The sequence below is a fragment of the Hibiscus syriacus genome, unplaced genomic scaffold (genome assembly GCF_006381635.1).
Source record: "Hibiscus syriacus cultivar Baekdansim isolate YM2019G1 unplaced genomic scaffold, ASM638163v2 tig00112285_pilon, whole genome shotgun sequence".
Lineage (NCBI taxonomy): Eukaryota > Viridiplantae > Streptophyta > Magnoliopsida > Malvales > Malvaceae > Hibiscus > Hibiscus syriacus.
This window is the reverse complement of record NW_024063293.1, coordinates 4,500,972-4,645,150: the sequence shown is the minus strand read 5'-3', so window position 1 is coordinate 4,645,150 and position 144,179 is coordinate 4,500,972. Positions and strand designations below refer to the sequence as shown.

The window sequence follows — 144,179 nt, the reverse complement described above, 5'->3', positions numbered from 1 at the left end:
GTTGGGTGTTATTTTTTTTATTTTTATTTTCCCTGTTTTTGAGTCAAAGGTTTGTTTGTTTCTCCTCACACATCACTTTCATTAGCATAACATGAGCTCTAGACATGAGTTTCGATCCAAATTAGTTAGGGTGATTGCTTTACTCTCGTAAGAATTTATTCTTCGTATGAGTTTTAGCAAATAACCCATGGGATACATACCTTATACCTTCGTAGGAATTTATTCCTCGTATGGGTATAAGGCAGTGAATCCCCTCGAATTGAACTCGGTCCGTTTGAAACCTGTAATGGGTGAGGATTGAGGGTTTGGTAGCCCAAGGGGGCACTGACATCAAGGACAGTTCGAGTTCCTTTTTTCCTGTTAGAGCTGAAACCATGCATATAGTGAACCATAGAACGATCACACTAGGTAGAGTCATACTGAACCTCTGTCCGTCAATAGGTACCCAAAATAGGCGTACACAATGGAGAAACCCTCTAACCTTTTATTTTATTTTATTTATTTATTTTTGAGTGTGTAGAATAGATTTATTCTGTTAAAGCATGTGAAATAGAATTTAGCTGCAGTTAGAATTTAATTAATTTAGGAGGGTAGAGAGCATGTTCGGGTAGGACCCTTTTTGAGGAATATTATTCGGGTAGATAATACATAAATAGAATAGATTTATTTCCCGTTTTACTTATCTTTTTATGTTAAATTTATGCAATTGTTTGACTAACTGTTTTGTTTGTTTTGTTTATTTATTTATTTTTTTTTCATACTGCATAGACATATCATTAGAAAAGGCGATTGATCTGTGAGTATCGATAAAGTGGAAAGACTTTCACGATGGAAAGGAGTTTCCTAAACAAAGAAGTGAATCCAGCAGATGTAAGGAACTGGTCCGAAGCCAAGCAGAAAGAGCAGGGAGATAGTCTATCAGAGAACTACGTGTCGGATCTGTCTGATTATACACCAGCTTCTTTAAAACAGAATGAGCTTCAGGGATTGAAAACCATTTGGGAAAGTTGGAATCTTATTGAGAGGCAAGCTTTTCAGCAGACTTATGGGGATATATTTCATCTGATATATGTGAAGGTAGACCCGGTTCTCATACGAAGCATAATACAGTTTTGGAATCCGGCCTATAGTTGTTTCACATTCAACCGAGAGGACATGACTCCAACCCTCGAGGAATACCAATTTCTGTTGAATTTGCCAAGCGTTAAAGTAGATAAAGTTTACTCCCGATCGATAAAAGGGCCTTCTTTTAAGTCAAAGCTTGCAAAGATCTCGGGCACAAGCGACAAATGGGTAAATGATCGCTTGCAACGCAAGGAGAAAGTGAGGGAGTGCCGTGGTCTCACTTACAAAAGATAGCTGAAGCACACGTAGATGAAAACGTGCGTAGAGATGTATTTGCTTTGGGTATATATGGTTTGGTAATCTTTCCAAAATGTTTGGGGTTGATCGAGCTAGCAGTAGTCGATTTGGTTGAGAAGTTAGGAAGAGAGGTGAATCCAGTCCATGCGATTCTTGCTGAAACTTTCCAATCTTTGAATATATGTAGAAGGTTGGGGGGAGGTCGTTTTATGGGTTGTGCTCAATTGCTTACTGTGTGGATCAGAAGCCATTTCTGGAAGGAAGAAAAAGTCAACTATAATCGTTTTTTGAAAGATTATTCTCCTATTGCTGAGTACCTTACGAAGGAGTGGCCTGAAGTATCTCAGAAAGATCAATGGATTGATTTCTTCCGGAATCTACAAAATCAAAACATAGCATGGCGAACACCATGGCTGATGCATACACAAATCTTGTTCAAGTGTGGAGATTTGGATTGGATCATATTACTGGGACTGTGGGGAGGAGTGGGATACGCTCCTTTGTTGATATTGAGACAGTACGGTGCCCGACAGTTTGTTCCCGTGACTCATGGGTTGACTGGTGCTGAATTTGATTATAAAGAAGGCAATTATAGAAAGAAAATCAAAGATGTGCTGATTCCTGGAGGATGACTTTTAGGACTAAAGTAATTGGAGCGGATGTTATCTTGACGCCTGATTATGAAGCCTGGAGAATCAGGAGGGTAAATGATAAGATACCTTTAACATCTGGAGAGGGATCAAGGTCGATAGAAGAACAATCAGAAATATCCCTTCGAATTTGGAAATCCAAAGAATTGAGTTTGAAATGGAAAAGGCTAAAGATTCCAAGAAAATAGAAGAGATGAAGAGGGAAAACTTCATGTTGACTATCGAGGCTAAATTTCATGCCAGACAGTTTATAATGATGAGAGAACGGAAAGAGGAGGTGGAAGCTGATTTAGAAGACTTAAAAAAAGATTATCAAAGGGTGCAGCAAGCGAGAAAGAGACTTGGATCCAGAGAATTAGCGGCTGCAAGACGGCGAATCAAAAGTTTGGAAATTAAGAACAAGTGTCAGATCAAGAAGATAGAAGCTGGAAAAGTAAAAGTATGCGAGCTAGAGGCTGATAAAAAGGAATTGATCAAGCAGTATAAAGCTGAGGCTCGTAGAGCTCAAAAACTCCATGAAGGAAAAGAAGTCAGCCTGAAAGAATTAGAAGAACAAAAGAATCAAGTCCAGGGGTTAAAAACTGAGATGAACAGTATAGTTGAGGACTTTGAGGACAAAGATCGAAGAATTTTAGAGCTCGAAGAAGAAAGAAAGCGAAAGAAAGAAGAGATGTGGTCTGAGAGACAGGATGGAATCGATTCCTCGATAGAAAGCAGCAGAGATTGGATCGTGGATGCAGAGATTCTCGACAAAAAGTCAGCAAGTAGATGAGCTCACGGGAGAAATGGGAGAATTACAGATGAGATTCGAACATAAGATGAACCAATCTCGAGCTATGAATGATGAGCTCAAAAGTCATGTATTGAACCTTGAGCAATCCCTTCTGCAAGTGCAAGTTCCTCCCGCTTCAGTGGACCTAAGAGCTGCTCTCGAAGAAAACAAATCCTTCCAGAAGGAAATCAGAGAATTGAAAGGTGAACTCCAGAAATGTCGAATTCATATTACCAGTCTAGAAAAAGAAATCAAGCGCATCAATAAGGATGGGAAAATACATATGAGCATTATCGATCCTTGGTAGAAGAACGCGAGCGCATGATGGGGGAAGCTATTGCTCAAATGGGTGAAGTGGCTCGGTACATGAACGAATTAGCCAATAGAGCGGAGATCATCCAACTGCGCACAAATCCGGTTTCTGAATATACAAGGAGATCATCGCCATTATGAATGAAATTGTAGAGCTGAGTCTGAGGGCTAGGCCTTATATGTAATAGAACTCCTTTGTAATGAGTGAAACTTTTATCCAATGAAAGTATTTCCGAATGGTTACTGCTTGGGTCAACGCCTTTTATTTGCATTTCATACTTGCATCATTCATTATGCATAAGTAAATTCATCATTTATAATGCATCACCAATAAAATGTATCATTTATAGCACATTACCAATAATATGCATTCGAATTTAAAAGAACAATAAAATTAATTTACGAAGGGTTATGTGACAGACGATTCTGGCAAGTAAGAACTCCAATCCTTATCACACGCGAAGTAGAGCCATGGAGGCCAAGCTTGATCAATTAAAGAAAGAAATGCAAGAAGATTTACTAAGAATACAACAAGAATGGCAGGCAAAGATGGATCAGTCACAAAAGTCAATTATAGATCAAATCCTGCAAAGCCAGGCTAATATGATGAATGAGATGATAACCAAGATGTCTGGGATACGTACTGAAACAGTTAAAGAACCAAGCACGGCCCCTGTTGAAGTTTCTAGGCAGGAGTCTACCCCGAGACTAGTTATCTCACCTGAAAAGCTAGTTGAACATCCTGCAGGGTCTTCAGCTGTAAAGGTTCAAATGGCCACGACTAACCCTCAAAACAGTCCTTATGAGTATATTGATGTAGATCCTGAGGAAATGGAGAAACCTAAAATGGAAGTACCAGAGCATTTAAAGGACTGGTGCAAAGGGTTTTTTAAAGAAATGGGAAAGCAGGGTTCTCAAGACGGAATGAATGCAGAGGAATTGAGCCTTGTGCCAGACCTAGTATTACCACCAAAGTTCAAAATGCCGGAATTTGAAAAGTATGATGGAAAAACTTGTCCTGTTGCTCACTTGACCATGTTTTGTCGAAGAATGACAGGATTTGTGAAGGATGATGGGCTATTAATTCACTGTTTCCAGGCCAGCTTGACGGGGTCAGCTGTCAGATGTATAACCAATTAACCCGAGCTAAAATAAGGTCTTGGAAGGATTTGGCCAATGCGTTTAAAGAACAATATCAACACGTTACCGATATGATGCCTGATCGTGTTACTCTCCAAAATATGGAGATGAAGCATAATGAGACCTTCCGACATACGCTCAGCGCTGGAGGGATATTGCTGCTCAAGTGCACCCACCACTTATTGAGAGGGAGTTTATAACCATGTTTATAGATACGTTAAAATCTCCTTATATTGATCATATGTTAGGAGTGGCAACTAAGAGCTTCTCTGATATCGTGATGTGTGGAGAGATGATCGAGAGAGCATTAAAGAAGGGGCAGATTGTCGGTAGCCAAACTCCTGCAAAGAAACCTTATGTGAAAAGGAAAGAAGGAGAGGTGAATAATGTAAATTTCTCTGTGAGTAAGCCGAAAATGGGAAATTCTTCTTCATCCCAAGGAGAGACTAAGCGCGAGCATAACAATGAAAGGATGACGTTCACTCCCATACCAATGACTTACAGTGAGCTCTTCCATGGATTAGTCCAAGCTCACGTAGTGTCACCAAAATTCATTGATCCAATTAAACCACCTTATCCAAAATGGTTCAACGAAAATGAGACATGCGAATATCATGCAAATCTCAGAGGGCATAACATTGAAAAGTGTCTCGCTTTCAAAAGAGTGGTTGAAGATCTGATCAAGAGAAAGGTGGTGTCCTTTAATGATTCTGAAGCACCCTGTGTTGCTGCAAACCCGCTTCCAAATCATCAGAATCCGGGAGTGAACGCTATTGAGAAAAATCAGAGAATTAAGAGGAGAATTGAAGAAATAAGAACACCACTGAAATATGTATATGCTCAAATAAAGGAGAGAGGGTTGTTGAGCCCTAGAAATGAATGCTCAACGGAAAAGACAGAAAACTTTTGTGAATACCATGGTGAAAATGGTCATCAAATTCAGGACTGTCAAGAATTCAGGCAAATAGTCCAAGAATTAATGAACAAGCATGAGTTGCAGTTCTATGAAGAAAGAATGAGTGAGAATGAAAGATATATCTGCGCTTCTGAAGAAAATTCAAGGGAAGCAGAAAAGAATTTAAAAAAGCCTGTCCTGGTCATATCGAAACCAAATTACGAGGCCAGCAGTGGAAGTATAACATCTAGGGTGGTGATCAAAACCCCTGCGCCTTTTGCCTACAAGAGTAACAAGAGTGTTCCCTGGGACTACACATGCCAAATTAATACTCCTGAGAGTAAGGAGGAAGAGGTTGCTGAAGTTGGATTTTTCACCAGGAGTGGAAGATGCTATGCTCCTGGAAAGGCTGATAAAGCAAGAGATGTGGTTATTAAAGATCCTGATGATAAATTGAATGAGCCTGTTAAGATTGAGGAGGCTCAGGAATTTTTAAAGTTTCTGAAACACAGCGAGTATAATATTGTGGAACAGCTTCATAAGACCCCAGCGCGGATTTCAATGTTATCTCTACTGTTGTATTCGGAAGTACATCGAAATACTCTGATCAAAGTGCTGAATGAAACTTTTGTAGGGAAGGATATACCAGTGGAACGTGTGGACAGGATGGTAAATCATATTAATGCAGATAATTTTATTTATTTTTATGATGACGAAATACCTGAAGAAGGAAAAGGCAGGGGCAAGGCTTTACACATTACGGCTCATTGCAAAGGAGTCATCGTCTCAGGGGTGTTAATTGACAACGGATCGGCCTTGAATGTTATACCATTCGCCACTCTAAATAGACTTCCTGTGGATGTATCACAAATGAGGGTTTGTGGCAATGCTGTAAGGGCATTCGATGGGACAGAACGCAAGATAATGGGGAAGATGATTATCCCTCTCAGAATTGGCCCTACAACATTTGAAGTAGATTTTGTTGTCATGGATATTCATCCGACTTATAGTTGCTTGCTAGGGAGACCCTGGATTCACATGGCTGGGGCAGTTCCTTCCTCCCTTCACCAAAAGCTCCGATTCATTGTTGATGGGACTCTGGTGACCATCAAAGCGGAAGAAGACATCATTGCCTCTATCACTACAGATGCACCATATGTAGGGGTAGATGAAAATGCACTAGAGTCCTCCTTCCAGTCCTTGGAATTTGTCAATGCTACTTTTATCTCTGAAGGCAAAAGAATTCCCATTCCTCATCTTTCAAAAAATACAAAGATGCAATTAAAAGAGACATTAGCTAGAGGAGCAAAGGTAGGGAAAGGCTTGGGAAAGAAACTGCAAGGCATCACTGAAGGGCCGGCTGCAGTTCCTAAAAGAAATTATTTTTGGTCTCGGATACAAACCAACGTACCATGATAAAGTCAAGGATGCACAAAAGCTTAAGGAAAAGAGGAAGGCAAGAGTAAAGGGAGATGATCTTGTTTGGGGACCCATGGTCATTCCGCCTCTCTCCAAATCTTTTGTGTCTGGAGGATTAGTGATTGACACGCTGAAACAGTCATGGGATATTGAAAGATACAAGATTTGTTGAAGATTTATTGGGAAGCCTGAGCATCAACGTTATCACAGATGATTCTACTGGAGAGTGCTCATTAGCATCAATCCGTCCGTGTCCTCCTGGCTATGTTTTGAACAATTACACTGTTGAAGAACTCCCTGTGTTCTATAAGCACTTTTCAAAGTAATGCATAATAACAAATCTGTCTCCTTTTGACCCAAATATAATATGGCTTTTGTAAAAGGACAAATTGTTATTTGCCATTGCTTTAATGAAACAGTGTTCTTCTTTCATTCTAATCTTAGCAAGTATTTTATTCATCTCTTGAGTATTCTTTATTCTTTATTGATAATTATTCTCTTGGTAAATATTAGATAAAATTCTTGTCCGCAGCCAAATATACTCCTTTTTGATTCGCAGGTCTTCAGATATCAATTGTTCGAGTAACGGTACTTTTGAACCACAAATTGATTTTGAAAATGACATGTGTCTCGAAGAATCTGAGGGTTATGAAGATGAAGAGGAATGTGAGTTAAACTCTGAGCTTGTTAGAATGATGGAGCAAGAAGATAGACAAATATTGCCCCACAAAGAGACAACTGAAACAATAAATTTGGGAACAGAAGAGGATATAAAGGAAGTTAAAATTGGCACTTCACTCTCACCAAAAATAAGAGATGGTCTTATAAGCCTTCTTCGGGAATATAGGGATGTGTTTGCTTGGTCTTATCAAGATATGTCGGGGTTGGAGACTGACATCGTGATGCACAAGCTACCAATAAAGCCGGAATGCAAGCCTGTTCAGCAAAAACTTCGAAGAATGAGACCAGATATGCTATTAAAAATCAAGGAAGAAGTGAAGAAACAATTCGATGCTGGATTTTTACAAGTGGCCAAGTACCCTGAATGGGTAGCAAACATAGTGTCAGTTCCAAAGAAAGATGGCAAAGTTCGGATGTGTGTTGACTACCGGGATCTCAATCGAGCGAGCCCCAAAGATAATTTTCCACTCCCACATATCGATACTTTGGTTGACAATACGGCTGGTCATGCTCTTTTCTCTTTCATGGATGGTTTCTCAGGTTACAATCAAATTAAGATGGACCCAGAAGACATGGAAAAGACAACTTTTGTGACAATGTGGGGTACATTTGTTACAAGGTGATGCCCTTCGGACTTAAGAACGCCGGGGCAACATATCAAAGAGCAATGGTTACGTTGTTCCACGATATGATGCACAAGGAGATAGAAGTGTACGTGGATGATATGATTGCTAAATCACAAACCGAAGAAGAACATGTAAAAGTCTTAAGGAAGCTGTTTTTGAGACTAAGAAGATACCAGCTCAAGCTTAACCCAACCAAGTGCACATTTGGAGCTACTTCAGGGAAGTTATTGGGATTTGTAGTCAGTGAGAATGGGATAGAAATAGATCCTGATAAAGTCAAAGCAATTTTGGAATTACCTCCCCCTAGAACGCAAAAAGAAGTACGAGGTTTTCTGGGGAGGTTAAATTATATTGCCAGATTCATCTCTTAGTTGACCGAGAAATGTGATCCAATATTCCGATTACTGAGAAAGCGAAACCCAGGAGAATGGGATGATAGTTGCCAAGAATGCTTCGATAGAATTAAGGGTTACTTAATTAATGCTCCTGTCTTGATGCCACCAATCCCAAACAAACCATTGATTTTATATTTGACTGTCTTTGAGAAGTCAATGGGATGTGTGTTGGCCCAACATGACGAAACTGGAAGAAGAGAACGAGCTATTTACTATCTCAGTAAGAAATTCACTGACTGTGAGACTCGATACTCCTCTATCGAAAAGCTGTGTTGTGCTTTAGTATGGACTACTAAGAGGCTGAGACAGTATTTGTTGTATCATACTACCTGGTTGATATCAAGACTGGATCCGTTAAAGTACCTGATGGAATCAACGGCTCTAACTGGAAGGATGGCGAGATGGCAAATGTTGTTGTCCGAATTCGATATAGTCTACATGAACCAGAAATCAGTTAAAGGGAGTGCTATTGCAGATTTCCTGGCAAGCAGAGCATTAGAAGACTATGAGCCAGTAAAATTTGATTTTCCGAATGAGGACTTAATGAGTATATTTGTTACTGAAGAAGATACTCCGAAAAATGAAGCATGAAAAATGAACTTCGATGGCGCTTCTAATACTGTGGGACATGGAATTGGGGCAATACTAGTTTCACCTGAGGGAGATCATTATCCTTTTACTAGTAGGCTCGCCTTTGAATGCACTAACAATATGGCAGAGTATGAAGCATGTATCTTGGGTATTCAAGCTGCAATTGAGCGCAAAGTTAAAAGCCTAGAAGTATTCGGCGATTCTGCTCTGGTTATTTATCAGCTTCGCGGGGAATGGATGACTCGAGACTCCAAGTTGATAGAATACAAGAACTTAGTGATGGAGTTGATCAAAGAGTTTGAAGAAATTTCTTTTGCTTATCTTCCTCGTGAAGAAAATCAAATGGCAGATGCCTTGGCTACGTTGGCAGCTATGTTTAAGGCCGATGATCAATCTCGAATGATGCCTATTCGGATGAGTATAAGAGAAATGCCAGCTCATTGTTGCAACATAGAGGAAGAAGAGGATGATAGTCTCCCATGGTATTATGATATTCTACAATATGTGAAGTATCGGGCTTACCCGGCGGAGGCCGCTGAGAATGATAAAAGGACCTTAAGAAGATTAGCAATGGGGTATGTCCTTGATGGAGATATATTGTATAAAAGGGCAAGGATCAGGTGCTTTTGAGATGTGTGGATAGAATCGAGGCCAAGAAAATACTTGAGGAAGTCCATGAAGGAGTTTGTGGAACACATGCTAATGGATTCACAATGGTTATAAAAATCATGAGGTTTGGGTACTATTGGTCCACTATGGAAGGAGATTGTGTCAGATTTGCTCGAAGATGTCATAAATGCCAGATTCATGATAACCAAATACATGTTCCTCCTTCACCACTCCATGTAATGAACGCACCTTGGCCATTTTCATGTGGGGCATCGATGTCATTGGGGCAATTTCACCGAAGGCCTCAAATGGACATCGTTTTATCTTAGTGGCTATAGACTACTTCACCAAATGGGTTGAAGCTGCCTCTTATGCTAATGTCACAAAAGGAGCAGTGTGCAATTTCTAAAAGAGAAATCATTTGTAGATATGGAACACCTGAAAGGATCATCACAGATAATGCATTGAATTTGAACAACGATTTAATGAAGGAAGTTTGCACAAAGTTAAAGATCAAACATCACAATTCGGCTCCTTATCGCCCAAAAATGAATGGGGCAGTAGAGGCAGCGAATAAAAACATCAAGAAGATCATCACAAAAGCAACTGAAACATATAGGGACTGGCATGAAAAATTACCTTTTGCATTGCTTGCTTATCGCACGTCCGTTCGTACATCTACTGGGCAACACCATTCTCTTTGGTATATGGGATGGAAGCAGTTTTACCTGTTGAGGTGGAAATACCTTCTTTGAGAGTATTGATGGAGTTGAAGCTGGACGAGGCTGATTGGGTACAAAGTAGGTTTGATCAATTAAATTTGATTGAGGAGAAAAGGCTGAGAGCTATCTGCCATGGCCAAATGTACCAGAAAAGGATGATACGAGCATATGACAAGAAAGTCAGACTTCGAGAATTTCGTGAAGGCGATTTGGTACTAAAAAAGATCTTACCTATGCAAAAAGACTTTCGAGGGAAGTGGATGCCGAACTGGGAAGGTCCCTATGTTGTAAAAAAGGCATTCTCAGGAGAGCTTTGGTGTTAACAGAAATGGATGGGGAAGATTTGCCTAATCCCGTGAATTCAGATTCGGTCAAACGATATTACACTTAAAAAAAAAAAGAAGAAAAATGAAAAAGAAGAAAATAAATAAAGGAGGGTTCAAGATGAAAACTCAAAATGGGCATCTTGAAACCAAAGGAGGATTCGAGTTGAAAATCCGTAATGGACGGCTCGAATAATCAGAAATTGAAATGGTGGATTCCCTCGGAAGCCTAACAGTTTAGGGAAAGACTCTCATGCTCACACATCTTTGTACGATCTGAATCTTCGAAACACATGTCAACTTTCGAGAAAGATTTGGGGTGAAGAAATAGAAGGACTCAGCATTTGATATTCACTATATTTGTCCATTGTTTTTCCTTTGTATATACTTGTTTTCTTGTCCCAAAAGATTGTACTTTCTCATTACCTATCTTCAGTGAAATTTTTGAATTTGATTCAATATCCTCACATATATTCACCAAATTACTAATCAATAACATCGGTTATTATGCCTTACTCGGAAAAGTGTCGGAGTATGGGGAGTTTGAAACAGGTGTTCGCCAGAGAACACATACAAAGGCACACTCCCATCAATCATTAAACAAATCATTGAGAAAAAGAGGGTTTAAATTAAAGAAATCAGTTTCAACATAATCATACTTTTCCCAAGCAAAGAAGTCCCAATTTAAAGGCATGCAACAAGGAAAGGCCATTCTGAATGAATTTTCTCTGAAAATGACCAAAGAATCAAAAAGGCAAGATAAACTCTCTCGGGGTAGATCAGAAGGACCAAGTCAAAGAATATTTAATGAGAGGTCAAGGAAGTAACCAGGCATGGACAACGCATAAATATCGCATATTCCGGTCAAAGAGTATGAGAGATTCCAATGCCAGGATCGAACTGAGCATAACCTTTAAACATGCATTTAGATCATCCTTAGGGCATATTGCTAACATGAAATCATGGCATATGACCATTTTTACAGGATCTTCAAGACTTATTTCATTATTGAAGCAATGAATCAGTCAACATCAACTGACCAGATCTCCTCATCACGTAGGAGAGTGTCAACATTAGGATAACCAGCCGTCCTCATCACGTAGGAACCGAGCTATCACCCTTCCTAAAGATGGCCAGAGTTCTTCATCATGTATGAACCATGTCATCTACCCTTAGACGACCAGACTTCCTCATCACGTAGGAGCCGTGTCAACCTTAGATAACCAGCCGTCCTCATCACGTAGGAACCGAGTTATCACCCTTCCTAAAGATGGCCAGAGTTCTTCATCATGTATGAACCATGTCATCTACCCTTAGACGACCAGACTTCCTCATCACGTAGGAGCCGTGTCAACCTTAGATAATCAGCCGTCCTCATCACGTAGGAACCGAGTTATCACCCTTCTTAAAGATGACCAGAACTCTTCATCGCGTATGAGCCGTGTCATCCCTTGACCAGATTTCTTCATCACGTATGAGCAGTGTCGTCCCCAACAACCAACATTATTCAATTTCTAAGTTTGAAAGGGAGAGAACCAGATAAAAACTTGATGTCTTTTCATCTTTGCCCTATTCTTGTTAACACAAGAATGTGCAAAGAGGGGCAGCTGTAGACACCCGTTTTTGTCCGGGTTTTTTTTTTTTTATTATTTATTTTTATTATTAATTAATTACATATATTTTTGCAGGCCAAATTAAGGCCTGATTACAAAGTGACCCAGCTGACCTATTACAACAACCTGAAGCCCAATTGGCCCAGAGACCAGAAGCCCACTGCTAACCCAGACCCAACCTAGCAGATTAGGGTTTCAAACCCTAAAACATATTAGGGTTTCAAACCCTAATCCCCTACTCAGCCGCCGCTTCTGTTTGGACTTCCAGCCGCCGTGTGACTTCTCAGCTTCCCAGACGCCGCCACCATCACTGTTCCGGTCTGACCCCAACTGTTTCACTATTGTCATCTACAGCAAAACCAATCAAGAAAATATATCATATACAGTTCGAATCTCACAAAATCTAAACTCCAAATTAAAATACCAATAAATCCCTAAATATTCGGGATTTCTATCCCACCAAATCAGAAAAAGCCAGGCTCTACCTAGATATCATCATCATCTCACCAAAAATCCACATGCAAGCAAATATAAAAGACCAACAAAAGAGAAAATGGAGGACGGTGGGTGAAAAAAAAAACAGAGAATAAAAAAAAGAGAGATACGAAACAGAAAAAAGAGAGAGAAGAAAAGTTTTACCTTCTCGAGCCACCACCGTGAATCTCGTTGTGACCTTCTCCGATCCCAGCTAGCCCCATATCTGAAGGTAAAGCCTTTTCCTCTTCTAGGTTAGTTAGGATTGGAGTGCAGTGGGTTTTAGGTTTTTTTTAGGTGAGAGAGAGATGAGGTTACTCCCCATGGCCGCCGATCTACGGTGGCCGGGGAGTTTAGGGTTTAAATCCTCGGTTGAGGATGAGAGAAGGAAGGCGAAGAGGAGGGTCGATAACCATTTTTTGCTCTCTGTCTCTGGAAGGAGAAGGAAGACTGAAGGGTTTAGGGTTCTCTAGGGTTTTCACCGCCGATTTACGGCGTTTGTGACCTCTGTTTTTTCTCCACGGCGGAGGATAAAGGAGAAAGGTTGAGAGCCTTTTCGGCTCTCTGTTTTGAGTGAGGAGAAAGGGAGATCGGCTGAGGGTTGAAATGGGTTAGGGTTTTCAAATAACCCTTTAAGTGGGTTATGATACAAACGCCGAGCGACGTCGTTCTGAACAGGGTTGGGACTGCGTGTTTTGAGAAAAAAGGGATATTGTTGGTTTCAGTCCCTTATCTTCTGATAGTTCTCCCCCGTGTTTTTAAATTTTAGGGTCTAATGTCACTTTTGGTCCTTGATGCTTTGTAACCATATTATTTAGTCATTAAATGAAGTTTCATTTTATTTGAGTTTGAGCTTTTATCTTTTCACTGTTATATATTGGTCACTATTCATGTTTTATATCATTTTCGTCTATATTTGATTCCGGCTTCAATATTTTCAGATATTTCAATTTGATCATTGTTTCCATGTATATTATGATCTTTGCGATATTCGAATTGGGTCATCATATTTGTAATACTTTTATTTTAGTCACTTATCTTATATTTCGGTGATTACTTGAATATGGTAATGATATTTTAGTTATTCCATTTTAGTCACTATTTTAGTGTATTGTTCATTTTCATTGATATCCTGATTTGGCCATGACATTTGTAATTCCTTTATTTTAGTCACTGCTGGATATTTGGTTTAGTTATTGTTTAGTCTTCTGTGTATATGGTTATTTTATTTTAGTCCTTAATGGTAGTTATAGTTTTATTTTATTTCCAATGCCTATATTATTAAACATTTGTGATATGGGTTCTATTTTATTTGTAACTATTATTTAGACTCATAAGTTTCTATTTTTACTATTTTAATCCCTTTAGTTTTTATTTCATCCATTTTGATCCCTTTAATTTCTATTTTTATTATTTTAATCCTTTATGTTTAAATTTGTGCTATTTTTTGTCCTTCAAATTTATGTTATTTTATTCTTGTAAATATTTGCATTTTAATGATTTCATTTAGGTTTGTAATGTTTACTTATTATGCTAGTTATTTATGTATGAAAGTATTTTATTTATTACATGGTTATTTGTATTATGTAAATAATGTTTTAGTTTCATTTAATGTAAAGATTTTATTTTATATTTACAATTACATTTATTTTCATTATATTTTTATGTATGAAATATTTGATTATATTTTCAAGAACAAGTATGCGTAGAATGGGCGTGGAAAGTACCACTTGATCGAAGTGATACAATCCGATACGACATTCGAACAAACGTGAACTCGAAATAAAATTGATTTGTTTTTTTTGCTAATTAATTCCTTTTATTTTAAGTTGAACAATGCAATGTGTGTTACTAAATAGCGACGTACTTTACGCGAAGATCGATTTTCATTTTATGTTCGATTCACGTTTTAAATATTATTGAGGAGGGAATGTTCTTTAAAAGATAAGAAATAGACGAGTTAACTTTCCCGACGGAGGATTGTTAATTTCGAGATTTCTTTTCAAATTAAAGAATTTTCTCTGATAAAATAATTCGAAGTAAATTAATTAAATCTCAATAATCGAATCATATTTTAGTTTTATATTCAAATTGTAATTTCCACCATTTACGACGATGTGTAAGCTACACAGTACCAATTTTGGGCGTTGTGGGGGTGTTTACCCTTCCCCACACGTAACCGACTCCCGAACCTGTTTTAAATGAATCTTTGGTAACGTAGACCAAATTTTTGTCTTATAAAATTATTTTTCTTAAAATTGTTTTTAAAAGACGTTTTTAGGTATTTGACCTACCTAATCCAAAGGTCGATGGCGACTCTTTTCAATTTTATTCAAATCCGTTCAAAATCACCAAATTTTCCAAATTAAAGTCATAATTGTTTTTAAAAATAATATTTAATTGTTTTACAAAAAATGGTTATGACATATATATTTTACAGATTTATTGAAATATGACAGCACAAAATTATTTGTTAAGACTAAATAATCACATATTTCTACTTATTTGGGAACACTAATATTATTATTTAATAATATATTTTATTTGAGAACGAATTGTTAAATGTTATAAGTTTTTTTTATGATTAATTCCATGAATTAACTAATTCTATGATGACAAGCATCAAGTCCTCTTTCATTGAGCCAATAGTAATGATAAGCCACACTATTATATTGCTCTCTATGTACAAACGATGATAGTTTGATAAATGTATTAATTGAATGGTAGAGATAAAAACACATAAATTTCATCTTTCGTATGGAAAATGGACGATCATTTTCACAACTTGAGGTCTAAAAAAATGAGATGACAGTGGTGAAACATAATGATTATGAAGTGATTAAAATTTACGAGGATTACCTTAGAAAAAGACCATCAAAATCATATTTAAAAAGGTTGCATTTGAGGATATCATAGCGGGAGAAAAAATTTAACCTCAATCATTATAGTACCCCAAGAGAAAATTTTATGTGCAACTCGAGCATATATATACTATAATTGATTGGGGGGATTTTGATGCTGGATATATCTGGTAACCTAGTTCACACGCAATATCTCTCGTTTATGGATTTATTTTGAAAAAACCGTCAATATAGTTAGAGATCGATGATATCGGTGTTCTTGTATCGCGAGATGTATAAAGCATCATTACTTGTAAAATAATACAAATACAATGAAAATTTGTGAATGTCTGATGTTACTACAGTCGTGGGCTTGACACAAACTTCTATTTTTAACATCGATTAGTCAAACTGCGATTGATTTTCCTTTTATTTGAATGTAATATTTTGATTTAAAATTTTAATTAGAATTTATTTATTTCCTTGATTTGGAACAAGAAAATATATTTTTATCACAAAATAATTAACAAATATTATTTTGACTGGTATAAAAATAGAGGTATAAAATAGAAGAAATGAAGTCGATGCATAATAATGTAAAAGAATTTATATTGAAGGCCGACATTAAATGCAAAAATAATATATCATTGATGAAATGTTAGCTTTTTATATTATTTATTTAGTTAAATTTTATATCTATTTATAATTATATAATTTTGTTTTAAAGTTTATTTGGAGGCCATACAACAATGAAGAAATAATATCATGTATGTCGCAAAATATTTGAGAAGGTTGTGAATATTGGTGTTTTATTACACCATTGATTCATTTTGTTTTTATTGAGTTTCAGTGGTCCGATAGAATGTTGAGGCAGTTCGACTTCTATCAACTGTTCCGTAGATTTCAGACAATCATGACACTATTTATAGATTAGATGAGTGAGGGTAGACACGAGGAGGATTATGTTAAGAACATGTCAACTACATCATTCTTTGGGACAATATGACTTCATTTTAACGTCTCGAATTTCAAAAATTTGAATTTAACGTATCAATATGATTTCTTAAAATAATTATTATTTTAAACGATATTAAATTATTTCTAACGTATTAAATGCTCGAATGATTTTTCGTGAAATTCGACTTTTTAAGCATGCCATCGATTATTTTTGCGAATTCATTTTTATATTAAATATATTGAATGATTTTGGATATTGAGTGATTTTTTCCAAAAATGATTTCGAATACCAAGTCAAGTTTTAAAGTAAATTTACATAAAATTATAATAATAAATAAATAAAATAAAATACAAAGCTAAGAGAATAAATTGTAAAAAATAGTAAATATATTTTTCAAAACAAGATCAGATGATTATGTGATTTAAATTTGATAAAAAAATAAATTTAAAATATGAAAAATTAAAAGAAAAAGAATTGGAGATCAACATTCAATTTAATCAAGTTGATTAATTATATTTTATCAATTAAAATTTATTTAATTTTTTAAAATGAGTTTAATATATGAAATTTAATTAAATGGAGTTGTCGAATTAAATGAAATTTTAATATCATCTAAATTATTATCGACAAGAAAATGTTGCGCCTAAAATGGTAAAATACACCTCAACACACTAAATCAAATCCTAAAACCCTACAACCTGCCTTTGTTTACCATCGTTCTCCTTCTTAAACCCAAAACCAAACTCCTTTCTTAATCAACCATGGCAATGCTCGCACTAGCAATCAGAGCTCGAGCTAAACCCAAACCTCTCCTAAAATGGAGAGCCTTACATTTCCGCAACTTCTGCAGCGGCCCTCTAGGCCTATCGATGTCGGATTCCGACCTGCCTGACCCACCTGTGGCAGGGACCAAGTTTCTTGAGTCGTTTAAGGAAGAGTTTGAGATTGGGTCTCGGGTAATTTCGCTTGAAACGGGTGAAATGGCTCGTTTTGCTAATGGTGCTGTTGTTTTGGGTGTGGAAGGGACCCAAGTTTTGTCCACGGTTTCTGCCGGCAAAGGCGATGCCGTTCGAGACTTTTTACCACTCACTGTACGTAATATGCTCAATTTTATATTCTTATTCTTTCCTCCAGTGTGGTTAATTTCAATATTAATGTTCGAGTTTTCATTTTGGTTGAAAAGTAATCTTGACGCATTGTCATTTAAACATATTCAGTTCCATATCAATGTTCTAACCTCGCTTAGCTAGTTAAGTTCTGTTTGGATTGTCAGTTTACTTTTTTGAAGAGTATCAACCTTAGTACTCTTTTGAAGAGTATATCTATCTAGGTGAGAAAAAGCAAGTTATTGCATTTTAAAGGGTGATGAAATAAAATTGCGTTTGGTTTTTATTTTTAATCTTAAGTTTTATCTAAAGCTGTTATAGAAAGTAAACAGTAGAAAGGAAATTTATAATTTTTTTTTTAGAAAATTCATTTCTTAATTCTTAAAACATTTTGTTTTCTAATTTTGCATCTCAGTCATGTTTTTGCTTTTTTGACATTGGAAGCAAGAACACAACAAAAGTAATGAAAAACGGAGTATTAACTATCGAATTATGATTCACAATTTGATTTTCATCTTGTGTGTATGTCAAGGTTGGCCACTTTGTGGTCTCATTGGATTTCTTTTCCTTGTAAGGTTGATTATCAAGAGAAGCAATTTGCTCAGGGTGTGATCCCAAATACATTCATGCGGAGGGAAGGTGCTCCAAAAGAACGTGAACTTCTGTGTGGTCGTCTAATTGATAGGCCCATACGACCTCTTTTTCCAGCTGGCTTTTACCATGAGATCCAGGTTTTGTTTCTTTTCAGGTTCAACCATGTGCACATATATATGTATCTATTTCAAATTTTCAATTGATTGACATTGTCGGATTCCATAGGTAATGGCAAGCGTTCTTTGTTCTGATGGGAAACAAGATCCAGATGTGTTGGCAGCTAATGCGACATCTGCTGCTCTTATGTTATCAGATATTCCATGGGGTGGACCCATTGGAGTGGTACGGCTAGGGAGAATTTGTGGGCAGTTTGTTGTTAATCCAACTACGGATGAGGTATAAACATAAGATTTTGTTTATTATGAATGCTGATTTCGAACTCTGTTGTGATTATCACAGGTAGAGTTTGATTTTATTTGTAATTGCCAACTTACCTTACATTTTTTAATACATGACGATGAGTTAGCCATTAGATGCTAATCGTAAAGGTATACCCCTTGCAAAGTTATTGTTTATGTATGACTTATTTAGTTGTCTAACTGTTTATCCATTATGTTTACCATCCTTTTACTCCGTTCAAGATAAATCATCAGGTTGGAAACTAGATAATAGCTAAGAGACGGATTGAATGCTGGCTAGTTAGAAAGGGTATTGTTGGGAAAAATAAAAGTAGGCTAATCTCAATGGGATGTGGTATAGATTGTTTATTCATTCAGGTTTACTCATACTGCTACTTTTATTAGCTTCTGGAGGATTGTCTGACACACTATTATTATAGTTGGTGTATGGTGGGATGGTGGTTTCAATGTAGCTCTTATGGGAATTAAGAATATGTGGAATGGCTCAAGATTACTTTGAATACTTATATTGTTATTTTGCTTATATTTTAATTGATATATCCAGTTTGTTATCATTTCTTGGGTTATGCTCTGGTCTCACCTTGATGGGCCTTTGCTACCATGTTAATGTGTTGTGTGCATTGCATACACTGTTAATTATTATTATTTTGAGAGAAAATCTCCTATCAGCTTGTCTAATCCATATATTGAAGTTGCTTTTAAGCTTTGTAAACCTCTAAAAATCTGCAGACTGTGATGCTTGATCTGTCAGTTTTCCGTATTCTTTCATCTATGCTTATTTGATTTGTTTCAGCTTAGTTTAAGTGATCTCAACTTGGTATATTCATGTACGAGGGACAAAACCTTAATGATAGATGTGCAATCTCGTGAAATTTCCGAGAAGGATTTAGAAGCTGGGTTAAGACTGGCTCATCCAGAGGTGAGTTGCAGGATTGTCATAAACTTTTCTTGTGCCTATCAATTAATGGAAAATCCCATTAATATGGTTTGTCGATTCAGGCGGTTAAATATCTTGAGCCTCAAATCAGACTGGCTGCAAGAGCTGGCAAACAAAAGAAGGAATACAAACTATCCATGGTCTCAGAACAAATCTTTGAAAAAGTCAGAAACCTTGCAGAAGCACCCATCGATGCCATTTTTACCGATCCTTCCTATGGCAAGGTGAATACATATTTCCTTTATTTATTTCTTTTGCTCTTAGAGTTACTTTTTTTATTCTTGGTTTCATGCTGTGGTAATTTTTAATAATCTAGTTTGAACGTGGAGAGGCTTTAGAGAAAATAACACAAGATGTCAAAAGTGCACTTAAAGAAGAATGTGATGAGCAAAGCTTAAGAGCTTTGCCAAAGGTTGTGGACACTGTCAGAAAAAAGGTGAGCTCTGAATAAGAATAAAGCTGTAAAATTATTTTCTTTTTTCACTTAACAAAAGATTTGATTGCACAAGTAATATAACTATATATTTTCAGTGATCATGAGAAATGTATGAGTTTCTGACAAGAAATAGATGGTAAATTACTGTTTCTACCTCAAAACTGAAATCAGGGATTAAAAATTGGATAATTTTGTTACATAACCCTTATATTTTGGCCTACCCTTGTTCTTTAACATCTTGAAGTTGACATATTTCATGTTAAATGAATATATTAGGTTGTTCGCAAAAGAATTATTTCTGAAGGACAGAGAATTGATGGGAGACATCTTGATGAAGTCAGGCCAATATACTGTAAGGCTAGCCGTTTGCCTCTATTGCATGGATCTTCTCTTTTAACCGTGGAGATACTCAGGTTAAAACACAGTTTTTCTTGTTTCTACTTGTAGATTCTAGATACATTTATGTTTGACCTTTCTTTGGAGTGGGGCTTATATTTGATGTTTTGTTTCAGGTTCTCTGTACTGTGACACTTGGATCACCTCAGGATGCCCAACGCTTGGATTCTTTAGTTGGTCCCCCAACAAAGCGCTTCATGCTTCACTATAGTTTTCCTCCATTTTGTATCGATGAAGTTGGTAAACGAACTGGCCTGAACAGACGTGAAGTTGGGCATGGTAAATCAATTTCCTTAATCATCACAAAATATGTGTGTATATACAAATTTCTTATATGAGGTTTGTGCTATTTTTTTGTTACGCTTAGGAACTCTTGCGGAGAAAGCTCTTGTTGCTGTATTACCTCCTGAAGATGATTTTCCATACACAGTTCGTATTAATTCTGAAGTTATGGCTTCAGATGGCTCAACATCTATGGCCTCTGTCTGTGCAGGTATCTGTTTCACTCTGTAATAAGACAATCTTAGAATATGCACGGTTGGCAATTCTGTACGTGGATGGATCAATAATATTTACTCTCTGTCCACTAAAATTGTCACTTATTTATTTTGTGGTAAAAAATTTTCAACTTTGACTTATTATTTAAAATTTTCCTATTAATAAAAATTTGAGGAAATATATTTTAGAATCTTTCAATGAAGTAGTTTTTAAATATATATTTTATAAATTTTAATTATTTAAAATATTTAAAATAATTATAGTCAAAGTTAAAAAAAAATTGACCACTAAAAGTCAAGAACTGAAAACTTTAGTGGGACGGGTATATCCTCTAAAATATAAACTAGTCATGTTTTAGACTGATGGTATTTTTTAATACAGGCAGTATGGCTTTGATGGATGCTGGGATTCCATTACGAGAACATGTTGCAGGCGTTTCAGTGGGCCTTGTTACCGATGTGGACCCAGAAACTGGTGAAATTACAGACTATCGTATATTGACGGATATTTTGGTGAGAGATGTTCTACTTGAATTATTTAACATATTGCTTAGCTATAAAACTTTTGGTTGCTATTATTTTATTTAATAATATATCTTTAAAAGATGTTAGAAACCAACCCTCACCGTTATTCTACCTTTAATTGTGTATCTGGTACATGTTACTGCTTTTAAGCATGGATGAAAACGTTAGATATGTTGTTCCAAGGTCTTGTTTTCTAAGTTTTGAACTCAGTAATGTTAAGTTGGTTGGTATAGTTTATTAAAACAGTGATCTCTCTAGGGTCTTGAAGATCATCTGGGAGACATAGACTTCAAGATTGCCGGGACAAGGAACGGAGTTACTGCAATTCAATTGGACATAAAGCCTGCTGGGATTCCTTTAGATATAATATGTGAGTGTTTGGAGCCTGCACATAAAGGGCGCCTTCAAATCCTTGATCACATGGAGAAGAGATTAGTGTGCCGCGAAATCAAGATGATAGGAATTCTCCTCGACTAGGTTCAAATCCTGATTTATTTGTTAGCTTTTGGTTTTGTACTTAATTGGCTGAGATTCTAAGCAACAATTGATTTTATACTTCAACTCAAAATATATGCTTTGTGATGCAGTTACATTGAAGTTTAGCAATGATGCTATTCGACGGTTTATTGGGCCTCTTGGTGCTCTGAAAAGAAAATCGAAGAGAAACAGGTGGGTGTTTAATTTCAAAAACATTTTACATTTGAGTTTGGATATAATTTGATGAGTTATTATTTACACTATGATGTTACTGGAATAATGGTATGAACAATTTTCTTAAATCTACTATGCTTTTCTTTAAGACAGCGAGGATATAAGTTTTAACCCTTCATATTGGACATGGAAGATGATTGATGTCATTAGACTCCAGCATCAGTATGGCAGCCACGGAAACTATATCTGTGCTACAGATTAAATAGTTCTTTTCGATCATAGATGATTAACAAACATGTGTCTTGTGCATATTTTGCCTATTAACGTTCTATTGCTGCAAATTATAGTTGGATTCCATTCGTTCAATAATCATATTGTTGCTTTTCAAAATTCAGGTGCTCGGATCTCCGTAGGTGATGGAACAATTACTATAGCTGCTAAGAATCAGGCTGTAATGGAGAAAGTACTAGATAAGGTATTCAAATTAATTAACATCTGTTATTCCTCTAGTTTATCATACTATATTACCTGTAATCACTTTGGCTAGCTGAAAAGTACACTAATTTCTCGGGAATGGGGGTTGTTTTCAATTTTAAATGCTTTTGAATCCTTTGCTATGCAGCTTGAATAATTCCTGTCTCTATGTTACCACTAAAACAAACATCACGTATAGAATTGAAATTCAATTCTATGCAGATTTTATCATATTTGAGTGCCTTGAATAATCCTTTGTGCCCTACAGGTTGATTTTATAGTTGGCCGTGAAATTGAAGTTGGAGGAATCTATAAAGGCATTGTGACATCAATCAAAGAATACGGTGCCTTCGTAGAGTTTAATGGTGGACAGCAAGGTCTGCTACACATTTCTGAGTTGTCACATGAACCGGTAAGTAACATAAGATCAGTGGTAGCTTGTAGTTAGTGTAGTCCTGTAGACTTCGTCTGATTCCTATGTCCTAGCTGCGTTGTTGTGTCATGTACATTGTTTACAAAGTTTGGAAGAATCTGCTAAGGCGCTAACTAGAGTATATCACGTTTAGGGTTTAGGTGTATCTTTTACGAACTATTTAGTTTACAAAGGTTTTACTTAAGGCCGTGCAGAACTCATAATTTATATTTATCTTTCATCAGGTGTCTCGGGTTTCAGATGTGGTGTCTGTTGGCCAGCAAATTTCTTTGATGTGCATAGGGCAGGATGTTCGTGGTAATATAAAATTATCTCGTAAAGCAACTTTGCCTCAGCCTGAATCTGAGGAAAAAGGTGTAACTGAAGGATCTGCTCCTGTTACTAAAGAAAAACCTAATATTTGGGCATCACTTGAGAACGTGTCAAAAGGAGAACACCTGAAGTCTACTCTTGAGGAGTTGCCCTCGAGCAAAATGGATAAAACTGAAACAAACCGGTCTGCCTCTTTACAACCAGCAGTAGTGATTCGAAGTGCTGTGGATTGTGACGAGGAAGAGAAATCTGCTGGTTTGAGTAAGACTTCCAAAAGTGCTCCTAAACCAAAGGGCACCTTGAAAAGGGGTAGTAAACTGAAAACAGTCCAGCCTTCCAAAAACAAGTCTGGTTCTTCGACCCTCAGCAGTTTGCTATCGGAATCCTTATCTCGAATGGAAGCGAAGAAAGAAATTGATTCTGAAGATGATGGTGAGGCTAATTTAAATGATCAGAATGAGGAAAGTGATGTTAAGACTCCAGTGACACCTCAAAAGCTGAAGTTAGGAACTAAAGTTACTGCCAAGATTTATCAAATTCGTGCACGTGGTTTAGTTCTCGATTTGGGTGGTGGAATTCGTGGCATGTATAGGTTTGAGGTATGTATCCGTCTTCTTTTTCCTTTTCTTGTTGAACATTGATTGCTGCTGTGAGGATCTTCGCTTCAGCCTTTGAAGTAATTTTTATTTCCTCGCAGCCCAATGGTGAAAGGGAGTTTACCATAGGTGATGAATTACAAGTCCAATGTTCAAGTTTTACGAGTAAAGGTATCCCAGTCATGACTTTGTTGGATGAAGAATGATAGCACAATTGTCCTTCCTCGGAATATAATACTCTTGTATATGGAGAAACGTGATCGATGGATATTCTTGTTTCGGAGACTGAACGGTATTGAATTTTTGACACTGTTCTGGTGAACAAGTATGTGCGGAGAAGATGCATCCATGAATCTGATTTGAGGAAGCTTTCTCGGTAGGGAACCAGCAGCAAGGTAGCAATTATCACTGAGATTTAAACTCGTCGAATTCTGTCATCCTTTTGCATGGGCCATGCATGATACATATCTAGCACTCTTTAATCGGGGGGATTTTGATAATTTGAATAATAGTATCTGATAATTTGAATATACAGGGAAGAATATGTAAGCTCCTAACCAGATTAAGTTCATTAATTAAGAGATCGAATCCTTCATCGTTGAATCGAACAACGATTGTAACATAGCAAGAATCAAATCCGTCATTGATTAGTAAAAGGTATTGGCATTGTGTTGTTTTGATTTTTGTTCTGATCCATGGTTGTGTATCTATTTGTATTGTTTCAATTCTGATTCTGTAACTATATCCAAATACCCCATGTATTTTTAATTGTTAAGTAGGAATATAGTTTCGGATATAATTCATTTATACCGTGTAAAATTTGTTAGTTTTACAAGAAAATATACCCTTTGAATAAATCTAAATTGATGATTAAGCATGAACCAATTTACCTCAGTGATTAAAGGAATTGTTGTTGTTCTTAAATGTTACGGGTTTGAGCACTAGCGACTGTAAGGCTGACTGTATTGTCTCATGGTTAAAAATATTTAAAACATATACTATTTTATAATAACTTTTAGCTTAATAAAAAAAATGATGATTAAGATTAAAATTGTGAAGTAATTAGTTTTTTCTTTTTTAATTTTCACATAAAAAATAGATCTTCTTTATCATAGGTTAGTTTTTTTTAGATTCATTCAAAGGTTATATTATTGTATAAAAATAATGAATTTTACAGTGGATTCTATCTGGTTTTATTGATTTGAAAAGAGGAAAGAAAACCAAAAATATAGATAAGTGTAGAATTTGAAATATTTTAGTTCAACTTTAATTAATTTATACATATGAAATTACTTATTTTTTTTCTATTTTAATAAAAAATTCAGAGTGTCGAAATCATTTAAAAATTTGGGATGACGGCACCATCCTGCCATGTTCTTTGTCCTGTGGATGTGATGTTTATATCTTGGGTAAATTATACAAATGTTTATTAATGTTTTAGTATTTTTTTTCATTAAAGATTCAAAAGTAATATATTGATCGTTAGGAGTACTTAATGAGTTGAGCAACTTGTGAGTTATTTGAACTTGATTGGTTAAAATTTGGCCAGTACTCGACTTTGGTTGATTTGATTCGAATTCAAACTCGACTTGAAACCGTAACAAATTGAGTTGAGCAAGTTCCAACTCGACTTGATAAGTTCATGAGTAGTTCATTAATTCTTTAGAAGTTACCTTAAAAATTATTACACTAAATAATTACTAATTTACTAATAGATAGTAAAAAAAAGGGTTAAATACATAATTGATCATTTATGTTTGTATTTTGTCCATTTTCCTCACAGTTTTCAAAAAACCTAATATATAGTCATTTTCGTTTTTATTTAATTAAGATGTGGTCACTACGAGTTAATTGTCGTTAATAGTTGATAGATTAGGTGACGTGCAATTAAATAATTTGGTATAATCACACATTTGGTCTTTATTATTTACATATTCTCTCAATTTAGTCATACTTTTAATAAATTAAAATAATTTGCTTGATTACACAAAGGTAGAAAAGATCTAAGCTAGTTTACTATGTTTCCTCTTCGATCGTTCATCCATAGGTTTCCTATCTCCGCTGAAGGATCTTCAAAGTTGTGGAGTCCAAATGGGAGGTTCCATGCCATTTTTGTCAATTCGTCAGCAACTCCTTTTCATTCTCTCAGAATATGTTCAAAATTTAATCTTCAATCGAATTATGCCACATGACATAATAATAAAATATATTTTTAAAATTTTAGATAATAATAAAATATAATTTTTAATTTAAAATTAAAATAAAATTAAATATTTTTAAATTATATTAATAATAAATTATAATTTTAAGTATTTATATAAAAAATATTTTTAAAGTTATATATATATATATATATATATATATATATATATATATATATATATATATATATATATATATATATATATATATATATATATATATTATGCCATGTGAAATAATTTGATTGGATGATTAAATTTATTTTAATTTATTAAAAGTATGGTTAAATTTATTTTAATTTACTAAATGTGTGATTATACCAAAATATCATGTTACCTAATTTCTTAACTGTTAACGGCAGTTAACCCGTGGTTACTATATCTTAATTAAATAAAAACAAAAGTGATCATATCTTAATTAAATAAAACCGAAAGTGATCATATATTATGTTTTTTTTAAATCAGTGAGAAAAAGTGGACAAAATACAAATATAATTGATCAACCATGTAGTTAACCCATAAAAAATGTTAAATTAATAATTAATAATTACTACTAGTTTACTGATATATTAATTTTCTAATAAACAATACGAAAAATATTAAATTATTAATTATTAATTTACTACACCTAAAAATCAAACTCTCATTACCATACCCAAAAATTCTAGTGGGAAAGGCGGGGATTTGGGAGTGAATGAGGTGGGAGAAGCGGGGAGGAAAACGGTGCTTTATGTGAGGAATATAGTTTAAACACCTATTTGATGTTTTAATAATAATTTATGAGCAAAATTAAATTTAACCTTGTTATTAATGATGCCACATCATCAATTTAACTAGAGATAACAGTGAAGTGACTATTTTATTATAAATCGATACCTTTAGTGATCAATATGTTATTTTTGAAATTTCAATGGAAAAAACGAAAACTTAAACATTTGTGACCATTTGTGTAGTTCACCCTTATATCTTTTAAAAAGTTTATTGTCCTCCTAAACTTTGTTTCCATCACACGATACGCGAATCATTTCTATACTATTCGTCTTGTCTCTCTACCGCTATTCATGCAGGCAGGTAGATTATAGATCCAAAAATATTCTATTTTCTGTAGTCATTGTCGCCACATATGTCACCCACAGTCGTCGTACATAAACCCTTAATAACTCAAGGGGTATGACCACCATTGATTTTTGCCTCTTTTGTCGCAACTCCTTGGAACCTCTTGGTGGCTTGAGCTACCCTTGTCTAGTCCTCATCATCTCCGCCTGCATGGTGATTGGCTTGGCTTAATAACAATTTAAAACGTAAGCATACGAATGACACCATCTTGAATCGAGCTTTGGCAAAGGCTGCTGTGGATTCCCTGAACAAGGCCTGTCAGTTCCTTTTACTCCATAGGAAGATTGGTTGAAGCTTAATTCCGACGGCTCCTCATTTGGCAATCTGGAGGGGGCAGTTGTAGGAGTTGTCATCTCTAAGAGATGATCATTTCTGATCTCAAGAGCTCCAAGATATCATTAATCTCTGCCGATTTCAAGTGTGTTCCGTCTCCCGAATAAAAACAATGTACATGGCTTCTAATCTCAACCCAACTGTACCCAACACTCTTTTTCAATCCCTTCTGCCTCATTAGTTTCCTAATGTTCGAAACATCATTCCATCTCTCAGTTGAGGCATAAATGTTGGACAACAATACAAATCCGGCGGAGTTTTTCTCCACTACTTCAACGAGTTTTCTTTCTGTTCTCTCTGCTATCTCCTCGTTTTTGTATGTCTTACAACCACTTAATAATGCCGCCAATGCATTAGCTTCGGGTTGAAAAGGCATGGAGTTAATCAACTCTTCAGCTTCATACAGGCGTCCAGACCGGGCCAACATGTCCACTACACACGTGTAATGTCTTCTCTTCGGCCTTATACCATATACCGATTCCATTGCACCAAAGTACTTGAGTCCTTTATTGACTAACCCGCAATGAGAACATGCAAATAGAACTGATAAAAACATGAGTTCGTAAGGAGCAACAGAGGAATTTCTTTTCATTTCTTCGAACAAGGAGAGAGATTCTTTCGCAAAACCACTTTCTGCTAGACCTTGAATCATAACTGTCCATGAGAACTCGTTTCTCTCCGACATTCTATTGAAGACCTGCTTAGAGCTTTCAATATCTCCACATTTTGCGTACATATCAGTTAAGGCAGTGCCGAAGTAAACATCATATTGGAACCCGGATTTTAAGATCTTTCCATGGATATCCTTTCCTTTCTCCAATGAGGCCACACTTGCACAAGTACAAAGAACACTTGAAAATGTCAGCTTCGTTGGAGTTTCCCCCGACAAAATCATCTCGTTGAAAACTTCAAACACCATATCGAATTGCTTAAATTCTACATAGCCACCAATCAAAGCGCCCCAAGAGATGTTATTTCGATTAGGCATGTTATCGAATAAATACTTTGCTTCATCCATTTGACCATTCATACTATAGCCAACAATCATCGAATTCCACAAAACAACATTTTTTTTTTGATCGAATCATAAATGAACCGTGCGGCTTTAGTTTCTCCGCACTTACAGTACAAATCAACAAGAGTGCAACTAATAAAAATATCTTCTTCAATCCCAATTTTCAAAACATGCGCGTGAATGCTCTTCCCTGCTTGTAAACTCTCAAGACTAGCCAAAGCACAAAGAACGCTAGATAAACACGAGATAGTCGGCTTAATCCCTTCTCGAACCATTTGTCGGAAGAGTTTCAATGCCTCTATATTATCACCATACTGATTACACCTAGCAATGATTGCACTCCAAGAAACTTCATTTCTTTTTGGCATCTCATCAAAGATTCTCCTTGCCTCTCCCAAGTTTCCCATCTCGAAATACACATCGAGTATCGCGGTCCAAGAAACGACATCTCTTGTTTCCATCTGATCAAACACCTTCCTAGCCAGATCAAATTCATTCATTCTCAAACACAATGTTATCAAAGAGTTGCTAACATATACATTATTCTCAAATCCGGTTTTAATTATCAACCCCAAAACACTCATTCCCAAGTCAAAATCACCCATTTCTATACACGCGCTAATTATAGAACTAAAAGTAACTTGATTTGGCTTAATCTCATAATCAAGCAACTTTACAAAAAAGCTTCAAACCATGAAAACTTGATCCGTTCTTCACCAACCCAGTAATCCCAGCTGTCCACGAAACCACACTTTTAAATGGGTTCCTTTCAAAATACAACATTGATTCTTTCACTTTTCCACATTTCATTAATCCCGAAATCAACAATGTCCATGTAATCTCGTTTCTTTCAGGCATTTCGTCGAACAGTTTCCGTGCTTCACTTAAATCTCCCCACTGAATTGCAGAATTAATCAAACAGTTTTGAACAACTAAATCAAACCCATTGAACTCATTCACAATCTGATTAGCTTCAGAAGATTTCCTAGATTCAAGGTACAATATTAATAGCTTGATAGCTATAAATCTATCTAAAAAAACACCAATCTTGAGTAAATGGCAATGCAGAACTGTTCCTGCCGTAACCATGCCTTTGCCTGAGAAATTCTTTAATAAAGAAACACATTTTTTAACGTAAGAGGTGAAGTTTTTGCTTGGATTGGTTAATAGTAGGGTTTTCAATGCAGTTTTCATACCACGAAAATCGAATGGGAAAGATATCGAAAGAGCTAAATTCGGATTTTATTTACTGGGAGAACTCCACGTTTTTTTTCTCCATCTTTTATAGATTTTTATTAGTATTTGGGTTAATTTCTTTTTGGTGGTTTAAAGGTTTAATTTTTTTTAAAATGATTAATTTTTTATATTTAATTAAATTTTTATATTGAAAAGTTAAATCAGTTAATTTTTTAACTAAAAATGTATTAATTAAATGATTTATCTAATTTCAATCATTAAGATTAATGTTTTAGGGTTGTCAGTGTTACATGAGTTTTTAAAATTTGGGTAAACTACTTGAATGACAATCTAACTATGGAGTTGGTGTCAAAATGACCACTATTTTTAAAATAGAGTCAATATGACCACTTAACTAATTAAATGGGTACAATATAGTCATTTGCCTTTAATGTTTAACAGAAGTGTTTACGTGATGTTAACAAAATTGGTATAACTACATATTAGATCCTCAATTCTTGTAAATTCTATTAATTTGATCATAATTTTAATTTAATTCAATAAATTTAATCTTCTAATTCGAACTCAGGACCTAGGAAACACAAGCATGCACACATAACCATATGATTAGATGATTAAATTTATTGAATAAAATTAAAATTATGATCAATTTGATAGAATTTATAAGTATTGAAGACCAAATACGTAATTATATTAATTTTTTTAATTGTCACATAAGCACTTCCGTTAATGTTAACAAAAGGTGGCTATATTGAACCCAATGAATTAGCTAAGTGGTCATATTGACTCAATTTTAGAAATAGTATTCATTTCGACACCCACCCCATAGTTAGGTGATCAGTCGAGTAATTTACCCTTAAAATAAATAAAAATAATATTCAAAGATATTAATATATAAAAATCATGCAAATACTGAAATAAATTCAATAATCAAAATATAATGTTCATACAATAGACGTAGTGTAATATTGCCAAAAAAGTCATTTAAAGAAACATAAAGTGTTATAGAGACCTTGTGATTCATGTATTAATGTGAAAGCAAACATATGAGGACTCACTTGTACGAGTATGATATTTTGTAAAATAAAATAAATATAAAAGAAAAATCAATATATAATTACATACCATATTTTGAATGAACTAAAAAAAATTAATAATATGCAGCATGTCAGTTGGCAAAATAGATGTGGTCAACAACATTTCTTTCTATTCCTACATGAAGACGAGTAAGGAACACATAAGGAAATTGGTGGTGCAAAAAATCAATATATAATTACATACCACGTTTTCAATGAACCACAAAAGTAATAATATGCGACTACGTTGATAGTTAGTTTATTTAGTTATTATTTTACCTTTAAATTCTTTCTCAGTTGTTAATTTTCGTGATTGATTTGTTTGTTTTAATTCATTTTCTATGTATGACATTAGATTTTAAAAATTACATTTAAAGGATAAAATTCTGCAACTTTTTTTTATTTTCGAAATCAAAACTGAATCAATGGGCAAGACTCAGAGCATGACACACCTGACGAGACGTTGAGTCATCACCTTCCAGAAGATCCAGTCAGTGCTTATAAAAGAACAAATGGATTTTCTACGTTTTTGAAATTCGAATTCAAGTTAATCTCATGTTTTTAAGATTTTAGTTTAAATATTTAAAAATTATCTTTAGGATTATCTTTTGTTTTTAAGGAATTATGTTTTCCTTGTTTTTAAAATTTTTGAAGGTTATAAATACTCTCTCAGGGTAAGCCTAAAAATACATTCAGAATTCATTATTCTTCTTTGTTTTGGATTTTATGAAAGTTTTTTTTTCTTTTTCAAAATTTTTTTATTTTTATTTTTAAAATGCTAAGTATGATTGTTATACTTAGCTAATTTCTCCATAAACTAAGGGCAAAAGCGATGACTCAATTCCTATTGTAAAGATTGAAAATTAGTTAAAATACCTTCGGGTTATTTTCTCAATTTTCTGAAGAAATATGATAGGTAATCGACCTATCCTTTAAAACTAAAAGGCTTTTAAATCAAAAAAGCTCGTTGGTTTGGATTTTGTTCTGGTTTAAAGTTGGGAGGAAAAATCGGCTGGTAGCAAGTTCGACTTTCTGTGAACACACTTAGCAGTGGTCTGATAAGGAAAATTGAGATCGAACTCGATTCTCATTGAGACAACATAATCCTAGTTGGGTTTCTCCAAAGCTTTTAAAACTGAGTTAGTGCTAACGATGATTGTAACATCCCAAATCAGGGTCAGTGACTAAATTGCAAATTTTAAAAACTATGTGCTCAATTTCTAAATAAGTTAAAAGTTCATGGATTTAATTGAAGAAAGTTGATGTTGGATTTAATGGTAAAGTTTGGAAATAACAAGGGTATTATGGTCTTTTCTAAGAGAAGATTTTTATTCTCTTTTAAGGGAATATAAAAACGCGGGAAAAGAGATAATTTCTTCAGTCTTCTTCTTCCTCCTCTCCACCGTGAAGCCTTGTATAAGGTAAGTGGGTCTTCAATTGGTTAATTCTTTCGTTTTAAAGCTTGTTTTGATTCTTGGGATGTTAAGAAAGATTAAGGAAAGCTTTAGGTGGCTTAAAACTCAAAGATTAGCAAGTTATGAGAAATTAAGAAAAATGAGTTTTTAAGTGAATTTTTGAAATATGAGTTAATAGATTTTGAGTTTAAAGAAGTGATTATGGAGTAGAAATGAGTTTAAGTATGTGTATGAAAGTTAGGAATATTAAAGGGAGTGAAGTATGAAGTGTTGAGCTGAAAATGAAGGGATTTTCGAGTTAAAAATATGATTTTTGGGCAAGGGGAATCGGTACCCATTCAAGGGGAACCGATACCCCTTCAAACGAACAAAAATTTCTAGAATGTCATGAGGGAATCGATACCCCCATAGTAGGGAACCGATTCCCCCTAAAGGAAAAATGTGAATATTGGTTTAATAAGTTCGTTTAAGTTGCTAGTATCCAATTACAAGGTGTAGGTATCTGATGATTGCCTCAAAATGTACATTTATGTAGATTCTGCGCGTAAAGCAGTTCCAGAACATTTGACAAGTAAGATCGATCAAGGGAAAGATAAGAGATTGGAATTTACTAGTGAGGCCAAGGTGAGTGCATACTAGTGATATGTAGTGTTTAATGGAAATAAGACTTGCGATGAGTCTATTTCCTAGAGTAATATGCATGAAGTCATGGACATGATTATGTGTTGTTATAATTATATGTGATTATCTGTATTACATTGATTGTATGTATGCATGACTAAAGATAATGATATGCTTTGTATATGTTATGTGATTATGAATAGGTAGAAAGGAAACAAATAATGATATAAGAATCTATTATAAGATATATGATATGAAAATATGATAGTGAGCTATGTGAAAGAACTATGAGATATATGAGTTATATAGAAAATATATACGAACAAGATATGACATCTATGTTTATATGAAACAATGCAAGGTGATATGAGGTATGTGAGATATGAATATAAAATCATTTGAGAAGTGAAAAGAATTACATGAAAATAGACTAAGTGATTACATGTATATGTGAAAGAAGCTATGAGCTTATATGAACATGTGATATGATATGGAATACATGGTTACACATACATATGGTATGTGACAGAAGAGAAATGACAAGTAATGTGAACTGTTAAATGACAATGCCCATGTTATGTGTCATGAGAGCTAGGGGTATAGTTGGCATGCCAAGAGTCGAGGGTCTATGTGGTCCTTCGGGACATATATGTATTCTTTGGAACATGTGTGAAGTCTGGTGAGACACATACCTGATCCCTAGTATATGTATATGATTCTTAAGGAATGATATGTGGTCCTTATGGACATTATTATATGGCACTACGGTGCAATTCTACGCGGCACTACGGTGCAATTCTATGTGGCACTTCGGTGCATTTATATGAGTTGTGGTGACAGCATTAGTGCACAACCTCCATAAACTCACATATCTATAGTTCTCACATATGTACATGGGCTAATCAAGAGATATAAACAAATATATGTTAGTGATATGATAAATGTTATAGAAATGATATGATGGTGTGTGTGTATAGTGTTTGATTGAAAAGGCTAAGCATAAAAGTATGTGAGTACATGATGAACTGTTAATGATGAGTTATGTGTATGTATGTATTTACTGTAATTAATCTGATATGACTTTATATGATACGAGGAAATCATGTAATTTGGTATAACATGATAGAACATAACATGCATGTATTGATATATGTTATAGAGTGCATTATAAGTTTTTATGCCTCACTAAGTCTTCGACTTAGCGTGTGATTGTTTCACACGTAGGGTACAGAAGCAAGAAGAGAAGAGAAGAAGAGTAATACATGTCAGCATCTCCCTTACAAGATTTCAGATCAGAAAATAGATGAGTTAAATGATTTTTGTTATTTTGAATATAGTTGGCATGTACTAATTGATTGAGTTAAATATGCTCTGATCGATTTTGGTTATTGTGGTCAAATTACGTAACTAAACTGCTTTTACTCTAAGGAAAGTTTTAAATTTTCTTTGAATTTTGTCAAGAGTCAAAGTTTGAAAAGTCAATGTGACACATCGGACTCGTATCCGGGTCGGGTATCGGTTGGGGGTGTTACAATGATAGTCGTGGTTAGTCCACATAAAGACTGAAATTCAAAGATAGCTTTTAGATTTTCGGTTTACAAGAGAGAAAAACAAGTTACAGGGGTTAGGCCCTGTAGACTATAACCGATAGATATCCGAAGTGAAAATCTATTCTAATGATCAATTTGAATTGAGGCAAAAATTGAAGTTTGAGGCTGTTTTTCACTATAAGTTTTCTTCATCTCAATTTATTTTTTTAATTAATTAATTTATTTATCTTATCTTTATCTCGAATTATTATTATTTTTTAAACAATTTAAAACCTCTTTTATTCTCTTATCCCTATCTTTTTCTCACTTTTATTCAAATCCCTATGTGAAGATCAGATAAAAAAGAAAACAAAAGGAAATAGGTGGTTGTAAGAGAGCATGGAGAAGAGCAAAATTATGATATTTGGTGGCAGTGGGTACCTTGGCAAATACATGGTGAAGGCAAGCGTTTCCTTGGGTCATCCCACCTTCGTTTACACACGCCCTCTCAACTCTTCTACTTCCAAGTCTCTTCTCCTCAAGGAATTTCAATCCATGGGAGTCACCATCTTCTATGTATCATTTTCTCCCTAATTTGAATTTATCATCACAACTTGGCATAAATTTACATATTTATTGATTTGGTTTATGCTGTAACCACACAGGGGGAGCTTGATGAGCATGAAAAGCTTGTTTCAGTGCTTAAACAGGTTGAGGTTGTCATTTCCACTCTACCAGTGCCACAACATCTCAACCAACTCAAAATAATAACTGCCATCAAAGACGCTGGTACAATCAAGGTCACCGCTCAATCAAACCCAAGTGCTGAAGCTGTTTATGTTTTGGATATAACTGATCATTTTAAAGTGTGTTGAATTGCAGAGGTTCGTGCCATCAGAATATGGAAATGAAGTATATAGATCAATAAATGCACTTCCGCCATTTGAAGCTATACTTGGGAACAAAAGGAAGATCAGAAGGGCAGCCGAAGAAGCTGGTCTCTCATTCACTTTCGTTGCTGGAAATTCGTTTGCAGCCTATTTTGTTGACTACATTCTCCATCCTCATCAGAATCCTTCTAAAGTTGTGGTTTATGGAACTGGTGAAGCCAAGGGTAGACTAGCAATAATTCATGTCATGTTCGTTAGTTTCTACTGCTTAATTCATTACAACATTTAATTAACTTGAACATGCATGCATTCAGTTGTATTCAACTACGAGGAAGATGTTGCAGCCTATACCGTAAAAGCAGCGACAGATCCGAGGGCCGCCAATCGCGTAATCATCTATAGACCGCCGGGGAATATTGCTTCCCAGTTGGAACTGATATCGGAATGGGAGAAAAAGACTGGTCGGACCTTGAAAAGAGCACATGTTCCTGAGGAGGAACTTGTAGAGTTGTCTGAGAGTAAGCCAGCCGTTTCATTTCGTTTCATCTCATATATGTAAAATGTAAATAATGAATTAATTTTATGTTTGTAGCCTTACCTTTCCCGGACAACATTCCGGTGTCGGTTTTACACAGCATATTCGCAAAAGGAGATCAAATGAGGTATGAGTTGACGGAAGAAGATCTAGAGGCATCCAAGCTCTATCCTGACTATAATTATACTTCCATTGATAAGTATCTTGATAAGTGCCTGGTTGATCCTCCTAAACCTAAATTAGCTGCTTTCGCCTGATATATCTTAGCTTCTGAAACATAATTAATTTCATGTAATAATACTTTATTTTTTTTTCTGTATTAATCAGTGTATCTCATTCCCCACTTGGCTAAAGCATTGTAATAAAGTCTTCCATAACTTGGGTTGCCAAGTTTCTAAGTATGGTCAATTTACATTTTATAGCTTTACAACCACTTTATAGCTCTTGGGCTCACCATCATTCACAAAAAGTAGACTCTCTTCGATTTAAATCATTTTAGATTTGGATATCATTCCAGTTCATCAAGGCAGCCATTTCATCATCTTGCAAGGCAAGCTTAATTGGGAACTCGTCGGCTTCTTGCAACAATATATATATATATTTATATATTTGCAACCTTTTGAAATGACCATCCAACTCAGTTGGTAAAGCACAAGGTTTTAACCTTGAGGTCATAGAATCCGAGTCCCATGGAGGGCATTTTATAATTCGGAGGTCTCTTACGGAAGCTACTCTCAACCTGGTGTTGGGGGCAGCCTACTATCTTACCTCCCCTTACCCCATACATATGGGAAAAAGGGACATCCATTTATATATTTGCAACCTTTGACACAAATTCCTGAGTTTGTCTGTGTCTCCTAGTGTTCCTAGTGTATATATGTTTAAAGGAACTTGTAATCTTCTTCCAAGATCCTTGATTTTTGTCAAGTTTATTCATTTTAAATAAGTAGTAGCACTAGTGGATATATATCCATAAAGGTGGTAACAAGATCCAGTTTTACATTAGTTGATCCATGATCGACTTGTCTTCAGACATGCCATTCATTGATAACATACTCCTTTATGCCTGCATCCTCGGCTCTGTATCTCTTCTCCGGCGTGTCCATATGCATTTTGCACTTTTCTCATTGAGAAACATGTCAAACAGCTTATTGACACGTGACTCAAGAGATAGCCTCAAACCGTCTTGTTATCCTTCTTGAACTTCTCGAAGGATGCTTTAGCAGAGGAGGCATCTTAAATAGCTACAAGCGCATCAACAACGTTTTGAGGATGGAAGAACAAGCTGTAGCTGCAGCTTCAACAAGATATAGTCAATATCGTAATTCCTCGAAGACGACAAGGATACGTTAGGACCACCTCTGGGCAGCTTCAACAAGATATAGTCAAGATCGTAATTCCTCGAAGAAGACGAGGATACGTTAGGACCACCTCTGGTAGTTGGACCATCGAATGCATCGAGCTTTGATAGATTCAAGACAAACTTGGTCACTAGATTTGATATTTTGTAGCATATATATCAATTCGTGACCCAATGAACGAATGATTTAGATATCAATACGTGTCATTCGGCTTGCTTTAAAAGTGTTAGGTAATGATTGTGCATGTTTCAAACGTGTTATAATGATATTATAATCGTGCCATTGAAGTCGTGTTTATTAATCATCTTCAAGCTTGAAGATTCATATTCATACGAAAAAGGATGCAATTTTATTCCACAGATAGAAATTCAATGATACAACATGCCAATTACAGGACATAAATTAGATAAACGGGAAACTAACTAGCAAACACCAGAGACCCTCCCCTTCACAACCCTTCAACTAACTAGACCGATGCAGATGATACAAACCACATATCGTGTTTATCCGTATTGAACAGTCCCTACATTCCGGTGAGCCGCTACGGCAACAGCTGCACCAAACTGGGTTTGTGCCTGCAAGAGCTTTGCATCAATGGGTAGTCTTTGCTCTGTCTTCTCTTGAGTTCGGTGATAGGGGTTGCTGTTCTTATCGAAAGCTGTTCCCGGGGCAGGTTTTCCCACCGTGCTAAACTGTGGTTGCGATTTGGCTTGTGGATTCTTGTCTGTCTGTATTCCTGATTTCTCTTGATTTATGAGGAAACAATGTGGGGAGAAATTCTGTGGAGTAAGGACTGCGTTTCTGTAGAAGTTCTTAGCTTCGTTACCGTCTTTAAAGTTTTTCCCATCACCGTACGGCACGACCGATCCAACAACTCTCCCAGGCTTCGCTGTACAAAAAGGAGAATGAACTCCTTGATTAAATGGTGAAACAACAAAAGGAAACCGAGTAATAGCATACAAAAATCACTCATTAATACCTGATGGCACCCTGGGAGGAGGGCGTGTTGGCCTTGGACCGGTAATCATATTTGTTACTTTTTTGAAATCAGCTTCTGTATCTTTTCGGTTCTCACACGAAACCGAAGTTGACTGTGTATTTGGAGGGACAGAATCCGAGTGAACAGTAGACCTACAATAAACAGGATAAAAGTTGTAAAATTGCATCACCCAGAGGGGCAGAAAGGGTGCTATTTTCTTTCCGGTCCATGTCATTCAACCGGAGAAACTGAGTAGTCGGGAACATGTAATACCTTGGGAGGGACACATGCTTCCTCTCTGGTGGGAAAATTGGCGCACTTTTACCACCGTTTTCCTCAAGATACGCGAACTGCTTTTTGAATTGACAGACAGGGCTGTAAATAAAAAGTTTATGTTATAATCGAGTGGATTAAGATAAAAAAAAGAAATACAAGATACAAAGATTAATATTTATGGTTAATGTATTGCAAAATTAGACAGTATTCAAACCTAGGATAAAGAAAATTGGCTCCTTCATGTCCATTTAGATAGTCTTTGAGCAGTTGAGGATGATATTCTAGTGCCTCCCTGTAAATTAATTCCCTAATGTCCTCCTTTGTCACCCGTCGCCTCTCAAACTCGAACTCTATTTTTGAGATTGGTTGACAAGAAGGTTCCCTCTCGATTTTAGCCAAGCCTTTGAAGTAAGGATCGGCTAAAGCCTATAAAATTAATACAGAAAGTTTCAGTGTGATGAAATGAAATGAAATGAAAAGGAAGTTCTGTTTACTATTGACCGGGAAAAAGATAAGATAAACCCACCTCCTCAGCAGTTGGTCTGTCCTTGGGATCAAATGCTAACAGCTTCTGCAATAACCGTACAGCTAATGGATCTGCATTTGGAAATTTTTGTGAAAACAGCACAGGACGTTTTTTCCGCATTTCAGACAAGTATTTTCTCGCTTTGTCATTTCGAACCTGCACTTATGTGAACCGAAATCACCAATTTGCACTAAAACAAGCACACATGAACACAACAAAAAGGAGAAAAAGCAGGATGTCGTACCCCGGAAATTGTTTCTGGTGAAGGTGTCCCTACAAGATCAGTTATCAATTCCAACTGATGAACGACACTTTTTCCAGGAAATAGGGGCTTCCCGATCAATACCTCGGCAAAGATACAGCCAATGCCCCAAATATCAATAGCTGGTGTGTACTGCAAAGAGTCGCCGACAAAAAAATTAACTTAAATAATTAAAATTTAAAATCCGCATACACATAAAGGCAATGCAGAGAAACAGACATAACAAGACACAATTACCTGAACGACATATATTACAATTTCCAGGAGAGTTCATATAACCCTCCCTGAACAACAATTATTTTAATCCAGGCATTACTGCTTACTAAAATGCACTCAAGTATTCTTTATAGATATAAGAAAACAACCTGATTTCTAAGTGAGTCATGAGTCATAACCTAAAAGAGATATGGTATCTCGATGATTGAACTTGTAAGTGAACTAGAAGATGCTAATATTAAACTAACAGCCACACCAGATGGAAAAGCCCTACCTTGGAAAAGAAAGATCCACAAAGCTCCGGAGCCCTATACCATCGTGTAGCAACATAATCCTGCAAGGGGAATCAGAATATAATATATACGCATAAATACATATGAATATGCACATCCGCTCTTCTTTAAGAAGAAGAAAAAATGATGGCATGAAAAAAAGAAAAGAACTGCATACCGTCCAGAAGACTGCCGTTGGGGTGTCACTAAAAGCAACTCTTGCTAGCCCAAAGTCACAAACTTTAAGCTTGCAATTTGCATTAGCCAGAATATTCTTTGGTTTAAGGTCACGATGGTACACATTGGCTGAAACCAATAACTTAGATATCAGTATAAATTTGAATTTACTTCAAGCACTCTACCACAATCAATATAAAATCTAGTGATTATCAAGCCAAAAGCAATTTACCCGTATGCATATATTTCATTGCACGGAGCATTTGGTAAAGGAAAAACTGGTGATGTTCTCGCGTTAAGTCATCATTTGCTTTGATGACTTGGTGAAGATCTGACTCCATGAGCTCAAAAACTACAAATAAGTCTTTGAACTCCCTCTTCGATGGTGGCAACATTATATGCTTAATTTCAACTATGTCCGGATGTCTAAGAAGTCTAAGCAGCTTTACTTCACGCAAAATCCTAATTGCATCGGACATGTGCTCGAATACATCCTTTATTTTCTTTATGGCCACTTTCTCCCCGGTATGTGTGTCGAGCGCTGCGCAAACTACTCCATAGCTTCCCTTACCAATGACTTCAAGAATTTTATACCTGTTAGCATCCCCGTATTCAGTAAAAAAGTCCATCTCTTTTAGCTCCTGAAAAAACAAACGAGAAACTAGATCAGAACCAGGCATGATTTGATCATAAGTCAATTGATTATCCATAGATTTGAGAAACAAAAATGTAGCAGATTGAAAACAATCCAACCATATCGGTATCCAATCTCTATCATACTATAAAAGAAGCAACAAGGTGCTTATAGGAAGCTGAAACAGTGGAAACAGAATAATATTCAATGATCACTTCCAACATTAAGCACTCCATGTAATGCAATGAAATCCAACATTCTGATAACCATGGTCATCCATATAAAACACCATTAAAGCTACAAATGCATAACCAAATTTTAACATCTTAGAAACTTTTAAGTTGGTTGAATAACCTGAAATTTAAGTACAAATCAAGGGTCCTTGTTCCCTTCTTTTTACTACCGGGTTCTTCATTACAGAGAAAATGTGAACTCAAATCTGAGCTTCTCTAAGCTCCCTTCAGTTCCAAACCTATGTCTGTTCAATCTCAGAGAATATTAAAGCCCAAAACCTAATATTTAAAAAAGGAAATTCTCAATTTATTTCTTTTCACAACACATTCTCACCAACAAAACAAGCAAAAAAAAAAAAACTCAACCAGACCTTACTTTCTGCAAAATAAATTATAAAACTTTGTTAATTTAACTTTCAATAGAACACCAAATGGTTAGCTTAAAATCGATAAAACCTAAGCAGAATCCCTTCCAACAAGATATCAAGAAATGCAGAACAACCATAAAATTTTCATGTCGATGAAACCTAGATCTTAAAATTCCTAAAATTCTGAAGCTTTAGTTTTTTTTTTCTTTTTTTCTAAATAAAAAATTATACACCCCAAAAGGAAAAAGAAAAAGGAAACAAACCTTCTTCAACTGATTTTGTTGCATCTTTCCTTCAACCCAATTTAAGAAAACGCCCAAAAAGATCTTTTCTTCCTTCCCTCTAGCTCTCCTTTCACTAAAAAAGCCAAAAGACCCAGAAACAGGAACAAATTTTTTTCTCGGTAACGAAAAAAAAAGCAGACTAGGAAGAGAAATTCAACCGCATTCAACCCTACACCTAGACCTACTTTTAATCATCAAAACCACGCAAAACAAGTTGGTTCCTTTCTTCCCCTTCGTTTAGATCAAAAAGTTTGAGAAATTCCTGAATTCTGGGTCTAATGAGAATCTGTAAGATTTGGAGGAGATGGAAGCAAAGCAAAAGGAGAGAGCTCAAATGGGTTTCTTTTGGATCTCAAGAAAAGAGAGAAATAATAGAGGAAGAGAGGCAATGAAAAGATCGGTGGTGAATGAAAATATAAAATACATTTTTTGAAGTATTGAAATCAATTTTGATCCACTGATTTTAATATTATTATTTTTTGTGCCGTTTGGTTCGGTTCTTCGTTACGCATGGTATAATGTATATACAGTGTGGCAGTATTGTAATTTTATAAGCTATTTTCGTATTCCGGAATTCCTATTAATTTTAACAATGTTGAAATGGGCCCCTCCTAATAAATCTTTAAAAAAATCCACAAAATATTTAATTTGTTTATGTAAAAAAAATTGTTACGCTTTTTCATTATTTATCTCTTATGATTTGGATAAAAATCAAAATCAATAATACAATAAAAGAGGTAGAGAATAAATGAACTCGAGAAAGACGGATAATTTTAGGGATCGAGAAAATTTCATTTTTTCAGTATGATTGTTGTTTGTAAATTAAGTAAATAAGGATAATTGTTATATAATAAATTTAGTCATGATAAATTATGTGGGTTTATCAGTGATCATGTCAAGAGATTATAACTGATTTGAGCAATGGCGGTCTAGCGGATTCCACTCTTGTATTAAGGTGGGCACATGCTCATCCGAAAATCAGAATTTTTTTATTAGTTGTCTATTTTATTGATTGTGTCTACCTTAAAATTTTATTTGTACTCACTACATATAAAAATTTTATATTATTAATGTATATGTGTCAACCTTTAAAAATATTTTTGAATTCACTGTTAGATTTGAGAATATAAAATTTTAAAGGATTATAAAATTTTCAAAGGATCTAATAGATAGAAATGCAGAATTTTTTTTGTAATTTACAAAAGAGATAAAAAAAAGAAATAAAACAAAATTTATTTTTAAATATCAAAATTTAATTTAAATTATATAGATTATGAGAAGTAAATAACCATGAATATTGATGGGATGTCATGATCGTTGGTGGTAGGGTAGTATATTTCAATGTGAGTATCAGTTAATTTATTCCACGTAAATTGACAATAATCTAAGGAAACTCCGTGAAGGTTCAACTAAACTCTTCAATATTTTTTAGATTATAAATAATATAATACACGTGTAAATATTTTAATTTAATCATTAATATTGATTTTCCTCTAGAGTTTTTTTTTTCTTTTGTGTAGAATTTTTTCCCGATAAAGTTAAATGAGATCATTGCTTAGATTCAAACTCTTTTTTATTAAAATATATTAATAAATATTTAATTATTTAAAAATAATCCATAAAGGATACTATAAAGATTGAAGAAGAGAATAACTCTTTTAATTAAATTTGTTTTATTTATAAGGGTAAAATATAGTAATGGTCACTGAACTTTTCTAAAGCTTTCATTTAGGTCCCTCAACTTTTAAAACTTGCAATATAGTCTCCCAATACTTAGTCCGTTTGTAATATGGTCCCCCAACAGTTACTTCAGGGACCATATTGCAAACGGACTAAATGTTGAGGGACCATATTGCAAACGGACTAAATGGTGGGGGATTATATTGTAAGTTTTAAAAGTTGGGGGACCTAAATGAAAGCTTTAGAAAAGTTCAGTGACAATTCCTATACTTTACCCTATAATAAATTATATATTGATTATCTTTAAGTTATTTATAAATTTTTGTTTAGGTAATTTATGAACCAGTTCTCTCATATACCTTAATGTATTTGGGTTTAAAATAACATAAGAGTGAAATCATAATTCATAAAACTGAAGCACTAGCAGTATGTATGCTGACTTGGTTAACAAATAGTTGTTTGAAAGTATTTTATTATTTAAAATTTTCAAACATTACCATACAAGAAAAAGTAGACCAGACTTGTTCTCGTTTTGGTAAGCCATTAGTGGAATAAAAATTATTTGCAAACATTCAACTAATTAAAGATATATTTTAGCAATAATTGTATTATGATGCTCAATTGCTTATCCTTTTGTTTGGCAAATAGGAGAGGGCCAAGGCTACTGATGTGTAGTGACAAGTAGATAGTTTGTTAAACTGAATTAATCCGTAAAATCATGGCATAATTGAAACTCTGCCTGCAATGGTACAGGCAATCCACGACCATCTCAAACACTAAGCTTTGGGTGGAAATCAGAGCTTACAAATGGTACTGTAAATTCATCTAGGCACGCCATTCTGATTCATTCTGGTGTTGCGGGATTATCTAGTGGAAACCACCCGGCATGACCCGATTCTGCTCTGGCGACTAAAATGGCGTCTTTGATGGCAAAGAAAACAGATAAAGCCATAAAAAACTGAGGCTCGCCAACAGCTTTTGATGAATGAATGGCTTTTACATTTGGATTACCCTGCCCACCAGCACGCAAGCATATAAACAAAGACTTCAAATTATCTAGAACCAAAAGAACTACTTTCAAAATCAACTAATAGGTGGCAAAACACAGTTTCAGGTGTAACTGGAATAAGAAATGACCATGCAACTACTGATATGAGGTTTGGAGAGAGAAAAGAAGATGATGCATCTTCAACGGAATATCGTTTAGAGAAACATTACCTTCAATAGAGAAACATTAAACTTTAAAGGAATATCGTTTAGAATTAGAGACAGAATTTTGTAACTTCCAGGCCCATATGTGTACAAGCAGCCAGATGGAATCCATTTATGAGATGAGTCGCCCCACTTGAGTTCTTCCAAGGTAACCCAACCAAGACCTTGGATAAATGCGCCTTCGACCTGCATTAAAAGACCGAATTACATATAGAAACATTAGCTTTTCGATAAGATAAAAAGTTAAGAATGAAGATTAATGGCATGTAACTAAACAAAAACAGGGGGAAACAGCAGGTATGACTTATTTAGTAGACCTATCCTTTTTTTTAACTCTGTTTTGAATCTTGTTTTAGAGATTATTACCCGAGATCACCACGTTTTTGTTAACCTTCTTTGGGAGAAACAACATTATGGATTTTCTAATAAAGGGAAGCACATAGAACACTATTCTCATTGCTTCCAAGTTCCATCCTTTCTGAACCATTAGTTCCTCTTGAAAACAATATTTGTAATATAACATTAACATTTTGAAACCCGGAACAATTACATATCTAAGCTGAAGTGATGTGCATATTATGGCTCGTTTCTTGCATATATCATCAAGGTGAACAGACATTTCAACTTAATAAATAAATTTAAGTTCGAATGATCAGCCTAATTAGAAAGAAGCAAGGGAATGAACCTGGCCAACATCTATTGCAGGGTTCAGAGAATATCCTAGATCCATGAAAACATTTGCTGTTCTTGTGTGGAAATCTCCGGTCAATGTATCGATTTCAACCTCAGCGAATGCAGCCCCATAGGTGTAATAACTGAATGGCTTTCCTTAACTGGTGCTCCAATCAAAGCCAATATCAGGTGTGATATAAAATCCATGGGCAGAAAGGTTTATTCGCTCCAAGTAACATGCAGTGACCAGCTAGGTAAAAATAAAAGAAATGGGTAAAGTATAGTAATGGTCACTGAACTTTTTTAAAGCTTTCATTTAGGTCCCCAACTTTAAAACTTGCAATATAATCCCCCAATATTTAGTCCATTTTCAATATGGTCCCTCAACATTTAGTCCGTTTGTAATATGGTCCTTGACGTAACTGTTGGGGACCATATTACAAACGTACTAAATGTTGGGGGATTGTATTGCAAGTTTTAAAAGTTGGGGGACCTAAATGAAAGCTTTAGAAAAGTTCAATGACCATTACTATGCTTTACCCATTTCTTTTATTAAGATTTAAATATATGACCTTACTTAATGGAATTAGTGTTACATTCTACTAATTATTATTATTATTATTATTTTAGACTTAATAATTATAAGATAGTATATATTCGAAAATTTCTTAATTATTTAATAATAAATGCTCAAATATTCATACAAATATCTTATTTAAACTTCTAAGAATAACAATTACTTTTTTAACTATTAAACTCACTTAATTCATACATAAATTTAAAAATATAATATAAATATAAATATTCGCTATAATATTTTATAGAAAAAATGTAAGGTCACCTGTCCTTGGCATTGTCCCAATCTCTAAATTATACCGACAAATTGAAAAGTCGTATGCCTCAGAATAAAACAAACAAACAAATGATGTTTTTATTTGATTTTCTCTTGTTTTTTTAATTTTTCTTTAATAATTTGTATATTTTATTTAGTGATAGATTGATTTAGATCAACTATTACAAATAAAAGTTTCTTACAAAAATAATTCTATTAATTTAATTTTTTATTCCTACCATTAATATTTAATTTTTTTACTTTTTTAAAAAAATTAACAACATATCTCATCAAATTTAATATTTTCCAAGGAAAACTTAAAATAAAGGGTAATATTTGAATATAAAGTATTTATATTTTTTTTATCAACGGTCGACAAAGCTTTACATAAATAAAGGTTTATAATGGGTTGAGCTGTCCATGTCATGGACCAACTTTTAAGGCAAGCATGGTTCTTCTATTATGAACTGGCAGAGAAAGATACGAGGATGCACCTTTCTTCCCAGATCATTGTTTGGTAATAATACTACACATGATAAAAATGACTAAAAATTAATGTTGAATTAGGAAATATCAATTGACTAACTATTAATGTGTATTGTTATTGTGATAAATTTTATACGTTTAAAGTGATGAAACGATTAGAGATGGACGTAAGATATTATGTTAAGAAATGAACTTTTAAAATTTTAGAGAATAAAAACATATTATCAATTGAAAATATAAAGAAAATATTTAAAATATATATATTAATTTAAAATTTTCAATGAGCGCAACTGTCTCTATCCGCCCCTTTGTTTCATTCCAGGATGCGACATACATCACATGTTTGAAGTGATTATTTAACACATTTTGTGTGGCTAAAGTGATGATGTGACATATATTACGTGTCCAAAATGATGTTATCATATATGTCGCGTGTACAAAAGTGATGACGAGATACATATCAAGCGTCTAAAGTGATAATGATGCATATATCACATGCATAGAGTGAAGACATGATATATGTCATACATCTAAAATTACCAACTAAATCGTAATGCGATCGATAATTCGCAACGCGATCTCCGGTATCGCAAATCAGTTTCCAGATTCGCAAATGCGATTCTGACTATCGGATTGCGATTTCCCAAATTCGCGTTGCGATTTTCCTAAATCGCAACGCGATTACGTAAATCGCAATGCGAATCTGACTATCGCAATGCGATTTACATAGCGCCATTCGTATTAACGCGTATTTTTTTCAAATTCTAAACACAAATATATTAATATATCGGAAACTGAACCGTCCACAGTATATCCCGTAATCGCAACTCATAACCTAAAACCTAAAATCACAACTCAGTCCCATCTCCATCTCTCACTCTCTACGGCGAAATCCGTCCCCATCTCCGGCGAAATCCCTCACAACCATTCACGGTCAGAAATCCCTCACAATCATTCAGAAATGGAAAATCAACCTCCGAGGGTTAGTTTTTTTAATTATTTTTATTTTGAAATTTTTGCATTATTTTAGGTTTTTCATATTGAAATTGATGATAAGTTTACTGGTAATTTCAATAATAGATTAACCATTTCACTTAGATTTCTTATTAAATTCATTCGATTGCTGCCAATACTGCTAAACTGTTTAGTCTTTAACCCTGTGAAGTTAGTATTTGTCTTTGTTTTGTCTTTTGGTTGAAGTAATGCAGAAGAAGAATAGTTTCTAAACTTAAAATCGCAACATGAAAATGAAAATCGCAACACGAAAATGACTATCGCAACGAGAGAAATGAAAATAGCAACGAGATAATCGCAACGTCGCGTTGCGATTTTCATTTCGCGTTGCGATTCTCTCGTTGCGATAGTCATTTCCGCGTTGCGATTTTCATTCTCTCGTTGCGATTTTCATTTCAACCAAAAGACAAAACAGTGTTGCAAATTTTAGTTTCAAGAATAAACTACTACTCTTTATGTTTATTGTTTTTGGTATATCTTCACAGTGTAGTTTTTGGTATATCTAACTTGGTATGTTTATTGTTTTTGTAGAATTTTTTTTCGGCTTCATTGACATTAAGGAATAAAGTTAGCCTAGCCACTACAATTGCTTCGAAGCTTTCACCTGCACAAAGAAAATTGTTTGAGGAAACCTGCTTCGGGCCATGGTTGAGAGTACAGCATCCGGGTGGAGATGCTAATTTGACCCATTTGTGGCTTCAGACCATGACTAGCGATCTACCCGACAGTATACAATGTGGTGAGGAAGAGATATGGTTTCATTTTCCACCGGCGTATACTTGTTTTGGGTGGAAGGAGTTCTACTTAATCACTGGTCTAAGATTCAGACACGATGATGTAGGCTGGTACACTCATCATATCACCCGCCCATCATGGTTATCCCGAGTTTTTCCTGATGAGTCAATAGAGAAGCCGAACTTACACGTCGACGACTTGAAGAAATTGTTTAATAAGAAAGATGGTTTTACTCGGATGAATGACGTCGATGTTGTCCGAGTATGCCTTATAGGACTTTTGTATGCCGACTTTTTAGGTAGAGAGGCCAGACAACCTATTCCTCAGGAGCTAATATTATTGGTAGAGGACCTAAATGCATGGAATCTGTTTCTGTGGGGTTCGTATATATGGAAAGCTACCTGGACTAAGTTGTCGTCTGCCTTTGATGACCGTAAAAGTTTGCGTGGCGATGGGTCGAAATACACTTTGTCAGGCTTTGTTTGGGCCTTTAAGGTAAGATTTTCTATATAATGTTTTCAAAATTATAATTAATTATTTAACAATTACTAATGTTTGTTATTATATTGTTTGTAGATTTGGATATTCGAGGCTTTCCCCAGCATGCGGACATATGCATTAAAAACTTCAAATGATATTCCTAGGGCTATTTCCTGGAAGAGGAAACGTCTGTTGGATTGAGAAGACTTAATACCATATGCGACAATAAATAATGTAAGTTAACACAAATACTATCATATATAAACAAGTTATTAATAGTAGACGTTTAACTTTGTTTGAGTTTTTATATTTTTAGGAGGCCAACACTCCATTACAGAGACTGACACCCACAGAGGCTGAGCTTGCCACTGATTGGTGGCAAGCTAGTCAGCGTTTTTTTGATGGCACGAATGATGAGCAGCCTCCACTTCCTCCACTTCGAGAGCCATCACCTCACCCAGAGCCATCACCTGATCGACCTGACTATACACCTCTACAACGAGAGCCATCACCTATCCCGTCACATCATCGAGCCTCTTCTCCACCATCACCTCATGATAGGCGACCGGCAAAGATGCCACGACTTCTATCTCCCTGTTCTCCACCTCCACGGGATGAGTCAAGGGAGTTACGTGATGAGGTCGATGCCTTGCGTGAAGAGATCGGTACTCTACGCGATAACGATGGTGCATGGCGTGTGGAGGTGTCTACTTTACGTGGTGAGGTTGCCGCTCTACGTGAGATGGTAGTATCGTTGCAGAATGAGGTTCATACTCTACGCAATGAGGTAAGTTTAAGATTTTCCATATTTAACTTGATGATAAATTTACACGTAATTTCACTTAGATTAACCATTTCACTTAGATTGCTTAGTAAATTTATTCGGTTGCTGCAATACTACTAAACTGTTTATTCTTTAACACTGTGAAGTTAGTATTTGTATTTTGTTTTGTCTTTTGGTTGAAGTAAATTTATTCGGTTGCTGCCAATTCTGCTAAACTGTGTATTCTTTAACACTGTGAAGTTAGTATTTGTCTTTGTTTTTTCTTTTGGTTGAAAGTAAATTTGTTCGGTTGCTGCCAATTCTGCTAAACTGTGTATTCTTTAACACTGTGAAGTTAGCATTTGTCTTTGTTTTGTGTTTTGGTTGAAAGTAAATTTGTTCGGTTGCTGCCAATTCTGCTAAACTGTGTATTCTTTAATACTCTGAAGTTAGTATTTGCCTTTGTTTTATCTTTTGGTTGAAGTAATGTAATCCATTCAAGTTTCAATTTGCAGAAAAAGAAGAAATAGTTTACTTTCGCAACACGAAACTTAAAATCGCAACGTGAAAAATGACTATCGCAACGCGAAATGAAAGTCGCAACGCGAAATAAAAATCGCAACGACAAAATCGCAACGCGAAACAAAAAATCGCAACGCGAAACTATAATCGCGTTGCAATTTTCATTTCGCATTGCGATTCTCTCGTTGCAATTCTCTCGTTGCGATTTTCATTTCGCGTTGCGATTCATTTCGCGTTGCGATAGTCATTTTTCACGTTGCGATTTTAAGTTCCAGAAACTATTCTTCTTCTGCAAATTGAAACTTGAATGAATTGCATTACTTCAACCAATAGACAAAGACAAATACTAAGTTGACAGTGTTGCAAGTTTGAAACATATTTGTCTTTGTTATCTGATGCATTTTGTGAACTATGATAGAATAATGACTTGGGTGAATTCAATGCAAGTTTGAAACATATTTGTCTTTGTTTTCACTGTTTAAATATCATGTTTGTTTATTTACTGATTTTTGTATTTAATTATTTAGCGGCCCGATAAGGTGGATGCTTTACGTCGGGTTTTTCTTGCACGACAGAGTTCACGCATCAGACGGCGTGCACGTGCTATTAAGTCTTCGTACACCCCAATAGTGCGAAGACACCGCAAGAAGAAGCCCGACTCGCCTTTCATCCCTCAAGAGTCCACTCCTATCGTTGAAGAGGCCCCTATCATTCCTCGAGAGTCCCCTCCCACCGTTCAAGAGGCCACTGTCATCGTTGAAGAGTCCCTCCCACCATTCAAGAGCTCGATTCACATGGCGTCATATGTAAGATTCTTGAGAAACCCTCTGACGTGCCGGACATGATGGATGAGAGTTGGCTCTCGTATGAGTTACCGGCCAGTACCATTCCGGTATCTGAAGTGGAGAGGAGACAACTACCGGACACAATTCTGGATAACACCCTTTGGTCTAAGACCGCAGTTGATTTTTATCTACATGAGCGGAGCCAGGGGTGTTTCACTGACATATACAAGCTCAACGATGATATCTATTTGTTGCTTGATCGGTCTTGGTGGGGCGTATTATTAGGGGTCGAAGACAATGGCTATTTCGATGGAGGGGTAAATCTTATATTTTTCTTATATTTTAATTTGATTATTTTTTTAAAATTTATGTAAGCCACTAATATATGTCTTTTTTTGTAAAACAACATATCGATGCGTGGGTGTCACGTCTTCTAATAATTAGGAAACTTAAGGAAAATAAAAGAAATACATGATATACAATTATGCCGACGTCTTTTAACGCCGTTCACTTGAAGAATCAACGAGATGAATCATTTGCGTTGGGCAATGGACAAGCTAAACTTTATCCTGCATGGTGGGAGGTCGATAAGGTTAGTATTTATTTTAGATTGAGTTTAAAGGTATTCATAAATAAGTGCGCAAATGAATAAATTATTACTTATGATTGCATGTATTTATCCCTATTTTGGAACATAAACATTGGCTTCTCCTAGAGCTTCAGCTCCCATCCCTTAAGGCAATAGTATATGATAGCATGATAAATTACATATCATTGGCTGATTTAAGAGATATTATTAAGGGATGGAGCTCTCATTTGGCTAAATTCTTGGATGCGATAAATTATTGGACTCGTTCTGGAAACAAGAAGCCAAAGAAGCTCAATATTACAATTAGCAGATACGAGACCGCACCACAATAAACGAAAGGACCCAGAGGGGATTGTGGTCCTCTCGTATGCTTGGCGTTGGAGCGTTTGATCACAAGAAGTATAAAGTATTTACCTCCCACCGATAGAGATAGAGCTACAGTAGGCTTGTGGTTTCGGCATTATATGGCTAGATCGATATATACGAGACGCTGCCTACCTGCATCTGCGTTATAAAAATGTCCATAAACAATTGGTAAGTTTATAGGCTTTTGGTTTGAAAATGTTTGGTTAAGTACCTAGAATTTAATAATTTGTTGTTTGTAGGTTTTAGATGTGTAGAAAGTGTTGTTTGAGCAAATGTTTGGTTTCTGCAGGTTAATCTCAGAAGTGAGCTGCGTGAAAATGATGTATGGCTGCAAAAGTTAATTCAATAGTAGATGAGGAAATAAGAATTATTGCTTATTTTTTTATTGTTTAATTGATTTGTAAAAGATGATTTGTAAAAGTTGATTTGTTTAATTGTTGTGAACATAATTCTTATTTGTGCTTGTTTAATTGATTGAAATGTAATGGTTGATTTTGTTGATTTCAATCTGCATTATGTTGAAGGAAAAAATGACTATCGCAATGCGAAATGAAAATCGCAACGAGAGAATCGCAACACGAAATGAAAATCACAACGACAAAATCGCAACGCGAAACTAAATTCGCGTTGCGATTTTCATTTCGCTTTGCGATTCCCTCGTTGTGATTTTCATTTCGCATTGCGATTCTCTTGTTGTGATTTTCATTTCGCATTGCGATTCTCTCGTTGCGATTTTCATTTCGCATTGCGATAGTTATTTCCGCGTTGTGATAGACATTAAGATGATTGCGAACGTCATTTCCGTGTTGCGATAGTCAAATGAATGCCTAATAAGTGATAACAACTGAACAGATCATAGCAATTTTCAAACTCAAGTTACTAATACATGCCTAACTGAAAATGTTAAAAGTTCACACATAAAATCCACATAATACAACGTTTGCATTTAAAAATCACCTAAGTTAACAGTCCCAAAAGGTGAAGCCGGTTGTGATTGGGATTTTAAAGATGATTGTGATTTTGATTGCCTTTTGCTTGACACCATATGAGCTTTGGATTTTGATGAGGATCCATATTTTGGTAGAGGAAAAGATGATTGTGATGGCACTGGTGATCCACATGTCAACCTTGTATGACCACTTTCCTTGCACCGACTACATGTCGATCTCTTCTTCTCTTCACCCTTAGACGGTATACGATCGTGACTTTTTGGTCGGACAGGTAGCCTTCTGTCCATGGCTGGTGGCAAAACTGTTTGTAAGTCATCTGGTATATCCCACTTAGAAGGATGTGGAATAGGGTAGACAATCTCGCCATAAGTCTGTCGATATACTTCTGTAGTGTAGCAATCCATAGCGTATGCGCTTGAATCATCTTGGTTTAGATGAAGAGAAACTTTTATAACATGGCCACATGGATAACCAGATGTTTGTCATTTCATACAACTACACGTCTTTGCATTTAGATCGACAAGCCCATTTAAGTTATTATCCAGTACTTCAAACAAAGTGTTTGAACATGGTTCAACTCTCCATGACGTTGACTTCAAAACACGTTTCGTTATCTTTTTTTCAGTCCATGGTGTAACACGATGTTCCAATGTTCCTGTAAATTTAAATAAATAATACTTAGTAAAATATATGATAAGTTACAAATTTAAAGAAATAATACATGCATGGTTTCTTTTCTTGTAGTACCACTGTTGAATAGAGGCTCGAAAAAACTCCATTAACATAGTAATGGGTAATTTCCGGGAATGACGACTTAGAGCGTTGATTGATTCTGCACTATTAGACGTCATGAAACTATATCTTGCTCCAAGTTGATGTACTCTTGACCATCTTTCAAACCTGACATCTTCTAGTATTTGAGCACACTGAGGCAAAACACGTCTTAAACAGTTTATATGCTTATTAAAATCCACTTCCCGATAAGCTTTTACAGCCTTCCAGTATGTCCATTTGTGATTTTTTATACCAGCAGACCTTGATTTTGGATTTCTATACAAATGAACACCACAAAGTCCATGAAAAGCATCTGGGAAACACCTTCTAACAGCGTTGTCAATTGAGTTTGCCCTATTGGATATGATTGTCAGATTGCTAATAGGACCTATGCAATCCCTAAGATGCCCCATAAACCATATCCATGAATCAGAGGTTTCAGATTTGCCAACCCCGTAAGCTATTGACAGTATCCTATTGTTAGCATCCATGGCTACTGCTAATAAGTTTACTCCAAGGTATCGACCTTTTAAATGTGCTCCGTCAACTATAATAACTGGGCGCATGCAATTAATAAACGAACGAATCTACAAAATCATATACACAAGAAATATAATCATTTAAATGTGAAATGCATGTAACTAACAAAAATGAGTCAACAAAATTATATTGATTTACTAACCGCAGCACCAATGGCGATAAACAGCAACTCAAAGCGTCTATCTCTATCTGTTTTGATATAAGTTACCGACCCAGGATTTTTCAGCTTTAAATTGTGACAATAAGCCGACAATTGGGCAAACGATGCTTCTGGCGACCCCCTCAACAATTCCAAGGCATAACATTTGGCTCTCCAAGCTTGAGAATATGAGATACTAATCTTGAACCGAGCATTCATGTCAGTCATAATTTCATGTCCCCGATATACCCTACCATTCAAAAACATTAACTCAGCCAGAAAACCACCCAACACCTTTTTGTTTGCCTGTCTATGGTGAGGAAAAACTTGGGTTCTTGAACATGTATGTTTATCAATAAAAGTCCTAACTTGAAACATTTCGCAATCTTTTATCCTCTTTGCAATCATACGCCACATACAGTTTTTGTCAATCATACACCTTGTTTCGAAACGATCTTTGCTTGATTTGTTAACTTTTAGTTGATAGCCATCTTCCACACATTTCGTATACAAAGCTATCTTCAAGTCTTCCTTTGTATCAAAACAATCATCTTTCTTGATACGAATAATTTTTGTGTGACAATCAACTGCTATCTTTACCAACTCTTCTTCCGGTATCTGAAGTAATTCTGGCATATTCCAGTTATACTCCCGTGGTATTTTCTTCGGGGACTTTTCTTTGGGATTTCTTCTTCTTCTCTTTTTCTTCTTCAGTGTTATATGAATTACAGAATGGATGTTCAACATGTTCATTTACAGTCGTAACTTCCTCCTCATTATCATCAACAACATCTTCCTCGGCAACGGCTGTTTCATCATCAAAATTCGGGTATTGACCAATATCAAAATCATTACACGCAGGGTCTGTTTCTTCTTCTGAAAAATCATCAAAATCCGAGTATTGACCAAGATCAAAGTCCGGGTATTGACCAAGATCAAATTTCGAATACTGACTAGTACTCACAATTTTTTTTGTTGGCTCATCATCGTCTAACTGGTCAATACGAAAACCGGAATTTGGTGCTGAAAGTTGATTGGGATTTGGATTAGGGAAAGATTGTGGGTTTTGAGATTCTGTTTGGTATTGGAAATGTGGTGAAACAATATTTGCTTGGTGATGAAATTGTGGTGGAACCATTAAATTTTGAGCACGATAAACTGGGGTTGAAAAACTTAGTTGATTACTACCCGCTACTGACCCAACTTCACTACTTCTAGGTTCAACAACATACAATGTAACATCATCACTTGAAACACTAATGTAAGCAATGAATCGTTCAACATCTTCATTGTCGGTTAACAAATAAACTTTACCATTTCTCTGATAAGATAACCTAAATCCACTTAGGGGCTCTAAATTCAATTTATTTGCAACACGTAACATTAGAGTTTCATAAGTTAACTTTTTTAATGACAGTTTTAGTTGAAGATTCATGGGTAAATGCATATATTGTAAAACACCATGAACATTCTCCCATGACCCTCCAAAAAACACAAATCTATCCAAACATGATCAACATTAGATGATTTCATTATTGTAAATTAATTTACTAAACAAACGAGCTACGAAACTAAAACATGTTGCCGGATGGGGAAGGATGTCGTTGGATATAGGAACGGATGTCGCCGGAGAGAGTGATAGATGGAGATGGAATGAGTTGCGATTTAGGGATTTAGGTTATGAGTTGTTGCTGCTGCGTAGTTATATACCCAAAACATTTGTGTTGTGAAATTAAAACCTGTTGCGAATTTAGAAATCGAGTTGCGAATTTGAAATTCAGTATTGCGATAGTCAGAATCTCGTTGCGATTTACGTAATCGCGTTGCGATTTAGGAAAATCGCAACGCGAATTTGGGAAATCGCAATGCGATAGTCAGAATCGCGTTGCGAATCTGGAAACTGATTTGCGATACCGGAGATCGCGTTGCGAATTATCGATCGCATTGCGATTTAGTTGGTCATTTTGGCAAATCCAAAAAAAATTAGTTAAAATCGTATATTATAAGCCATTTTTGGTCACTGAGATTATTTTCTCTAAAAATAATAATGTAGCATGAAACAAGTCGACTAATGTTATCTCATTCAAATTCAAAACTAAGAGATAATTTTTTTAATATAATAATGTATCTCCTCACCTAAAACATGAAGATCCATTGTCCTCCCATATTTTTATTATGTGCATAAAAAGGTTTACTCGAACTTTAGTGTAAGAAGTGTAATTGGGTAATTGGAAACCTTTTATGGTTTAATAAAATAGATGCCAAGTATATCACATTTATTCTTTGCAGATGATCTAATTTTCTTTAATTGAGACTTAAGTTTATCATGTTTCACTTACTGAATGAGTGTTAATTACTTTCTATCATCATTCAAGACATCAGATTAATTTAAAAAAAAAAAACTATGTTTTCTCCTCTCATAATGTGCCACGGGACTTAAAGGAGAAGCTTAGTGATGAGTTGGGTAACTCACCCATGAAGAATCTTGGGAGGTACCTTGGTGTACTGTTATTGCACAAGAGGGTGACGAAAGAAACCTTGAATACTTGATTAATAACACAAGAGCAGGAGCTATTTGGATGGAAGGTTGACTCGAGGTAGAGTTACGCTTGCTAATGCAGTGCTAGTTGCTATTTCAACGTATGCAATGAAAACTATATTTATATTATACGTTAGTTGTGTGCTTAGCCTAACTTGCTGTCAAGTGATTTCCTTCCGATTTCGAATGATCAAGGCGAATGGAACTGGCGTAGGATTAATTTTGCAGGCTGTGGAGAGGATGGTAACCGAAGTGTCGGTGCGTTCCTTAGACAAGGGCTCAATGCTTATTGGGATTATATGGTAAACGGTGCAGGAATTGCTTGAAGAATCCATTTTCGCCATGCATGAAAACACCCAGAGGACTAATTCTTCAGCTGGTGATCTATTCAATCTAGATTTTGAAGCAGGAATGGAGTACCACATGTTCCCTGCTGAAGAAATCACCATTTCTAAAGGCTACTTTAGCGTATAATTGAACACCTTGCATCTGTTCTTCCTCCTGGTGTTATCCAATTAGGCCGTAAAGTCATAAGAATTGAGTTGCAGCCCGAGAGTAAAAAATCTATAAAAGTTCTAAATGGCTACGATTTAAGGCACGAAAAGATCCCATGGTGGACGAGGAGGACAGCTTATCTGTCTCCTATTTACAACAATTCTAACGTCCTCCTAACTTGTTTTGTAGGGAAAGAAGCTCTTGAGCTCGAAACTTTTCGTGAAAAAGAGATTATAAACGGAGTTTCAACAACAGTTGCAGGTTTATTACCAGTACCGAAACCCCACAAGTGAAACATCCCCTGAATTATGCAATGGGAGCGTTAGTGAAGATGGTGAAGTAAGATTTGTCAAGGTTTTGAAGAGCAAATGGGGAGGTGATCCATTATCAAAGATTGAGAGCTCCGAGTTACACTGAGGTGTGCATTATCCACTTCAAAATTTGTTTGATAGAGAAACTCTACACATAATTTATTATTAAATTTTATTTACCGTCATCTGTCAAATACAGATAAAAAGTTAAAGAAGAGTCAAACAATCGATCAACGTGACTATCTTATATGGTCAAACAATATCGGGATAGCTGGTTTAACAGATCACATCAACATTCATTATCCTCAATAACAATTGTTAATAACAAGCTATGAATTTATTATAAATCAATTATATTAATGACTAAATCGTTACTTTTAAATTGTTATGTCGAATAGAAGAGCTTACTCAAATGTTAGAGACCATGTAATGTATTTTACCCATAACAATCTCATATCGTTACCAATAAAAATCCATCACGTCCTCGGTTGACTACCAGTTTCAACTAAGTTTAACCTCAAGTCATTGTCTTTTAAACGGACCGAAATTTTTTTCTGGGTTTTATGGTTTTGTTCTTCTGTTGTTGAAGCAAGAAGGGGTAGGGGAAGTCATGGCTGAGAATAATCCGATAATGGGAGAAAAAGATTACATTTTGTTGAAGGATTTCAAAGTTGAAACTGAAGTTGATGAAGAAAATGGTTTTATTTTATGTTTCTGGGTTTACATTTTCGACTACAAAGCATTCCCTTCCACCATTATTAAACAGGTTTAGCAACTGCTGCTCCCTTTTTTGATTTGGGTTTCTCTTTCTTACTCAAATTTTGATCTTTTTGGGTTAGGGAAATTACTCTTTTTTCTTTCTTGGTTTAGTTTCTTTGCTGTTTGGTTGTTAGGAAAAATACCCATTTCTTAACTTTCTGTTCCTTTTGATGATTTTATGAGTGTTTTGTGTTTTTAGAAGTTTTAGAAGCTGCCATCAGAAAACTTTTCATCCATATGTGATTTTTAATTTCTAATGTTGCTTCAGCTTTCCCGTTATAATCTTCTAGATCAACAATCTTCATTATTTTTTATGATATTTTTCTTAAATCTGTATTAGTAATTTACCTTTACAAGAATTTTCGATTTTCCATTCTTCTGATGAGTTGAGTTGTTTTTCTGTTTATAGGTATTTGCAGAGACTAACAGCAGCTCTCCTTTACTTGTTCTCAATGAAAAGACATTGATGCTTTTACCTTTGACTTGCCTGCACAATGACGCTCCTGGTCCTGGAAACACCGATTTACCTTCAGAAGTTCCGAAAGTGACCGCAGAGATTCAACACCCTCAACATAAATGGATACATGTTGGATACGAGGTATGCCTTTAACATCTGGTATAACTACAAACATAAAGGCATTATTGGTTTTGAGATCTGCACCTTTACATGTAGTTTCATATGTTTATTTAATATCTTTCCATGATGTTTGAATTGCTTGAGATAATTTTGGGAATGAATGAACTGGATGAGCTGGTTTTAATTTGGTCTATTTAGTTGCCTTCAATTCTAAATATTGGTCACATGGATAGTAGGTTCCTACACTTGCATCTAAATGGGTCATCTATTTTGTGTGAAACTTGAAACAGTTTTTAGGACTGACACCGAATAAGAATGAATTGGTCTAGAATTTTTTTTGGGGTAAGTGGTTGGTTGTTTGGAATATTTGAGAATGAGGAACACCGGAGAGAAGGAAAAAGAAAAGAAAAAGAGCAAAGATGAATTGGGAAAGTGTGTAGCTGAAAACTTGAGGTTATTTAGCCTAGACTAATGGCCAATCTCTCAAGGGATAAGAGAAAATGGGAGAGGTTTAAAAAGGAAAAATAAATCTAACATCAGAAAGGAGTAAGATAAAAATGTTTTTCGAGGCAACAGTCCTCAATTTGGATACGCCCCTGTTTGTTTTCCTCCTTTTTCACTTCGTGATGGAGTTATTACTCAGCTTTTTGCCTAAGGTTTTGCTGAAGTATACTTTGTAGATGAATACTATTTTTGTTCTCCTGGCTATTACCACGTATGTGAATTTTTCTGTTTTTCCTTTTCTTAGGTCACTTCTGATTTTGTGCGGCTTTACGTTAATGGGGAGCTTGCAGGAGAGCTACTTCTCTCTTCCTTGTTAAACCAAGATTTCATACCCAATGGTTCGAGGAGAACATTAATTGGTGTTAGTGGTGACAGTAACTTGCGGGGTTTTATCCATGATGCAAATGTCTTTCCTTCAACGTTGGCCATAAAGGACCAATACGTTAAGGTGGCTTACACAGTGTCCTCAATGTTTTTCCATAGCATGTAAGTTTACCTTAAGGTTTAGAAAATTGATGCAAAAATATGATGACAGGATCCACCTCTAAGATTGTCAATCGACGAGTCTTCTATCTCTGATATTGAAGAAGACAATGGTTTTTGGAATATTGTTGGTGGGAAGGTACATACCAAAGAGTTCCAAACATTTTTTGGCTGATATTCTCATCTTAAATATTGCCTGATATTTTAGCTTTTATCCTCGGTCTTAAGCATTTGATGTGGTAGTATAGCCTATGTTACTCGGAACTTGTTTTAAATTCAGTTTTTCTTTTTCAAGATTTATGTGCACAAGTCCGAGTATGTGTTGAACACTGGTACTTTGGTAAAAATGAAGAGTCAAAGTAGCATAGAATATAGCCGCTCATTTCACAAAATATGAGACAGATTTTCAACCATATTGATTCCTTGATATGGTGTTACTGCTCCTTGTATTTCCTCTAGATTTACCCTTTCACAGGCATCTTGTCGCAGGATCTTTTCCTTGGATGTTGCTCTATTAAATGCCTTTGGCCAGCCAGTTAACAACGAACTAGAGGTAATTTAGTCTTTATCTTTAATTTTGCAGTGCTCTTTTTACCTTCAGCACCTAATTTTTCACATTTTTGTTGGAAAGGTCGTCGCATCACTCTTGTATGCTCATAATCGGTTACCTGTTGAGAAGACGAATGATGAAGAGCCTCCTCTTCTAGTTAGCTGTGATGGAATTGAATTTGCCTCTTCTGATCGACCTAGTAAACTATCAAAGGGGCGGGCATCCTTTAAGCTGAAGATCTCCAAGGTGGTAATGTTAGATTCAGTTTCTACAATCTTTTGTTCAATATGCATGCTTCTAGTTATTTATAGAATTTTCTAGCGGATCTTGTTCTGTGAGAAACATTTTTGCAAGAATTTGGCTTTCTGTAACATATTTGTTTATTTCTTTTATTGATTCATCTTGAATTCACTAATGGTCTGGTTCTGATATTATCCCAGCTCTCGTCCAAGTGTGATAATAGGCAGTTCTGCATCAAGTTCGGGATATCAAAGCTTGAGGGCTATCGTTTCCTTGAGGACTTCTCCCCTTCAATTCGTTGCATCTCTCGGAATCGTACCCCAAGGACATCAACTATTATTTGGAAAAAAATCTCTGCAGTCCATCCGGTTAATGGATCTCAAACCGTAGGCCTAGATTATATTTCTTGTGAACCTAAGCACAATACTGTTCATGAAGCAAAACTCAGTCCAACATCGAAGAGGGTTAGATTGGGAGAGGCAAAAATTTCTAAAATAGACCAACACAGAGAAGAATACAACTCTATTGCTTCAAAGCACAATCGGGTATAGTTTGAGACTTTTTTCCTTTTCCTTTTCCATAACATCATCATTATCATGGTATGTCTTTATGCACTGTTAATAGAAGAAGAGCATACATCACTGTTGAACTATAAACAATTGCATTGCTATTTACAATCAGGTCGAGAATGGTTTTGGGTCAAGATTGGAGGCAAGGCCTGAGAATTTTGAAGAAGTGAACACTTCCCAATCTGATTCAGAGAGCACCGGGGTCCAGGATCCAGCTTTAAATAGTGTGTCAAGTAGGGGGCATTCAATATCGGATGTAACAACTTTTAGGTACTGCCTGGGGGGCTTGACGGATAGGTCCATTTTACTCAAGGAAATTGCCACAACCATTTCAGATGACGAAATTTCGGGCTTTGCAGACCAGGTTTCCGTCTACTCTGGATGTTCTCATCATAGGTAATTTACAATGCTTTGCTTCTTTCAGACATTATTGTTTGTAATCATTAAGGCTTTGCTTAGTAGAGTGGAAAGGAAGTTGGAAGGATGGAAAACTAAAGGGGTAGAAAAGTGGAAAGATGGAAAAAAAAAAAATTTCCTTCCCATTGATGTGCTTGGTAGAAAGGATGGAAAACTTGATAGAAAATGCAATTTTCTTTTCATTCATCGCTTGGTAGAGTTGAAAAATGAGGAAAGAAAATTAAGCTTTGAAAGTTGAACTAACTCACATCTTTCTCTCATCTTTTGCTTACAAATTTGAATGATATGTTTTTACGCATGATGAAAAATGATAATCCCTCTCATTTTCTTTCCTACCAAACACACTCAAAACTTATCTTATTTCCACTCCCTCCTTCCATTTTTCCGCTCAACCTAGCAACCTATGTTCTTGTTGGGAAAATATACATCAGTGTCAATTTTTCTTGGGATCTACATTGAATATTGTTGAATTTTTGTATTCCTGTTGGTAATTGAAATAAGTTGTTGCCTGCACTTAGGCATCAAATAAAAATGGCAAAGAGATTGATAGATGAGGGGACAATAGCCTGGAATTCGATATCACAAAGCAACCTTCAAGTTCAATGGGAGAGTGCAGTTTTCGAGATTGAAGAGCAATTCATGAAGATTGCTTGCTGCACGACTAGATCACTTTCCCAACAGGTATATATATATATATCCATTCATCTCTATTAGTGGTTGCATTTTTTGGAGGGAAATAACAGGAATGAGGCTGTGTACATGGTCCATTGGTTCATGTTGTACCCATCAGAATCAGATTTCAAGGCTTGGTTTCTTACCACAAGGTTTCTTCATAAAAGCATGTTTCCTCACAAATCCAGAAAACAATTTCAAAGATCAAGTATACAAGATTAAACTTCGGCTCATCACCTGCACCCACATAAGACATCCTTCAAAGACGACAATTTTTCATATTGATAGTTAGATGATGACTGGCAGAAGATTGTGTGTGTATTCATATACATACGGGTACTTGTTTACCATAATTTCTAGATGCCGTATTTGTGGTATGAATAAGTAGTAGTATTTTCTTTTATTGAGAAAATCTGCGTGAAAATTCGGTAGTCGGATGAAAATTCATTGAATTAACAATTGTTTCAGGACTTTGAGCTTCTACGGAAAATTGCCGGATGCCAAGATTACATGGCCCAAGAAAACTTTGAGAAGATGTGGTGCTGGTTATACCCTGTAGCTTTAACATTATCGAGTGACTGGATAAAGGCAATGTGGAATTCTACATCGCCAAAGTGGATAGAAGGATTTATAACGAAGGAAGAAGCTGAACTCTCACTTCAAGGTCCGAGAGGCCTGCAAGAGCCTGGGACATTTATACTTAGGTTTCCTACTTCAAGGAGTTGGCCCCACCCAGATGCCGGCAGCTTAGTTGTGACATATGTCGGCAGTGATTACGCTCTTCACCACCGGCTGCTTTCCCTCGATAATGTATATAGGTGAGCATTTCTTGCTTTATCAAATTTCATCGTGGTCTTAATTTGAACTGTTACCAAGGATAACTCTTCTCAGGTGATTTCTTTATTATTTATATTGGGGTACCCTTAATAATTTCTTTGCAACATCGTACATGATGGAGTTCTTCCGAGTATAGACAAAAAAGAACAGCATAATTAGGAATGTGTATGTTCAACTTTTGGATTTAGAGGGCTTTCGGTGGGTTCTTTGGTTTTAAACATTAGTGGATACTTTAGGTACCGTTGGTTTAGTTTACACCATTTAGAAACATTTATCATTACCGTCATCAAACACCGAGTTTATAGATAATTTGTCTCGTACCCTTTCTATACGACTATACCATGGATTGAAAGATTTGTTGTTTATTTTTTGAGTATAGCTCCGGAATACGGGAAATGAATGTCAAAGTAAAACCGTTGCAAGATATGCTATTTGAAGAACCCGAGCTCACTCGACTAGGAAGGTAGAAGCTCCTCCACTTCAATTTCCTTGTGTAATTTGGACATGCCATGTTAATTTTTTTTAACATGTGAAAATGCAGTATAATGAGACGCCATTGACCTTTGTTCGGGTGTAGTATTGCATTACATGTTTGGTTTGTGGTGACCGACCATTCATATTTTTCGCTGTGGTTACCATGTTGCTGGTTTAGGTTTGATCGAGTCTCTCCTTTCCTTTTATCGTATACTTAATGTAAAAATATATGTAATATTAGAATCCAATGCATGATCATATCGGCATTGTTCTGATGATTGACATTCATTTCCCATACATGTAGACGAGAAAACGATTTTGAAAAGCTTTTTTCCTTGTAAACTTGATCACTTTGTTGTTGATGGCATCTGTGATATTTATTTACCAAGATGCATTAAATAAAATCGCTTCAAATTTATTTGTATCCTACACTCATTTGTGTTCGAGTAACATAAGCTGAAACCGCAAGCTAACGGACGGAACATCGTGTTGCTGCTAGCTATTGATGATTTCACCAAGCAAACTGCAGTCGCAAGTGTTCTTCCCTGCAAAAACACAGTCAACAATCCGAGTCCACATCCCCATCTTGGGAACAAAACCAAGGCGCACCATTTGTTTCAAAGCCCAATCAACTTCCTTCATCTTCACCTTACAAAAGCCATGAATCAACTTCTTGAATGAATCGAAACTCGGATTAACCCTCTCGAAAACCATCCTTCCTATCACCTCTTTTGCTTCGATAAGCCTCTCAGCATATAGCAAACCATGCAACACCTCCTGATAAGACCCTGCATTGGGATAGCACCCTCTCATTTTCATCGTTTCCAAGAGCTTCACACCTTCCTCAAGCCTGCCTTGCTTTCTAAGGCCCGAAATCAAAATGTTAAAGCTAACAGCATCGGTCTCGATCCTTCCATTTCCATCCTCCCCATCAACTCGAAAGCTTCATCGACCTTCCCCTTCTCACACAGCCCATGCATTAACGTCGAATAAGTATTAAAATTAGGCTTACACCTTTGTTTAGAAAACTCATCGAGCAGTTGGAATGCAAACTCCAATTTCTCATTTTCGCACAACCCTTTAATGAGAATATTCAAAGTACAAGTTTCGATTTCAATACCTAAATCGGGAGCTTTCATATAAACCTCGTGAACAACATCAAAGAGTTTATTATTCACGAGTAAGCTCAATACATATTGAAGGTCTTTACACTAGGCCAAGTCTCGTATTCCGGTATACTAAAAAGGGTCTCGATCGCTCTGATTCGACCTCCGACGTGCCCATATTTTTTAATCACATTCTGGAAGAAATCATCGGTAAAACGTCAAGCTTTTTCGCGATTGAGCTTTTCCATGATGTTTTCGATGGAAACAAAATCCTGGGCATATGCGAGATTGTTGATGACCAGAGTCAAGAGCGGTTCGGCCGGTTTATAATCTTTTCGAGCTGAGTACTGGTTTAGGACCGAATTGATAGAGTTTGGATCTTTGAGATTAGCAAAGATTTTGAGGATTTCGGTCGGGGAGAGCCAGTCTTTGTGGGTTAGTTTGAAAAGTGGAGCGGAAATGGTGGGGATTGGTAGATGGTCAGTGGAAAATGGGGAGGAAAATAAATGGGGTTTAAAGGATGGGATTTTGGTGGTGTTTGGATGGTGGGAAACTGAGGAAAAATTTTGGAGGTGGGAGTTTTTAATGGAAGAAAGGGAACGTGAAATCATGATTTTGACCATTACAGAAAGAAGATCCGGGAAGAGCTTAAAGGTCTCTGCTGTTAAAACTTTACGAATAAATGGTTTATTTATGATTTAGCCCTTCAGATTTACTCATTTTCTCACCTTAATACAAACTTCTTTTGCCCACTTTTTTATACTTAAAACTATTATTTCTAGAAGAGAATGTTATTTATAGATAATTTAAGTTTGAACAGTTTCGTTTGTACGATATATATGCGTATTTTTCTTTTCATTTTTCATTTTGTTATTTTGATGATGTGAAATTCTAATGTTATGTTATCCAACACGTTTCAAGAGTGTCAAGTCATCCAAATAATTAAAAATTTAAATTCGATAATTTATATGAATAAAATAAAAGTTGAAAATTGTTAACAGGAAAGGAAGAAGAGATTGTATGATGCAAAAGTTCAAACAATTATATACTGAAACTGTGAGGTATATATTTTAAAGCGATGAATCATAGTAATTTACAACTATATATCTCTACATTTGAAATGTACAAATAAATTTGGCAGAATGTTTATTAAGTGTCAAAATTTTATCTCTGCTTCTTGGCTGCAAGAATTGGTTGGATTTGCAGATGCCTGTTGAAAGCTTGGTTGAAAAGGAATCGAGTTTGGAATGCCTAAATGATCGGAAGCCAAGCCAAGACGGCGATCGGCGAGAAAAGGATCGTTCCCATTCTGTAATCGTATGCCTGAGCAAGTACCTCGGTGAAGTGCCAGAATCCGGTGTTTTCAATAACAGGCCTCAAAGCTTGAGCAACCTGAAGATAAGATTCAGACATGAAAACGAAATATGAAACTAGGAAAATACGAACAAAATTCGAACGAACGTAAGTATCCATATCCGACACTCATCATCCTCGAGTCCATGAAACATAAGAGTAAACAAGCTCAACTAAACATACCAGTATCAAACCCCATCCGGTCGGCAGAAATGCGAGACAGCAGACGAGTATATCCTTCGACGATAGTTCGCAGATGACGGAGAGAGTGATAACAATGGAGAAAACACTTAGGAAGAGGAATGCCTTAAAGAACCTAAAAATCAGATGGTAATTAGCACTGAAGAGTTGCCTTCCAATGTTCACTGCCTGTATGTCAATGTGGATATCGGGTTATCGATGCCAGAAATTCTAGGCTAATTCGGATTTCGTGAAATAAAGCTCGATATCAAGAGAGAAAACATAAGTTAAAACTGAAAATTACGATACTCGAATGAATTTTACCTTGACTGTCATGAAAACTGCAAGAATAACAACCCAGGAAAGCACATAAAGCAGGAAATTTTTGCTCTGTTGGGAGATGTCAAGATGATAGACCAAGCCATATTGATACAAGAAAAACCGAATCGAGAGCAGAAGTTCGAACAATCTAGCACAGTAACCAGAACGGCGAAGGTGAGCTTGTTCATCGTTCCACCAAGATTGCCAACTCTTATCTTGCCGAATCCCGATACCACCTTGCTCCTTGATCCACTTATTCCAGCCTTTCCAGTCATCAACTATCTTGTCCCAATCGAATCCGAAAGGATTAAACAGAAAGGGTGCAAACAACCAAGTTATGGTCATGAACCAAACCGAATAAGTGATTAATACATACGCCATGCTACTCTGGTAGGACCTCCGGAACAAATCGTAAACGACTAACAGGAGTACCAGTTCAAATCCTTTAACGAAGTGGCTTCGTGAATACAATCTATAGTTCTCAGTGAAGCTGGCATGAAACACGACGACCTTACGGCCAATAGGTATATACTGAGCTCCTCCATACATAAGTGTTCGACCAAAATGATGAGTTTTTGTTCCAAGGGAGAAAGTGAAGAAAACGACAGCAAGCTGCAGTTGCATCAGAACAAAATCTTTACAGCCCGTTTGGATTAAGGATTTTAGCATTCCCAGCAGGCATATTTTTTTCCTGACGGAGGATACCCATGTTTTGTTGGTAAGATTCCTAAGTGAGGGTAATATTTTAATACCAACAGTAAATTTTGGTGTTTTATTTCTGAGAATGTTATTACCACATGTGTGTTAGGTATTTTTCCTTTTCCGTGCTAAGGGCTAAAATACCCTTCTTTTCCCCGTGAGCTTGCCTCTGACTGGTAATCTTCTTCTCCCCTGTGCTGCGAAAAATTCATTGTTTCCCAGTGAGATTCTCCTAGTAAGATTTCTTCTCCACTCCCTTTCTTTTATTTTACCTTGCTAAACTGCGATATCTTCTTCTCCCCGCTAGCATATGTTTCTCTGTCCGAGTCACTTAAAGTTTCAAATCTGCAGTCTTGCTAAACTTTTAATTTCAATGGATGAAACTCTGGGCCAAATTCCTACCAGGAACAGTGGTTCGGTTATGCCTAATCTGACATTTTCAATTTTAATAATGTGCTTGTTTCTTTATGCTTCCTATGTTAAGTTTTGGTTGTTGTATTGGATTGTTTGGCTGCTTCAATGGTTCTACTGATTGCTTCTTAACCTTGATTATTCCAAAAATATTATAATTTCAGTACTTCACTCTCCTTGTGAACGTTTCTAAGTTCGCCAATATTTCTTTACTATCGTCCCAGTTCCGTTGTAAGATGTTCTCAAAGTCAAGATGATCAAGCCATACTGCTAGAAATCTAAATTGTTCTTTCCTCGGCTTCGATACTTGTTATCCAATTACAAAATAATGGGGTTGTGGTATGACTTGATGCGGTCTAGATGAATTACTCTTGAGCTGGGGAAAACAATATTCCAATTTATATTCATGAGACAATAGTCTAGTCTTTGTCATAAATTACCACGGCACCATGTGAATTTTTCGCCCTGGAAATTTACTTTTATTAGAGCATTGTCGAAAACAAAATTATTAAAACTCTTGCTGCAACCCCTATTATTTGCGATGCCTCCATATATTTCAGTCTGAGTATACAGTAGAAATATCCTCCTAGGATCCATGGCTCATTATTTGGTGGGTAGAGATTGGACATAGTTTCCCATAGGTGTTTATGGATGCTTACATTGGGACTAGCATAAACGGCTGTGAAGTAAAGCCGTTGGTCTGATCTGTTCGTTCTGAATTTAACGTGAATAAATTGATTGACAATCTGTAGGATTTCTACGTTGAAGGGTGTTTTATATAGTAGCCATATCCCTCCATTATGTCTCTGAGCTTCGACTCTAAATGATTTATCAAACTCAAAGATTCTAATTATTTTATCTGCTCTACATCCACTAACGTGTGTCTCCATTAAAGCTACAAGGCTAGGTTCTTGTTCTTTAATAATCTCTTGAAATGTCTGCGAATAAGGGTGACCTACCCTTGAGTATTCCAAAACATTAGCTTACCCATATTTGATTAATTGCTGGGTGTTTTATGAATCTCACCCTCTACTGCCACCTTCAGCGAATTATCTATGTTTTCATTTTTTGCAATATTCGAGTATGATGTTTCCACATTCATAGTTTGGGAGGGATTTGCCTTTGTAGTTGTAGCAAGGATCAATCCGAAAGAAGGGCACACTTGGAGCCTTAAATTCACATGGTTTTCTGATTTTAGACTCTGGTTTGTCCCTTGTTGTAATAGTTTTGTCTTGCGCCACATTTGGGAGTAAGACTTGTCGTAAACCGGTCGTCCGGGCACAAATTTTTTACTTGGCGGGAAAAGTGATGTTTAATAAATGGTTTTTTTAATATTTGGGAGTCGCCATCGGCCTTTTGGATCAGGTAGGTCGAATACCTAAATATTATCTTTTAAAAGAGTTTTAAGAAACATCAGTTAAAGATGAACTGATCTGCGTTTATAACCAAAAATTCGTTCTTTTTAATAATAAAAAGGGATTCGTGGTCGGTTACGTTTAGGAAGGATTAGCACCCTACAACGCCCAAATTGGTACTTTTTAATTATATTGTCTCTATTATTAAAATTCAAATATATTTAATTTATAATCCTATTTAATTCAATATTTTAAGAAAATATATTAAACATAAATAAGATATTTACTTATTTAGAAATATCAGAAAAGGACTTCTAGGTGCCTTAAGACAGCTCTTTTCTTCGATATTAATAAATATTATAATAATTTAAATAAAATTAAATTATAATTTTTTTATAATATTTAATTTTAAAATACCAGAATAGGACATCCAGTTGTATTAAAATGCCCTTTCTTTGATATTGAAAAATAAATAAATATTAAAATATGATAAAAAAAATAATTATGTAAAATCAAATTAAGATTTAATATAATTATCATTATTATATATTTATATGACTATATAATAATAATAAAATAATATTTAAATATAAACAAGTAAAATTAAAACATAAATAAACAATAATAAAAATAAATTAGAACTATATATTTAAAAGCAGTAAAACTTTATAATAAATGAAAATATTTAAAATTAGTGACTAAATTATAATCTAATAAAATTAAATACCTAATTCATAATTAATTATTTAAAATTACAGGGATTAAACATATTCTCCTTATTTATTAATTTGGTGACTAAAATAAATTATATAAAATTCATATATCAAATTAAAATAAATTGAAATATGCTGTTCAGGGTTTAAAATATCAATTATTAAAATTAAAGGACTAAATATGATATTTATCCTAAATATATTTTAATATAAAGGACTAAAATAAATAAAATTAAAATTAAAGAACCGAATTAAAAGGATTATAAATGATTTAGTGACTAAAATGTAAGGATTACAAATTAGGATGGTTGCGGACAGGGACTTTTAGTTAATTACAGACAACCCCTCCCCAAAACGACGTCGTTTGGCGATGGCTATTTAAGCCCCTAACCGGCTGGCCCGAAGGGCCAGCTCTCATTTCTCTCATTTTCTTCCTCTCTCTAAATCGAGAGAGTTTAAACTCTCTCGCTTCTCTCTCGCTTCCCTCATCGGAGGGAAGCCGGCTACCGGGCGGCAGCCATCTGCCGCCGTAATCCCCACCGCCAACCACCGTTTTCGGTGGTCGGAAAACGCCAAAATTTCCCAAACCCTAGATCCAAGTACCCTAAACCCGATTTCACCCTTCTTTTATCCTAAAAAGTTATGGATTTTCCTAGATCTAAGAAAATACCTTCGGTATTTTTGGTTCTCAGGTGCCGTTTGGGGTTCTCGATAAGGTAAACTTCCTTCTCTCTTCTCGGTTTGATTGCTGGTTGTTGTGAGTTGGTCTCTATTTTTTTTTTTGTATCTTTGCTCTCTGTTTGGTTGCTCTGTGGCTGTTGGTTGCCTCTGTTTTTCTTTACAGGTTCGATGGTGGCTTTATAGCCATCACCGGCGCTTGTCTCGGACCGGGTAAAAGAGTAGAGTTCGGTGAGTCACCGAACTTCCAGTGGTGACTCACCGTTGAGGGCAACGTGTGCGGCTATGGCTTGGCCTTCTGGATCCTTCGGTTGGCGTCGTGGCAGCGTGGTAGCAGAGGTTGGCGAACGGCGGCCGCGTGGTCCCTAGGGTATCATTACCCTAGGGTTTGTTCTGGATGAGTGTGGGCCGTTGGATCTCTCAGATCCAACGGCTGTGATGCTGAGGCGGCTAGGGTTAGATGATATAAACCCTAAATTGGGTTTAGGGTTTCCTAATGGGTTTGGGCCAGTTTGGGTCAGGACTTTGTAATTAGGCCCCGGCTTATGTAATTTGGGCCTGTAATATAATAAAATAATAATAATAATAATAATAATAATAATAATAATAATAAATAATAATAAAAAACAAATGTAAAAAAAAAACTAGTGTCTTCAGCTGCCCCTCTTTGCTCATTCTTGTGTTAACAAGAATACAACAAATACGAAAAGACAATAAGTTTTTTAATTTGACTTTATTTGGAAATGTTGAACAAGTTTTTCTTTGGGATTAGTTCTTCTTATTATGAACTTTCCACTGGGGATGACAATTTATCTCCTTCTGTGATGTACTAGCAAAAGTTGAACAAATTATGAACTTCTTCTTCTTCTTCAGATAAGTTCTTCTTATTATGAACTTCTTCTTCTTCTTCAGATAAGTTCTTCTTATTATGAACTTTCTCTGGAAAAGTTGATGATGATATATCTCCTGCTGTGATAAAGTTATGCAAAAGGTTGAACAAACTCTTCTCATTATGAACTTCTTCTTCTTCTTCTTCAGATAAGTTCTTCTTATTATGAACTTTCTCTGGAAAAGTTGATGATCCATCGAATGATGAATTCAAACAAAAATTTGAACAAATTCTTCTCATTATGAATTTCTTCTTCTTCAGATGACGAATTCTTCTCATTATGAACTCTACCTGGCAATGTTGATCCATCAAATGATGAATTTAAAAAAAAGGTTGAACAAGCTCTTCTCATTATGAACTTCTTCTTCCTTCTTTAGATAAGTTCTTCTCATTATGAACTTTCTCTTGAAATGATGATCCATCGAATGATGAATTCAAAAAGTTGAACAAGTTCTTCTCATTATGAACTCTAACTGGCACTGTTGATCCACCGAGTGATGAATTTAAGCAAAAAGTTGAACAAGTTCTTCTCATTATGAACTTTTTCTTCTTCTTCAGATGAGTTCTTCTCATTATGAACTCTTCTGGAAATGTTGCTCCATTGAATGATGGATTTAAATCTTTGCTAAAATCTTTGAAATTCCTGTCAAAATTCAACATGGATAAAATGAATGAAAATGCACCTATTTTTGCAAATGCCTAAATATGATGCATGAATGTTAAGTTTATTTTTATTTGATTTCAAATTGGTGAACTTAGTATTTCTTCAGTTGTGTAGAAATCCAATAAATCTTTCTTCTTCAAATCGGAGAATCTATCATCTTTGAAAAATGTAGATGTAGATATAATGTCACAAAACCCCTTGAGAACAAAACTCAATGGCACAGGCTTGAAAAGTTTGCACTCATGTAACATGTGATTCTGATAACTACTCATCTAATTATGAAGTGATCTCTCAATATGATTTCACAGATATGATAGTTCTTTTGATACCAAGAAAATCCTGAATTCTGATTCTGATGAGGAGAGTAAACTGTTATACTTGACGAAAATGGGATACTCAAATGCTATGTCTTCAATAGCCATGGAGAGATGTGGTCCGGATTCATCAATTGTAGAATTGACAGATTTTATATGTGCTGCTCAAATGGCTAAGGCTACTGACACACTTTTTCCGGTAAAAGATAGGAAGCCATTATACAATGATCCAAATTACAAGAAAAGGTGAAACTTGGGCTATGATTTTCTTAAAAAAGAAGAAGCAGAGGAAGCTTGAAAAGAAGCTTCTTAATGAAGACATCATGCAGTTCATCTTTCAATTCTAATGTTGGTTCTGTGGTTCCTACAGAACCAGATCAGATAACTCAAAGAACACTTCCAGAAGATGCTATTGGGTCTCCTTATTTCTACTATGAGCAAATTCATCTTTCAAATCTAATAATTGGTTTTGGGGTTTATACCAAACCGATCAGATAACTCAAAGACACTTCCAGAAGATGCTATTGGGTCTCCTTATTTCTACTATGAGCAAATTCATCTTTAAATCTAATAATTGGTTTTGGGGTTTGTACCAAACCAGATCAGATAACTCAAAGAACACTTCCAGAAGATGCTATTGGGCCTCCTTATTTTTACCATGATAACGTGGCACTTGCTCCAGTTAAAGTTTGGACTGGAATATCACAGTACTTATTCGATGTAGAGCCATAATTTGTAGATTCGAAGCATTTTCATGCTGCTACACTGAAAAGGGGCTATATTCATAATCTGCCAATTGAGAACAGATTTCTTCTTGTTCCGCTTCCAAATAACTCTATGATGGTGATAATTTGCTTACTTTGTATTCCATGCCTTTAAAAGTATTAACATAAAGTGATATCAGAATCTTTAACTTATTTCAAAATTATTTAATCCATTTACAAAATAATAGAATAAGTTGAATTTTCGAAAATAAATTGAATCTCAAATAAATTGAATTTAGAGAAAATAAACTTAGAATTTATTAATAAATAGTTAGAATTGTATTCAAAGTTATGACAAGCATAGGAATGATAAAAATTCAAATGACTCAACAAATTATTAGCATAAGAATTTCTAAATTAATCAAATTGATATAATTTAGAGTACTGATGTAAGCTTTTGTCTGAAAGATCTCAAACGTTGTCAGAATGCTTGTAGATGTGAAGTTCCTCCCAAACTATCAAAATCTTAAGAGGATTCAATTGCCAGATGCCTAATATCAACATGCATTTGAGCCGCCCATTCAGGTTTTCAACTCAAATCCTTCCTTTGGTTACAAGATGCCCTTTGCGGGTTTTCATCTTGACCCCCTTTTTTCTCTTTTTTTTTTCTTTTCTTTCTTTCTTTCTTTCTTTTCTTTTTTCTTTTCTCTTTCTTTTTCTTTTCTTTTTTCATTTTTTCTTCAAGCATAATATTTCTTGACAGAATCCGAGTTTATTGGATTTCTCAGAATTTTTCCATCCATTTCTGCCAAGATCAACGCTCTTCCGGAAAAGGCCTTTTTTACAACTTATGGCCCTTCCCAATTAGGCATCCATTTCCCACGGAAATATTTATGTATAGGCAAGATCTTTTTTAGTACTAGATCACCCTCTTGGAATTCTCTTGATGTACTTTCTTGTCATGAGACTTCATCATCCGTTTCTGATACATCTGTCCATGACAAATAGCTTTCAATCTTTTCTCCTCAATAAGGTTCAACTGATCAAATATAGCTTGGATCCATTCAGATTCATCCAATTTTGTTTCTCTCAAAATTCGAAGTGATGGAATCTCAACTTCAATTGGTAAGACTGCTTCCATCCCATAGACTAAAGAAAAAGGCGTTGCCCCAGTAGATGTTCGAACAGTAGTTCGGTATGCATATAAAGCAAAAGGTAACTTCTTATGCCAATCTTTGTAAGTTTCAGTGGTCTTTGTAATGATTCTCTTGATGTTCTTATTTGCTGCTTCAACTGCCCCATTCATCTTTGGACGATATGCCACTGAGTTTGCATGTTTGATCTTAAACTGTGCACAAAGTTCGATCATCATTTTGTTGTTCAGGTTCAGAGCATTATCTGTAATGATCCTTTCTGGTAGGCCATACCGACAAATTATCTCTTTCTTTATGAATTTGCAGACTGTGGACCTCTTAATATTGGCATATGAAGCAGCTTCAACCCATTTGGTAAAATAATCAATTGCCACAAGGATGAAGCAATGTCCATTCGATTCTTTTGGTGTGATTGCCCCAATGACATCTATTCCCCACATAGAAAATGGCCAGGGTGTTGTCATTACATGTAAAGAAGATGGAGGTACATGAATCTTGTCTGCATATATCTGGCATTTATGACATTTCCTTGCATAATCAATGCAATCTGTGTGCATGGTAGCCCAATAGTATCCATATCTCATTATTTTTCTAGCCATGGAAAGACCATTTGCATGTGTTCCACATTTCCACTGTGTACTTCTCAATGATGCTTCTGGCTTCGCTGGTATTTAAACATCTCAATAGCATTTGATCATTGCTTCTTCTATACATAGTCTCGCCATCAAGAAAATATCCAGCAGCCATTCTTCTCAAGGTTCTTTATCAATTTCAGATTTGTGGATAACTTGATTTTTGATATATTGCAGGATATCATGATACCATGGTTTACCATCTACCTCTTCTTCCACACTATAACAATGTGCAGGAATTTCATATACTTGCATTTTGATTGGCATCATATCAACTTTCTTAGTTGCCTGAAACATAACAGCTAATGTAGCCAAAGCATCTGCCATTTGATTTTCTTCTCGAGTGAGATAATTGAAGGTGACTCTCTTAAATTCTTTCACTAATTCGAGGGTAAAATTTCGGTATTCCAACAATTTGGGATCTTTTGTTTCCCATTCACCTCGCAATTGATACACCACTAACGATGAATCTCCATATATCTTGAGACATTTGATTTTTCTTTCTATAGCTGCTTTCAATCCCATGACACAAGCTTCATATTCCTCCATGTTATTAGTGTAAAATAACTCCAGTCTACTTGTAAAGGGATAATAATTTTTCTGGAGAATTAATACTGCCCCGATTCCTCGTCCCAAGGCGTGGATGCTCCGTCAAAGTAAAGCTTCCAAGATGCATTATTTGTTCCGACTTCTTCATTCATGGATATGCACAACAAATCTTCATCTGGAAAATTAAAACTCAAAGGCTGATAATCATTCGATACATGACTGGCCAGAAAATCAGCTATGATACTTCCTTTTATTGCTTTTTGGTTGACATATACAATATCAAACTCGGATAATAACATCTGCCATCTAGCCATTCTGCCTGTCAAAGCTGGTGATTCCATTAAATTTCAAAGGATCAAGTTTGGATATCAACCAAGTAGTATGATATAACATATATTGTCTGAGTCTTCGAGTAGCCCACACCAAGACACAACATAATTTTTGTATTGGTGGATATCGAATTTCACAATCAGTAAATTTCTTGCTCAGATAGTAAATGGCTTTTTCTTTTCTTCCAGATTCATCATGTTGTCCTAGTACACATCCCATCGAATTTTCAAAGACTGACAAGTAGAGAATTAACGGTCTATCAGGCATTGGTGATACTAAAATGGGGGCATTGGATAAATATTTATTAATAATATCCAAAGTTTCTTGACATTCATCATTCCAGACTTCAGGATTGTTCTTTTGAAGTAATTTGAACATTGGATCACATTTGTCAGTTAATTGAGAAATGAACCGAGATATATAATTTAATCTTCCCAAAAAGCCTCGAACTTCTTTTTTTGTATTGGGTGGTGGAAGATCTTGAATTGCTTTTACTTTATCTGGATCAATCTCGATTCTTTTTTTGCTGACCACAAATCCTAAAAGCTTCCCGGAAGTTACCCCAAAAGTGCATTTAGCGGGGTTGTGCTTTAATTGATACTTCCTTAATCTCTGGAAAAGCTTTCTCAAATTTTGAATATGTTCTTCGTCGGTTCGGGATTTGGCAATCATGTCATCTACATATACTTCAATCTCTTTGTGCATCATGTCATGGAACAAAGTTACCATGGCTCTTTGATACGTTTCCCCTACATTTTTCAATCCAAATGGCATTACTTTATAGCAGAATGTGCCCCACATGGTTACAAATGTTGTTTTTTCCATGTCTTCAGGATTCATTTTTATCTGATTATCCTGAAAAGCCATCCATGAATGAAAACCATGCGTGTCCTGTATTGTCCACCAAGGTGTCTATGTGGGGTAATGGAAAGCTATCTTTCGGACTAGCTTTGTTGAGATCTATGTAATCCACACACATTCAAACTTTTCCATTTTTCTTTGGTACTGAAACAATGTTGGCTACCCATTCTGGGTATTTGGCTGCCTGTAGGAAACCTGCATTAATATGTTTCAACACTTCCTCTTTGATCTGTAACAATATTTCTGGCCTCATTCGCCTGAGCTTTTGTTAGACCGGTTTATATTCTGGATTGATTGGAAGATTGTGCATCACTATATCTGTACTCAAACCAGGCATATCTTGATAAGACCAGGCGAAGATATCTTTGAACTCTTGAAGGAGATTTATCAATTTTTGTTTTATCTGGATTGTCAGAGTAGTACCAATTTTCACCTCTTTCATTTCTTCGTATGTGCCCAGATTCACAGTCTCAATCTCTTCTTTGTGAGGTAAAATTTGTTTATCTTCTTTTTCTACCAGTCTTAACAATTCAGTGGGAACATCACATTCCAGTTCATCCTCACATTCATTGATTTCCTCCAGACATATGGGCTACTCTAAATTTATCTCTCGATTAAATTTAGGAATAAACATGTTATTAACATTGTGACACCTGCAAATTTAAGTCGGACATATTTCCGAAAGAATATAGTAAATTTATGAAATAAATAAATGTAAAAATGTAAAAAAAATGTAAAAATGATTGCCATCTGAAAATTTTAAAGAAAATTTCTTATATATTTAATATTAGGTGAACTTAACATAATTTTCTTTACAAGATAACAAAAAGTTTTCATACTTTTGGGCTAAACATAAAGATTAGTTCTGAATATTACTCTGTGTTAATATTAAAAACTACAAGAAGGTCTTCAGTGGTCCAATTGTCGAGTGTTTCTCCAGGAAAACATGGGTGAATCCTATCCAAGTATTTGCCAGTCTTGTTGTCATTCATGATCATGTTTGATAATAATCCATAGCTTCTTCAACTATGCTTGATCTTTCGTCAACTTTTCTTCTTTAAAGGCCTCAACAAGCTGTTGTTCTACATTAATTGTTCCCCCTGATCTGAATGTGGTCTTCAACTATGGGAAAAACATATGTTCCCAAAGGATTTCTTCTCCTTTCAACCTTGCCTTTCTATCTTCACACCTTCTTTTCATCTCTTTGTTCTTTTGCTGAAAATTGGGCTTAAATCCAAGCCCAAAACGATCTTTCTTCATCTTTATACTTACAGGAACTGAACTCCCTTGAAAATTCTTTCCTAAACCTTTCCCAGTTTTAGCTCCGATGCCTAAAGTTTGCCGTACCGTCATCTTGGTGCAATCAGACAATCTGGGATATGGAATTTTGCTTCCTTCTGCAATAAAGGTTGCATTAACAAATTCAAGAGCTCGGAAAGAACATTCGAGAGCATCATCATTGGTTTCAATATATGGAACATCACTTGTTATAGACGCAATGATTTCTTCTTCAGCTCCTACGCATATTAGTTGTCCATCAACAACGAATTTTAATTTCTGATGTAATGAAGAAGGAACGGCTCCTGCAGAATGCATCCATGGCCTCCCTGATAAACAATTATATGTAGGGTGGATGTCCATCACCACAAAGTTAATATTGTACACGACCGGTCCGATTAACAACGGTATTTCCATTTTCCCAAGCACCTCTTTTTGAGTGCCATCAAAAGCCCGCACTACATTCTGATAACTTTTCATGTGTGATTTATCCACAGGCATTCTTTGAAGTGTGACTAGAGGCATCAAGTTAAGAGCGGATCCATTGTCAATCAATACTCCTGGAAAAACATGACCATGACAATGTGTGGTGATATTCAAAGCTTTTATTGACCCCATTCCGCCTTCAGGTATTTCATCATCCGTGAACGTTATGTAATTGTCAGCGGCTATATGTCCCACAATTCTATCAAGTTTATTGAGGGATATATTTTCAGGGATAAAGGTTTGATTAAGCATTCTCATTAAAGCATTTATGTGTGCTTCTGAATTCATCAATAGATCAAGAATAGAAATTCGCGCTTGTTGTTTATGTAGTTGTTGAACCACACTATACTCACTATGTTTCAGGAATTTCAAAAATTCTTGCGCTTGTTTTTCTATTACAGGATCATTGAATGCTGGAGGGGATTCATCATCAAATACCTTTTGGGGTATTACCATGGCTTTTCCTTTTGCTTTCATCTGTTCTGATACATGGATGTTTCGGGAGAGTAACATCTCCCACTTCTTGTAAAGAATCCGACTTCACTCACTGCTTCAGACGTCGAATCCAGACTCTGTATTTTCTCTTCTGTTTTTTCCAGAGAAACAGATCCTCCTACGATTGAAACATTGGTAGTATAATTCCAAGGTACCCTGCGGGTTTCCTTGTATGGAAATGGTAGAGGAGTGGTGATAACTACTTTCGGCTTTGTTGGTGCAGGAATCACTGTAGATGATTTCACATTAATGATCACAGGATCACTTGTTCTCTGATTAGGTTTAGAATCTTCTGATGAGCAACATCTTCTTTTTCCTGGTTCTTCTTCAAAGAATTCTATCTCTGTTATTCATCAATTTTTGCATCAAATCCCTAACTCAGGACATAGTTGAATTTATGCCCCTTCTCTTGATGATATTCACAATAATTCTTGCCTTCATTATGGTTTGGCTGAATTGTTGTGGAATTATACCAGCTAAAGAGAGTTGAAATATCCAAACAAAAGGAGATTTAATTCAGAAACGTCAGTTTTTTCTTTCTTTCTGTTCTCTTCCTGAATTGCATTCACGTTTTTATCTCCATGATTTGGCAATGGATGATTTGATGTAGATGGTGAATTGAATTCCAACTTTCCAGTGTTGATCAAATTTTGAACCACCCTTTGAATGCCAAACAGTTTTCAATAGATGATCTGTAATTCCTTCATGGTAAACACAATGTGCCTTTACATCATACCATGGAGGGAATAGTGGTTGCATGGGAACCAAAGGATAGGGCCGTATGACATCTGCTTTTAATAGCGAATCATAGATATCAGCATAGGGTACTGGTAAAGGTGTAAAAGACAACCTTTCATTTTCCTTTCGAGATCCTCTGAACTCTGCTCGATTAGTGTTTGTTTCTTCTTTCTTAACCCTTGGCTGGGTTATTGTAACACTTTTTGATGAATCCTTGTTATAAGAGTTTGCATTGTTAACTTCATTCTCTTTTTTTCGGTACATAGGTCTTTTGGAACTAGACCCTCATTTGATTCAATTTTGCCACTTTTCAAGACATTTTCAATGAGTTCTCAGAAATGACCAAATCTGAAAATTTCTGGTTGCATTCCCCATTAGATGATTTAAATAAGGAGCTTTCAATGTATGGACAAATATTAATGTGGCTCTTTTCTGACAAAGGTGGTTGAACTTGGGCTGCTGTGTCACGCCATATCTGAGCCTACTGTCTGAACGTTTCGTTATTCTTTTTCTCCAAATTTTGGAGAGTCCATCTATCAAGGACTATGTCTGTTACGTGGCGGTACTGCTCTAGGAATGCTTTAGCCAGATCTTTTCAGGATCTAATGTTGGCTTTGGTCAATTGAGTATACCATTTTAAGGCTGGTTCTGTCAAACTATCTTGAAAGCAGTGAATTAACAATTTCTCGTCTTTCACATATCCTGCCATTCTGCGACAAAACATAATAATGTGGGATGAAGGGCATGTGGTCATATCTATCAAATTCGGGAACTTTGAACTTGATGGGGAGGATTAGGTCTGGAACCAAACTCAACTCACTAGCGTCAAACCCATAGAATGATTCAGTTAATTCCACGGATTTCATTCGTTCTTCTAAGCTCCTGATCTGTCTGGTCAATTCTTCATTTACTTTTCCTTCTCATTCAGCTCATTCAAATCTGGATTAGATGCTTAGTATTAAAATCCCCTATTTTCACATCTGATATAAGTGGATTTTTGCTTGAAGATGCAGGATCCATTTATCGATTTTCATGTGGTTTGGCTTCTTGAAATGCTGATGTGCGGGCATTGATTTGTATAGGTGTAGTACCAGAGTGATAAATTGGTTCTGGTGGAAACCTAGAGGATACATAGGTTCTGGTCGAAAGATACAGGATTTTCATGCATTTTTCCAATGATAGCCTGCCTTTTAACATGTCTTCTATTTTCTGCATCATGTTGTCTTGTGAGTTTGCAATACTGGCTTCAATTTTCTCTAGCTTCATTCTCATTTCTGCTTGTTCTTTATTATGTTGTTCCTCAATACGTTGTATTTTATCCTCCATAACTCTCTTAGTAGCTTGTCTAGTACCGTAGTGATGTTGTATTTCTCTTTTGGCCAGAATAACTGCGATTGAAAAATCTTTTGATATTATTTTTTTCAAATTTTAATTAATGAATATTATCTTAATAATAAAAATATACATAAAGAAAATAATGCAATAAATAATGAATGTATGCAGAATGCATGTATGTAAAAGGTATTGATCCCAAAAAGTTAACTGTCATAGAACAACTTTCATCGGTATATAAAAGTTTCTTTATAATAGTTCATAACTACAGATAAGGCGTAGCTTTCCTATTAAGTTCTATAATTTCTTTCATTAGCCATGACACCTTCTTTCTGAACTTAGAAACTGGATCAACGTGATGCTCAATTATTTTTGCTTCAACAGCTAGTTCCCAACATATCTAGCAACTTCGCTCATTGTACCATGGCCTCGAATACCATATTACTTCTTCTTCACTTCTTTCTACATAGAAATCAGTTTTTTTGCCATTGTTCATTAGTTCCTTCGAGAGTTTGCTCTAACTCAGTGATTCTGACTTGATAATTGTGTAGAGTTTTTTCAAGATCTCTAATGCGTCTTCGTAGTGAAGTACTTTCCTCATTACTTTCTTTGAGATCACTAGGTCCTAGACGAACCTTTTCTTGAAATAATGACTCTTCAAGTTGCATTAAACTCTGAGTTTTTGTTTCTAGACTGATCCAGATCTTCTTCAAGTTTTGTTCGTGCTTCTTGCGTTCTTTGATTAAGCTTATGTATTTGAACATTCTTGTTTCTGCATCTTTGCATCCAATTGCTAGCCACTTCTTGCTCTTCAAGTTTGGTGTTGAAATTCTTTCTTTCCAGCTCCCATTTTTCTTTTTCAACATTGAACTCTTCAATCCTTTGGCGTTGACTTCAAGTTCGTCAATCAATGGTTCATTTCAGATTCAAATCCTTGAACATGATATTTTTCTCACCCTCAAATTTATCAAATGTCACTCTTCATCTCTTCTAAATCTTTGGCTCGATCCCTTCTCTTTGCATTCATGATCTCGCGATGTTCAGCTTTGTGTTTATAATTCGCTCTCTTCTGTCAACCTCAAAATCTTCTATTTTTGCTTTCTTTCTCAAGGCTTTTGAGTAGACTATTCTTTCCTTTCAGATCTTCAACTCGACTTTTCTCGATGTTCAATTCTCTGGTCATCTGCTGTTGATCGGCTTGGTCTGATACTTTCCGGGATTTATATAACTCCTGGTAATTTTTCTTTAATGCTCTAAATTCACCATCAACTTTTTCTTTGTTTTCTCAACATTGCACATTGTGATGAATGAAAATCAATGTCAACACCCAAGCTTTATCTCGTCTCATTTGCTCTAATTCTCTTGACCAATCTTCTCTTTCTGCTTCAAACTCAGCTCTCAGGATTTCAATCTCTGATGGAACCACCTTAATGCGATCTTCCATAGAGATATCCTCAGTTTGGTCTGGTAGAGGAATATTTTCATTTTTCCTGACAGATCTTCATTCCTCATAATCAGGAGTTAGCATTTCTTTTGCTGCTTTAGCTCGGATACAAAAAGTTGTTTTCCAAGCTGTAAAGGCTTCCATGATATTTCTTTTATAATTTTGTGTGGAATGCGAACTCAGATGAATGTAATCCAGCAGTGACAGGTACAAATTGACGACCTTCATATCTTATGACCAGAAGTGGTGCATATCCAATTCCTCCACAATCCGAGCAGCATTATCCAGTTGTAATCACCACATTTGTAAAAGAATTCCCTTTGGATTTGCCACGGGGTTCGCCAAACAATGTCATTGCTTTGCAGATTTCGAAAGGCATTAATCCACATATCTTTCTTAATTTCTTTCGGCCATTCTTGCTCCAAAAATTCTTTTAATGGTGAGTAATACGTATTAAAGCGCCGGTATGAAACCTTTTTTGTCATCCAGAAATGGCTACGGATCCAAACATATAACAATTAGGTACACCCTGAGAATCGTCCACCTCCTAGCTTTCTACAAGCGTTTAACGATCTGAAAGTCTCTGCTAGAATTGCAGAAGCAGGATTAATCTTTTTTGGTAGCTGCTCAAACAAATCTACTACTGCAGCTTCAATATATCCCAATACTTTTGGGAAGATGACCATACCATACATACCCAGAGCAAAGAGATCGAATCGTACTTTAGTGTCTGGATGACTCTGAATAAGTTCTTTAATGTTGGTCCAAGCAATGCCTTCGCTTTCGCCCTTTTGTTTTGTACGGGAAACCACCCATTCCTCTCGTACTCCAGCAATCTTTGCTAATTTAACTCGAAAAGGTTGAGTTTTAATTGACTTTGAATAAATTCGATTTTCCAAAGCCCCTTCTATATGTAGCAAAGTTGTGTACTCTTCAATAGTAGGGACCAAGTCCTCTTTATTGAGAGTGAAGCAATTGTACCCTGGATTCCAGAATTGAATTAGGGCTCGAAGTAAGTCATCATCAACTTCGACATAGACCAAATATGGGATGTCTCCGTAAGTCTGATAAAACTGCAACTTTTTGTTTGAGTCCCAACTTTCTCAAATGCTTCGCAAATCTTGCATATCATTTCTTTTTAGCAAAACCGGAGCATAACTGGCCAAGTCAGATACATAGTCATCTTACAAACTGTCTCCTCCTTATCTTTGTAAGTCCTCAGCCCACTGTCTTACTTCTGAGTTTAGAACTATTTGATTTGAACACTTTTTATCCATGGATGAAGGTTTTCCAATGAGACAATTAACACGAGGATCAATGCCTTTTATCCTATATGATGCTATGCAAACAGAAGAAATAAAGAACACAAAAAAAATGAATTAGTTTATATATAAAAAATTTAATAATAATGTCTACCTAAATATCTTATTTAAACATGCTTCTTCATAATTTAAATAATTTAAATTCACATGTAATTTAATTAGTAAGAAAATAAATAAATAAATTAAAAGGAAAGTTAGAATTCATTTCTCCTGTGTGTACACCTATTTTGGACAAAATTTCGGCATGGATTCAGATCGAAAGAGTTTCTAGGGTTTTATATGCAGGGTTTCAGATCTAAGAATAAAGGTACCCGAATTGTCCTTGTTAGTGCCCCTTGGGCTGTTAACCTCAATCCTAGTCCATCACAGACTAAAGTGGATCGAGTTCAATTCGAGGGGATACACTTCTCTATGCCTGACACGGAGAATAAATTCTCACGAAGACATAGAGCATATGAACCCCGAAAGTTACTTGCTAGGTCTGACACGGAGAATAAATTCTCACGAAGATGTCGCTTTCACTTCCACTTAAAAGGGACAAACTCAATTATAGAGCTTTATGTTATGCAATGCAAGTGTGTGTGAGGAGAATGTTCAAACCTCTGACAGAAAAATAAATAATGAAATATTTGCAAATAAAATGAAATATATAAATACTATAAAAAATAAGTATGTAAAAATTTGAAAAGAAAGAATATAAATTAAATATGAATTTTTAATTATAATTAATAGAGACAATTTATAATTGATTTAAAAGTTTGACAGTGTCCCAGCGGAGTCGCCAAGCTGTCGTAACGGTTTTCGTCGGACACAATTTTTACTTGGCGAGAAAAGTGATGTTTAATAAATGGTTTTTTTAATATTTTGGGAGTCGCCATCGGCCTTTTGGTCAGGTAGGTCGAATACCTAAAAATTATCTTTTAAAAGAGTTTTAAGAAAACATCAGTTAAAAATGAACTGATCTGCGTTTATAACCAAAAATTCGTTCTTTTAATAATAAAAAGGGATTCGTGGTCGGTTACGTTTAGGGAAGGATTAACACCCCTACAACGCCCAAATTGGTACTTTTTAATTATAAATTGTCTCTATTATTAAAATTCAAAATATATTTAATTTATAATCCTATTTATTCAAATATTTTTAAGAAAATATATTAAACATAAATAAGATATTTACTTATTTAGAATATCAGAAAAGACTTCTAGGTGCCTTAAGACAACTCTTTTCTTCGATATTAATAATATTATAATAATTTAAATAAAATTAAATTATAAATTTTTTATATATTTAATTTTAAAATACCAGAATAGGACATCCAGTTGTATTAAGACTGCCCTTTTCTTTGATATTGAAAATAAATAATATTAAAATATGATAAAAAAAATATTTATGTAAAATCAAATTAAGATTTAATATAAATTATCATTTATTATATATATTATATGACTATATAAATAATAAAATAATATTTAAATATAAACAAGTAAAATTAAAACATAAATAAACAATAATAAAAATAAAATTAGAACTATATATTTAAAAGCAGTAAAACTTATAATAAATGAAAATATTTAAAATTAGTGACTAAATTATAATCTAATAAAATTAAATACCTAATTCGTAATTAATTTTAAAATTACAGGGATTAAATGATATTCTCCTTATTTATAATTTGGTGACTAAAATAAAATTATATAAAATTCATATATCAAATTAAAATAAATTAAAATATGTTCGGGGTTTAAAATATCAATTATTAAATTAAAGGACTAATATGATATTTATCCTAAATATATTTTAATATAAAGGACTAAAATAAATAAAATAAAATTAAAGAATAGAATTAAAGGATTATAAATTGATTTAGTGACTAAAATGTAAGGATTACAAATTAGGATGGATGCGAAAAGGGTTTAACTTTTAGTAATTACAGACAACCCTCCCCAAAAGGGCGTCGTTGGGGAGGGCTATTTAAGCCCTAACGGCTGGCCCGAAGGGCCTCTCATTTCTCTCATTTTCTTCCTCTCTCTAAACTGAGAGAGTTTAAAACTCTCTCGCTTCTCTAGCTTCCTCATCGGAGGGAAGCGCTACCGGGCGGCAGCCGTCTGCCGCCGTAATCCCCACCACGGCCACCGTTTTCGGTGGTCGGAAAACATCAAATTTCCCAAACCTATATCCAAGTACCCTAAACCCGATTTCACCTTCTTTTATCCTAAAAAGTTTGGATTTTCCTAGATCTAGGGAAAATACCTTCGGTATTTTTATTCTCAAGTGCCGTTGGGGTTCTCCGGTAAGGTAAACTCTTCTTCTCTCTTCGGTTTGATTGCTGGTTGTTGTGAGTTGGTCTCTATTTTTTTGTATCTTTGCTCTCTGTTTGGTTGCTCTGTGGCTGTTGGTTCCTCTTTTTTCTTTGCAGGTTCGGTGGTGGCTTTATAGCCATCACGGCGCTTGTCTCGACCGGGTAAAAGAGTAGAGTTCGGTGAGTCACCGAATTCCAGTGGTGACTCACCGTGAGGGAAACGTGTACGGCTATGGCTTGGCTTCTGGATCATTCGGTTGGCGTGTGGTAGCGGGTAGCAGAGGTGGCGAACGGCGGCCGCGTGGTCCCTAGGGTATCATTACCCTAGGGTTTGTTCTGGATAAGTGTGGGCCGTTGGATCTCTCAGATCCAACGGCTGTGATGCTGAGGCGGCTAGGGTTAGATGATATAAACCCTAAATGGGTTAGGTTTCCTTGGTTTGGGCCAGTTTGTTTTCCAGTATTGAGTAAGCTGTGTTATTCCTTTTATCCATCTTCAGTTTAGGTTGTTGTATGGTTGCATGTGTATCGCCTATAATGATAGGTTGGCTACTCGTGTTGTTGTTCGTTATAGCGCTTGGAGTATCTAGCCCACTTTCGGTGATCGGGACATCAACTAATCCTTCGATGCTAGGACCTTCTTCCATCAACTTCTTTTAGAGAGCACTTGTATTTATGTTAGAGTTCTGCTTGTTCGTGATCTTTGAAATAAAGAGCTATTTTCCTTCTCTTTGTTCTAACTAAGTCATGTGAGTGACAAATATTGGAAGTGAAATTAGTTTTTTGCTAACTCGACTACTAACATGAGGAAAAAAATAACAGTCCTATTAACCGTAGCGTAAATGCAACACATTCCAATCTAGGGTCTTCTAATTGGATTGTACTTATGTTGAAAGGATGGATCATTTGTTCATTCATAATTATTATATGAATTGGAAACTAGATATAAGAATCTATAATAGGAATAGTCATGCTTCATCACTTATTCTTACACATGCTTCATAGAGTGGAGCGTTAACATACTCCATAGAGCTTATACATGCTTCATAAAGTGTTTCAACAATTTCTGTTTTTACTTACTTTAGAACTGTTAAATCAATGTTCAATTATTTTTATTACGATGACAAACAATTGTTCTTGTTAAATATTATTATTTTCTAATATTAAAATGTTTGTTCATAATAACAGTTATGGCTCGTTTAAATGCAAAAGAAGACGCATATCGCCACAATTCTTATTTTACAACTGCAAATGATGGAGATTGTGTGTCATATGCTTATGGTTATTTCAGTTATTCTTATAAAATATAAAAATAGACCTAAAATAACTTATGCACATGAAAGACTTCATAAACATAATATTATATCACTTAATTTACATAAAATTGTATTTGAAAGTGATAGACAAAGTGTTGATAATTGTCGAATGGATAGGAGAGCATTTCTCAAATTGTGTCACCTATTACAAAGTCAAGGTGGGTTAAAAGAGAGTCGATATATGTCTATAAAAGAAATGGTTATTACTTTCCTTCATATTATATCCCACCATATTAAGATTAGAGTTTTAAAACGTCAAACAGTAAGATCTGGGGAAATAATTAGTAGAGTTCTCCATACAGTGTTAGCTTCATTGAAACTGCATCCGATCATTTTTAGAAAACCAGAACCGATACAAGATAATTCAACAGACGATAGATGAAAATGGTTTAAGGTATTGTATCATAATTCTGAACTTTCTTTTAAGTTAATTAGTAATGCTTAATACATAAATGGATAATAAAATGTAATTTAACTTTATTGATGAATATAGGGATGTTTGGGTGCTCTAGATGGAACGCATATAAGGTTAATGTAGCTGCAATCGATAAACCTAGATACAGAACAAGAAAAAATGAAATTGCGACAAATGTACTTGGTGTTTGCACACCAAACATGCAATTCATTTATGTTTAACCTGAGTGGGAAGGTTTTGCAGCTGATGGTAGAATACTCAGAGATGCCATTAGTAGAAGAAGAAATAGTTTAAATGTTCCACAAGGTAAATTATTAGGTCATTAATATATATATAAGAATGTAAAATTCTTACAAGTTTTGTATATTAATTCACTTTTTAAATTAAAATAATATAGGGTGAGAGGGGTTTTGTTGCACTATATAGAGGTCAAAGATACCACTTGAATGATTTGAGAGAAGGACACCAACCTATCATCCCTCAAGAATATTTCAACATGAAACATTCTCAAGTTAGGAATTGTATTGAGAGATGCTTTGGCATATTGAAAGCGAGATGGACAATTTTAAGGGAAAAATCATTTTATCCAATGAAAACACAATGTAGACTCATTTTTGCTTGTTGTCTTCTCCATAATTTCATAAGATCTGAGATGCCAATCAATCTTATTGAATCTGACTATACTAAAGATAGTAGGCATGTTGAAGAGATTAATGAGGTAGAAATGATCAGACATTGTCAGCCAAGCAGTGCTTGGACCGAGTGGAGAGACAAATTAGCAGAAGATATGTTTACTAGTTGGTTGCTGTCACGTACTTTAAAATAGATGTTATTTTATGTTATGTATGGACTTTCACTTCTATTTTATCTAATGTTAGTGGTCATTACTCATGTATTTGACATATATTTTTATGGCATAACTTTATTAAATTTTATGTATTTCTCTTCTATAAAATTCGAATTTTATTTTTCATGGACATTCATTACTTATGTCATTCACTACATTTGATTTCTATTATGTTATTATTTTAAATTTCATTTATGATTAGTATTGACAATGATGACATGTTTTATGTTATGTTATACATTTTTTATATACATTTTCTTAGATTGTTTCGAAGAGCAATATGTCAACATCAAATATGGAATCTCAAAGGGGGAAAACGAACATCTAAAAAGGTTAAGTATTTAGCAACTAAAAGGACATGGACTAAAGAGGAAGAGGATGCACTTGTTGAATGCTTACACATTTTGGCTGAAGACCTACATTGGAAAGCTGATAATGGAACATTTAGATCAGATTATCTATCTAATTTTGAAAAGATTTTAGAAATCAAACTTCTGACATCAGAAATTAGGGCCCATCCACATATTGAATCTAGAGTGAAGCTACTCAAAAGACAATACAATGCTTTATCTGAAATGTTGAATATTGGAAGTGGATTCGGTTGGAATGAAGAAGAAAAATGTTTAACTGCACCAAAGGATGTGTTTGATGATTGGGTTAGAGGAAGTATTTTAATTGAATTTATCTTCTTTATGTACTCTTTGTTATCTACTTAGGTTTGTAAGGTTTGCGATTTTATTATATTGTAGAGTCATCCAACTGCTGTTGGATTGAGAAACAAGTCATTTCCATTCTTTGATGACTTTGTTCATATATTTGGAAAAGAAAGAGCTACAGGAACAGCAACTAAGACAGCAACTGATGCATTGGAACATATTGATGTTGAAGACAATGCATTTATAGATGCATTACTTGAAGAAGAGGGAGTTAGAGATTCTGAATCAAGAGAGGATGTTGGTGCTTCAACTTGCCAAACATCTGATGCTACTACCTTTACCCCTACAATGAAAAAAGTAGCTAGCAAGAAAAGGTCTCGAAGTGATGATGGGTTAACCGAGCTTGTACAAGAGATAAGTAAGTTCGGTGCTGCATACCGAGAAACTGCCAAATAAATTAAGGATATTACTGCTTTATTGAAAAAGGAGGCAGAAGGAAATGATTGAAGAATGTCGATTTTCACTGAAATCATGAAAATTGAAGGTCTGTCCACTGATGAAACGCTTACTGCAGGAGAGTATATTAGTAAAGATGCGCACAAGGTAGATTTCTTCTTTTCTTTGCGAAAAGAATTCAAGAAAGATTATGTGATTAAACAATTAGTTAAACGCCGTCAATTTAGACCATCATTTTGACTGTCGTCCTTCTACAATTATGTCGATCTCTTTTTGATTATGACTTTAGAATATGGTCCCAACTTTTTTGTATAGTTTAGCCAAGTATATGTCAACCTTTTGACTTGAAGAATTTTTTGTGTATATAATATAACCAACATACATGATTAAGTTTAGAATGTCATGGCTATTATCTTTTGTAAGTCTAAACATTGTACAAACTTTTGTAAGTTTAGAATGAGATGCTTGGGTGTTGGCTTTGGTAACTTGACTGCTACAGCTAAGAATATCCCTCCGGGTGTTGAGGAACCCAAGTCACCCGAATGAGCATATATTTTGGTTAAGGTTGCTTCTAACTGCTGTAGCATGTTGCTTGATCGCTGTTGTTGCATGTTCTTCATCCAAGCTTGTTCACATATGAATAACCAATGCACAATCGTTTTGTCACAAATCTGCACCACTCTCACTTGCTTCAAGTGTGTCAATTGCTGTTATGAACTCTGGTGATGGTTTCTAGTGATCTAATGAAAGGTAGTTGAATTCTTGAAGACGAAAAGACATGGATATGAATAATACTATTGTGGTTATGGTATGTATACGCTATTGAAAATGATAATGCTATAAGCCTATGAGCAGTTGTCTATTATTAAGTTACTAATGCAATGAATACATATATTATTCCAATGCCATCTAAGATAAAAGGAAATGTTATAGAGTAATGCAGGTATCTTAGGGCAGCAGATGCATAGTATAATCAATCAAACATGTGCCTTATATCACAAGACTATTATTTTCTTACTTATTTGAATTATGTTTTTGTAATATAAATTCATGAGATAAATAATAATGATAAAGTATGCAGAATTATTATAAATATAAAAGATAAATAAATAAATAAATTATTGTATATAGAAGATATAATAAATATTATATCTTAGATAAAAAAATAATTTACTAATTTTTATTGTTATGAATATCTATGATAAATTATTATATATAGAAGAATGTAAACCTTGTCGATTGAAAAATACAAGAAACCTCCCAGTGAATGTGTCACATATGAACTGAAGCTAGTTTCTACAATGTAAATATTTAGTTAAATGTTGATGTAAAATTTTAATATATTTTTACATAAATTATGTAAAATTTAATATTAATTAAAATTAAAATAATACATGATATATTTAAATACTCAAGTAATATATTATCAACGGATAGAATTTTTATATAAATAATTTTTATTTAAATATTTAGAATTTTACTTGTTAAAAATATAGAACAATGACAATTTGGTAAAATATACATTCCAGTAATCTTTTATTCCTTCAACCAAACACGGTAATCTTACATTCCTGCCAAACCAACCAAACCAAACACAATAATCCTATTCCCTGGTAATCTTTTATTCCCACTGATAATCTTACATTCCGTGAATCAAACGCACCCTTAAGGGCTGTAAGAAATCCCTTCTCAAGTCCAATCTCCATTACCATGGTAAGCCGGTTAAAAGCCCGAGCTGAATAAATGATTGGGAAGCAAGAGCAGTTTCCAATGATTCAATGTTATGCATTCTAGCCTCGATAAGGAGCGCCTTCTGCAGTCCACTAAGAACAAGGTATAGTTTCCCATAGAGGAACACATAAATTCCGAGCACAGAAACCTGATTTTTTACAGATCATAGACAAGGAAAACATCAGAAAATCATGTAAATACAAACCTGATCAGAAATTCATTTAGTGTCAAAGAATTACCAGGCTACTAAAGTAAAATCCAATGGTTGTGAAATAACAAGACAACATCCTAAAAAAAATCAAATTGACGACCAAGATAATGTATGTCACGACTTATAGTTTGTTCACTGTTTCTATTAGCAACTTTCGCTTCAAACCTTGAGATTTGATTAAGGCCTTGTCAGGTTTTCACCTGAAACGACGAGAAATGATTGAAGAAACAGAGAGAAATGTAGGTTTACAGAAAGAAGTTCTCAATATTTTCATTCATAAAAATCTCATTTTGCAGATTACAACTCTATATATTGCTTAGATTCATTCAATTATTTATTGACAACTGTAGATTCTTTCTAACAAACCATAACCGTTTCCTTTGTCCAGCTTCAGCCCGTGGGTCCTCTTTATCTGTTAACAATTCCTCAGCCAAATTGCTCTGTTGTCTCCATTTGCCCTTTAATCTGTCCAAAGCCATTATCAGGTAATTTTCGTCCATTCACTTTCCCTTTTGTATAATTCGAAATCCCTAATTCATTTTCCAATTTCCCTATCTCTAATCCCTAATTGCTCATCCTTAATTCCCAATTTCTCCTCCAAGGCCATGACAATACCCCCTTCTACAGTCGATGCTTGTCCCCAAGGATCGAAATCAGGAAACTGTGATTTCAGTACAGAAAAATCTTCCCAGGTAGCATTCTCTGGTCCCAAGTTCACCCATTGAATCAATAATTGTGTGACTGCTTTTTTTTTTATCTCTTTTCACCATTCGCTTGTCTAATACCACTGAGGGATAAACACGAAGCTGCCCATCTGCATTGACCTCCGGTGGATTTCGAGAGGTTACTGTTTTATTTCCAATCTTCTTTTTCAATAAACTGATGTGGAAAATAGGATGAATTTTTGAATTTACAGGTAACTGTAATTTGTAAGCCACTGATCCTATTTTTTCCCTGTGACTTTATAGGGTCCATAGTATCTGGCTGATAGCTTCAGGTTATTCCTCAGAGCTACTGATGTATGTCGATAGGGCTGTAACTTAAGGTAAACTTCATCCCCTATCTGAAGTTCTCTGTCATTTCTCTTTCTATCTGTATAATGCTTCATGCGTTGCTTTGCCTTTTCAAGTTGATCATGTAAGATTGTGTTCATACTGTCTCTTTCCTGTAGCAGTTGTTGTACATCTGCTACTTTTGATTCTGTTTGCCATGTCATAATAGGAGGAATGTAACCATAGAGAGCTGTGAATGGAGTTGTTCCCAAAGCAGTGTGGAAGCTGGTGTTATACCACCATTCTGCTTGGGACATCCATTTACTCCAATTTGTAGGTTTCATAAAACACATTCCTCTTAAATATTATTCCAGACACTGATTCAATCTTTCTTTCTGACCATCAGTTTCTGGATGGTAAGTTGTAGTGAATAAAGTACTAGTGCCCAGTAACTTAAGTAGTTATGTCCAGAAAAAACTGGTAAAAATCTTGTCTCTATCAGATAGGGCTATTCTTGGTTGTCCATGTAATTTATATACCTGATCCAAGTAGACTTTAGCTACATCTGCTGCAGTGAAGGGATGTACCAAGGGTAGGAAATGTGCATATTTGGTAAATTTGTCAATGATAACCAAAATATAGTTGTACCTGTTAGAAGTTGGAAGTCCTTCAATGAAATCCATAGTAATGAATTCCCAAGCATGTTTAGGAATTGGAAGTGGTTGAAGTAGTCCTAGTTTCAAAACATGTTCATCCTTAATCCTTTGGCAAATGTCACACTGTTGCACAAAGTCTTTGACCATCCTTTTTATCCATTTCCAATAGAAATAAGATTTCACCCTATGATATGTAGCTTGTATACCTGAAGGACACCTTGAGGTGAGTCATGTAGAACCTCTATAATTTGCTGTCTTAGAGAACCTGTTTGTCCAATATAAACTTTGCCCTTATTTCTTAGGACACTCTTTGAATAGGACCATTCTGTTAAATCTTGAGTGGAGACAGCTAGTTTAGTAATCATTTCTGCAGCCAATGAATCATTCTGGTAACTCTGCTCAACCTCTTGAACCCATGTTGGAATAACAACAGTAGCTGTCAATTGTTGTAATTCCACCTCATCCGCATCTCTTTTAGATAGAGCATCTGCTGCCAAATTGTGTCTACCTTTTCTGTACTGAATAACATAATTCAATCCCAATAACTTGGTGAGCCCCTTTTTCTGTATAGAAGTAGTCAACTTCTGCTTCAACAAATGCTTTAGAGCCTCATGGTCTGTCTTGATAATGAAAGCCCCCTTCTAAGTAGTGTCTCCATTTAGAAATGGCCATAAGGATAGCCAAATACTCTTTTTCATATATGGATAAATCCAGTTGTTTAGGCCCCAATGCCTTGCTAAGATAAGCCACTGGTCTACCTTCTTGAGATAAAATTGCTCCAATTCCTTTAGAACTTGCATCTGTCTCCAAACATAAACTTTTAGTAAAGTCAGGCAGTGCTAGAACAGGAGCATGGCACATTGCAGTCTTAAGGAAGTTCAAAGGTAACTCTGCTTTCTTCTGTCCACTGAAACTGATCCCTTTTAAGCATAGTAGTTAAAGGCTTAGCAATCTCTCCATAGCCTTTAATAAACCTTCTATAGTATCCTGTTAAGCCAAGGAAGCCTCTTAAGGACTTTAAAGTTTTAGGCAATTTCCATTGCTGCATTGCCTGGATCTTTGTTGGATCAGTAGCTACCCCATGTTTAGATATGATATAGCCCAGGTATTCCACTTCATTTTAACCAAAGAAACATTTAGTCTTTTTGGCAAATAATTGATTCTGCTTCAAAACTTCCAGAACAATCTTGAGATGCTTAATATGATTTTCCAAATCAAAGCTGTAAATGAGTATGTCATCAAAGAATACCAAAAAAAAATTCCTTAGGTAAGGCTCAAATAATATGTTCATTAATGCCTGAAAAGTAGCTGGGGCATTAGTCAACCCAAAAGGCATAACCTTAAACTCAAAATGGCCATGGTGAGTTCTAAAGGCTATTTTTGGAATATCCTCAGGGTTGATTCTGATTTGCCAATACCCTGACCTTAAATCCAGTTTAGAGAAATATGATGCTCCATTCAACTCATCTAACAAGTCTTCCACCACGGGAATTGGAAACTTATTCTTAATGGTTAGAGCATTTAGTTGTCTATAATCTATACACATCCTCCAACTCTCATCCTTCTTCTTAACCAACAAACAAGGTGAGGCAAAGAGGCTTTTACTTGTCTGAATTATAGAAGAAGATAGCATTTCTTTTACTTGCTTTTCAACCTCTGACTTCTGATGGCAAGGCATCCTGTAGGGCCTGATGTTCACTGCCTCTGTACCCTCTTTTAATATAATTAAGTGGTCATGTTCTCTTGGAGGTGGCATCCCTTTTGGTTCTTCAAAAACAACTGAATATTCCTCCAATAAACCTTGTAACTCAGCAGGTACCACAGTAGGACTATTCTCCCCACTCAACATAAAGATTTCTCCTGTTAAATCATTGTTTTTTCCCCATCAACTTTTGCAATTTACTGTTTGAAATCAATCTAACATTAGAGGAATTCTGCCCTCCTTTTAGGCTAACATCTTTCCCATCTTTCTGAAAGCTCAGAGTCATATGATTAAAATCCATCAATAGTGGACTGTATTTTCTCAACCAATCCACCCTCAATACCATATCACTCCCTTCCAGAGCTAAAACTCTGAAGTCATGTTCAAATTGAGAACCGTGCATTCCCCACCTTAAATTTTTACTTATAGTTGAACTGTATAATTTTTCTCCATTAGCAACTGTAATGGTTAAGGGATGAGTCTGCTCCACCTCTACTCCTTCTTTAGACCACTGCCCAGTTATGAAACTATGAGTGCTTCCACTATCTATTAGGATGTTCAGTGGTTTTCATGATATATGACCTTGTATCCTTAAGGTATTATAGCCTGTGTTACCTGTTATTGCATTTATAGATATCTCTAGTTCTCCCTCCCCAGAGTCTGCTTCATTGGCCTCATTATATTCTGGTTCCACATTCTTAAACTCTCTTGCATCCTCTATCTCCTCCATAGAATTCAACTATTTGACTTTGCATTGATGACCTGGACTAAACTTCTCACCACATTTGTAGCACAGTCCATGTGTTCTTCTATACTCCACCAAATATTATCTATTCTGATTAGTATTATGAATAACTCCCTTTTGTGGTTGATTCAAGGTGATATTAGGAGATTTATAGACGAAACTCTGTCCTGTAGATGCCACTCTAGGTTGAAACCTCAACTTTATGCTTTCCACCTCCCAAGTCAACTCAACTAGTTTTGCTAATTTAAAAGCAGCAGCCAGAGTGGTTGGATTATGAATTTTTACTCTGTGCTTAATTTCTTCCTTCAATCCACTCAGAAAACTGGAAACAAAATACCCTTCCTCCAAAAATGGACTATATTGTAACATGTAAGACTTCAATTCCTCAAACTTCTCATGATAGTCTTCTACAAGCTGTCTTTGGTTCAGCTTATTAAATTCCTCCACAATATCATTACAATTCTGATCACAGAATCTATGACATATATCTGCTGTAAACTCATGCCAATTCACCTTGTGCTTCTGAGCTATATATCCATCAAACCATGTTTCAACCTTTCCAGTTAGATACATTGTAGCTAATTCTACCTTCTGATATTCAGGTACTTTAAAGATAGAAAAGTACTTTTGGCATTTTCTTACCCAGCCTATTGGGTTTGTTCCATCAAACATCTGAATTTCTATTTTAGGTCTGAAAACATAATTTGACTGACCCTCTCCACCAATAGATGACTCCCCTAAGTCCACTGTATTTCCTTCTATTTTCAACTTTTGCACATCCATAATATCATTAAGTGGACTTTCACAATTTTGAGGAATAACAGCAGGTCTAGATGATAATATTCTAGGTTCATCTTTCTTGAAAGTGTATTTCTCATGCTCATTAAGAACTGTTATTAAGCATGGTTGCTTACCTCTTTTTTTAGTTTAATCTGCAGCTGCTTGTAATCGACCTTTATCAGACAAAGGTGAATCCTTTTCCTCAGCTGCCTGGCTCACCATCTGCAAGATTCTCTGCAAATAGCCTCTATTCTCAGTCACTCCAGTTTCCCCAGTACTTGTATCCTTGCTTCCAGCTCACTTTTCTGACCAGCCCACCAGGATGGTAAGGTCTCTTCATTCCCAGCTTCCACTGGTTGTTCTGGTGTTTCTATGGTTTCATTCTTCTGCATTTTCTTTGTCTTACCCAGCTTGAAAATTTCTTGGGATCAATAATCTAGCTCTGATTACCAATTGTCAGGTTTTCACCTGAAACGGCGAGAAAGGATTGAAGAAACAGAGAGAAAGGTAGGTTTACAGGAAGAAGTTCTCAGTATTTTCATTCATAAAAATCTCATTTTGCAGATTACAACTCTATATATTGCTTAGATTCATTCAATTATTTATTGACAATTGTAGATTCTTTCTAAAAAACCATAACAGTTTCCTTTGTCCAGCTTCAGCCCGTGGGTCCTCCTTATCTGTTAACAATTCCTCAGCCCAATTGCTCTGTTGTCTCCATTTTCCCTTTAATCTATCCAAAGCCATTATCAGGTAATTTTCGTCCATTCACTTTCCCTTTTGTATAATTCGAAATCCCTAATTCGTTTTCCAATTTCCCAATTTCCCTATCTCCAATCCCTAATTGCTCATCCTTAATTCCCAATTTCTCCTCCAAGGCCATGACAGGCCTACATCACGACCTTTGCCAACTTGCAGGTACTCGTGATATGTGATACATCCCCGCCGCAAGGTTGAGTTACATACTTCACAAGGTATCAAATGTATTTCAGTGTAAAGCAACTACGAGTCTACGACTAAACAGTTAGTATATAATATCGGAATTCACAAAACCTACCAGCAAATACATCTTCACTCAAGTTTATTGTTTTTGATGCTTTGCTTATTCCACCTCTTGTGATGTGAAACAGCCTATCTTATACATCTGGATGCCCATAGTGGAAACGCACCCTGCATAAAAGGAAAAACTAATAAAAATTGAATGAAGAAAGCAATGATCACATCATTTGGTATCAAGTAATTACAGAATAGAACAATCTGAGCCTTAATCTTACAAGAATTTATGAAGAAAAACAAACAAGAATTAATGGATACTAGAATGCTGGATGCTAGCTGATGCAAGGAAGACGCATGCAGTGCATTATAAGTGCACGATATACTGAGATCTTCGTATGATATACGGCATCGGTTACCTGAGAGGGTTGGCAAGAAGCCTTTGACCAATGGTGACAAAGCTGGTTTCCTGATATGACATAAACCATGCTAAAGAAGAAACACTGCAGTTTGAAAGAATGAAATTTCAGTCTTTAAGAATAAAAAACATATACTTCCAGTTTCACATAAATGAGTGATTGATTCCTACACACACACAAAAAAATTGAAACAATGTTATCTAGAAGACATAAAAACTAAAGCCAGTTTTGTTTTAAACAACATCTATAGTCTAGTTCCTTCATGATGCCATAAGTTTATGTTAAAGCATTCACCCTAAAGACTCAACTTTGATATAAGACCACGAAAAACCCAGAACTTCAAATTTGGGATAATACCAATTTAACACTTCATAAAGTTTGTTTCATAGCTATTATTATCACCATCCTGTATTCGAGTTATTGCTAGGTTGTTTCTCATTCATGCTTCGTCCTTATGAAATATTTAGGCATTTACTAATATTGAAAACATAAGTCCACCGACTAATTGTTATGAGTTCAAAGGACTAAACCTTCCGGTGAATATGTGTTCCCTCAGACCAAGTATTGTGGGAGGGCGCCGATCATGGTTTTGAAGAAATTCTTGCAGAAGATTTCTCACTTTGAGAGCTTCTTCCAAATAACTGTCCTGAAAATTTGAACCAGCATGAGATTTAAATGCATGCAAGGCAATAAACTTTTCATTTTCAGGAGCAAGAACGTACTTGGTTCATATCAATGGTTTGGAGAGCGTCTCCACGTGTAAGATTATGGCATGGTTTTGATTTTCCGGCTTCCCTTCACCGATAATTGGTGGACCAGGAAGCTTTATTCGATATATCACCTGCAGGGGAATGCAAAACAGATATGCTTAGAAGTTACAAATATCCATATGATCATTTAATTTAAAAATAGATATAAACTAAGTTACTTGGACATAGAGGTGAGTTTCGGGTACGAGTATTCATCTAACATGGAAAAACTTAGCTTGTTCTAAGCTTTTTCTAATGTTTGAAGGATTATACCTCCATACCTATGTCTGAATACATGTCATACAATCAGAGTAACAGAGCATATACCATGGGAACAGTTATGCTCTTGCCAGTAAATAAACTGACCTGGCAATATTTTTTCTTCTTTGGGTACAAACTAAAGGTCAAGGGCTTATTTTTCCTCGGCAATGTGGTAAAAGTAAAACTTGGGGCAGTTTTTTTACCATCTACTTAATGTTTAAACAACTTGGGTGACTTAATTCCTGGTCAAAAGTACCAACAGCTTTTGCCAATATAGAAGAATAAACCTTTGGAGGCTTCTCTCCTATCTTTTGAGGCTTATCTCCTAATATTTCTTCTTTCTCTTCAATATATGCAACTCGTAGAGCTGGGTACCTGAAGAGAAGAAATTGTAAATTTTCTTTATTCAGATTTCTCAAATTTTTCTTATGCTCTGGTATTTATGCAGTTTTACTATATTCTGGTAAGTTACCTTATCATCAATTCCTTTATGTCTTCAGCACGAGGGTCTCCGGAAGATTTATGTGATCCGAACATTTGACAAGAGACAACATACGCGAACTTCATATCTGCTAAGGCATCTAGTTCAGCAGATAACTTGGGATTTTTTCTTTCAATAACATTAACATCCTCGAGAACATCTGGATTAACACAAATAGCCAATTAGTTTAACCATTCTCATTAACATATATCTGATGCTGATGAAAATCCTTATTAAACATTGAATCACAGGCAGAGGATCAGTACCCTTTATACTCGGGCCTTTCGAGAAGTGCTTGTAATTTTAAGGCTTGTCTATAGTATATAATCCCTCTAACTGCCACATTGAAAAGAACGGAATTAGGAATCATATTTTCAAACAATTCAAGGTTCGCTTGCAAGCTCATCAATATATTTTACTACGAAATTTTAGGCACCTGTTCTGCTTAGAGTTTGGCCACGGAAAGAAGCCCATCTTCTAATTTCTTCCTCCTTGCCATCATCTATCAGTTCGTTGAAGCTTGTTATGCATTTGAAGCTGTACCGAAATGGTTTTTCGATCTTTGTCACTCGGACTCCAACTTGAGTGTCAGATACAAATATGTTCTGAACATAGATAATATTTTATTACCTGGAAAGATTTGTTGCATATAGAAGATGATAGAAACTTGTCCTTTGCTCGATTGTAGCTCCTTAAGTTAAAAAGTTACATCCTCCATGTAATGCAGGGTCATAACACTGTACTAGACGGAATACATTGGTTCAGACAATTTTTGTAGAGCTGAAGACATAACAGTTTGACCAGATGATAGAATAGTAACAAGAGAAGACAATTCGACCTGAAAGACAACATACTGCTCACTTCAGGAGCATTAGGCATATCCATGAAGAGTGAAGTAGCAAAGAACGAAATACGCCTTCGGGCTTCCAAGTTTTCTGGTATGTCCATTGCATTATCTTTGACACTAAGCAATAAATGCAACCGCTTTATCTGCCATACGAAGATTAAAATTCAGATTGTAAGTATATATAACATGAGTGAACATCTTTTTGCAGGTCGGTTAAATGTTTATGATAATGGAAACCAGCAATGCTTCTAAGTAAGGGATAAGAGGATATCGTTACCTGTTCTATCAGAGGGCCATCGTCAGGCAAAGGAAAACATATACAAGTCTGGCTAGCAACGGATTCAAATAACTGTGGTTCAATCTTTCCAGAGAAAACAGAAGAATCATCACTGGCTTCGGGGGATGATTCTATCAAATCCACTATTCTACATGCATTTGAAAGATGGATTTCAGAAAGGTGAACAAAATTAATTCCTCTTCAGAAATGGTACAAGAAAAGAGTCCAAGCATGAAACCTGTGAGCGTTTGCCATCATATCATTTGTTAAAAGCTCAAAGATATCTTGGAGAACTTCCACAACTTTACTACTTTGGTTTTCATTTCCCTCAACCTTATATTATACCAAGTAACAAGTTATGAGATTTCGGATATCGGTTTTGTTAGGGGAAATGCAAAAGAACAAAATGTTTGCAACTTAGCTTTAGTGGTATAAACACTTACCAGCAATTCAAGCAACTCAACAAATTTAGCTTGTAGAGCTGAGAGTGCACTCATCTTGAATTCCTTAAGAAAGCTTGATTCTTCAATGCTTCGTTCAATTTCATTCTAGACGGTTGATACAATCCTAACCAACAAATATATAGGTTAACAATAGTAGGAAGGCTTGTGAACTGCACTCATAATTCCAAATTTATCTGCCTAACAAAAAATCAAAAAAGAAGATTGGAACATTTCATCAAACCAATTTTCTTTTTCTACAACAAGAATGTCATACAAAAGAATAAGAACATATATATATATATGATGTGGCTTATGTTGTTTACTACCTCTTTTCCAGGTCACCGACAATAAGAACTTCGAGGATGTACTTCACCGACTCATAGCACTCCTTCACAGAAAAGTACATGTACTCATCTTTTCTAATCCTTTTAAAGAGTTTCTCGTCCTTCCCCACAAAATCTCTTGCAATGCTCACAGCGGTTGAAAACTAAAAGACAGAGCAATGTCAAGGAAGAAGAGCAATGATGAAACAGAAAAAAAAATATTTTCTTATGAAAAAACATACCTTATTTGCTAGAAGGAAAATGGGCCAACAAATAAATCCAGGGAACAACCCTGATGTAGGTATTGTCATCAAATCCATTTCCCTGTTGCTTATCAAGTCTTCTGATCTAAAATTACGGATAATTTGGTTCCAGACTAGAACAAACTTCTGATCTAATACTTCACTCTTAGACGCCTGAAATAGCATCAGTTCAATGATCAGAAAGGGGGGAAAACCCCACAAGAACTTATAACTAATAGTCCTAGTTCTGGACCTCATACCTTGCAAAATATGTTCTGGAGGAAATTCTGTTCTACTCTTTTTCGATTGTGGTGGGATAAGGCGGTTGAATGCAGAAGGCAAGGACTGAAATCTACTTCTCAGCATTCCCAACGTCCGGATCTATATTACAAGTAATATTACGTATTCTCAACATAATGGCATGCTGCTTATGGAAGGAAATAAGGCCATACCTCACCAAGATGATGCAAAATGCCATAAAGTCCTCCACACACCGTACAATAAACAGAATACCAGATTTGTGTGTCCATGAAATACACCTGAGATGATTTTCAAACAGTATATAAATGTTGTGTTTTAAAAGCAACATTGAACAAAGTAACTATTATGGCAAGTGCAGAAATTTGCAATTTCAATTCTAGTCTGCATTAACTCAAATTTTTCATTTTCAATGGTGAGACCAGGCAGGTGCAGTTTTCATCATGTAGACACACAATATGTTCGATTGGAAACGAAGTTTCGGTACAGCTAAACCTTCTAGGTTAAAGATAAGTTGCCGATCTTTGGGGAAAAACTTACAACTATTATGGGAGCCCAGACTGCCACAATAGCACCAGCATTATTCCTGACTGGAAAAGAAGATGAATGCTTTTTATTACAAATACAGCTCAAACGTAGCTCTTTAAAATTATATAAAAAATTACAACAAAAAAAGAAGAAGAAAAAAACAAAGGATTGGAGAATACCTTTGGGGAAAAGCTCATGCCAATCGTATATTTGTACACCAATTTTCATAATTTCTCTTGTTGGTGCTATTAGGGGCTTTATCTACATTGTTTGATCAGTAGTAAGAATCAAAATTTTGGAAATACATGGGCACATTTCCAACCATAATCAAACGCAGAAAGAACATGTTTTCTATGCGTACGTAGCCAAACTTAGCACTTAATTTATATCCATAAATCACATTAAAAAAAAGCTGTTTTTCCTGTGTTAACTGTAACCCCAATTTAGGGGCTAAATTTTAAGAAATTATAATATGGTAAATTTAATTGGTATTTTGGAAGAAAATGAGGATTTAATTTCAAAATTTCAAAGTTGGAAGACCATGTTATAAAGTGCAGAAAATTCAGTGGCTAAACTTATGGTTTACCCATTTTTCTTTTTGAGATATTATAAACCCCCATCAGACGCATATTTTTCTGGAAAATTCCAGTTTTCCTCTTCCCCTCAACCTCTTTTTCAACTCCGATCTACTCGCCGTCCGACCTCCGATCGACGAACCGAAACCACCATCGTGTTCATTGTCAACCGAGGAACAAAACCCCTCAAACCTTTCGTCGTGAATCATTGTCGTTCGTCATTAATTTCAGTCGAAAGTATCATCGGTAATAACTCGATTTTAGTTGGTTTTTCATCGATTCACGATGATCGGGTAATCCGTTTACGACACCTCCCGCACCATCGCGTTCCTTGCATCGTTCCGAGTCTGTCGGTGTCATCCTTGGTCTCCGTCGACGGCGGCGCGTGAGGTGGTGAAGCGATCAAAGTTTCCGACGTTTTGGAATCGAGCTCTCCGCCGTTCAAAATTGTGAACCGATCTTTGTAAGTGCCTCAAAATCGCTTAAAATAATTTTTAGGAATTTTTCCGGGAATTTTCCGACACGGGGTTACTTTTCACGCGCCGCACGCGCCACCACCTGAGAATGGGCTTCGTTTGGAAGCCTGAGAAGCCGTTTGAGCCGAGCCGCTTGAGCTGAGCCGAGCCGTTTGAGCCGAGCCGTTTGAGCTGAGCCGAGCCGTTTGAGCTGAGCCAAGCCGAGCCGCCTAGATTGAGCCGTTTACTGTTGACCACCGTTGACTGACGTTGACTACAGTTAACCAAAACGTTGACCATCTTTGACCGGGCATTAAACGACCTTTGACTTCGACCGAGTATACCTATCTTGATAGTTTTCGACGTTCCAAATCCGATTCCGTAATCCGTTTTCCAAAATTCGGACCCGAAGGCCTCGATATTGCCGGTCAAACCCGTTGACTTTGATTTTGACCAAAAATTCCAAATTTTCGAAAAGTCATACTTTATGCTTTCGACGTCTTGAATCCGAATCCGAAGTCGGTTTCGCCAAATTCGAACCCGGTAAGCTATTTTTGACTAATTTATCACCCGATTCGATCCGTTTATCGCAATTAAGCTCCGTTTCTGATATAATTTATGTTGATATGTATCTGAGGAATTATTTGAAGTTGAATTGAAGATCAAAGGCATTCGAATGGAATTTTTATGGTCGATCGGTATTGCACGAAAATCGAGGTACTTTACTACCTCTTTATGCTTTATGGAACATGTTGATATTGGTAAATGCATGAATAAGATAATGTGGTCACTTTTGTGGAGTTGAATAATTTATTCACTCGATATGAATGTGGTAGAAATTCTGTAACTGAATACGGATCGAATGACTAAGATAAGAGATTGATAATTGTTAGAATTAAATTACAAGTTTGTGATTGGTGATAAAGAAATCAGCTCTAGATTTGTAAGTTATATTTTATATCATCAAGGGTTAAATGTTAAAGATACTTGGATGAAAAATTATGAGAGTTTGTGAAGGAATCATTTCAAAATCAAAGAATGTTCGGGAAAGCAATTGATCATAGGATCTCTAAATTATAATTATTTTCGTTAAGTGCTAATATTGAAATTATTTGGTTAAGAAATTACGAAAATGCCCTTGAGAGATAAAATAGTCTGAATTGACCCTGAATGAGAGAGTACTTTGAGGATTTGTACTTAACTCGATTAAGTACGAATTTAATTGTTAAGATCCTGTATTTGTACAGAAAAATTTATAATATTCCGTTTGTAAAATCTGAGAAGACACTTGACCCGAAAATATTCGAATAAGGAGTAAATACTTGAAGAGTAATTTATTGGAGGTATTCTGCTGACAGAATTGTTCGAAAGGACTGAAGTAAATGATAAGATGAATTAAATAATAAGACCGGATGGAAGGAAATGATTGAAATATTCTAGAATTATAAAATGACCAAATTACCCCTGGAATGGAAATAACTCAAGAATGTCACCAAGCTCAGGAATGAACGGATATACTCAAGCTTTGAAATGAATAGAAAAAAATGTTAAGCACCAAAATGACCAAAATGCCATTATGACCTAGAATAAGTAAATGTCTTGGATTAATTAAGAAATCCAAATAAACATGGATGTTGTGCTACCAGTAAAAGTTATGAAACGCAACTTAAGTGATTAACCAACGTTAGTACTATATCATTACCTGAATGATATAAGTATCACTTGAATGTTTGTTCATCTGCTCAAATTTGGATCGATGATAATTCTGGAAGTACTTGGCGCAGCTCAACTCTAGAGAGCATACAGTACTAATAAGTGGGTAGTCGTTAGTCAAATCAACCACGAATACCATAATAACTTTATTATATGAATAAATTGAAATGAAATGTAGTACAACGTGTATTTGAAATTCAGAAACGTCTGAATTATTCTGGAAAACTTTAAAGTAATCGGGATAGACTTGCTTACCAAACGAACTAAGTAACATCAATGAGTAAGGATTAAATAGGTGATTTGATGAGTTTGGAAACACTGTTGAACTTACATGATGAATTGTCATTATGGGTTATGAGCCATGGATCAAGTACGTCAGTATTTCCTGATATTGTTGAAACGTAGAAATGAAATAAAGACCGTTGGAAGATTTATTCAGTGATGATTATGGGGATGATCTATGGATCTGCACTATGGTATTAAAGAGTGAATACACTGGAAGGATAATGAATTGACTTGTTGACATGCATCAGTTTGAGAGTTGTGTAACTCGAGTTGTTTGATAATATGATCGATAGTCGTAGATTGTAAATGACTTGAATCTTCGATTCTATATTTCATCTAAAATCACTTCGGTCATGTTTGAAAAAAAAAACAAGTAACGCAGATGGAAAAGATTCTGAATATCTCATTTGGTTCAATTGGGCTGAAATCCTATGAATTTAAAGTATATTCCTGAATACCCCTGATTGTTTGGGTAATGGAATCACTCGCAGTAAATCTGAATTTAGAATTATTATGTATAAAGGTTCCTGAACGTTTTCCTAAAGCACACGAAAATATAGTGGGATTCTAATGTATCAATATTAAATGTCTGGCTAGATCGGTTAGTAATCGATTCTCCTCAATAGGACATTGTTCCAGGAATTCGATCAAATTTCATAAGTTTCATGTTATCCAAAATGATAACTACAATGGCCTCTGGAAATACTGGGATTCTCTAGTGTGTTCCCTACTTATTACTGAACTGTTTTATTGGTTTTAATATGTGGTACACCGAATTCATTGGTTATTGTTTTATGGATGCACCAATTTAATGTGACAATTTATGGAATATGGCTGCTATCTAATTTTTGTTTTGAAATGGTATATGATTACCATGTTTTGGATTTATGGAATTTATGTCACGGTGCAATTGAATTTTGGAATTGAATTACGATGGAATAGCTCTGATCAAGCTAAATGGGCCTAATGTGACTCTTGAGGGCCCCAAGATGTTTCATTAGGTCGGCTTTCCTTTGCTGTGTGCTTAGGGTAAGCTATATGGACTTATTGACTTGGGCTTAAGGATACAAGCTTCATAGCATATCCTTAAGTCGGCTTTCTTTTTTTGCTATGTGCATAAAGTAAGCTATATGGAAAATAATTTTGGGAACTACTGATGGTGTACCAGAAAAGGGTTTAAACTATGATTTTCAAAAGTTAAACTCTTTTACGAAATTGTGAGATTTACTGGACTATGATTTGTACCTATTATGATTTTATTATACTGTTGGAACACACTAGACATCCTATTCGATCTCCTGAAAATGTCATACTTTGAAAGGTTTCTTATGAACTGAGATTCATGGCTTCTACTCGATGAACTTCTAAGGGAACCCCAAATTATTCTGCAAGCTGGTATACATATGATTCAATAAGGAAATGATATGGCTTTCCATTTATCTACATGTCATGTAGCATCATCTGGTAGTTCTGTATTACTGAGCTTTCCAAAGCTCACTCTATTACTCACCTTTTCAGGTTAAAACAATTTTACCAATGCATCTATCGACTTCAGTAAGGGAGTTCTTCCGGCGTGGTTGCAGAGTATGGTACTTGTGATTAGGGGGCATGTAATTGTATTTTGTTTTATATACGAGTTTGAAAATCTGTTTTATTTTTAAATAGTGATAAATGATTTTATAAGTTTACATGTTCTGATAAAAAGTTTTAAAATTTCCGCTATTTTTACGGTGGGTCGCTCCGGTGGCCCTAATGTGACTTCTCGAATCGGATCGGGCTACCCGCATCGGTTTGGGGTGTTACATTTAGTGGTATCAGAGCTATGGTTTAAGTCAAAATTTTTCAAGATAGACCGGCCGGTCGAATGTCAAAATATGTCTGATCAGTACATGCCCCTAGACTGCAATCATACCTCTCTGAGCCGGAACTCCAGGGCTGAGTCCTTATCTGTAACGAATAAACCGAAGTTTCTATCCGTTAAGGCTATACTTGTACAAAAAGGAATACCAGTAACATCTGTCTTAACGCAGTAAAGTACCTTAGCCATGTGAGAGTTATTCATCTGAGAAATTCTGACTCGACTCCAGAAATAAAATTGAGATATGTTGCTGCTCTATGAGCCTATTCACGTAACCAAGGCTGAATTGATTTCACAAGGATAAAGTTGTTTTGATTACTTACTTGGACTGAGGGAGAATTCTGAAGAGATTGATTACTCGAGAAAATTTTCGTTCAGATTCTTTTATTGAAATGAGGAAGATTTCTGATAAGAATGTATACTCAACTGGTTAAGGATTAGTAGAGAATCCGTATTTCTATAAAAAGCTACTCGAAGATATGGAAGAGTTGATAAAAGTTTCATTTCTACAATTATGTGACATTAATGAATTTCGAGGGCGAAATTCTTTTAAGGAGGGGAGAATTGTAACACCCCGATTTAGGGGCTAAATTTTAAGAAATTATAATATGGTAAATTTAATTGGTATTTTGGAAGAAAATGAGGATTTAATTTCAAAATTTCAAAGTTGGAAGACCATGTTATAAAGTGCAGAAAATTCAGTGGCTAAACTTATGGTTTACCCATTTTTCTTTTTGAGATATTATAAACCCCCATCAGACGCATATTTTTCTGGAAAATTCCAGTTTTCCTCTTCCCCTCAACCTCTTTTTCAACTCCGATCTACTCGCCGTCCGACCTCCGATCGACGAACCGAAACCACCATCGTGTTCGTTGTCAACCGAGGAACAAAACCCCTCAAACCTTTCGTCGTGAATCATTGTCGTTCGTCATTAATTTCAGTCGAAAGTATCATCGGTAATAACTCGATTTTAGTTGGTTTTTCATCGATTCACGATGATCGGGTAATCCGTTTACGACACCTCCCGCACCATCGCGTTCCTTGCATCGTTCCGAGTCTGTCGGTGTCATCCTTGGTCTCCGTCGACGGCGGCGCGTGAGGTGGTGAAGCGATCAAGTTTCCGACGTTTTGGAATCGAGCTCTCCGCCGTTCAAAATTGTGAACCGATCTTTGTAAGTGCCTCAAAATCGCTTAAAATAATTTTTAGGAATTTTTCCGGGAATTTTCCGACACGGGGTTACTTTTCACGCGCCGCACGCGCCACCACCTGAGAATGGGCTTCGTTTGGAAGCCTGAGAAGCCGTTTGAGCCGAGCCGCTTGAGCTGAGCCGAGCCGTTTGAGCCGAGCCGTTTGAGCTGAGCCGAGCCGTTTGAGCTGAGCCAAGCCGAGCCGCCTAGATTGAGCCGTTTACTGTTGACCACCGTTGACTGACGTTGACTACAGTTAACCAAAACGTTGACCATCTTTGACCGGGCATTAAACGACCTTTGACTTCGACCGAGTATACCTATCTTGATAGTTTTCGACGTTCCAAATCCGATTCCGTAATCCGTTTTCCAAAATTCGGACCCGAAGGCCTCGATATTGCCGGTCAAACCCGTTGACTTTGATTTTGACCGAAAATTCCAAATTTTCGAAAAGTCATACTTTATGCTTTCGACGTCTTGAATCCGAATCCGAAGTCGGTTTCGCCAAATTCGAACCCGGTAAGCTATTTTTGACTAATTTATCACCCGATTCGATCCGTTTATCGCAATTAAGCTCCGTTTCTGATATAATTTATGTTGATATGTATCTGAGGAATTATTTGAAGTTGAATTGAAGATCAAAGGCATTCGAATGGAATTTTTATGGTCGATCGGTATTGCACGAAAATCGAGGTAATACTTTACTACCTCTTTATGCTTTATGGAACATGTTGATATTGGTAAATGCATGAATAAGATAATGTTGGTCACTTTTGTGGAGTTGAATAATTTATTCACTCGATATGAATGTGGTAGAAATTCTGTAACTGAATACGGATCGAATGACTAAGATAAGAGATTGATAATTGTTAGAATTAAATTACAAGTTTGTGATTGGTGATAAAGAATCAGCTCTAGATTTGTAAGTTATATTTATATCATCAAGGGTTAAATGTTAAAGATACTTGGATGAAAATTATGAGAGTTTGTGAAGGAATCATTTCAAAATCAAAGAATGTTCGGGAAAGCAATTGATCATAGGATCTCTAAATTATAATTATTTTCGTTAAGTGCTAATATTGAAATTATTTGGTTAAGAAATTACGAAAATGCCCTTGAGAGATAAAATAGTCTGAATTGACCCTGAATGAGAGAGTACTTTGAGGATTTGTACTTAACTCGATTAAGTACGAATTTAATTGTTAAGATCCTGTATTTGTACAGAAAAATTATAATATTCCGTTTGTAAAATCTGAGAAGACACTTGACCCGAAAATATTCGAATAAGGAGTAAATACTTGAAGAGTAATTTATTGGAGGTATTCTGCTGACAGAATTGTTCGAAAGGACTGAAGTAAATGATAAGATTGAATTAAATAATAAGACCGGATGGAAGGAAATGATTGAAATATTCTAGAATTATAAAATGACCAAATTACCCCTGGAATGGAAATAACTCAAGAATGTCACCAAGCTCAGGAATGAACGGATATACTCAAGCTTTGAAATGAATAGAAAAAAATGTTAAGCACCAAAATGACCAAAATGCCATTATGACCTAGAATAAGTAAATGTCTTGGATTAATTAAGAAATCCAAATAAACATGGATGTTGTGCTACCAGTAAAAGTTATGAAACGCAACTTAAGTGATTAACCAACGTTAGTAATATATCATTACCTGAATGATATAAGTATCACTTGAATGTTTGTTCATCTGCTCAAATTTGGATCGATGATAATTCTGGAAGTACTTGGCGCAGCTCAACTCTAGAGAGCATACAGTACTAATAAGTGGGTAGTCGTTAGTCAAATCACCACGAATACCATAATAACTTTATTATATGAATAAATTGAAATGAAATGTAGTACAACGTGTATTTGAAATTCAGAAACGTCTGAATTATTCTGGAAAACTTTAAAGTAATCGGGATAGACTTGCTTACCAAACGAACTAAGTAACATCATGAGTAAGGATTAAATAGGTGATTTGATGAGTTTGGAAACACTGTTGAACTTACATGATGAATTGTCATTATGGGTTATGAGCCATGGATCAAGTACGTCAGTATTTCCTGATATTGTTGAACGTAGAAATGAAATAAAGACCGTTGGAAGATTTATTCAGTGATGATTATGGGATGATCTATGGATCTGCACTATGGTATTAAAGAGTGAATACACTGGAAGGATAATGAATTGACTTGTTGACATGCATCAGTTTGAGAGTTGTGTAACTCGAGTTGTTTGATAATATGATCGATAGTCGTAGATTGTAAATGACTTGAATCTTCGATTCTATATTTCATCTAAAATCACTTCGGTCATGTTTGAAAAAAAAACAGTAACGCAGATGGAAAAGATTCTGAATATCTCATTTGGTTCAATTGGGCTGAAATCCTATGAATTTAAAGTATATTCCTGAATACCCCTGATTGTTTGGGTAATGGAATCACTCGCAGTAAATCTGAATTTAGAATTATTATGTATAAAGGTTCCTGAACGTTTTCCTAAAGCACACGAAAATATAGTGGGATTCTAATGTATCAATATTAAATGTCTGGCTAGATCGGTTAGTAATCGATTCTCCTCAATAGGACATTGTTCCAGGAATTCGATCAAATTTCATAAGTTTCATGTTATCCAAAATGATAACTACAATGGCCTCTGGAAATACTGGGATTCTCTAGTGTGTTCCCTACTTATTACTGAACTGTTTTATTGGTTTTAATATGTGGTACACCGAATTCATTGGTTATTGTTTTATGGATGCACCAATTTAATGTGACAATTTATGGAATATGGCTGCTATCTAATTTTTGTTTTGAAATGGTATATGATTACCATGTTTTTGGATTTATGGAATTTATGTCACGGTGCAATTGAATTTTGGAATTGAATTACGATGGAATAGCTCTGATCAAGCTAAATGGGCCTAATGTGACTCTTGAGGGCCCCAAGATGTTTCATTAGGTCGGCTTTCCTTTGCTGTGTGCTTAGGGTAAGCTATATGGACTTATTGACTTGGGCTTAAGGATACAAGCTTCATAGCATATCCTTAAGTCGGCTTTCTTTTTTTGCTATGTGCATAAAGTAAGCTATATGGAAAATAATTTTGGGAACTACTGATGGTGTACCAGAAAAGGGTTTAAACTATGATTTTCAAAAGTTAAACTCTTTTACGAAATTGTGAGATTTACTGGACTATGATTTGTACCTATTATGATTTTATTATACTGTTGGAACACACTAGACATCCTATTCGATCTCCTGAAAATGTCATACTTTGAAAGGTTTCTTATGAACTGAGATTCATGGCTTCTACTCGATGAACTTCTAAGGGAACCCCAAATTATTCTGCAAGCTGGTATACATATGATTCAATAAGGAAATGATATGGCTTTCCATTTATCTACATGTCATGTAGCATCATCTGGTAGTTCTGTATTACTGAGCTTTCCAAAGCTCACTCTATTACTCACCTTTTCAGGTTAAAACAATTTTACCAATGCATCTATCGACTTCAGTAAGGGAGTTCTTCCGGCGTGGTTGCAGAGTATGGTACTTGTGATTAGGGGGCATGTAATTGTATTTTGTTTTATATACGAGTTTGAAAATCTGTTTTATTTTTAAATAGTGATAAATGATTTTATAAGTTTACATGTTCTGATAAAAAGTTTTAAAATTTCCGCTATTTTTACGGTGGGTCGCTCCGGTGGCCCTAATGTGACTTCTCGAATCGGATCGGGCTACCCGCATCGGTTTGGGGTGTTACATTTAGTGGTATCAGAGCTATGGTTTAAGTCAAATTTTTCAAGATAGACCGGCCGGTCGAATGTCAAAATATGTCTGATCAGTACATGCCCCTAGACTGCAATCATACCTCTCTGAGCCGGAACTCCAGGGCTGAGTCCTTATCTGTAACGAATAAACCGAAGTTTCTATCCGTTAAGGCTATACTTGTACAAAAAGGAATACCAGTAACATCTGTCTTAACGCAGTAAAGTACCTTAGCCATGTGAGAGTTATTCATCTGAGAAATTCTGACTCGACTCCAGAAATAAAATTGAGATATGTTGCTGCTCTATGAGCATATTCACGTAACCAAGGCTGAATTGATTTCACAAGGATAAAGTTGTTTTGATTACTTACTTGGACTGAGGGAGAATTCTGAAGAGATTGATTACTCGAGAAAATTTTCGTTCAGATTCTTTTATTGAAATGAGGAAGATTTCTGATAAGAATGTATACTCAACTGGTTAAGGATTAGTAGAGAATCCGTATTTCTATAAAAAGCTACTCGAAGATATGGAAGAGTTGATAAAAGTTTCATTTCTACAATTATGTGACATTAATGAATTTCGAGGGCGAAATTCTTTTAAGGAGGGGAGAATTGTAACACCCCGATTTAGGGGCTAAATTTTAAGAAATTATAATATGGTAAATTTAATTGGTATTTTGGAAGAAAATGAGGATTTAATTTCAAAATTTCAAAGTTGGAAGACCATGTTATAAAGTGCAGAAAATTCAGTGGCTAAACTTATGGTTTACCCATTTTTCTTTTTGAGATATTATAAACCCCCATCAGACGCATATTTTTCTGGAAAATTCCAGTTTTCCTCTTCCCCTCAACCTCTTTTTCAACTCCGATCTACTCGTCGTCCGACCTCCGATCGACGAACCGAAACCACCATCGTGTTCGTTGTCAACCGAGGAACAAAACCCCTCAAACCTTTCGTCGTGAATCATTATCGTTCGTCATTAATTTCAGTCGAAAGTATCATCGGTAATAACTCGATTTTAGTTGGTTTTTCATCGATTCACGATGATCGGGTAATCCGTTTACGACACCTCCCGCACCATCGCGTTCCTTGCATCGTTCCGAGTCTGTCGGTGTCATCCTTGGTCTCCGTCGACGGCGGCGCGTGAGGTGGTGAAGCGATCAAAGTTTCCGACGTTTTGGAATCGAGCTCTCCGCCGTTCAAAATTGTGAACCGATCTTTGTAAGTGCCTCAAAATCGCTTAAAATAATTTTTAGGAATTTTTCCGGGAATTTTCCGACACGGGGTTACTGTTCACGCGCCGCACGCGCCACCACTTGAGAATGGGCTTCGTTTGGAAGCCTGAGGAGCCGTTTGAGCCGAGCCGCTTGAGCTGAGCCGAGCCGTTTGAGCTGAGCCAAGCCGAGCCGCCTAGATTGAGCCGTTTACTGTTGACCACCGTTGACTGACGTTGACTACAGTTAACCAAAACGTTGACCAGCTTTGACCGGGCATTAAACGACCTTTGACTTCGACCGAGTATACCTATCTTGATAGTTTTCGACGTTCCAAATCCGATTCCGTAATCCGTTTTCCAAAATTCGGACCCGAAGGCCTCGATATTGCCGGTCAAACCCGTTGACTTTGATTTTGACCGAAAATTCCAAATTTTCGAAAAGTCATACTTTATGCTTTCGACGTCTTGAATCCGAAGTCGGTTTCGCCAAATTCGAACCCGGTAAGCTATTTTTGACTAATTTATCACCCGATTCGATCCGTTTATCGCAATTAAGCTCCGTTTCTGATATAATTTATGTTGATATGTATCTGAGGAATTATTTGAAGTTGAATTGAAGATCAAAGGCATTCGAATGGAATTTTTATGGTCGATCGGTATTGCACGGAAATCGAGGTAATACTTTACTACCTCTTTATGCTTTATGGAACATGTTGATATTGGTAAATGCATGAATAAGATAATGTTGGTCACTTTTGTGGAGTTGAATAATTTATTCACTCGATATGAATGTGGTAGAAATTCTGTAACTGAATACGGATCGAATGACTAAGATAAGAGATTGATAATTGTTAGAATTAAATTACAAGTTTGTGATTGGTGATAAAGAAATCAGCTCTGGATTTGTAAGTTATATTTTATATCATCAAGGGTTAAATGTTAAAGATACTTGGATGAAAAATTATGAGAGTTTGTGAAGGAATCATTTCAAAATCAAAGAATGTTCGGGAAAGCAATTGATCATAGGATCTCTAAATTATAATTATTTTCGTTAAGTGCTAATATTGAAATTATTTGGTTAAGAAATTACGAAAATGCCCTTGAGAGATAAAATAGTCTGAATTGACCCTGAATGAGAGAGTACTTTGAGGATTTGTACTTAACTCGATTAAGTACGAATTTAATTGTTAAGATCCGTATTTGTACAGAAAAATTTATAATATTCCGTTTGTAAAATCTGAGAAGACACTTGACCCGAAATATTCGAATAAGGAGTAAATACTTGAAGAGTAATTTATTGGAGGTATTCTGCTGACAGAATTGTTCGAAAGGACTGAAGTAAATGATAAGATTGAATTAAATAATAAGACCGGATGGAAGGAAATGATTGAAATATTCTAGAATTATAAATGACCAAATTACCCCTGGAATGGAAATAACTCAAGAATGTCACCAAGCTCAGGAATGAACGGATATACTCAAGCTTTGAAATGAATAGAAAAAAATGTTAAGCACCAAAATGACCAAAATGCCATTATGACCTAGAATAAGTAAATGTCTTGGATTAATTAAGAAATCCAAATAAACATGGATGTTGTGCTACCAGTAAAAGTTATGAAACGCAACTTAAGTGATTAACCAACGTTAGTACTATATCATTACCTGAATGATATAAGTATCACTTGAATGTTTGTTCATCTGCTCAAATTTGGATCGATGATAATTCTGGAAGTACTTGGCGCAGCTCAACTCTAGAGAGCATACAGTACTAATAAGTGGGTAGTCATTAGTCAAATCAACCACGAATACCATAAACTTTATTATATGAATAAATTGAAATGAAATGTAGTACAACGTGTATTTGAAATTCAGAAACGTCTGAATTATTCTGGAAAACTTTAAAGTAATCGGGATAGACTTGCTTACCAAACGAACTAAGTAACATCAATGAGTAAGGATTAAATAGGTGATTTGATGAGTTTGGAAACACTGTTGAACTTACATGATGAATTGTCATTATGGGTTATGAGCCATGGATCAAGTACGTCAGTATTTCCTGATATTGTTGAAACGTAGAAATGAAATAAAGACCGTTGGAAGATTTATTCAGTGATGATTATGGGGATGATCTATGGATCTGCACTATGGTATTAAAGAGTGAATACACTGGAAGGATAATGAATTGACTTGTTGACATGCATCAGTTTGAGAGTTGTGTAACTCGAGTTGTTTGATAATATGATCGATAGTCGTAGATTGTAAATGACTTGAATCTTCGATTCTATATTTCATCTAAAATCACTTCGGTCATGTTTGAAAAAAAAAACAAGTAACGCAGATGAAAAAGATTCTGAATATCTCATTTGGTTCAATTGGGCTGAAATCCTATGAATTTAAAGTATATTCCTGAATACCCCTGATTGTTTGGGTAATGGAATCACTCGCAGTAAATCTGAATTTAGAATTATTATGTATAAAGGTTCCTGAACGTTTTCCTAAAGCACACGAAAATATAGTGGGATTCTAATGTATCAATATTAAATGTCTGGCTAGATCGGTTAGTAATCGATTCTCCTCAATAGGACATTGTTCCAGGAATTCGATCAAATTTCATAAGTTTCATGTTATCCAAAATGATAACTACAATGGCCTCTGGAAATACTGGGATTCTCTAGTGTATTCCCTACTTATTACTGAACTGTTTTATTGGTTTTAATATGTGGTACACCGAATTCATTGGTTATTGTTTTATGGATGCACCAATTTAATGTGACAATTTATGGAATATGGCTGCTATCTAATTTTTGTTTTGAAATGGTATGATTACCATGTTTTTGGATTTATGGAATTTATGTCACGGTGCAATTGAATTTTGGAATTGAATTACGATGGAATAGCTCTGATCAAGCTAAATGGGCCTAATGTGACTCTTGAGGGCCCCAAGATGTTTCATTAGGTTGGCTTTCCTTTGCTGTGTGCTTAGGGTAAGCTATATGGACTTATTGACTTGGGCTTAAGGATACAAGCTTCATAGCCTATCCTTAAGTCGGCTTTCTTTTTTGCTATGTGCATAAAGTAAGCTATATGGAAAATAATTTTGGGAACTACTGATGGTGTACCAGAAAAGGGTTTAAACTATGATTTTCAAAAGTTAAACTCTTTTACGAAATTGTGAGATTTACTGGACTATGATTTGTACCTATTATGATTTTATTATACTGTTGGAACACACTAGACATCCTATTCGATCTCCTGAAAATGTCATACTTTGAAAGGTTTCTTATGAACTGAGATTCATGGCTTCTACTCGATGAACTTCTAAGGGAACCCCAAATTATTCTGCAAGCTGGTATACATATGATTCAATAAGGAAATGATATGGCTTTCCATTTATCTACATGTCATGTAGCATCATCTGGTAGTTCTGTATTACTGAGCTTTCCAAAGCTCACTCTATTACTTACCTTTTCAGGTTAAAACAATTTTACCAGTGCATCTATCGACTTCAGTAAGGGAGTTCTTCCGGCGTGGTTGCAGAGTATGGTACTTGTGATTAGGGGGCATGTAATTGTATTTTGTTTTATATACGAGTTTGAAAATCTGTTTTATTTTTAAATAGTGATAAATGATTTTATAAGTTTACATGTTCTGATAAAAAGTTTTAAAATTTCCGCTATTTTTACGGTGGGTCGCTCCGGTGGCCCTAATGTGACTTCTCGAATCGGATCGGGCTACCCGCATCGGTTTGGGGTGTTACATTAACTGTGCCCATCTACTAACGCATTTAAAGCTTTCTTAGTAACTTTTTTTATGCCTATAATCTCCCAACTTTTACAAGAACAAGCGATTGAATTTCCCAATAGTTCTCCCAGGAAATCATGTATTTGCTTTTCATGTTATCAATCGCGTAACACAGCATGAAGCAGTTAAATTGTTGCTCACCTCAAAACTGTAGCTGAACACTAACTTGGTTGACAGCACAATTATCCAGAAAAATGTATACCTATATTGAAATAAAAATACGTAATGAACTTTTAAAAGAAAAAGAAATGAGATGCTTATAAAGCTTCACAATAGGAACAGAGATCATACTTGAAAAGTGAAACTTGAGTCTCTTGCATTCCCCATCCAACGTATAGTCTAGGCTACAAAATGAAAAGAAACTTGAGCGATGTTTGTATTGAGTTCTGGTATTGCTATCTATGCATATGAATGATTCAATGAAACACAGGTTTTACCCGGAAAGAGGAATTAGAAAAGGAATGGTTTGTACCTGTGCCCACCTACATAAAGTTTTGCAAATTTGCCAGTTTGAGATTTCGATGTACTTGCTAATGGCCGAAACAAAAAATAACACCAGGTCAACTGCATTAATCATTAGGTATATTACTACAGCAACCATATAGGAGGAATATCACCATTTTCCAAGCCAGCTTTCGTAATGTGTGGAATAACAAGTATATTTCGTCCTAGAATGAGCATAAATGACAGGAAGAACAATGGTCCATATCACTGCAGAACCAAGCCTTAGTACTTGTATACGTTTTTGAGACAACTCCGTAGTGTTTCTTGCTTTCCATGTGAAGATAATTTCTAGAATTGCTGCAGGAACAAAGATGTATAAGGACTCGTATTCTATGTATGCATACTCATGCATATGCATACATCTGATGGATGTATTTAAATGAGGCATACAAGCAAGATCAAGTACAGAGTCGGAGTTTAGATCAGTGGTGTTGGAAATATGAGTTACATGGGTGAAGTTGATTGACATTTCATCAAGAAGAAGTTAGATAATGGTCTAATACGCGCTCCATTTGTTTCAACCAAGGATCACCTGGCAGGCATACTCACAAAGGTACTGACAAGCATTGTATTTCAAGATGTTATTTGCAACCTTGGGATGGAAAATATTCATTCCCCAGCTTGAGAGGGAGTGTCGAAATATGCAGATTATCTTGAAAAAAATGTGTTTTCAGGAGTCTCCTAAGATAAGAGGAGTCATTATTATCTTTATCTTTAGAGAGTTTGTCAGGGAGTCTACTACTAGACAATAGTATATTTAAACCTAAGAGTTGTAACCTATTTAAAAATAAGATAGAAATCTATTCCTCTCATGATTTCTGTCATAACTCATACCTTGAATGAGCTTAAGAACCGCAGATGTTATGAAGATGCTCATAACATCCTCCAATACCTCCGCATCAAACACTTCAAGTGGAGATCCAACATCATGGCAAGCCATAATTATCATTGCCTGAAAAGGAAACAGATCTGATGATCCCAACCCAGCATATATAGCATAAGTAGCAGTCATCCAATAAACAAACCTGAAGGGATAGTATAAAAAAGCTCCACATCCTATCAAAGCTCCTAAAAACTTGCCAAAAGGAACGGATCTCTGCAAAATTTGTCTTCCCTAACCATTTTGGTTCACGATTCTCCTTCAAAGGTTCCTGCTGGAGAAAAAGCAGATCAACAAAGACATAAATGCTGACCATAAGTCAATTAAGGAATGGTTAGGCCTAGCAGCTGAAAACCTGCAATAATTTAGTCCTAACATAAAGAAACAAGCATTATAGCTGTATTTATGGCCTTTGTTAAAGTCAGTTCAATGATCTCCTAAGTACAGCTGCATAAAAACAGTGTACTGTGTTCCTAGGATATTCTGCAGGCTAAAGGATAGCAGCATATTTAACATTATTTCTAGGTACACAATATATTTTCATTCATAGAGAGGACTCCTTACATTACTTAACCCCAGCTCTTCATCTTCAGTTCCTCTTTCCTTCTTAAGCAGCTCTTCATCTTCAGCTCCTTTCTCCTTCTTAGGCAGCTCTTCATCTTCAGTTCTTTTTTCCTTCTTAGGAGATTTCGTGAAGAAAAAATCATGTTCGAGATGCATAGGCCAACCTAATTGGAAACAATCAGAAGACCTGAAATTGGCAGTTATAATTGTCGATGTCTTAACTTCTCGAAATATAATATATGGACAAGGAAAAGCAGAACAATTTAAAAATGAAAAACTAACCAGAAAAATTCATTCAGGTCATCGTAGTTCCTCCATGTAGTATGGTCAGCTGTTGCACTTTTGTTTTTCTGAGCTTCCTTCAGTTTCAGAAACAAAGATAGATACTTAAGAGGAACCAGAAGGATGGGGATAGACACTAAACAATACCTTTTATATAACTTTGTATATGGGGGTAACCACATTGCTAAGGAAAGACTCATGGCTTCCTCCATATGCTGGCATGACTGTTTCACCGGTTGTCAAACTAACAGAACCAGTTAACATACCATGCAATTCATATGCCATCTGATGTAAAGCCGCGAAAGGATATCACGAATTTTTCGATAGTCGAAATAACACAAAATGCACTATCATATATTACACAGACTTCAAGTAGTTGTTTCAGTTCATCTGTACTGATCTCTTTCTGTCACTAACACGGTTTATGCTCTCTGTACTAGAACCCTGAGTGCATTATACCATAAGGAATTAATTGAAAAAAACCAGATTTTTCAGCTTACATGGTGAAAGATATAACAAAGACATTCTGGCATAAATCTCAAGTTTGCAGCCTCTCCCCAAATAAGAAGATAAAGACCTATATATAGAATTTTATATTGCTGGGCATCTTGTTTGACACAAGGCAACCTGAAAGGACAAAATATAGTTTTTCATGAAAAAAACAAGTTATCAAGGACTTACTGAGAATTTTCAGAATAAAGGGAATAATGGAACTTAGGCTTGGCCTTGGCCTAGAATATATCCCTTTAGAGGGTCAAGGTCTAAACTTTGGCCATTATACCTTTAACGGATTGGTGAATTTATAAAATTAAAAAGGGTAAAATACATAAACGATCACTAATGTTTGAGTAATTTTATGTTTTTTCAATTTGAATTAAATACAAAGTAATTGTTCAAGGACTTATTTGATGTTTTAGTAACCAATTTGTTACTTTTAAAACTTTAATGGGAAAAACAAAAACTTACGCAAACATTAGTGATTATTTGTGTAGTTTATCTTTTTTAATTTTATAAAATCAATGTGTCACATCATTATTCCATTCAAAATCTAAAACAGTTACCTCTCAATGATTACATATTAATTAAATAAAAACGAAAGTGATCAACATTATATTTTTTTTAATTCAAAAAAGAAAAGTATACAAAATTTAAACAAAATTGATTAATCCTGCCCGTTTACTCAAGAAATTAATAGCAAAGAAATGAAGAGAAAATAAAGAATTCCATTTTGTCTTACCTGATACTGCTTTTTATTACCAAATATTTGCACCAGTTTGTATAATTTTGGAAAAACTTTCTCATTAGCTCATCAATAGATGCATCAATGATCTGGCATTATAATATGCATGTCAACTGCATAGAAAAGTTTAAACTTTGAGGGAAAAAGAAAGAAGCTAAATGACCTTCAAGGTAGACGATTTCTGCGGTTGCCGAGAAAGGGCATTAGCAAGCAGTAGAATAAGATGTTCCCTCTGGTTGGCGACAATTTCTGAAATGAAATATATATATATGAATTTCACTCTTGTCTTCAATGCAACAAAGGACATTAACAGTTTACTCAGTACCTGGAACCCAAAAGAATACTGAAGAAACTCAAAAGAATCCACGAAAGTCCCACGTTTCGGAAGGTTATCGGTTGCGGGTAAACCACGGACATTACGAATAACTCAAATAGCAAATTTAATCTGCAAAACTTCATTACTTCCTCAAAAATCTCTTCCTTTCAACCACATATTAATAGAAAAAGAATATTAGAGTGTGTTCAGACATCAGGGAATTTCATAATTGCTTGCTGAATACCTCCATGATCAAGTGGAAGAATATTGTACGCAAACAACTCGGATCTGGCTCGGGGGCTATCTCTGTCAGCAAAGACCTTCAATAGAAAGACATGAAAAATGGTAAGCTTTAGTAACAAAGTCCAGATAGGTGGTAAATCATAGGGAAAAAGTAGAACCTGAGGACCAGCTGTAACTGTCTTTAGTACTTCATACAACACTGAAACAATTCGACATGCATCCAGCAATTTCTCTCCATGACTAATCCACAAAGAAAGAAAAACACGTTAATTTCTTGTAGAGGACATATATAAACAAGAGTGAAGAATCCATGCACAAATATGCATTTTACCTATTTTCCAAATCAAATGTTTCGGCGTGCTGGTTGATATATCTTCTATTTTCATCATAAACACGTTTAAGTTCTCGTGAGTCACTTGGTTCCTGCCTAGTTGTTTTCGAAGTATTTTCTTCCTATCAATCAGAAAAACCAAGCAAGGGAAAAAACAAAATAACCAAAACCATAAATTTAACCCTGGAAAATGAGTTTCATTTGCACTTCTTACACGTTCAAGCCGCTGAAGAAGCAAGGTTTTAAACTGTCGAACTTTCCTTCCTTTTGAATTACGGTCCAAACTATGTGCTATTTCAAAAGCATGAAAACGACCTATCCAAAAACACAACTTGATTAGTCAAACAATCTCTAAAGTACGTGGTTAAAAACTCTCGGTTGACACATTTCAATACCCATTAGATTACTATTTATATAAAAGATAACGGAAAACTAATGGACAATGAAATTGAGATAATTCACTTGAAAAACCCTAAACGTCACAAGCCACTTGTAAATACAAGTGTATTTCACAAAGTAGTCCTACTGAGAAAGTTGGATACATTCTGTATATCACCAATCTAAACTTCATTGAATAAGCATTGTATAATAAATAAAGAGTTGACATCATCACATGTTCTTAAAGTATAATTCTCATTTTAAATTAGTCTCTAAATTTTTAAATATTTCAATTTCATCCCTAAACTATGATTATTATTCTAAATTAGTCCTCATTCTTTTGAAAATTTCAATTTTATCCCCCAACTATGACCTTCATTCTAAATTGGTCCCCGGACTTTTTTAACATTCCAATTTCATCCCATTGTTAATAAAATCATTAGATCAAGTTATATTATTATATGTTTGAAAAAAACAAAATTTAGGTTTAATTATCGTTGAAACTAATTACATATTTGGATGAAATTGGAATATTCAAAAGTTTGGGGACCAATTTAGAAAGAGGGTCATAGATTAAGGATAAAATTAGAATATTCAAAAGCTTAAGGACTAATTTAGAATCATAGTTTGAGGATTAAATTGAAATATTCAAAAGTATAAGGACAAATTTAAAATAAGTGCTATAATTTAGGGACACATTATGCAGTTAACTCATAAATAAATGATTGAATGACAACCATGTGGAAGCAGTTAATGACGCTAACATATCGAATTTGCCAACAGATTTCAACCATAATACTCAAATTCATAACTCCATAAATGAATAAACTCAAAACTTAAAACGTCTCATTAGGTAAACTATACGATAAGTATAAACTACAAAGATCCAAAGTAGCAAGTAGCAACTAGGGCTGTAAATGAGACGAGATAGATCGTGAGTTACTCGAGATCAACTCGATCAAGGCTCGATAAATACTCGGATCGAATGGACTCGACTCGATCTCGAGTCGAGTTCTTAAAGAGCCGAAACGAGCTACTCGATATTCGACTCGAAAAGCTCGTGAGCAGCTTGAAAAAATGTTATATTATAATTTTAGATTTTTTAAAAAATACATTATAAAAAATTTATTAAAAATACATTATTGATAATTATAAAATTTTAAAAATATATAAAATAATCTATAATACAACTACCCTCAAATTTTAATTTTTTTTTAAATTATGCAACCCAAGTCCAATTGTTACATTGTATATTACTAAAAGAAAAATAAAAGCCCATTTAATTAAGTACATGTTAGATTACACCCTAAACCTAAAACTTAAACTCTAAACTATAAACCCCAACCCCCAAACTATAAACCATAAACCTTAAATCCTAAACCATAAACTCTTACTCCGATTATGTGATATGGGTTAAGTTATGCACATGAAGGTAACATACAAATTATGCAAAATGAAATTAATGAAATTAACAATGGTTCATATGTAAATAAACTAATAAATCACACTTGGTCAAATCAATCAATAGGTCTATTATCAAAACAAACGGTGATCAACACATAAAATAAAAATAAATTAACAACCCGAATCATAAAAACATAAACCTTGATTAATAACGAAATGAAAAAATTACAAATATAACAGATCCTAAAACCAATAGGGGCTTTTTTGATTAATTTTGAGTGGATAATAAAAGGGGGTTTTTTTGGTGAGGGAGAAACTAGATGAAAAAGAAGCAATCGAGTGAGATTCTTCAGCTCCACCAGTGACTGATAATAATTAGATGACAAAATTAAATAACAAGTGTATTTTTTTTTGATACACTAAATAACAAGTGTATGACCAAACAAGTAATTTACCCAATATTTTAATCCAGCCCTTGTACTTACCATCTTATAGATCATAATTAAAGAGAAAAAAGGATTAGGATTCAACAAGATATACATTTTTGAAGTCCCAAAGAAAACATGGTAATGTTAATGCAACTCCTTGATTCACCATTTTAGGCTTAAAACCGAAGAGCTGCTGCCTTGGAAGCTCTGGTGGCCATGGTTTTCGCCGGTGTCACTTCCATCAAAGCTGCTTACGCCGAGCTACAACTGGCTCAACACCCTTACAACAACAACGCCATTCAAGCGGCCAATGAAGTCGTCGTGGAACAACTCAAAATTCTTTCGGAGCTGAAGCACAAGTTTTTAAAGAAGGAGCTTGATGTTTCACCTCAAGTCACTTTGATGCTAACCGAGATCCAAGAACAACAAAGCTTGATGCGCACTTATGAGATCAGAATCAAGAAGCTTGAATCTGATATCGAAAGAAAAGTTGTAGACATTGCTTTACACCATAAACAGCTTAAAGATTGCACCTTTTTAAACAAGTCCATGGAGAAGAAACTAAACCAAAGTGGGCTTCTCTCAATGTTCGATAACATCAAGATCACAACGTTGAATCCAAGTGATTTCGTGCAAGTTCTGCACTTCACGATGAAATCTGTTCGTAGTTTCGTGAGGTTGATGATGAAGGAGATGGAGATAGCAAGATGGGATGTTGATGCAGCTGCTAAAAGCATCGAGCCTAGTACCATTCTGGCAAAACAAAGCCATCGATGCTTTGTCCTTGAATCTTTTGTGTGTAAAACAATGTAGATATTTGTTGTAAAAAGACACACGACACCAGCCTAAATGTGCATATATGAGGGAAACTGCTGAAATGGAAATTTAGAGGCAACGAGAAGATTCAAGTCGATGGGGTCTCGATTCAAATCTCGTGGGACGTGTATAACTGGACACTGGTTGTTTGATCGGGATTTGAACAATGGGCATACGTTTTTTGTGTTTAAGTTTGAGGATGAAGATGAAGGCTCTGAAGTTCTCGAACAAGTAGTGCTCTCAAGTCTCAACAATATCCCACATCGTTCAGATACTATAAGATGACAGGACAAGCTACCTATAAAACAAGCGGGTTTGTGCAGTTCAAAACATATCCTTCTTGGCCTGTTTGGCTAAGATTTATTGAATTTAAAATTGAGCTTGGATTGAGTTTAAAATTGAGTTTGGATCGAGTTTCAATTGAGCTTGGATCGAGTTTCAATTGAGCTTTTAAAATTTTTTAGAATTCGATAGTTTTTGAATTTGAGTAGTTTTTATATTATATTTTGAGTCGAATTTGATAATTTTTAATTCGTTAGTTTGAATTGAGTTTATTATAAAGGTTTTCGAGTTTGAGTCAAGTTTAATAATATTTTTGACTCGGCTTGTTTACGCTTCTTCTATCAATCATAACACTACTACTTAGATATCTAGGAAACTGAATCAACCGAATCCAGTGAAAAAAGAATAGAAAAGACTTGGAAAGTTAAGCCACACGAGGGGCTTTCCATTCCAACATGTTAGCAACTCTAAGAAACCTTTGGATTTCAGAAGCCAAATTAGAAGGCAAGCTTTCACTGTTAAAAACTTCTGGAACATACCCGCCACTGCTACTACTACTTTCACCCTAAGTGACCTTATCTTACTCCCTTCACCTTCATCTTCATAGTAAACCACTGGTCTTTTGTCCAGTCTGGGTTCTTCAATGGGATCAACAGCAACAATCTCATTCGACATTTTTGCAGTAGCAGCGAAAAGGGGAAGCTTATTGAGGAGGGTAATGGAAAATGGTTTTACTTTAACGTTTGCTTAACGGGGTGTGTTTTCTGCTTTGGGTCTTGGCTTTTTTGGTGGGAAAATGGAAAGATGATTTGTGAATATTTGATTGTTTGAGCTTTTTTTTGTTTCTGCTTTTGCTTTTTTGAATCTTTAGTGTTTTTTATACAGAATGATACAGGGAAGAAGCACTAGTCTTTTTCTGAGAGTGTGATGTCTATGGCTGGCTTTCTTAATTCATTGGAAAAAGAAAAAGCAAACTATAGAAGATAACAGCGAGAGGGGTCAAATCATTGAACTCTCAGGCATTAGATCTTACTTAAGGTTAATGCTTCAAATATTGAAGAAGTTGTGGACGGAAAAAAATAAATTAAAAGGTTAGATCCTATAATAAGTCCTTGCAGTACCTAATTCGAATTTATTATATTCGTCATCCAACATCTTTATTATAACCTGAATATTACTCGAACCAACTAAAGAGAACTACTTAAATATTATCAATTTGAACCTGCATATATCTAAAATCATAGGCTCATGCAATTTGCAAATTCATATAAACCCTAGACTCAGTTTGTAGAGCATTTATGACTCCTATATTCTTACAAAACTATCATCGTAATTTTCTATGATTTTCCCTAACAATGTTGACACCAAAAGTGTAAGCAACATGCACATCAAATATCGAGATAACATCATTCTTGCAACGTATTTTATCATATAATATCTTCAGTACAATTTGATTGTATATCAATATTAATTATCTTGTTAATCTACTCGTATTTTAAATCATCAAAATATTTTTAGGCAAATTCACTTATTATAATTTTATTGGGCAATCTTAAAACTAATATTTTAATTAAAGTTTTGATTATACATTAAGAAAAGAAATTAGAACACATTAAGTTTCATATCGCGAGATTTCATGTCGTACTTCGACTCGAGAGCTTCTGTACCCACCACATATTCTCGTTTTTTTTTCTTTTCAGTTTATTTATTCCACCAAGAGGACTGCACCACGAGTTTTTTAGATTAGATCAAAGATTCTAATATAATATTTATTTTTATATTCATTAAATTTATAGTAATATTGTATGATATTTGAATAAAACGGTGGAATATAGCAATGGAGCTACGGAATATGCAGAACGCTTAAGTGAAATAAGAAGTGAATTTAAAGGTCAAACAGCTTTATATGGAATTAAAAAAAAGAAGCTTTTGACTACTTTTTCTTAATTAATTAATTTATTTAAAATAAAAAAAAAGGCGAGAACAAAAAAGGCACGTTCTCATGGGCTCATTGCATATTTTTTTAATTACGTGATCTTTATCATGCATCATATATAGGCCAAGCTCAAGTCCACCGTGTACAATAACCAAAATAAAATCAATTATTAAAAGAAATTAATTTTAGATTTTACGATTTCAAAAAAATATTAAATTTTTATTTTTATTTAAATCAATATTATATTTTGTTTTTTATGATTTTAATTCTTATAGATTTAACAAAAATCTGGCAGAAAAATAAATGATTGAGTCATAAAAATAAATGATTGAGTCATTATGCTGACATTATTTATTTTGTTATTTTCTCAATACGGACGTTAATTATTTTATATTTTTTTATTGGAATTTTTCAGTCCCATATTTTTTTTTCGTTTAGTTTTTTTTCTTTTCATTTTTATAATCGACGATGATATCAATCTTAGTGTTGATCGTCGACCGCAGATGCTTATTATTTTTCTTTATTTTATTAAGTTGTATCTTTATATATTTTCATTTTTTAAATTTTTAATAACTCTGTTTTAATGAAATGTTTTTCTCTATATTTATGACACGTTTAACTTTATGGCTCATTTGTTATATGATGATCTTTCATGTTTTAGACCATCGGATTGAATTTGGAATATGATTTGAATTCGTTAATAGTTTATTTGTTTAGGTTTCTCACATTTTTCTTATATGATCCTTGTGATCTTAAGTGGTTAATTTTTTTGTATTAATGGTTATAGAAAATTATTCTCGTTATATATTTTAGTTTACGATTGTAATTGTAAGCTTTTATTATAATTTGGATATTTTTTTAATTTTAATAAAACTAACGACTTCTATCTTGTCAAAGAAAATTATTTTATTTTTTTATAATGCTGACATCAAATTTTTTATTATTATTTTATATTAAAATTCCGAATAATAATAAAAATCATTTAAAATAGTAAAAATAGCAATCTAGCCAGAGAGCAGAGTAACGTAGAAGAAATAACACTTGCACAATACAATAAAAAGGGAAACGAAAACTTCTTCAGAAAATAAGAAATTTTCCTTGCATCTTTTAATATGATCTAAATGCCTTAATCAACAAGGCATTGAAAACAAAAATGGAAAACTATGGTCGGGCAGTTCTATCATGACTATTTTTCGGGTTATTCCCGTATTTTACATACAAGTCATTGTCCCTAGCTATAGATAATTCGGACAAAGAATCGCCGACATGATCCAGGTGCTCTTGAAGTCTATTCTCAGGTTGCGTGGATGAGTGCGGATCGAAAACATAACCCGTATCCTCTAACGCAAAGCGAGTATGGGGTCTACTAGTCGAAAACCTACACGAAACCGTACTGTAAGAGGATTCTGGAGCTGGCAAGTTATTGAAGATCGAGAAAGGATCTCCATTGCTCGCGTCGGAATAGTCCACTGTACTGAAAGAGTCTCTAGCACTCTCAGTCGTGAAGGAGGCCTCGTCTGAGCTCGTGAAAAGTGACCAATCACTTGATGTAGCATCAGAGAACTCAGTGTTGATAGGTTCGGCAATGTCACCATTTGTGCTCTGCCAAAGAGAGTCGTTACCGTTGCGGTTGAAACAACGGGTAGCAATTTCAGGCCTTAAATCTGGGACATGCTTGGGGACAACAGAGTGGGTGCTGGATTTACTTTGTGCTGCTCGTGAAGGCCTCTCCGTTTCTGATGAGTTCTGCCTGGCAGGACCTTGCTTCCGTATGCTCTTTTCGGTTAATTCTCTTTGTGGACGAGGGCATGACCTTCGGGAAAAGTATATAATCTCAGAGATTGAAGACAGCGTCAATACGGAAGCCAAAAGTAACATTCAACACAACAAAGAAACATCCACAAATGTATTACAGCAACAAAATCAACTAGAGTTTCAGCATTTAATGCCACAACAAACTAGTCCTAATACGTTATCTCCTAGGCGAAATATAAACGATTGATCCTATCTAAGTCGTGAGAGATTGCTAAGAAGTAACATTGTAAGGCAATTTCGACAAAATCTAGCTGGTTAAATGGGGTAGAAGATCGAGAAATGGAAACGGGAATAAAATTAAGGGAGAGAACACGAAAAGGAAGATAGGTGTCTACCGCATGTAAAATAAGATGTATGCCCCCTCGGACATCACCCGGTTCATTGAGACTGGATGCACCTGTAAGTGAAAGGGCAAATACAAAACCACATTTCAATACCATTTGCAACAAGAGAGAATCCGGACTAAACAGTTAGAACTTAAAACAAATTCGTATTAGGGGAAAAAAGAAGTAATTTGATTCTATACATTGGCTATCAGAACTCATGAAATATACAAGCATGAATGACGAGAGTACTTCCGATAACAGGAGAAAGAAAACAATAAAATGACAAAAACTTGACCCAAAACATATGGAAAAACAGTTCATCAACATTAAATGTTCTGGGACTATGGAATTACAGAATTAAAGCTGCATTTTGAATAACCATTCACTAGTTATACTCATTTATATAATCAATCACCTTTCACCAAACCTAAGGAGGAGATAAGATTTACCTCGGTATCATCTATCCTGAACCAGTTGCCTCGCAAATCTTTTACGTATGTCACGTAATGTCCAGAAAAAGATGCATTCAGTGTATCTAAATGCACCACGACTGCGTAAAGCATATAAAGTGGAGGGACATCACCTGTTCCAGTCATAAAAGGAACCATATCCAGCATGTCGGAGAAAGTGATACACTTGTTTATTTTCCCATATTTTCCCTCCTGATTAGGCAACAGACGCATCAAGAAATAATCAAGTCAAACAATGAACAAGCCAACAGATACACAGACAGGAACAATGACGGATAGGTAGATATAAAAGTCGATCATCCCCATTTTTCTTCTCTGAAACGTCCACAAATTAGTTCACAAGCACCTACGGAGAAGCTAACCAATTTTGGGCTCAAGCATGTTGAGCACAAATTGTCCACTATACATATGTTGCTTAAGGTCAGTAAGTCCCTAAATAAATAATGAAGTCGATCATAAACCACTAGACCAAAACTCAAACATAATCGTTTATGACCAAAAGGTCCAAAACAGCTTGTTTCTATGTTAATCGGACTCTGTTGTGAGCATCAAGTGCGAGTTTGTGTCAGACACTGGTATGTTAATTTTTCATATAAGTTTTTTCTTTATGTATTTGTAGAGTGTCCTTGGAGGATCATATTCCCATACCCATGTTGGACAAAAACATTGGAATAAATAGCATTTATAACATGATATCTACAGAGCACAGTACAGTGTAGAGTGGAGTGATACCTGAAACCGCTTTAAGACAATTGTCAGTATATTAGGAGCCTCGTGTATGCACAACTGCTTCTGAGCTCGAACATAACCGGCACACCTTTAAACATATAATTTTGCGAAACCAATAAATCAACAAGGTTGAGATCAAGTTAGTTGATAAGACTAATAAAGGACAATATGATAACACAATAAAACAAGGTTTTTGCACCTTCCACATCGGTACATGTTTTCGCCATCCAAGTCTTCAGGTCTCGTAAACTGAGTTAGTGCATCTTCCAGTGATTCGACCCAACCAAATATCTCTAACGTGAGATCCATAATGTTTTCGTATCTTTCTGACTCGTGAAAACATCTTAGACACTTAACCTGATTACATGGAGACTGGTCATACATATCGTGCAATAACGGGAGGTAAAGGAAAACAAAGTAAAATAGCTATAAACACCTTTGATCGAAGTCTCCCTCCAAAAGTATGTTGTATAAACGTCGTCTCTTGCAACCTCGGGTCTACCTTGTGTTCCCCACCTAATCTCTCCAAGCATATTGATTGCATTGAGGCAACTAGGAGTCTGAAAGGACAGAAAATTGAAGTTTCAGAGATGCAAGGGGATGAAACAGTAAACACATAAATGCTTAAAGCAAAACTGAAAAATATAGACTCATAAATGAGGGGAAAAGAAGGGTTCAAAGGGACATCGCCAAGTGAATCCTGTAGACCTCAAGAACTCGTGTGCGTCTTCCTGACTTCCATCGCCCATCTGGCAATTAATACTTCGTATGTAAGAAAGGATCCTACTGGATGATAAAGGTCCTCCCCTCTCTCTTAACAGCATCACATGTTGTTCGAGCTCACACATAAGACACCAAACTTTCCCGTAACCTACAATGAATTAAAAAGTTAATGTATGTACGTGGTCAAACAGTAACATTATTCCCATGTACAAATAACAGACAAAACAAGTGAACATAAAAAAACATGTACAGGCTCTTGAATGTGATCGACGCAGCAAATAGATGCTGAGAGGCTTTGTGCAGGTCAAACACTGCAGAACCGCATTGGCATAGCAACTGCAAAATAAAAACAATAATCAGTCAGTAAAACATAATCTCCTATGACTTTCTTTTATATGCTTGAGAACAAGTCATCCATCTAAGGAAACTCCAAAAACGCATACCCGGCACAAGTTGAATTATTGAATCACAAAGTTTATTTAATGAACTACATTGTGACTTTGCAATTTAGCAATCAGGCATGAGTATAACATAATTAAACTATAAGTCAATTTTCAGAATTTCTTTCTTTAGTTTATAGGAACATATACTGCTACACCATTTTTCTTGGACTCGGGTCTGAGTGCAAGACACGAGTAATAGTCTGACACAACTATCTTCAAGTTTTCCCTAAGTTTCTACATGTATTAGAGAGACCTACGAAGCTCATATCCACGTACTCAAAATCATGTCCAAATATGAGTTAGACGCAATACTTCAAGAAAATTAAGACCATAGTCCAAGTAAAATCACAAGTATGGTGGAAAATAGAACTGTAAAGTAGCAACAGTGATACCTGTTCCCACAATTTAGAAGTCCCCTCGGTGATAAGTCAAAGACTTCACATTGGAAGAAATTTATGAATTCTTCATAAGGAAACAGCATCTGAGACAATAGAAAAACAGATCATGGTCAGAGTTTTCAACTCACAATTAAAGAGCCAAATGAAATAATTTAACATAAGGGGATGTAATACATATCAATCATAAACATGAAGAGAGTACAAAAGTGACCTTTATTTTCTTGCGTCTCTCACCACAAAGTGCAGAAAAATTGTTTTTGACAAGTTTTGATGACTTCTTTAAACCCATCATCTCCATAATTCTGATGCTAGCCACCCCACTGATCCCTGGTGCCGGCATAGCACCTGTTGTTCCAGAAACTTCTGCATGAAAAATCATGAAATATGAGAAACTACATGAAGAAAGGTCTTAAATATTTATAAAGAAGTGTTGAGATTTTACTTAATTCATTTGGTATTTGTCCCTTCCTCCCCATTTCCGGACATGATTGTTCTCCAGACACTTTCACTGCTAATTTAGTTGATTCGGAGATTCTGGGTTCTAAGGAATGCAATGAACTTCTAGCTTTTATGCATTCCTTAGCTGCAATCATCCCAGAACAGTCTAATTCTACTGATTCGCCACCAAAACCATTTTCCCCATTGACTAAATTCTTCGAATTCCGGAAAAAGGCATTTTCAGCTCCATGTACACTTGTCCCACTTTTTGCAGAATATGGTGGACCGGAAAACTCATAATTGCTTTTTGATTCAGACTTGTTGCCACGTTGGCTTTGACAATTATGACTCTCATGCATGACAGTACTTGCATTTTGCCCGCGAATATGCATGTTCGAGCCATTGGCATTTTGCGGCTTTATACCCTCTTCTACTTCAACAAAACCACTAGCTCTCGACTGCAGCAATAGTTCAATATATAATAAAACTACATGATTAAATAAAAGATAACATGTTCCACGTAAACATATTTAAAGATAAGAACCTTATGCCTTATAAAAGCCTCGTCGGAAGAAATATTATTAGATGCCGATCTACTAGCTCTAGTCCTTGTGGTTTCCTCACAAGAATCAAACATAGTTACATCCTCTTTTCGTAACATTTCTCTGTTGGATTTACGATAAGTTCTCCTGTCTGTACTTTTTATATCTGGTGGAAGGACTTGAGAGGTATTAACAGTAGAACAATCCCTATTAACAAATACAACAGTGGTTATCTGACAAAGATTGATATGATCTAATGGTGCTTGTTCAATGATAGCCTGCCTATTACCGTACCCAAACTGCATATTCATGTTGTCACCGAGTAGTGCAGATTCTTCAGACGAGGCAACACAGGCAGATGCACTTGAGCTTGCACTCTCCAACTGCAGGCATTCTTCCTTATGCACTTGCCTCCAATGAATAATCTGGCACCTCCCGGAACTGCATAAAACTCATTAGTTTAAAAGAGAGAAACATCATGTCGAAAGGGACGAAATGCAAGTCAAGGTGATACATATATGTATGGAAAAAGCAAGAGGTCAACTTGATGAGAACTTGCAGAAAATCCAACAAGTAGAACATATAATGTGTTCGAAAGTTCAGAAAAACATGAAATAAGAGTTTGGGAAACAGGGAAGATGAAGGATGCATTATATTTATAAATATGTCCTTCTACTGAAAACATTTTGGTTTATACATTATGACATGGAGCTGGGCAGCAGAGAGGCAAAGACTTCAACAGTTCTTTGTTGATCGATTGCATCTCGTCGCATATATTATTACATGTTTGTTTTCTTAAAACTTCAATGTCATGATCCGGAACTCTTCCCATCCTCCATCTATGGAGTTCTAATAATAGGCCAGATTATTAATCAAAAAGGACAAAGAATGTTATGGAAGAGAAGAAAACCAAAAAAAATTCTCGGAAGAAAGCTGGAATAAAATGTTTATGGAAGTTAGAATGAATTGGGGACGAAATGAAACCAACAAGAAACTTTTGCAAAAGTTTCAACAATCATGCAGTTAGTTGGTAGAGTGCTAGACTTTAGTTCTGATGATCAGGGTTCAACCCTAACAATCTCAAACATCCAAAAAATTCAACAATCGAATTAGTAATAAATAAATCGACCCATAATGCATTGTTCAGTGTACATTTTACAACAGGCAACCACAAGGCAAGGCAAGGCAAGGCAAACCTATGTGTTCGACTGTTCAGAGTGATAATAAACAAGAATATTTTATCATCCTTAATCATGGATTTTACTTCGAAATGCTGCTATTCAGCATTTAATTCCATATTTCAAGAACATAAAACAATAATGTGGTATGGAAATAAAGAAAGTGCATTGTGGCGGTTAAGGTATAGAATATACCAATATTTGACAGCCTTGCATCTAGAGCAGCGAGTTGTCGCAGGACCGAAGCACCAAGCACACACATGTAATTTGTTCTTTGAAGAAGGAACAAGTGGAATAACACTGGGAGCGACCATTGTTTCGGCCCTCTTCAAAGAAGGAACAAGCGGAACAACACTGGAAACTACCATTGTTTCAGCTCTTTTCGAAGAAGTAACAAGTGGAATAACACCAGCAGCAGCCATTGTTTCAGCTCTCTTTGAAGAAGGAACAAGCGGAATAACACTGGCAGCGGCCATTGTTTCGGCTCTAAGAGCTTCTTCAGCGGCAAGCTGAGCAAGTAAACTTACCCGTTCATGTTTCTTTGAAGCCTCACTCCATTTCCCGAGTAAGTAGTAAGCAACAACAGGAAGCACCACCAAGACCAGAAACAACGCAGGTATATCAGCTTCCCTTGGCTCGAGCATGTCTCCGCAAGCATTCTCATATCCAATATGGGTCCAAATTCACTATCCAGAAGGTATTCGTAAAATACTACATAAGTCAAGCGAAACAAACATCCATGCCAGCAACTTAAATTACAAAAAAAAAAAAATCATGCAATGCCACTTAACCCTATCAAAAATTCAAGTCATTAGGTTACAGCATAAGATTACTAAATTAAAGTTTGCACCCTCAATCAGAGTTATAAGAAAAAGCTATGTTACTCGGACTGGGGTGTGGATGGATATAGGATATGAATATGCGTTTGACAAATGTACATTTGATTTTTCTAAGATTTTCTATGTATTTGGAGAGTCACGTCCCCGTATCCATGTCCGTATATACTTTAGACAAAGATGACAGTATGAGTATTTCAGGAACAATGAAGAGTTGGAGCAACATAAAGAAAAAGTGCCATAAAATCTTTGCAAACGCTTTCAAAATGAAGAACTTAACCAAAGTCCATGGCTAAATTCAGATGAAGAACTTTATATGACAAAACTCGGAGATAGAAATTACCTGATCTTAATATCAGCAAAGCAAGTTCAGGTCTAAGCCTCACATCTCGCAGCAACAAGTTCTCAAGATGAAAAATATGGATTTGAATTCCAGCATGCATCAAACAGCTCCTTTTCACAGTGCAGTCAGACCCAAATGTAGGGTGGGGGAGAAGATTGGTCCGTAGAGGATGATTCAAGTCAGGGAAAACTTTTTCATACTTCTTATATAAACCTACCAAAGAAAGGTAATAAATTGATTTCAAAAGAAAATTAGCAGGAAAATTTGACCAAATTTCCGGTTCAAGTTAACAACAAAGATAAGAATGCAAAACAATGACAATCAGATTTCAGTCCTACACGACACCAAAGAGGGATTTTAATCAAACTTAACACTGATGCAATAGTCTCGCACATACAGGTTCGCAGAATTGCTCCACAACCAACATGGCAACATGTACTCAACAATAAAAACCAAAGCATGCTTCAGCCAACTTTATTCTATTGGTCATGAGTCTACAATCATATGAAGATAAGTCATACTCATCTCCCTCTTTCATAAATCTTATTTCTATGGATTTATAAAGTTCCTTCTCTACACAAAATGATCACTTAATATGTTTACAGTCACTATTTGATTCCTTCTCTAATGCACCAATTATTTCAAGTATAGTTACCCAAATCTAGCACATCAAGTTATATATATATAATCCTCCAAAGCACCAGAATTTCAGCTAGAGTTACTTGAATCAAGCACACAAGTTAAAATATTATTTTAAAGAATAAAATCCCAAGAGAACAGGACTAAAATCTTCCCATTGGAATATATCCATTAACAAATCTAAAGTATATACCCAAAATGGCCAACAAAACACACAAATTAAATCCAGCATCAAAGGACAAAAAAAAACTTCTCTTCAACAGAATAGCAAACTCAAATGAAACCAAGCATTTCAACAATCTCAGATTCAAAAACCCAGAAAGCTAAATAAACGCTACAACTTTAAATGAAAATGATGGTAAAGTTTCGATAAAGCTTGAATCTTTCATACCTGTTGGTCTCTTATGCAAGCTGAAGCAGAAATCTTATAAGAAAAATCCAGAAACAGTGATTTTCTTACTTGTTCTAAGCTACTACTTCTTCCTCCTCCTTTTTAATTTGCTTGAGAAAATCAAAATTAAAATTCTTTGAGTCTTCAAATGGTAAGAGACTAAAGACAAGAGCTTTTGTCTCTTTCTCTCTTATCCCTTACCACTTTTTTAAGATTTTTGCAAACTTTTTCAATGTCTGGTCTGCTCGTACCCCAAGAAATGTAACTTTGGACACGTGGCACATGAAGTTGGTGATGAAATCACAATGACTTGTGTTCAGCCGTTGGATTTGTGTAATGAAAGAACATAAATATGAAATATTTTAATGGTTGTATTGTTAAATAATGGAAGGGAATAATTGGTGTTTTGAAGTAAACATTTTGACTGCAGGTCAAGGTGGATAAATAGGCAACCACGTGGGCAATTTTCCTTTTTAAGCAGAGGAGTCGCTGGGCTGGGCCACCGTTTGAAAAAGGTTAAACTCGAATCAGATCGAATCGATTTAATAATTCATTATATATTATTTAAAAATACACTCATCTATGTATTTTATTAAAAATTTAATAAAAAATATTATTTATTGTTCAAGGAGATATAATGACAGTTAACGGCATAATACTTGTTTAATATAATAATTATTTGCATAGTTTACTTTAAAATAATTTATGTAGAGTTGAGGATTATGCCTTAATAATATGTTTAAATAATCCGAATCAAATATTAAATAAATTTGTTATCTTCAATCATATCACTCTTTAAAAATAAATATGTAACAATTAAGATCTATTAATTGGTTGAGTGATAAAAAATACTCATTATCCAACTTTATATGAGTTCGAAACTCGCAATTGACTTTAAAAATTATAATCTCCCGTTAATAAAAATAAAATCATTGAAGTCACCATGCAAATTAGGTTGTGTAGTAGATAAAGAATGTATAATTCTTATTTATTTTCAAAATTGATTTAGTTTTTTAATAATTTTTTTTTATGTTTTATCACGTGACATTCTGTAACATGTCACGTGACCTTTTCGATCATCATTTTGGATGAAATAACGTGTGAGAAAAAAACAATAACGATGAAATTTCGGGTAAGAATTTTCGGCCCGTTTCAGGTCAGAAATTTGGGTAAGAGTTTTCGGCCCAAGGGCCTATTAGACCCAAATTTGGTCAAGAATTTTGAACCTGCTTAAAACTATTATAAAAAGATTAAAGAAACTATTTACCACCAAGTGATAATGCTTAAAACTATCATTAATAGTAGCAAAGAAACTCAAGTTCACATTGTCAAAACGAAGAGATGGAATAAGGTAAAAAAAAAAATCTCAAGGTCAAGTCCGAACCCGAACAACGGTGCCGATATCTTCGAGCAAAGATAAAAGAAGAACAAAACGCAACGGTTGCGACGGAAAGATGGAAAGAACGAAACAAAGGAAAGTTTCTACCATCCCTTCAACACAACAAAGTTTCTCTTGCCGTTGGGAAGCCACCCAATTCCATCCATTGATCCTAAAAGGCTAGGTCGATCAGCTAACGCGATGTTGGTCGGGTAACTCGTGGCCTCACAGGTGTTTTTGAAGGACTTACCCTGAAAGTTACGAATGAAAACGTAATTAGCTTAAGCAATGACAAATTTGACAGGCACGGAATTTAGAGAGAAAATTTGGGTTCGCACCTAATCGGCTGAGTTCCTAGCACCATCCCACTACAATTCAGTGCAACAATGGCACTTTCCGCCTGTCCAAAAACAGGAGCCGAGTCAAGGCACGAAGCATCGTGCTGGAGAAACTATGATATCGGAAACTAGTAAAGGTATCATACTATTCATTTTATCAATTCATCAATACCATAAATTCTTTTCTATCGTCATACAAGTAAAAGCACATGTACAACCGAGTCAATGTAAAAGAACACCGTAGTGTCGGAAAAGAACTCAGAGATAAACAAACAAACAGCCTGATCATGCAACCTGATCTTGTAGGATTCCATAAATGAATAAAGAGTATAAAATGAAAAGAAAATTAAGGAAGATAAGAAACTTTTCCTGAATTTAGCTGATCTGTAAAAAATCAAAGAAATTTCAGGTTAATTGAACAAACCTATTATCGAGTGTCACACAATTACATACGTAAGAAGTTGGGTGGAGATTAGACATGGAAGGCTAAATTTCAATGAATATGACCTCGGTATGAACCATCTGCCATTATGGCTGCAAACTCGCTTACAAGTATATCAGGCTGGCTTTCCCATGGAGGCAAACCAACAGAAGAGGAACGGTGAAAATACATTAATTAAAAGTTTTGGAATAAGAAACTTCTGTTAAATTCGGCATTCCGAATTCTCTAGAAAACTTCATATCCCATCCAACTGACTTCCCGTACTCTAAAATCGAATATTATTTCCAGTAAGCAATGGTTGCATCAAGATTCTAAAAGGATATGAAACTAAGCTAATATTCCCAATGTGTAACCGGTACCTATAGTTTCGATTATGTGAACAAGGCATCAAGCACTCTCTAATGATGCTAACTGCGGATAAAATTTCATAGGCAAAGCACAATAATCTCACACAAAATACTTGCTAAAATCGAGTCTCTTGATTTTAGTCAAACATATCACCGAACTTAAAGCACACATGGAAATTTTTGAGGGGCTAAATTTGCAGTAATAGTTTGCAAAGAGACATGGATGACTTTACAAATAATGTTCAATAACATGAAAAGAAAAGAAATATACTAATTAGAACCCGGGCCAGAAACATAGTTTTCAAAGAATCGTAAATATAATCTGAAAATATGTATTATGAACCGAATATTTTTCAACATCAATCCAGAAAACCTGAACTTACCATGACAAATTCAACAAAAGCAATACGAGTTGAATGCACATTGTCCCCTAAAAGCCTCAAGCAAATGACCTGCGAATTAAAAGCAAATCGTGTGGACCTTCTTTCTGAAAACAGTTAGAAAAAAAAGACATGTGTGAATCGTGATATTGATATTGTACTAACCTCACCGCATGTGGATTCAAAGAAATTCTTCACTTCAGCTTGAGAAACCTTCCGTCAAAGAGAAAATTCTTGTGAGGATTAGATCAACTAAGTTACATCAATTGCTGCAATGATAAAGCTGAAAACTTAGACCCGAGAGTGATTTTGGGACAGAGGTATGTTCTTTTACCATATATTTGACTATTTGAGGAACCTTCAAGGGTCATATATCCACACCCATTTCCGGATATAGGTCAGACACCGGTGCCTCAAGAAAATGAAGAGTTGGAGTAACTTGGGATAAAAGACAAGAATATTGGTGATAGCAATTAAGGGTTTACCTTCTTGTCAATATTTGTACAATAAACTGTTCTGGTACACATTTCCCTTTCATCTTCGGACTGCAATTGTAGTGAGCATGATTATCAAGAGTGAGACTTGAAAGTAAAATATAAAGAGAAACTACAAGAGATTCAGTAACGACGAAATGGCATAGAGTAAAATGAAGCCTTATGCAAAACCGAAACAACTAAGTGCCAGAAAGTTATTCGTCCATACCCTTGGGAGAAATGTAGGGTTCACAGGAAGGATGGCAGTTTTTGAAGGCAAAACCCTAACTGGATAAAACCCGAGCATCGTACCACCTAGGTTCAAAGCAGCTCTTGCACCTTCTGTTAAAAGAAAGTTCATAAAGAATGCAACAAGTTAATCAATGTACATATTAACGAGAGAGAAGTTTTCCGTATCAGCCGCCTACCTTCATCTGCAAATTCCACAAATGCAAAGCGAAGAACTGAATGTGGATCACCACACACTCGGCAATCAACAACCTTCAATAATAATTCCCAAACAACCTCAGAAATATCGTATATAAAGTAATCTGTAGTATCAGCCAAAGCCTCAACGTTCGTTTTTTTTTCCTATCAAGGATAAACAAGATACTAAACACTGAAAATTATGAAAGTTCTTTTGGCATAGTATGGGGGGCTCTAAATGAAGTACGAGACTAGAAAAGGCGAACTTGGAGTACTCATGCATGTATTACGCACACACAAAACTCTAAAGATGGGAATGATATAGCTCAAACATTATTGTAAATTACTCTACATCAAAATGCAGCATTAACCAGGAATGACCGAAATTAAAACAAAAGCTTTGACGTCAACATTTTGAACTTACTTGTCCGCAATTACTAAATAAGCCAGCAAGTTGTTCTTCAGTGATCTAGGACAAAGAAATGATTTCCGCAAGTGACTTCTCGAGATCACAATGAAACAAGAAAAAATCACTAAAAGATGCCACTGTTTGCACTTACAGTCTGATCAATATCCGAAACATACACCGTTCGCTTAATGCTATCGTCTCTTTCAGCTCGAAAAGCTTTACCATTAAGCTTCCTTTTTCCCTGGTTGTAGTTGTTTCTCCTCTGAAAAGAACAGCAACCACCATTTACCAAAATTAACAAAGGAAAAGAAAAACGAACAAATACGAGTTCGTTAAGTGTCGATATTCGCATAACGGTATCCCATATACGACAAGTAGATCGAGAAAAGCTAACTCCAATGGCATCAAAGTCCCAACAAGTCAATTAAATTAATAATTAGACAAATAATTAGGCCAATTGGAAACCTTAAAATCATTAATGCCAGCAAACCCCAACAATTTTACCAATACAAAGGAGAATCAATCAAAAACTAGTTTAACATGCAGAATTGAAGCATTCAAGGCACAAGAACCAAACTGCCGGTTTGAATGCATTAGGATTAGAAAACAAAGAAAATCCTAAAACCCCAATTCAGCTATGCAATAAAAATAACATTTTCACACAAGAAAAAAACAACCAAAAAAACAAATACTATATAACTAAAAACTATCAAACACTCGGCAGTCAAAACCAGAGAAACAGAAAAGAAAAATGCAATTGAAAAAAGAGAGAGTAAATGATGAGTAAAAAGGAGGAGGAAATACCCTTCTATTGGAGTAATTCTCATTCCCCTGCTTGTTAACAGGGGCCTGATTAGAATCATCAGTTTTGGTGGGATTTTGATGATAATATGATGGGAAGAATTCTTTGGCCAAAGGATTCAACTTTGTGAACATATCAACAAGTTTTTGAACATTGAATTCCTTTGATTCTGAATTGGATGTTTCAACAACCAAATTGTTGTTTCCATTAGCTACTGCTGCCTCACCTAGATTATCAGCAACTGCAGCCATAGAATCAGAACCCCAAACTCCCCCACAGAGAATAAATAAAAAGCAGGACAGAAAAAAGAAACCCAAATGATCAAATGAAAATGGGAATTTGCTTTTATAAATTTATTCTCTTTCTCCTTTCTAAGGAGCAACAAAGTTAAGAACTTTACAAGCTAAAAACCAAAAAAACAACTTTTTTTGAATGCCTAATAATAGATACCCTTTTGAACCAAAAAAAAATAGTCTAGAATGGAAATAAAGTGAAAATGCAGATTGGGTTTACTTATTTGAAATTAAAAATAAATAAAAATTATCTAAAAACACTCTTGAAAAGAAAATATTTAGGGCTTTGGAGGAACTGAAAGTCTGAAATGGATAATCAAAGAAAGAGAAAAAAATAAGGAATGAACAACAGTTTCTCCTCCCCTTTGTTTCTAGTATTTTTTTTAATTTAATTTAATAAATAAATAAAATAATTTGGTAGAGAGAGAGACAAAATTATTATTATTATTTAAAAAAATTAGTGTCAAAATTATATTTTTTTGTGTTTGAATGCTTTGGTTATATTAAGTATTTAATGTTTTATTTTATTTTTAAATTTTTCTATTAGAAAAAATAATTATTTTAAATTATATATTTTTATTAAATATCTAAAAAAATTATCAAAATTTTATATATTTTTTAACCAACGTAATTTATAAACTTTAAAATACAAACTGAATGAAACTTTAAACATTTAATTATTAAACGCTTATATGAACAAAGATGCATAGTTTGAGGATCTATTATTGAATTAAACCTATAATAATAATGAAGTGGAAGGCGTTAGAAATAGGAAAGCTACGGCGGAGTTTAAAACGTAAACGTCACTTGAGGCTTTGTTTGTTGGGATTTTAAAATCTATTTATTTTACTTTTTCTGAAAAATCAAACATTTTTAAAAAATAGTTAATTAATTATACTTTATATATATTTTAAATTATTAATTATACTTTATATATTTTAAAAAATTTAATTTTTATATTATTTTTATTTAAAAATATTGATCATCATTTTAACTTATATTCAATTTTATTGATAGTTTCTGGCCTAAAAATTATTTAAAACAAACAACAACAACAAAGATGGAATCATCTTTCCAGTTTTTAAATTTATAAATTTAATTAATTTGATCATTGATTTTTAAAATAAAAAAATTATTATTAACTATATAATATAATTTTCAATCATTTATTTTATATTTTTAAAGATCGAATTAATAAAAAATTATAAGTATATGTTATTACAAATATTTTATTTTTTATAATTATTTGACCACAATCAATGGTAAAATTAAGAGAAAATAACCTCAGTGACAAAAAATGTCTTATAATATACGATTTTAACCAATTTTTTTTTATTTGCCAAAATGACCAACTAAATCGCAATGTGATCGATAATTCGCAACGCGATCTCCGGTATCGCAAATCAGTTTCCAGATTCGCAATGCGATTCTGACTATCGCATTGCGATTTTCCAAATTCGCGTTGCGATTTTCCTAATTCGCAATGTGAATACGTAAATTGCAATACGAATACGTAAATCGCAATGCGAATACGTAAATCGCAATGCGAATATGTAAATCGCAATGCGAATCTGACTATCGCAACGAGATTCTGACTATCGCAACGAGATTTTGACTATCGCAACGTGATTCTGACTATCGCAATACTGAATTTCAAATTCGCAACTCGATTTCTGAATTCGCAACAGGTTTTAGTTTTGCAACACAAATGTTTTGGGTATATAACTACGCAGCAGCAGCAACTCATAACCTAAATCCCTAAATCGTAACTCATTTCATCTCCATCTATCACTCTCTCCGGCGACATCCGTTCCTATATCCAACGACATCCTTCCCCATCCGACAACAGGTTTTAGTTTCGCAGCTCGTTTGTTTAGTAAATTAATTTACAATAATGAAATCATCTAATGTTGATCATGTTTGGATATATTTGTGTTTTGGAGGGTCATGGGAGAATGTTCATGGTGTTTTACAATATATGCCTTTACCCATGAATCTTCAACTAAAACTGTCATTAAAAAAGTTGACTTATGAAACTCTAATGTTACGTGTTGCAAATAAATTGAATTTAGAGCCCCTAAGTGGATTTAGGCTATCTTATCAGAGAAATGGTAAAGTTTATTTGTTAACCGACAATGTAGATGTTTGAATGATTCATTGCTTACATGTAACACCCCCAACCCGTACCCGACCCGGATACGAGTCCGACGTGTCACATTGACTTTTCAAATCTTGACTCTTAAGAAAAATCCCGGGAAATTTAAAACTTTATTTAAAACAAAATACAGACTTGATCAGAGTGCTCGTACTTAATGACTTATTACATGCCAACACTTTATACATAACCAAATACATACTTTGTCAAATACTTCTGATCTGATCTTTTAGTAGTGATACTGTCTTTGCCACTTCTATTCTTTCACTTCTCGTTCTTGGTACCTACGTGTAAATCACTTACACGCTAAGTCATAGACTTAGTGAGGCATATAAAACATATAATATAACCATATATGATTTCATATAAATAAAAGACATACATATACAAACACTATCAATAATCCTTTCCACTTACCATATACTCATCATATAACACATATAATTCATGTATGTGCATTCATATCATTGAATCACTACATATCAATATGCATGAATCTATGGTATGATAACAATATACAATCAGGTCATGCACACATGCAACTTACCTTCTTTTATCACTTTCACTTTCATTTGTCTTTCAATTTCATTGCCCATGTATATTATTGAGAATAGAGGTATGTGAGTACATTGAGGTTGTGCACTAATGCTGTCACCACAGCTCGTATAAATATCCCCCGAAGGACCTATCCAGAGGTCACACAGACCCCGGTAACTATCCAGAGGTCATAAAGAACCTCGGCAACTGTCCATAGGTCCCAAAGAACCTAGGTAAACTGTCCATATGTTCCTTAGAACATAGGTATACTGTCCATATGTCTCGAAAGACATAGGTAAAACCCTCGACTCTTGGCATGCCAACTATACCTATAGCTCTCGTATCATATACTATGGGCATTTATTTATACATTTCGTATCACTTGTTCTTTCTCTTCTGTCACATACCACATGTATGTGTAACCATATATCTCATATCATACCACATGTATTATATATATATACATGTATTCATGTAAATCATTTCATATAATTCATATCACATATATCACATGTGCATATAAGCTTATAGCTTCTTTCTCATATACATGTAGTCACATAGCTTTCTTTCATGTAACC

At 35.2% G+C, this 144,179-nt stretch overlaps 5 protein-coding genes, 1 long non-coding RNA gene and 4 pseudogenes across 13 annotated transcripts; 4 read left to right on the top strand and 6 right to left on the bottom strand.

The window, feature by feature from the left end:
* Positions 1-17,122: 17,122 nt before the first annotated feature.
* On the top strand, positions 17,123-23,964 carry LOC120177162 (annotated as a pseudogene).
* Positions 23,965-27,145: 3,181 nt separating this feature from the next.
* Positions 27,146-29,635, bottom strand: LOC120177224 (annotated as a pseudogene).
* Positions 29,636-34,602: 4,967 nt separating this feature from the next.
* Positions 34,603-36,029, top strand: LOC120177266 (isoeugenol synthase 1-like). 2 transcript variants are annotated; one of them, XM_039183480.1, is made up of 5 exons: positions 34,603-34,837; positions 34,927-35,061; positions 35,144-35,375; positions 35,466-35,669; positions 35,744-36,029. In XM_039183480.1, the coding sequence occupies exons 1-5, from the start codon at positions 34,661-34,663 to the stop codon at positions 35,941-35,943; spliced, it is 948 nt and encodes a 315-aa protein (XP_039039411.1). In that variant the 5' UTR covers positions 34,603-34,660; the 3' UTR covers positions 35,944-36,029. The 2 variants fall into 2 exon arrangements, with proteins under 2 accessions (XP_039039411.1, XP_039039412.1); XM_039183481.1 differs by having other exon boundaries at positions 35,466-35,653; positions 35,744-35,950.
* Positions 36,030-37,376: 1,347 nt separating this feature from the next.
* LOC120177264 (mitogen-activated protein kinase 19-like) lies at positions 37,377-41,666 on the bottom strand. Its single transcript, XM_039183479.1, has 10 exons — positions 41,254-41,666; positions 39,988-40,396; positions 39,757-39,884; positions 39,581-39,640; positions 39,073-39,222; positions 38,829-38,984; positions 38,517-38,728; positions 38,300-38,401; positions 38,027-38,178; positions 37,377-37,936 (listed from the first exon to the last, which is right to left on the bottom strand). The coding sequence occupies exons 1-10, from the start codon at positions 41,275-41,277 to the stop codon at positions 37,551-37,553; spliced, it is 1,779 nt and encodes a 592-aa protein (XP_039039410.1). The 5' UTR covers positions 41,278-41,666; the 3' UTR covers positions 37,377-37,550.
* A 16,043-nt stretch (positions 41,667-57,709) lies between these two features.
* On the top strand, positions 57,710-63,448 carry LOC120177263 (SH2 domain-containing protein A-like). The gene is made up of 12 exons (XM_039183478.1): positions 57,710-57,924; positions 58,327-58,515; positions 59,243-59,446; positions 59,534-59,620; positions 59,957-60,034; positions 60,113-60,277; positions 60,472-60,816; positions 60,953-61,236; positions 61,776-61,938; positions 62,398-62,747; positions 63,146-63,229; positions 63,308-63,448. Exons 1-12 carry the CDS (start codon positions 57,769-57,771, stop codon positions 63,324-63,326), a joined length of 2,124 nt encoding a protein of 707 aa, XP_039039409.1. The 5' UTR covers positions 57,710-57,768; the 3' UTR covers positions 63,327-63,448.
* Positions 63,449-63,674: 226 nt separating this feature from the next.
* LOC120177265 lies at positions 63,675-64,969 on the bottom strand (annotated as a pseudogene).
* Positions 64,970-65,402: 433 nt separating this feature from the next.
* LOC120177267 lies at positions 65,403-125,130 on the bottom strand (annotated as a pseudogene).
* Positions 125,131-127,496: 2,366 nt separating this feature from the next.
* Positions 127,497-135,857, bottom strand: LOC120177149 (ubiquitin carboxyl-terminal hydrolase 15-like). 7 transcript variants are annotated; one of them, XM_039183379.1, is made up of 16 exons: positions 135,622-135,857; positions 134,592-134,804; positions 133,608-134,204; positions 132,529-132,675; positions 132,237-132,441; positions 131,697-132,150; positions 131,466-131,614; positions 131,249-131,337; positions 130,664-130,749; positions 130,399-130,561; positions 130,127-130,250; positions 129,890-130,047; positions 129,694-129,778; positions 128,941-129,153; positions 128,501-128,562; positions 127,497-128,163 (listed from the first exon to the last, which is right to left on the bottom strand). In XM_039183379.1, the coding sequence occupies exons 3-16, from the start codon at positions 134,054-134,056 to the stop codon at positions 127,512-127,514; spliced, it is 3,036 nt and encodes a 1,011-aa protein (XP_039039310.1). In that variant the 5' UTR covers positions 134,057-134,204; positions 134,592-134,804; positions 135,622-135,857; the 3' UTR covers positions 127,497-127,511. The 7 variants fall into 7 exon arrangements, with proteins under 7 accessions (XP_039039310.1, XP_039039309.1, XP_039039305.1 ...); XM_039183378.1 differs by having other exon boundaries at positions 131,466-131,617; positions 135,622-135,854; XM_039183374.1 differs by having other exon boundaries at positions 131,466-131,617; positions 132,237-132,675; positions 135,622-135,856.
* On the top strand, positions 128,525-137,617 carry LOC120177152. The gene is made up of 3 exons (XR_005521383.1): positions 128,525-128,674; positions 130,818-130,822; positions 137,602-137,617. It is a non-coding gene; the product is annotated as an uncharacterized LOC120177152 (long non-coding RNA).
* Positions 136,902-141,264, bottom strand: LOC120177151 (polyadenylate-binding protein-interacting protein 9-like). The gene is made up of 10 exons (XM_039183381.1): positions 140,619-141,264; positions 139,966-140,076; positions 139,830-139,874; positions 139,408-139,480; positions 139,209-139,321; positions 138,992-139,051; positions 138,672-138,719; positions 138,510-138,578; positions 137,338-137,399; positions 136,902-137,250 (listed from the first exon to the last, which is right to left on the bottom strand). The coding sequence occupies exons 1-10, from the start codon at positions 140,865-140,867 to the stop codon at positions 137,193-137,195; spliced, it is 888 nt and encodes a 295-aa protein (XP_039039312.1). The 5' UTR covers positions 140,868-141,264; the 3' UTR covers positions 136,902-137,192.
* Between the last annotated feature and the right edge of the window lie 2,915 nt (positions 141,265-144,179).

Bases quoted from the DNA above. Each gene is read 5' to 3' on its own strand.
- LOC120177266 (XM_039183480.1), top strand. From the start codon at position 34,661: ATGGAGAAGAGCAAAATTATGATATTTGGTGGCAGTGGGTACCTTGGC. The intron at 35,062-35,143 runs GTCACCGCTCAA...GTTGAATTGCAG, and splicing joins AAGACGCTGGTACAATCAAG to AGGTTCGTGCCATCAGAATA. The intron at 35,670-35,743 runs GTAAGCCAGCCG...TTATGTTTGTAG, and splicing joins ACTTGTAGAGTTGTCTGAGA to CCTTACCTTTCCCGGACAAC.
- LOC120177264 (XM_039183479.1), bottom strand. From the start codon at position 41,277: ATGCAACAAAATCAGTTGAAGAAG. The intron at 40,397-41,253 runs GTTTGTTTCCTT...TTGTTTTTTCAG, and splicing joins AACAAAATCAGTTGAAGAAG to GAGCTAAAAGAGATGGACTT. The intron at 38,402-38,516 runs GTTTGAATACTG...TTTTATTTACAG, and splicing joins GCCAATTTTCTTTATCCTAG to CCCTGTCTGTCAATTCAAAA.
- LOC120177263 (XM_039183478.1), top strand. From the start codon at position 57,769: ATGGCTGAGAATAATCCGATAATGGGAGAAAAAGATTACATTTTGTTG. The intron at 57,925-58,326 runs GTTTAGCAACTG...TTCTGTTTATAG, and splicing joins CTTCCACCATTATTAAACAG to GTATTTGCAGAGACTAACAG. The intron at 59,621-59,956 runs GTACATACCAAA...ACCCTTTCACAG, and splicing joins GGAATATTGTTGGTGGGAAG to GCATCTTGTCGCAGGATCTT.
- LOC120177149 (XM_039183375.1), bottom strand. From the start codon at position 134,056: ATGCTCGAGCCAAGGGAAGCTGATATACCTGCGTTGTTTCTGGTCTTG. The intron at 131,618-131,696 runs GTAAAATCTCAA...TTTTTCATGCAG, and splicing joins ACAAATACCAAATGAATTAA to AAGTTTCTGGAACAACAGGT. The intron at 130,750-131,248 runs GTATCACTGTTG...TTTATTTTGCAG, and splicing joins CTTCTAAATTGTGGGAACAG to TTGCTATGCCAATGCGGTTC.
- LOC120177151 (XM_039183381.1), bottom strand. From the start codon at position 140,867: ATGGCTGCAGTTGCTGATAATCTAGGTGAGGCAGCAGTAGCTAATGGA. The intron at 139,052-139,208 runs GTATGGACGAAT...CTACAATTGCAG, and splicing joins ACCCTACATTTCTCCCAAGG to TCCGAAGATGAAAGGGAAAT. The intron at 137,400-138,509 runs GTAAGTTCAGGT...GTTTTTGGACAG, and splicing joins CTTTTGTTGAATTTGTCATG to GCGGAAAGTGCCATTGTTGC.